This window comes from Diceros bicornis, chromosome 4 (assembly GCF_020826845.1).
Source record: "Diceros bicornis minor isolate mBicDic1 chromosome 4, mDicBic1.mat.cur, whole genome shotgun sequence".
NCBI lineage: Eukaryota > Metazoa > Chordata > Mammalia > Perissodactyla > Rhinocerotidae > Diceros > Diceros bicornis.
In genome coordinates, this window is record NC_080743.1 from 41,779,827 (window position 1) to 41,904,203 (window position 124,377).

Below are 124,377 nucleotides of genomic sequence, written 5' to 3' on the forward strand. Positions count from 1 at the left end.
CTCTTTGGTTGGGTTTGTCTTTTTTTAACCCCAGGGCGACGTGACGCCCTAACTGCCGTCGCAGGTCAGCTTCCCGGGGAAGCGCCCGCCCGCCCCGAATTTCCTCGCCCGCCCTCCCGCTTCCTCCCCGCGGTGCGCTGCTGGCCGCGGCCGCTGGGGGCGCCTCGGGTCCTGCGGCGCTGAGGCGGCGGCGGCTCTCCGAGCTTCTCTTCTCCCCGCTCTCAGACGGGCGGCGGCGGCGGCGAGCAGCGCACCCAAAGGGCGCCCACCGCCCAGGCGAGCTGCAGCACGACCGTTCCTCGCGGGCGGGCGGGGTCCGCGCCGCGGCCGCCGCCGCGCTCCGGCCGGTGCTGCCGCCAGAGGCGGCGGCAGCGGCCCCGGCCCCGGCCAGCGCGCGGCGCCCCCCGGCCGCGCCCCCGCGCGCAGCTCGCGGCCCTGGCCATGGGGCTGCGCGGGCCCGGGGCTCGGCCGAGCTGAGGCGGCGGCGCCGGTCCGCGCGCCCTTTGGGGCCACCTCCGCACCCTGCTCGCCGGCGTCTGGCTCTCATGATGATGAAGAAGAAGAAGTTTAAGTTTAAGGTGGACTTCGAGCTTGAGGAGCTCTCGTCGGTGCCCTTCGTCAACGGGGTCCTCTTCTGCAAGATGCGGCTGCTGGACGGCGGCAGCTTCACCGCCGAGTCCCCCAGGTAACGCGCTCTCCGCGCCGCCTGCGCCTCCCGGGCAGCTGCGCCCTCGCCCGCTCCGCGGGGGCTCGTTGGATGGGCAGCATCTCTCTCCTTGGCCCATTTGCTCCGGGAGGGCAGCCAGCCTCGTGAGCTCCCCTTTCTCTAGGGACCAGTGTGAAATCAATCAGGAATTTATTGATCTGCACAAAGTGCCTCGCAAATGGGTTCATCTCGGCTGGGCTTGGCTCCTGCGCTCCTCATTCCAGATGGTTCCTGGTATCTGCTCTTCCCCCCTAAATTCTCTAGAAATGGGAGGGGGGCAATGGGCAGAAGGGAGAAGATGCTTCTGGTTTCTCTTAAGACGTTTTCAGGTTTGTGAAATGCAGAGTGGAACTTGAGCTGTTGTTAAAACAAAAACAAAAATAACCCAAACTGCTCGCGTTCCGAGAGCGCCCGCTCCGAACAGAAGCCCGTGCTTAGCCTAACTCCTTCTCCCTTGCTGGTTAGCCGGGGACTCGGGCGCCTAGGATGCGGCTGGAGTGGGCCTGGTCAGGCGTGACTTGAGTCAAGTGTTCCTGGCAGACGGGACAACAGTCTGTGCCTCATCAGAAAGCTGCGTCTCCAGTTACGCACTAACACTCACTGAATTACCCGTCTTGAAGTGACCACTAGTGACTCTCAGTGTGGAGGACTTAGAACCAGAGGAGAGCCCAGGCCCTGCCCTCATTTTGAAATGAGCCCCTGGGCACTCTCAGGGAGAGTCTTTGGCAGGTTCCAGAATGAAGTCAGGAGTGATAGTTTTCCTTGAGTCATTTCAAGGCTTTTTGTAGGTTGACAGATGTACCCTAAGGTGTGTTCCTTAAAAAATTAGAAAATTTACGGAAGTTTTTTCAATGAACTTTTAAGTTCCTGAGATCAAGGAAAAAGATTAATAATGCTTATTTTGCCTAAATTTACTGTTCATAGACTTTATTTTTACCCAAAAAATATTCTGCTTTCCTTTTATCTGTCATCTCTATTAATAATGTAAAGGAAATAATGTCAATGGGTTTTGGAATTGGGGCCAGAAAACTGTCTGAAGTGGCAATATTGAAGCCTATGGAAGCCAGAAAATGTAAATGTCTAGTTGGCCGAAGCAGAGGAGGTATGAAGCACTATTGATTCTCAGAATTAAAAAAGTCAGCCGAGGATAGTTTTTAAAATTAAACTGCAATAAGAAATCTTCTGTGGATATTCAGCTAATTAATTATACTACAATCATTTTTAACACACTGATAAGAGGACAGTGTAACCTAGAATGGTGCCACAAATATTTTACCAGCTCTTAGGGTGTTGAAAAACTAAAGCCAATTCTTGAATGTCTTCCAGGTGTTGTCCCCCTACCCCCACCCTGCCTCTGGTGGTTAGGTCAGCTCTCCTGGGCCAGTGGTGACACCTGGTGGTCAGGGTACTTCCCTGCTACTTCCTTTCTCCCTCAGATTGTTCATCTGGCTTGCTTCTCACAAGTCAGTTACTCCGGTATTGCAGGCAATCACTTATTCAGCAGATATGTATAGGCTGGGCCCTTTAAATATATTATTTAATTTTCACAGCAAGCCTGTGAGGTAGGGATTCCCATTTTGTGGATGAATAAACCGAGCCTCAGAAAGCAAAAATAACTTTCCCAAAGTCCCCACATCTGGTAAGTGAAATGCCAAGATTCGGATCCAGGTCTGTCTGATTTCAAACAGACTGATGCCAGATAAAGGAGAAGATTGTGTGCCATGCTGAAGAGTTTGGGAATAGGAAGCTTCCTAATGGTTTTAACAAGCAAGAGGTATACTGTGATTTGTACTGTGTAAGAGTTGGAAAGGAAAAAAGCAGAGTATCCTGGGTTAAACTTACCCCTTTCTCTTCCAACTGAAATTTGGCTTTAATCAAGGTCAGTAAGGTTAAGAATAGTGCTCTGCAAAACCAAACAACCAAAAAACAAAAAAAACCCATGTAGTTTGGAGAGAAATGATTCATAATCAGGAGCCTATGCCTTTGAAGTTAGGTAGAAGTAGCTGGTGTAATGCTAAGAGCAAGAGTTTGGAATGAGGCAGATCTGAGCCTAAATCCTAGCTCCACCGTGGTGAACCTGGGTGGGTTACGTAGCCTCTCAAAGCTTCCATCTATAAAACGAAAACCGCCACTGACATATAGGGTTGTTTTGAGGATTTAGTAAGATGATGTAGCTAACATAGTGCTCTGGCACCCAGTTGACGTTTAAAGAGATGATAAGGAGCTTGTCCAAGAGGGTTCATTTCCTTTAGATATTATACTTAATTCCTCTATCTTGACAATTATGAAAGTGTTGATTTGAGAAAGAGACCTCATTTTACTAGAAAAAAGAAAGAAAACCTGAAATACTTAAAGGATGTGAATCATTTCAAAATTGTATAACTTTTAATTTTTGGATGCCAGTCTAGGCAGTGCATCTCTAATTAAAAGCTAGATTTTAATTTTTAAAAAAATCACTTCATGTGCCTCTTTTAAATCAAATATAGTTAGCACTGTAACATTTCTCCTATAAAAATAAGCAATGAACTACATAGAAAAGGGTTAACATAGCAGGCCCAAGGCTGCTCTCCTTAGAAAGGCCTGCTTACAATGTTGGCCCTTTACTGGCATCCAGGGACTTGAATGGTCAACAGTGATATAAACACTGATATAAAACTTTACCTAAATGATAAGAGTGGCTCTCTGTGCCTAGACTACAAACAGTGTGACTTATGCAGAATACTTTCTGGGAGTCTGGAATTTTGGCATGTGGTAGGCAGAGGGTGCTTACGTGACCAGCCCTAAAAAAACCTTAGGCATTGCGTCTCTAATGTGCGTCCCTGGTAGACAGCATGTGTTGTCACAATTTGATGCTGGAGAAATTGTGTTCTGGGTGACTGCACTGGGAGAGGACTCTTGGAAGCTTGTGCCTGGTTTCCTTAGGACTTTTCTCCATACACCTTTTCACTTTGCTGGTTCTGCTTTGTATCCTTTCACTGTAATAAAACTTAGCCATAAGTAAGACTATATGCTGAGTCCTATGAGTTGTCCAAATGGATCACTGAACTTGAGGGTGGTCTTGGGGACCCCTGATGCATGAATCTACTTAGTAAAATAATGTGCATTTTGTTAGAGAAAAGCCTTAGAGGTACATAGCAAATTATAAATATATTTGGCTTTGTACAAAAACTCAAGGTGCAAATCATTCATTGTTCACCAAGTATTAATTGAGCATTTACCGAGTTTCTAGCTGTCTATCAGGGACTATGAGAAGTACAACAAATATAATTCCCATAAGGGTATTACCTTTACTTAATTAAATTAGATCATAGATGTGTAATTGCTGGACAGCAGGAGACAGTATGATTTAGTGCCTAATCGATGAGTCAGACAATATGTGAGTATTGTTGAAACTCTGGAAGAAAAGAGTTTATTTACAGCGGTAATGGTTACTGAAAACTGTATTAGCTTTTCAGCTGAGCATGCTGGGAGGATGAATTTGCACTAACAGGGAAGTGCAAGTGGGAGGACAGCTTGAGCAAGCCATCAATAGGAGTTGATGGTAGATCAGCCTGGTTGTAGAGTTCACATTGAACAGAAGCATAAGATAAAAACCTTGAATGCCATTAAAAAGAGTTTGCTGTCCATTGCTCACAGGACAAAATTCAATCTAAGATTCTTACACTAAGTTGTAATGTGATTAAAGTGGTATTTAAGCTGGCTGGTGGGTTGATGCTCTTTGGATTCTAGTGGAGATATTTTAGAGATGGAGAGACAAGTTAAGAGGCTATTAAAATAACCCAGGCAGGAGCTAATAAGAACCTGAACTCAGAGGTTTCTCATATAAGTGACTGATGAAATGATAATGCCATGACAGATGTCTTGATGACATGACAGAAGTAAAGAAGTCAAGAGGGATCTTTGTTTTATTTTGTTTTATTGAAGGGAATATAGTATAAAGTAAGGGAGGATATGAGGAAGTAAGTTATATGTTTAACATACTACACTGAGGTGACAGTGAGCCTGTAAGCAGGTGGTGGCATATTTATTGTGTATTTCTTAGATTCTGGTGTTTTCTAAGTAAACTTGCTTACTGAACTTTTCATCTAAGAATGTCCTTAAACCACTTTGCCCTTTTAAGGATTATTAGTGAGAATTAATTTTAGAAGGATCCAGTTTCTCCTGGGAAGGTTTGTCCAGTGAAGAGGTTAGAAAAAAATATAAAAACTAAAAGATATTTATTTGTAATAAATGTTATTAAAATGGTCAGATTTTTACATGCCATAGTTAATAAAACATTCAGAAAATGCATTGCACGATTATAGTGATCTAATAAACTGAAGCCAAATTATTGCCTAATAAAATATTTTTGAAGACCCTTCACGAAGACAGAATATTACATTATTTAAATTTTTTCACAGCACTCTTCCTTTGTAAAAGCATTTAAATCACTTTTGAGGTTTATTCGGAGTGTTAGAACAGATTTAATTCCTGGTCTGCTTTAGTAAAGGAGTAATAGGAAGAAATTTTTCATGTATTTTTTAGGATTCCCAAATTTGCCTTACTTTGTTCATCTTTTTTTATGCTCGTAGATAAATACTTCCTTCTCAGTTTCACATGCACTTGTGGCAAAAAACCATGTGAATTCAGGGAGTGTCTGGGAAGCTAATGAGCACATCTGTGTATTGGATCTTCTACTTTGTAAACAAGCTGAAGGGATTTCTTCCCTTTGGCCAGAGTGCATCTTCATGTTTTCAAGATTTTAGTTCACTGTACATCGTGTACTTCTTTTTAGTAACTTTTTTCCTTATTACAAAAGTAACGTGGACTCATGTGGAAAACTTAGAAAATAGAAAAGGAAAAAGAAAAGAACAAAAATTGCATATGAACAAACCACCCAGAGGTAATCACTATTAATATTTTGGTGTATAATCCAGGAGTCTTTATTCATGTACGTGTACATATATATATACACACACACCCTCCCACACACACTTATCAAATAACTTAAAAAAAAAAAAAAAACCAAGGTGGGATCATACTGTATTTGTATGTTTTTTTCACTTAATGTGTCTTCCCATATCATTAAACATTGATCAGGAGATGCTAAAGTCCATGGAGCTGGATGAGCAGCTGAAGGCAGATCACGGTGACCCCCCAGTTCATGCAGAAGGGCATGGGAACACAAGAAGATGATTCAGGAAACAAACCATCCAGTTACTCTTGAAACTAACGTCTGTCCTGAGTTAGCAAGAGAAACTATCACCTTGGCCAGTGGCAAGTGTTGGGAGGGCAGCAGGAAGAACCAGACCTGTTTCACCTGGACATTAAAAAATCACATTTTGTTTTGATATCTTCAATCCTATGTGCTTTCAGAAGTCCATTCTCTCTGCAAAGAAAGGGAATACAGATACATACCATTCTAGCTAACATTTATTGAGCACTTTTCCCATGTGCCAGGAACTTTTAGAAGCCTTTACATCCTCAAAATAATCCTAGGAGGAAGGTACTATTATTACATTATTACTATGGTTATTACTCTCGTTTTATCCCTGAAGAAACAGAAGCATGAAGAGGTGCTGAAAGTTACACCGCTAGTAAGTGCAGAGCTGGGAGGCGGGTTGGCTGCAGGGTACGCTCTTAGTTACTAAACTCTACTGCCTCTCAGATTTTATCTTATGTGTTTTCTCATTTTAGTGTTTTTACAAAATAGTAGGTAAATATATGTAGTATGACTTTTTCGAAATACCAGTCTCAGAAAACTGGTTCCAACGTGTGACACCACTAAACAGGTCGCTAGACCTGGCCCTTTTAGATCTGCCCCAAGATTATTGTACATGAAAGATAAGAAAAGAAACATAGTACTCATGCATATACTTTTTTTTTCCCCAAACTGTGACTTTCCAGTAGTAAGTCTTCAAAATTCAATCTCATTACTGGATGGTTATACCTTGTAAAAATATTATTTAATGCCATTTTACACCAGTAGGTTAATATTCACTGTTGTATCACTAAGCCTTGCGCAATAGGCAGTTTATAAATATTTTTTGAAAGAGTGCAGATATTTGGAGAAAGAATTTGTTGTAGTTTTGTTAAGGACGACAGATATACAGAGATCCCCAAATTAAATATATGGGGAAGTATATGCTATTCTATGTGCACAGCTTATAAAGAATTAATGTTCAGTTTGAGGTGTCAGCCTTTGAGGGACATTATCAAATAGAGATCCAGGGAAGTATATTAAGATTCTGAGGAATCTTGAATTATGTTAATAACAGGGGACTGGGATGAGTCTCCAGAGAAAATGATGGTCTTTAAATACTAAAAAATGAACTTGTATATATGTATATTTTATATTCCTAATTTTACTTAATTCTTATAGACTCCCTTTTATTAGAGATGTTACCTCATATTGAGTTAGGATATATGTCAGGTGCTATAACACATATATTAAAAAATAACAAGTGGCTTAAACACAATAGAAGTTTATCTCTCTCTCATATGAAGTCCAAGCTGATGTGATTGTCAGGGGCCCTGACTTTTTATCTTGTTGCTTTGTCATGCCCAGGGTATTGTTCTCATCCACAGGGACTAAGTTGGCTCACCCCACATCCGAATTCCAGCTGCTGGGAAGGAGGAAAGAGGATGGGGAAGTCCCTTTTGCTCACAACCTGTTGAGCAGAACTTAAGCACAAGGCCACATCCAGCCCCAAGGAAGGATGAGAAATGTACTCTTTGCTGGGTGTCCATGTGCCCAGCAAAAGATTCAGTTATGATAAAGAGAAGGGGAGGACAGATATCAGGGGACAGTTAGCCTCTGCCACACTTCTCTTTTAGAGATGAAAAAGTTGATCCTCAGAAAAGCAACATAATTTGTTCAAGGTCACACATCAATTAAATGAAAGATATTTGAAAGACTGTCCCATAAAAGGGAATAGACTTACGCTGGGTGCCTCACAGGACAGAAGTAGGACCAGTGGGGAGATGTTAAAGAACGCATATTTCCATTCAGTATAATATTAGAAAAAATAATATGTAACGTTTAGAACAGTTCAGTAGTGAATAGGCTACCTCAGCACCCCTTCCATTTGTCCGGAACGTAATCCTTCCTTAGAAGGATAGGTGACCTAGATCGTTCTTAAGGTACTTTCTGACTCCAAGATTCTATGATTAAGCTTTCATTTTTATTTCCTAATACTGCTCTTCCTAAACCTCCGGGCTGGTCAGCTCATATTAGCCAGCGTGTGTGCCTTTCTTTCTCCTTGGTACGCTCTCCTTTTCCTACCTCCTCTTCACCTTTCTTTTAGTTGATTCGAATTCCAACCATTCTTCAGGATCTAGATCAATGTCTCATGAGCTTTATGCGCACACCTGTGCCAACCTGCAGTCCACCCACTGCTTCCTTCCAACACTTACTACACCTGAATGAAATCTTTCTGCACCATCCTACTATGATTTCACCTCTCACTCAATTCCTATAGTTCTTGTTTCTACCAGTTGTTTCACCCAAGTTCGTTCTTTTAATTACCTTTATGAAAAATTTCCATGCAGCATAAAATTTATAGTAGTAAAAATAAATACAAGAAAAGGTAGGAAGAAGTGTTTAAGTGATTTTTTTTTTTGGAGCAGGGAGAGTCAGGGGAAGTGTCATGGAAGAGAATTCCTTAACAAGGTTTTGGAAAAAGTCTAGCTGGAGAGGGGAATGGAATGATAGAAGGAACAGTATACACAGTGGCAAGGAGCAGCAACATGGTGTGTGCAGGGAGCATTCTGAATATAGTGGTATATTACTACTGCCACTTAAAGAGAGGGAGAGAGAGTGGTCATTTCAAGGAGTCTGGACTTGCTTTGATAACTGTAGGGTCTAGGGAGCCAAAACCAGGGGATTGACTTACACAAAGTTAGTAGGTTGGCTTAGGGCTTGAATTTAAGAGAAGTCTCATCTGATGACTTTAGCTTTCTCAGTAATAGCCAAGAAAGGTGGAGTAAGGGACATGAGGATGATGATAAAAGATCAGAAAAGCTTCTATAAAGAATGAGAGAGGAAGCTGACTGAAGACAAGTCCAAAAGGCCCAACTGAAATTTAAAACATGAATTTTAGTGATGGCAATGTGCATGTTCATGCATTTTTCTCTAACAGTGCTCCTAGGTTTGAGATAGGAGACAATGGATGGTAGGATTGATTCAGATTTAGAAGTTTGTAGGTATGTGGAAAGGCCAAGGAGGCAAGGGAATTAAGAGTGTTGGTAAGAAAGGAATTTAAGGAATCAGTCATAGGGTCCACAATTCATGAGGAAACCAGACCAAGAAGATAAATCAGGAAAATATAGAACGGTTGGAAGATGAAGGCCTCAGTGATTGTAAAGGAAACTACGTAGGGAAGGAATGAGACTGTGACAGATTAGGTAGGGTAGGAGATGTGATCAGAGAGTGCAATATGAAAGCTTGAGATTCCTCAGGTAGAGCAGTCTGGAGAGTTGGCAAGGTCTAAGGTGTGGGTGTTGCTAAAGTGGTATGAAGATAAGCTTGGGGCAAAGAACTCTGCATCTAGGGTGTTAGGTTATTTGCATGGTGTAAAAATAGCCAATATGATTGCAGGTGTTGGGGTGAAGAGAGAGAGAGATTGAAAACAGGTGCTTCAATGTGACATTAACTAGGAGAGGAAGAGTGTGACATAGCCAGATGTCAAGTGCTTCAAGCTTTTAAGCCTCAAGCTTGAAAGCAGAATAGTTACAGCCTACAAGTGGCATTGAGGTGTTAGGAAAATGCTGGCACTGCCTCCTGTGGAATATGAGGGTGGAGAATAAACATCATCTACCCTACAGGGCTTCAATACAAGTAGTGTCTTCATGAGATAGCCAGGTTTCGGTTAGGCAGTGAATAGAGTGTTAAGTGAAGAGGTTGAGAATGTAAGAGCTTGTTTAACCATGGAACCAGGGTTTCAAGTGGTATGGTAGAATGAGTTGGGAAAGAGCAGCAACAGGAAAATGAATTACAGTGAGGAAAAATAGAACAGTAGGAAAGAGCAGACTGGGGATTTAGGGAGAATGGGTGACCAGAACTTGCATTTTAGTCTTTTCCAGTGGATTACAGGGATGAGAAATATACCCAGAACGTAGAATGGACTTAGGATTTCCACTATGGTTATACAGTCATTGTTGCTTAACAACGGGGATATGTTCTGAGAAATGCGTCGTTAGGTGATTTTGTCATTGTGCGAATGTCATAGAGTGTACTTACACAAACCTAGATGGTATAGCCTACTACACACTTAGGCTATATGGTACTAATCTTATGGGACCACTGCCATATATATGGTCCGTCGTTGACTGAAACGTCTTTATGCAGCACATGGCTGTAAAATAATTCAGTGCCATATCTAAGGCCCAGGTAATACAAGACAGTTTCTCCAGCTGTTACTTCTAGGAGTGCAAGAATGAAGTCATATTAGGTCTTGCCTTCCACTTCTTAGAAGGCCTTGCCTCCTTTTATTTTCTGTGTCTCTTTCTTTCTTTATGTTTCACACTTCCCTACCTACAAACTTAATCTATACCTTCAATAATCTTTTCACTCCATTTCAGAGGACAAAATATTCTTCCTCTTGTTCAATGCCAATCCATTTCCCTGGATCTTTGATCCCATCTCCATCTAACTTCTCTCTCTCTCTCTCAATACAATTCTGATCCAAACTTCATGAAGAAATAATGTACATTTACTATCTCAAGCATCCCTCCTGTCTTCTCAATCCCATACTCTAACCTCCACCCCATCACTCAGTGGAAACTGTCCTTCCTGATATCATCAGCCATCTCTAATTGCTGTTTCTAGTCAGTGTTTTCTCATTTGTGCCTTTGTGCTCTATTCGAAATTCTGTGAGAGTTACCTGTTTCTTGAAACTTGACTATCTTGGCTTCCATGAACCTTGTTCTCCACACTTTAACCTCCCACATCTCTGATTCCTTCAGTGAATTCCTTGAGGGCATTTCTGCCCACCTTCTTGGGTTTTTTTTTGTTTTTGTTTTTGTTTTCTGATAGACTTTTAGAGCAATATTAGGTTTGCAGCAAAACTGAGTGGAAAGTCCAGAGAGTTTCCATGTACCTCCTGCCTGCACACATGTCCAGCCTCCCCCTTTATCAACATCCCACACCAGAGTGGTACATTTGTTACGGTTGATGGACCTACATTGACACATCATTATCACCCAAAGTCCACGGTTTGCATTAGGGTTCACTCTTGGTGTTGTATATCCTATGAGCTTTGACAAATGTGTAATGACATGTCTCCACCATTAGAGTATCATACAGGATCCTTTCAGTGCCCTAAAAATCTGTGTGCCACGTGTTCATCCCTACCTTCTCCTAACCCAAGGCAACCCCTGATCTTTTTACTGTCTCCATAGTTTTGCCTTTTCCAGAATGTCCTATAGTTGGAATCATACAGTAGGTAATCTTATTCAGATTGGCTTCTTTCATTTAGTTATATGCATTTAAGTTTCCTCCACGTCTTCATGGCTTGGTAGCTCATTTCTTTTTAGCACTGTGAATAGTTTTCTCTTGTCTGAATGTACCATAGTTTATTTATCCATTCACCTACCATTCACTATGTCATTCCACTTATATGAGGTACCTAGAGTGGTCAAATCCATAGAGACAGAAAGTAGAATGGTGGTTGCCAGGGGCTAGGGGGAGGGAGGAGTGGGGAGTTGTTGTTTAATGGGGACAGAGTTTCAGTTTTACAAGACGAACAGAGTTCTTGGAGATTTGGTGCAGAACAATATGATTGTGCTTAAGACTACTGAACTGTACACTTAAAAATGGTTAAGATAGTAAATTTTATGTTATGTGTATTTTACCACAATTTTTTAAATGAATAAATATTTCAATGTCCCCAAATTTTTATTAAGCCAAGCCAATTATTTACATGTTAGTATATTCAAGTAAAATGGATTAGCATTAAGAAGACAGTTTTCTCCTTTTTAAACTTCATAATATAGGGACATTTTGCCATAGCATTGATGAGTCTATTCAGTCATTCTACCAACTGTATGATTTAATAAAATATAGACATATGGGCTTATACAGTAATTAATTTTTATCTAACAGTTTTAGGAAGGTCCCTCTTTTTTTCCTATTTGTGTTTCTGCTTATGTAAGTCGTTATTTTTGCTTATTATGTGCTTATTATTTTGCTTATTATATGCTTGAGATATATCTTTTTTGTTGCTCATCAGCAAATATCAGCATTTATTGGTTATATTATTTCAGGTTTATCTTTTATTAAATATATTACCTTGCAGATAAGTTTATTCTGTGAAAATACTACATATGACATTTACTTTCATCTTGTGCATGAGCCCTTTCCATCACCTCAAATGATTTATTCTTCATAATAGTCATTACTGTAAACATAGGTATCAAATATAAGTTTTTACCATCAAGGAGCCTGCAGTTTAGTGGCATATACTGACACATATGTTATTTCGGTTTTTGTTTTTGGTGAGAAAGATTAGCCCTCAGCTAACATCCGATGCCAATCCTCCTCTTTTTGCTCGGGGAGATTGGCACTGGGCTAACATCCATGCCAATGTTCCTCTACTTTGTATGGGATGCCGCCACAGCATGGCTTGACAAGCAGTGCGTCGGTCCGTGCCAGGGATCCGAACCTGCGAACACCAGCCCACCAAAGCCAAGCATGTGAACTTAACCTCTACGGCACTGGGCTGGCCCTAACACGTGTATTGTTAATGCAATATAGGGCAGAGTGACAAAGGCTATAGTAAATGTACAAATAAAATTGTATGGCAGTTCAAAGGAGGAAGGGAGCTCTTAATTCTGACTGAGAAAGTAGGGAAGACTCCTTGGAAGAGGTGGCATGTGAGCTAAGCTTTGAAAGTTTAGTAGGATTTAACTAGTAGGAGCGAAATGGGATGAGAGAATGTCAGACATTTTGACTCTAATAACATTTTGGCTTGCATTTATTATTAACTATTTTAAAGAGTAGTACATTAGTACTAAATCTCCATCAAGAAAGCATTTTCTAGTGAAACCACTTTGAAAAACAGACTGGCAAGTCCTCAGATGTTGAACAATTACCATATGATCTGGCAATTCCGCTAATATACCCAAAAGAAATGAAAACATGTCAACACAAAAACCTGTGCGTAATTTTCATAGCAGCATTCTTCCAAAGAGTGGAAACAATCCAATATCTGTCAACTGATGGATGGATAAATAAAATGTAAGATATCCATACAGTGGAATATTATTAGGCAATAAAAAGAAATATAGTACTGATACATGCTACAACATGGATGAAACTTGAAAACATCGTGCTAAGTGAAAGATGGCAGTCACCAAAGACCACACATTGTGTGATTCAGTTTATATGAAATGTCCAGAATAGGCAAAATCTACAGAGACAGGAGGTAGCTGAGTGGTTGCCTAGGGTTGGGGGGTTGGAGGAAAATGGGGAGTGACTACTGATGGGTATGAGGTTTCTTTTGGAGGTGATGAAAATGTCCTAAAAGTGACTGTGGTGGTGGTTTCACACACTGTGAATATGCTAAAAACCACTGAATTGTACATTTTTAGTGGATGAATTGTATAGTATGTGAATTATAAATAAAACTGATTTAAAAAAGCATTTTCTGACAAAACTCATTAAGCCAGTCTAATTAATTCCCTGGACAATTTTCTATACAAAGCAGTTCATTCTTTCATTTAACAAATATCTGTTCTTTGTCTACCATGTGCCGGGCATTATTTCAGGCAATTGAACTATTTCTATTATTTTTTCACTTCAATTTTTATTTTATGAAATTATTTTCCTTGGTGTTTATTCTCTTCTCTGTATATTTTACAATGAACATGAGTCATAAAACAAATGTAAAGATTTTAATATCTACCCTAATTTATATTAATCTGCCATAATCTATATAGTGGCTATTATTTTTATAAAGTCCAGTTTTTCAGGATCAGATTTTACGTATCTAAATTCTGTTAAGAATTCTTAATTTTTGTGGTAATTCATAGCCAAGAGCAATCTTTATTGTGTGTCATTTTAGCCAGTGAGTTATTTTAGCTAATTTTATGTTTATTATTGCTACCAATAATATTCATTATGGATTGGAAAGACTTGTAGAATTTTTCTTTCTTAGCTAATCTAAGAGAGAATTTTGAGCATTGCCCTCCAGCTCTGTATTATGGTTTAGGGAACAAAGCTCTTCAGTGTCAAAATGTCCTGCTTTGGGGTAGGAGAGAACAGACTTGATAAACAGGAGCACAGAACCATAAAAGTGGACAGCATCGAGAACATGGTGACTAGGTAGCAGAGCGGAACAGAGAATGTTTGGGGGCTGTAGTGAAGGACAAGACTGCATTGGCGGCCAGATTTTGGCAGGATTTGGATGCTGTTCTGTGAAAGCTGGATTTTATTCTGTAGGCAATATCCTTGAGCCCTCCATTTTTTCTGATTCTAAAATTAATTCAAGATCAGTATAGAAAATTTGGAAAATACTAAAATTACAAAGAAGAAAATGTTACAGATCAGAGATAATCACTGTTAACATTTTGAAATATACCTTTCCAGTTTCTTCCAATTCATTTTTTACACAGAAGCCAAATTACATATACAATTTTTTGTCTTGCTTTTTTATTTACTGAACATTATAATATAAGCATTTTCCACATTATTAAACACTTTAAGCATGTTATTTTAATAGTGCCATATATAATATTCTTTCATGAATGGACTAGAAATTAAGTAACAGTTCTTCTGTTTTGGATATTCCTGTTGTTTCCAATTTTTTCCTTCTCTTGCCAATACTGAGCTTTTTCCTGTGAATGTTTGAATGTGAGATGCAAGCAAGGTCTGTGATGAGGTATGGTGGGCAACTGAGAACTTATGTCTGAAACTGAGCAGAGTAGTCAGGATTTCGTACCTAGACTTTAAAATAATCCACATGGTTAAGGTCAAGCCAGAGAAGGCATATGAACTAAACACAAGGGCCAAAGGATAGAACCTTGGTAGAAAAAGACCTAATTAAGGAAAATGAGACCAAAACATTGGAGAGGTATGAGGTATCACAGAAGCTAACTGAGGAAAAAGCTTTAGAGGAGAGTGTTCAGCTCTGCCGTAGTGTGGAGAGATGGGGTGGTATGAGAGCTGCTCTCTTTATTTGACAATCAGCAAGTCTTTGGTGAAGTTTTTTTTTGTAATATAATTGAGGCATAGTTGATATATAACATATTAGTTTCAGATGTACAACGTAATGATTCAATATTTGTATATATTGTGAAATGATCACCGCAATAAAGTCTAGTTATCATCCATCACCATACATAGTTAAAAAAAATTTTTTTTTCTTGCAATAAGAACTTTTAAGATCTACTCACTTAGCAACTTTCAAGTATGCAATAATAGTAGTAACTTTAGTCATCGTGCTGTACATTACATCCCCATGACTTATTTATTTTATAACTGGAAGTTTATACCTTTTGACCATGTTCACCTGTTTCACTCAACCCTCACCCTCTGCCTCTGGCAGCCACCAATCTGTTCTCTGTATCTATGAGCTCGGTGTTTTGTTTTGTTTTGTTGTTTTTTAAGATTCCACATATAAGTGAGATCATACAGTATTTGTATTTCTCTATCTGAGTTATTTCACTTAGCATAATGCCCTCAAGTTCTATCCATGTTGTCACACATGGCAAGATTTCATTCTTTTTTGTGGCTGAATAATATTGTGTGTGTGTGTGTGTGTATATATTTATATACGACATTTTCTTTATCCATTCATCCATCAATAGACACTTATGTTGTTACCATATCTTGGCCATTATAAATAATGCTGCAGTGAACATGGGGGTGCATATATCTTTTTGCGTTAGTGTTTTTGTTTTTTCCAGATAAATACCCAGAAGTAGGATTGCTGGATCATATGGTAATTCTATTTTTAATTTTTTGAGGAACTTCCATACTGTTTTCCATGGTCACTGCACCAAGTTACATTCCCACCAACAGCACACAAGGGTTCCCTTTTCTCCACATCCTCACCATCACTTGTTATTTCTTGTCTTTTTGATAATAACCATTCTGTTTTGTTTTTTTTTTTTTTTGAGGAAGATCAGCCCTGAGCTAACATCCGTGCTAATCCTCCTCTTTTTGCTGAGGATGACCGGCTCTGAGCTAACATCTATTGCCAATCCTCCTCCTTTTTTTTGTCCCCCAAAGCCCTCGTGGATACTTGTATGTCACAGTTACACATCCTTCTAGTTGCCGTATGTGGGACGCGGCCTCAGCATGGCCGGAGAAGCGGTGTGTCGGTGCGCGCCCGGGATCCAAACCCGGGCCGCCAGTAGCGGAGCGCGCGCACTTAACCGCTAAGCCATGGGGCCGGCGCTGATAATAAACATTCTAACAGGTGTAAGGTGATGTCTCATGGTGGTTTTGATATGCATTTCCCTAATGATTAGTGATGTTGAGCACCTTTTCATGTACCTGTTCATCATTTGTGTATCTTCTTTAGAAAAATGTCTATTCAGATCCTTTCCCCATTTTTTAATTGGATTTTTTGCTACCGAATTGTATGAGCTCTTTATATATTTTGGATATTAACCCCTTATCAGATATATGATTTGCAAATATTTTCTCCCTTTTCATTTTGTTGATGGTTTCCTTTGATGTGCAGATGCTTTTTAGTTTGGTGTAGTCTGACTTTTTTATTTTTGCTTTTGTTGCCTTTGCTGTTGGTGTCACATCCAAAAAATCATCGCCAAGACCTATGTCAAGATGCTTATTACCCCCTATGTTTTCTTCTAGGAGTTTTATGGTTTCAGGTCTTATGTTCAAGTCTTTAATCCATCTTGAGTTAATTTTTCTGTTTGGTGTAAGATAGTGGTCCAGTTTGATTCTTTTGCATGTGGCTGTCCAGTGATGAACTTGAGGAGTAGTTTCATTGGAGTCGTAGAAGCAGAACCAAGTTCCAAGGGGTTAGGGAGTGAGCAGGTGGTGAAGCAGCAGGAGCATTGAGTACAGTTGTTCTTTTGGGAAGTTTGTTAATGAAAGAAGGAGAAAAGTGGAATTAGGTAAAAGGGGGAAAAGAGGAAAAAACAATTTTATTTTATGTATTTATTTTTAGGGTAGAGACTTGAACATGATTATAGGTTGGGGCAAAGGAATAGTGTAAGGGAAAATACGGTTACAGGTATTAGAAACGAACTCATGACTGAAAGTCTGTCTTTCTGTTATCTTAAAGAAAACTATTTTTTTTTAATTGATGTTTTAATGGTTTCTAACATTGTGAAATTTTGGGTTGTACATTTTTGTTTGTCCATCACCATATATATGACTCCCTTCACCCCTTGTGCCCACCCCCCACCCCCACTGCCCCTGGTAACCACAGTCCAGTTAAGAAAACTATTTTTTTCTGTCCTGAAATCTGTTTACTGATTTCAGAAGAAATTCTCAGGCTTTTCCTAATCAAATGCTATTTCCAAGCATTGTAGCTTAGAAACTTGCTTACACATCCAAGATTTATTTATCCTGATGAAATGAGGAACTACCCATAATATTGATTTTGGCCTTCATGTGTTTGCTTCATTTCATTTTAGTGAGTCATCACTAGCATAGCATTAGAATAAACTCATTTAGTGACATTTTCTTTCCAGTTAAAATTTTATGTTTCCTTGTTCACAGACTGCAACTACATTTCAGTAGCAATTTGGAATTCTCTAGTGCTGCTATCTAAACATAAAGTTATTAACATTTTATCTTCAATTATTACCTTTTGAGGCCAATTCAGGGTCCCATAAGGTTTTATATTTTTAAAAGTATCACCTCTGGGGGCCAGCATAGTGGCATGGTGGTTAGGTTCACACGCTCTGCTTCGGTTAGGATCCCAGGAACGGGTCAACGCACCACTTGTCAAGCCATGCTGTGGCGGCATCCTATATAAAGTAGAGGAAGATGGGCACGGATGTTAGCCCAGGGCCTCCAAGAGGAAGATTGGCAACAGATGTTAGCTCAGGGCTAGTCTTCCTCACAAAGTATCACCTCTGTGTACCATCCTGGACATGAAGGTCTCCCCATTTTAATCATTCCTTATGGTTAAGGAATGACTTCCAGAAAGCTCAAATAAATATCTTACTTGACCTATCCTATATTCCATATATTTGGAATATCCTTGAACATATTTCTGCTATGTCCAGGGCAGAAACAGTTTTAGAAATAACAACCCAGGAAGGTAGTTAGGAAAGATTGTTCACAGTCCTTGCAAAAGAAGGTAATTCGTTCCAAAATTTTGCTTGCAGGCTAAGTTACTAAGGAACCTTTTATAAGCAACCATAAATTACCTTTATAGTTTCTATTAGTGGAAAAATAAACTCAATCATTGTTAGTAATACAGATATTATGCATTTGTAATTATATACAGTTGAGAACTGTAAACTAGCTCATTATACTAATAAAATCTAAGACTTCCTGAAGCAACCAGAACTCAGTAAGAACTGCAATATCAGCACTTGCCGTTTCTTAATTTGAGCAACTGTAAATTCGTACCAACTGATAGTAAGTCAGAATGAATCTGACAGCTATTTTTGCTAAGGTAACCCATATAAAACCAGCATACAAAATAATTGAGAAGCTATTTTAAATATTTATTGCAGTTTCTCTGACTCACCTACTCTGCTCCCACTGGGGTTTACTTCCATGTGAGGAATGGTATCAGACATGTCAGATAACACACTGTGATGCATAAACATGAGGTTTACACTGACTGTGATCAAAGTCAGCAGGAGATACCACAGGAGGTCTGTGTCATTCAAGAAATATCCCAACGTGTATCTTAGTACAGTTCTTTTATATATAACCCCCCTGTAACCTCACTGCTGCTTGGAACTCTTCAGTCTCTTCCCCAGACCTGCCTTCATAGTAGAGCTAGCTAAACTGTGTTGCTATGCCTTTCATTTTAATTTACTTCATTTGCATGAGTTTTTCCTCATTGTTATATCATTATCATGATTTTAAGGATAACCAAGACAGCCGGAGTAGAGTCTTCACAGCACAGTTTGTGAATATCTTTGTGCTATTTTGTCACATTCCAACTGTGTCACTGGCTCGTTTCACTCTCAATCTCCAGAATGTAGACATTCTGCAGTCTTCTCCTCCTCATCTATATTTCCAAGTAGGTCTTGATGGCCTGAACATGTTCTTTGGAATTCACTATTTAATATCACTATACCAGAAAACCTTCTCTGATACTATAGAGTTCCCTTTCAATAATTATACTTGTGAAAATACCAAAGGAGGAGTATGTTCATAACACATAGCAAAACTTCATTCAAGTCCTATTTCTTCACTCTCAGCATCTTTCATTTGCAAGGCAGCTCCAGACGTGCATATAAAATGTCCCAGGAGTTTATAGGAACAAGAGAATAATTTTAGTCAGGGACTCAGGAAATGTATCATAGAAAAAACTTTTGAGTGAAGTCTTGATTTATAACACTTTGTGGTTTACATCGTGTTTTATGTACATATTATATCATTTAATTTTCAAACTGCCCTTTGAAATAAGTTTTTATGCTATCTTATAGATTCAGGCAGCATATGTTTACCAATGTGTAACTGACTACAAAACATTTATGTAGCAGAAAGTAATTTGTTCACCATCATTTGGTGTGGAAATTAGACTTGAGCCCAGGTCTTCTGGCTCTGAAATTTGTTCCCTTTCCATTATACCAGGTGGATGAGGTTGGATGGTAGGAAATGGATAGAAAGCATTTGGGAAGGCATCCCAAAGGGAGAGAACAGCAAAAAGGCAGGTGTGCAGGGGCATAGTGCCTGGGTAGGACATAGTGGATAATTTAATTAGTGAAGATTCAGCACAGGTAAATCATAGAGGATCAAATTTGAGAGATTGAGGCAGACCATGGACGGTTGAATATGTAGTTGAAGAATTTGGCCTTTAGTCCATAGACAAAAAGGAGCCATACATCTCTTGATCTAGACACTGGCTGATTGAAGAAACTGTTTACAGCTGTTATTTCACACTTGTTTTTAGACTATTCAGAAAGGACAAAAATGTCCTTTTGTTCAAAGTAAAGTATTTTTGACGAACAGGTAACCTACGGATTTGGTTTCTTGCCTTTTTTTGATTCTTAAGATCTAACTTTTAATTCATTTTTCTTGTTCTAGGACAATTCAAGTGTCTTATCCAGAAAGGGTACCTGGGTGATAGTTTTTTGCTCTGTTTTGTTTTGCTTAGTCCTTGCATGTCTGAGAGAATCTCTTTCTTTTTCCTTCATACACAATGCATAGTTTGGTCTAGGGATAGAATCCATAATTCATACCAACTTCTGAGTTCTGAGTAAAGTTAGTCCCTTGTCCCTTTGTTTTTAAGAGTTGTGGGGAACATATTTTCATTCCTACACATATAACCTGATTTTAATTTCCTATATTCTTGAAGAGTTTTATCTTATTGAAATTGGGAAGTTATTGTATAGTTTTCTTTTCATTAAATTTTCCTAGACCATAATGTGTATTCTTAGATTTTTAGTATGAGGTCTTTCCTTAGGTTAGGATTTTTTTTCTATTATTTTATTTTTTATTGTATCTTCTTCATCTGTACTGCCCTTTCTAGAAAGTCAGGAAATGGTGCTATGTAGAATGTGTATAGTTACAGCAAAATAAATTAATTTTCTTGGATGATAAAATATTTTTGTTAAAAATATTCATTTTGATTCATGAAATTTTTATGCTACATAGCATCTAGTTCAACACTTCTGTTTCTAGATGAGGGAATTGAGGCCCCAACAGGTTAAATGACTAGTCCAAAGTTACTTATGTAGTTTATAATAGAAAACATCTTGATTCTCTGTCCTTTGCTCTTTCCATTATACCATCCTGCTTTCCTTTCACTGGCTGTTAAGCTGAAAAGTTATGAATAGAAAATTATGTGTTAACTGACAGTTAAGCTAGGTACTCATTTTCCTTTTTTATATTATTCTAATTGTTTGTATTAAATGTTTAGAAATGTGATCAAAAAGTATATAGAAAGAATGATCTGTGACTAGATATGGGGGAACTTAAAGAATACATGTTTAGGGGCCGGGCCAGTGGCGTAGCAGTTAAGTTCGGGCGTTCCGGTTCCACGGCCCAGGGTTCCCTGGTCGGATCCTGGGCGTGCATCTACTCACCACTCATCACGCTATGGCGGAGTCCCACATAGAAGAGCTACAACTCTACAACTATGATACACAGCTATATACTGGGGCTTTGGGGAGAAAAAAGAAAAAGAGGAAGATTGGCAACAGATGTTAGCGCAGGGCCAGTCTTCCTCAAAAATAAAAAAGAATACATGTCTCTTTAGGTGAACATAAATTCATATTTTGAGTTTAAACATTTTTACTCATAAAAACAATCATTAACTAGTCAATTATCATACTGTAAAAATGGGCATAATTTTGCATACTTTTTTTAAATGAAATTTCTCATTAGGACATCTGCCACGTCACTGAATGGCAGTCCTCCTTGCCTGAGGCTACAAAGATTATCTTGTAAGATATACAGCAGATGACTAACAAGCAAGTATTTAGCAAACATTTATTTGAGGACCTATTGTATACCAATAGGTATATGTGTTTTTTATATGAAATTTCTCATTAGAACAGTTCTGGGCAATGAACAGTGATATTTTGACAAATTTGCCTGCGTTAGAGCTTGTTCATTTCTCTTTTTCTCATGATGCAAGAGAAGCCCCTCTTCCGTCCAGGGCTAATCTCCCACTATTGTCTGGATCCCATCCCCTCTGACATTCTCAGGGATGAATCTCTGGCGCCATCATTCATACTGTCTCAAATCTTTGACTTTTTCTCTTTGCTGGTTCTTTCCTATCAGCACCAAAGCATGCCTAAGTCTCTTGCATGTTAAAATGAAATCCTTCTCTACCCCATATCCCCATCTGGCTGCCACCCTAATTTTCTCCACTTTATTACTAAAATATTTGAAATCAATTGTCTATGTTCCCTGTCTCCACTTCCCATAGTAATCTGCCTTCCATCCCCACCTTTTCACTGAAACTACACTTGCTAATGGTATCAGTGACTTCATTATTTCTTTTTAATCTTTATCTTACCTGACCTCTCTACCACGTTTGATACTGTTGAGCAGTTCCTCTTAAAAATCTTTTCCTTTGGTTTTGGTGATAACATGATTTTCTTTCCTTCTCTCTCTATCAATCCTTCAGTCTCCTTTGCCTGCCCCCCTTCTTCTCCTATACTTTACGTATCAGTGTTCCCTAGAGTTCCGGAATCTTTCCTTCCTACTCTACCCACTCTTCCTGAATGGCCCCATCCATTCCCATGGCCTCAGTGACCATTTACATGCTGAGGACTTTCACATTTGTATTTTCAGCTATGTCCTCTTCTTTGAGTTCTGCGTCTCTATGTGTATCTGCCTCCTGGACATTTCCAAATGAGGGACTCTCAGGCTCCTCACCCTCAAAATGTCTAAAACTGGATTATCACTTTCCTTACTAACACCACCAGCAGAATGAATGAATGAAAGAAAATCTTGTGTTCAATTTTTTCCACTGAATGATAGTACTGTCCGCCCAATTACTCAAGCCAAAAATACCTCTGGAGTGTGAGAGATTCATTTATCCTTTGTGTTGTAATTAAAAGTCACAATTTTATAGATCTAATTTATCCTTGGAGTCTTAAAATATTTGTTTTTGCCTCAGTTCCCAAAAGTTCATTTTCTCAGGAATCCATACTGTTTTATAAAGTAGAAATCTCCGTTAATGTTGAAGACAATTCTCTACTTGTAAATTTAACCACTACTTCTCTCTGGAGGGCAAATGTAAGTGGGCTTAGAACTACTTATATCCTTGATAATAACAACTGGCATTTATTATTGAGATCCACTATAAACCAGATACTGTTCCAAACACCATGTGTAATAATTCACTTGGTTTCCCCAAATTCCCAGGAGGTGTAGGTACTGTTACTTTCCCTGTTTCACAGAGGAAGAAACGGAAATGCAGAGAGGTTAGAGAATGTGTCCAGCATGACAGCTGGCAAGTAGCAGAGGCAAAATTTGAACCCAAGCAGACTGGCTCTCAATCTCCCTACAGTAATATTGTCTGGCAAAACGGCTTGCATTCCTCGTAGCAGTTTTTTTTTAATCACCGTTTCTAAAAAGTTAAAAATACTTTGAATTACCAAGACATGGCATAATTTTAAATATGTGCGTAGAGTATACACATGCAAGTTATTTTAGAATATTAAGTAATGCAGTTTGCTGGTACAGTAACTTAACTAGTCACAAAAAATGGATCCATAGTTTTATGTTACTTTTATTTTTTAACGACTTTTTAGATTTTCTTTGACTCTTCTGAAGCATAAACAGTGGCCATGGCAACATTTATCTTCAAGTCCTCTGCTTATGTATTTCACAATCAGCAGCTTTATCATTTTATTTTAGAAATACTTGGCTTTCCACAGTATCAACACAAATCATATTCTGTTGCTTTGTTTCTTTAAAGTGGTTAAGCAACCATATAAAACTCATAGGAAATTAATGACTCATATAACGGAAAACATGTACTAATGTGACTTTTGTCCCAGTTGCCAAGTAGTCTTAGTTTGTTTCCATGGTAACCTATCAGTATAACAAACTATCACAAACTACCTTTGCCACTTTTTTTTGTTTGTGTAATTTGGACAGCTTTCTGACAGCTGTGTGTATGTGTGTGTGTGTGTGTGCGTGTACACATTAAAGATTATCACAAAAAAAATTCTGAGTCATTGCCTTAGGCACGCAAAAATTTTTTTTATTTAGAGAAATTGTTTAGTACTCCAGGGCTATTCTTTTGATGTTACAAAATCTAAAAGATTCTTTAAATTAATGAATCTATTTCTACTTGAGATCCTATTAAGAAACGGCATAGTCAGCAATTTTTTAAGCTTATAAATTTTTAAAATTCATTTACAATATTGGTTCATTTGAAATATGTGTAATCATAGGAGAATATGCCAGAAACAAGCCAGGGAAAAAGGAAATTAGGGGCGCATCCTGGGGGAAGCAGACTCAGCCCATTCTTGCCAGCCCCTCCCCTGAGTGGCAGTGCTCTAGGATGGGGAATGGCAGACACTGAGGTATTCAGGGAACTGAGGCAGCCCAGGTCATACAGGACACCAGGCTTTTACCTGATGGCTGAGCTGAGGCAAGATTCCTAGAGAAGGTAATGACTAAACTAAATGAGTTAGAATTAAACTGGTGGATGTGGGAAGTTGAAAGAGAGAGTAGATGGCATACAACGGAAAGCAAACATCATGGACAAAGGCATACAAATGAGAAATAGTGTAAAGTAAATGGAGAACAGTTAAGCAGTATGAGACAGAAAAGGTGAAGAGTTAAAACTAAAGATAGGGGCCTATTCATGGAGATGCCATGTTAAGGAGGTCAGACCTCATCCTCTAAGATATGGGGAAGCAGTGAAGAATTTTAAACAAAGGAATGACCTTACCAAATTTGCATTTTAGAAGGAGCTCCCTCATAGCAATGAGGAGGGTAGATTTGAGCAAGGACTGTTTAGGAAGCTGTTGCCATATTTCAGGTAGAGCTATTGAGGGCTGAGTTAAGGTAGTGGTGCTAGACACAGGAAAGGGGTTGATGTAGGAATAGTTGTGAAGTAACATAGGCAAGCATTAGTAGCTGGGACTGTTCATTTGTGGCCCATGTGTGACATTTATTCATTCAGTCAACAGATATTTGTTGAGTGTTTGCTGTTGTTGGCAATGTATTTGTCCAGAGGGCTATACGAGGCTCTTATTTTCTGCCTTCATCATTTCTGGGTTTCTTCTCCAATAAGGGTCCTTTATTATGTGACATCATGAGTTAATTAATGGGCAAGTACAGTTTTCATAGCCTTAATTCATCCCAAACTGATCTCTTGGCTCATTGGACTTTCTTACTCTCTCATAAGATCCTGTTCCAGAGTCCTAGCACATATGTCAGTCTACTACTTAGAAGGCAGTATTTGTGTGTCTGGATAGTGTCTTAGTACCCAGCAAGTGGATCTGAGCTTATTTGTGGCTTCATTGGGTGGGGCTATACAGGTCATGAAAAATATGTACAGTAGGTTCCAAAGCATTTCATCCATACAATAATTTTATTTTATTTTTTTAGCCTTGTTGAGGTATAATTGACAAATTAATTTTACCTTAATATTTAAAGTGTACGATTTGATGTTTTAATATACATTGTGAAATCACCACCATAATCAAGCTAATTAACATAGCCATCACTTCACATAGTTACCTTTTATTTTGTTTCTGATGAGAACACTTAAGATCTACTCTCTAGCAAATTTCAAGTATACAATACAGTATTGTTAACTCTGGTCACCATGCTGTGCATTAGATCTCCAGAGCTTATTCATCTTGTATAACTGAATTTTGTACCCTTTGACTAACATCTCCCCCATTTCCCCCGCTTCCTAACCCCTGGCAACCACGATCTTACTCTGTGTTTCTATGAGTTCGACTATTTTAGATTCCACATTTAAGCGAGGTCATGCAGTGTTTGTCTTTCTGAGTCTAGCTTGCTTCACTCAGCATAATGCCCTCCAGGTTCACCCATGTTATCACATTTCCTTCTTTTTTATGGCTTAATAGTATTCTACTATGTGTGTGTGGGTGTGTGTATATATATATATATATACACCACATTTTCTTTATCCATTCATCCATCGAAAGACACTTTGGTTGTTTCCATACCTTGGCTATTGTGAATAATGCTGCAATGAACATGGGAGTGCAGATATCTCTTCAAGATACCAATTTCATTTCCATTGGATGTGTACCAGAAGTGGGATTGCTGGATCATATGGTAATTCTGTTTTTTTTTGTGTCTGTGAGGAAGATCGGCCCTGAGCTAACATCTGCCAATCCTCCTCTTTTTGCTGTGGAAGACTGGCCCTGGGCTAACATCCATGCCCATCTCCCTCTACTTTATATGGGACGCCGCCACAGCATGGCTTGACAAGCGGTGCGTTGGTGCACACCCGGGATCCGAACCGGCGAACCCCGGGCCACCGCAGCAGAGCACGCGCACTTAACCGCTTGCGCCACCAGGCCGGCCCTGGTAATTCTGTTTTTAATTTTAAGAAACCTCCATGCTGTTTTCCATAATGGCTATACCAATTTATATTCCCACCAACAGTATACAAGGGTTCCTTTTTTTCCACATTCTCACTAACACTCGTTATCTTTTGTCTTATTGATAATAGCCATTCTAACCGGTGTGAGATGATCTCTCATTGTGGTTTCGATTTGTATTTCCCTAATGATTAGTGATGTTGAGCACCTTTTCACATATCTGTTGGCCTTTTATATATCTTCACCTGAGAAATGTCTTTTCAGGTCCTTTGCCCATTTTTTAATTGGGTTATTTGGGTGTTTTTGCTATTGAGTGTTTGAGTTCCTTATATGTTTTGGGTATCAGGTATATGGTTTGCAAATATTTCCCTCATTCCATAGGTATCCTTTTCATTCTATTGATTGTTTCCTTTGCTGTGCAGAAGCTTTTTGATACAATCACACTTGTCTATTTTTGCTTTTGTTGCCTGTGCTTTTGATGTTATATCCAAAAAAAATTGTTGCCCAGATCAGTGTCAAGAAGCTTTTTCCCCTTTGTTGTCTTCTAATGTTTTTACTGTTTCAGGTCTTATGTTTAAGTCTTTAATCCATTTTAAGTTGATTTTTGTATATAGTATGAGATAAGAGTCCAGTTTCATTCTTCTACATGTGGGTAACCAGTTTTCCCAGCACCCTGGGATCTTGTTTTTTTTTCACCCATTCAGCCATTCTATGCCTTTTGATTGGGGAGTTTAGTCCATTTACATTTAAATTAATTATTAATAGATACAGACTTTGTAGTGCCATTTTCTTCTTTTCCATCTGTTTTTGTGATTCTTTTGTTCCTCTCTTCCTATCTTGCTGTCTTCCTTTATGATTTGCTGATTTTTTGTAATGATATACTTTGATTCTTTTCTGTTTATCTTTTTTGTATCTGCTATAGATTTTTTATTTGTGGTTACCATGAAGATTGCATAAAACTTCTTATATCAGTCTATTTTAAGCAGATAACTTCAATCACATACAAAAACGCTGCACTTTCACTCTCTGCAAACACACTTTGTTATTGATGACAGAATTTATTTCTTTTATATTTTGTATCCATTAACAAATTTTTATGGTTATAACTATTATTAATACCTTTGTCTTTTAACTTTTATACTAGTATTAAAAGTGATTTATGCACCATCAGTACAGTATTGCATTAGTCTGTATTTGTATATTTACGTTTACCAGTGAGCTTTATACTTTCATATGCTTTCATGTTGCTATTTAGTGTTCTTTCATTTCAACTTGAAGAACTCCCTTCAGCACTTTTTGTAAGACAGGTCTAGTGGTGACAAACACAGTTTTTATTTGTCTAGGAAAGTCTTTATCTCTCTTTCTTTTTTTTTTTTTAATTTTTATTTATTTATTTTTTTCCCCCAAAGCCCCAGTAGATAGTTGTATGTCATAGTTGCACAGCCTTCTAGTTGCTGTATGTGGGACGCGGCCTCAGCATGGCCGGAGAAGCGGTGCGTCGGTGCACGCCCGGGATCCAAACCCCGGGCCGCCAGCAGCGGAGCGTGCGCACTTAACCGCTAAGCCATGGGGCCGGCCCTCTCTTTCATTTTTAAGGGAAAGTTTTACTAGGTATAGTATTCTTGGTTGGCAGTTTTTTTCTTTAACCATTTTGAATATATCATCCCATTCTTTCTTGGACTGCAAAGTTTCTACTGAGAAATCTGCTGATAGTCCTATAGGGGTTCCCTTGTATGTGATGAGTTGCGTTTCTCTTGCTGCCTTCAAAATTCTCTCTTTATCTTTAATTTTTGACAATTTAATTATAATGTGTCTTGCTGTAGAACTCTTTACGTTCAACCTATTCAGGGTCTTCTGGGCTTCATGAATCTGGATGTTTATTTCCCCACATTTGGGAAATTTTCAGCCATTCTTTCTTTCTTTTCTTTTTTTTTTTTTTTTATTGAGGTAACGTTGGTTTATAACACTATGTACATTTCAGGTGCAATGTTATATACTTTTGTTCCCCTTTTCAGATCCTTCAGTACTTGACAGTGTTTTAAATTGGTTAATTTGGTTTTTATTTTAACAAAGTTATAAATGCACATAGTTTAGAGTCTAAGTTCTACAAGGCATATTGTAAAAAACTGCAGTCCCCAACCACCTACCCATTCCCCAGATGGCCTGACAGGGAAGGAGCCAGGAGAATAAATACACTGACTTCCCTCTCCTCCTGCTCTCCATCCTTCTGGTGTTTGTCCTTTTAGCTCATTCAGAGGCAGAGAGCAAGGAAGCCTGGTTGATACAGTCCATAAAGGGCAGCCTCCTGGGCCACAGAGAAGGATAGAGTGGGTCTGGAATAACAAATAGAATATCAAGCCCAGTAATTTTGATTTTTATGAGTACTTTTTAGTTCCCTGTGTGTTCTTTTTTTATAGCATCCTGTTCCTGTATGATAGATGCAATTTCTTTCTTGCTGAGAATCTTTTTTCTTCTTCCAGCATAGACTGTTTTGTTCAAGTTGCCTTTTTGCTATTTGTTTCGGTCTCTGTCTTTCGTATTAAGAGACTTTCCTCAAGTGTCTGCTCATATTTAACTGTGAGGCACTAAAAGTTGCTTAGAAGCCTTGTGCATGTGGAAAGTGTTCATTCATTCAGGTTTTTACTGTAGATTGAGCTGGCTGAGCTGTTTTGTTGGGAACCCTCATATCCATCTCATTAAATCTTTTCTTTGAGGCTGGTTGGATTCCCCAGAGAATGTTCTTCCCACATCTTCTTGAAGAATGTATCCCTGACTCCAGCATTCTGAGGAGCCAGATTAGGGGAAGAAGGTTGCAAGTCTGAGCATTCAGTAAGTCATTGTTGATTCCCCATCTCAACCGCATATGGTCATGCTGTTGTGCCATTTCCAATGCCTGCCCTCAAGTCAGGTAGTGCAGAGATCCCTCTGTTTTACATTGTCACAAGAATAAATCTCAGTCTTCTGCAGGAGTCAGGGAGAGAATCTGTTGAAGATCTGTTTCTAAAACAGTTTTCAATTGGTCCTTCTGCCTTTTGTCCTTCCTTCATTCTACTTCAACACTAATTTAAGATTCCTGCTCTTGGCTTTTACCATTACCAGGTTAAGGTTCAGCTTTCTTCAGTTTGCTAAATCAGTTATCACTTGTCCATCCCTGGCCACTTATTTTTGTCTCTTCTCTGGTTCTCTTTGTCCTTGTGAGATGTTGATGCCTTAAAAATTAAATAGAAGATTTTGGGGAGGGAGCAGAGAAAATACATGCATTCAACCTGCCATCTTTAACTAGAAGGTTTTTTTTGTTTGTTTTTTGGGTTTTTTGTTTTGTTTTGTTTTTTCTTGGTGAGGAAGATTGGCCCTGAGCTAACATCTGTTGCCAGTCTTCCTATTTTTGCTTGAGGAAGATTGTCCCTGAGCTAACATCTGTGCCAATCTTCCTCTATTTTTTGTATGTGGGATGCCACAGCATGGCTTGATGAGCAGTACATCGGTCTACGCCTGGGATCCGAACACATGAACCCCTGGCCACCAAAGCAGAGTGTGCAAACTTAACTGCTACACCACCAGGCCAGCCCTAACTAGAAGTTTTTATGTAATTTTTAAGAAAAGTAAAATAGGGGCCAGCCTGGTGGCGTAGCAGTTAAGTCGCGTGCTCTGCTTCAGTGGCCTGGGGTTCGCCGGTTCGGATCCTGGGTGTGGACCTACTCGCTGCTCATCAAGCCATCCTGAGGTGGCATCCCACATAGAAGAACTAGAAAGACCTACAACTAGGATATACAACTATGTGCTGAGGGCTTTGGGGAGACAAAAGAAGAAAAGAGGAAGATTGGCAACAGATGTTAGCTCAGAGCCAATCTTACTCAAAAAAAACAAAAATAAAATAATATATTTTTTTAAAATATTGTCTCTGATTCCTGATTATACATCAGTGGTCTCAGTGGCAGGAACAACTAAGTACCCTGAAGTACAGCATACTCCTGAAGGGTCCAGCACATCAGTATACCTACATACCTTTTTTGGGAGCTCCAGAAGCCATGGCTGATGCCTCCATCAAGTCTGGAGACTAAGAGATGTTGAGAGAGAAGCAACAATAAATTTGAGTTTTATTTTTTTTCCCTCTTTGTCATTTTCATTATTCACTGATTTTTTTTTTTAGTTCATTTTTGAGTATACAAATCTATACTAATCTTACTGGGGATACCTCCTATTGCCTGACAAGTACCTCGAGATCCATCCTTTGCCAAATAACTCTCATTCTGCCTGTGTTGTGACCAGATAAATTGCACCCCTGCTAGGTTTCAAGGGAAACTCCCCTGAGAACACATATACATTCTCTTCACATCATAATTCATTAAATCACCTAAAGGTTCCTAATGAAAAAGATAAAATACATGCCCTTCTCTCCCATTTGTGTATCTGTTTATATGTATGTGAGTAAACATACATGTACATACCACACACAAACACGTACTCGGTTTTTAAATTATGTTTGCTCTGCAATTCCTGTTCTTTGATTTCTGTGTATTGGTGGAGAAATCCGTAAAACCAAACTGATTGGTCCCAGTACAGATTCCTTTTATTCACTGAGGCAGCTACAAGTTGACTCCCTACCACGTTCACCACGTCGGTTATTCTTAACTGTCCTCAGCCTTTATTGCAATTTTCAACTCACCCCTCAGCCCCTGTCATTCTGTAGAAGTAACTTCACCTGTTTCTTTCCCTGAAAACCGAAACTATTCAACCTGGGCTCTCTTGCTTTTCCCTTTTGCTCTCTCCAAGTTTCTCTCTTTTTTTTTTTTTCCCTTTTTCTCCCCAAAGCCCCACTAGATAGTTGTATGTCATAGTTGCACATCCTTCTAGTTGCTGTATGTGGGATGCCGCCTCAGCATGGCCGAACAAGTGGTGCATCAGTGCGTGCCTGGGTTCCGAACCTGGGCTGCCAGTAGTGGAGCGCACGCGCTTAACCGCTAAGCCACAGGGCCGGCCCCTCCAAGTTTCTCTTTATTTTCACCCATTGCCTTGCTTTCTTTACTGTGTTAGAGGAATAATTATCCTTCCTTTCTTGCTTTCATTCCTGTGTTAGAGGGATAATTATCCTTCCTTTCTAAAGTTAAACTCTCTCTACTTACACAGTACAGTAGAGGGAACAGCATGTATAAAGGCCTGGAAACTTGAAAGATCAGAATTGTTGGGAAAATATAGATTTTCCTTCATGGACAAGTAAGCTTTTGAGTTAAATGGGCCTAATTTGAATGCTAGTTCTGCTACTTCCTACCTAAAGGACCTTGAGTTAACTTCTCTCCTTGTGTTTCATTGTCCTTATCTATAAAGTGGACATCTGCTACCTTCTAGGGCTGTTGTGAGAGTCAATAGCCTGTCAGTAGGGTTGTTGTGAGATTAAAAAGCCTGTCATAAGCTGTCAATAAGTGGTAGCTGCTGTTATTGTTATGGCTGGAATAGGAGTAAAACTGTGACGGCAGTTCATTTTAGAATAAGTGTTTATATTTCTGTCTCTTACACTAACTGTAAACTATAAAGCCCTACAAGGTTAGGAACACTGTCATTCTCATCTTCATATTTTAAGCACTTAACACATACCCAGCACACGTAAAATAAACATGTATTGTGTATTGAATGAATGAATAGTGAAGCTTCAGTTTATATTGATTGAATTGATAAGTAAATTCACTTTGTTTTCAGTTTCTGTGGGCAATTAAAACCTTCCAAAGATTTTCAGATCACATTGTTAGGAATTTGATTTCTTCAAGTTTCACTGTTTCCAAATACTGGCTTTTAATATATCACTTGTGCATTATAGACTTGAGTGAAAGGGTGTCTGTGCTTTTTTCACATGTTGTCAATAATAAGTTAATTAACTAGTTCTTTTTTTTTTTTTCCTTCAGGGAGGTGGTGCAAGCAAACTCTGTTCACTGGAGGAAGAAGTTCTCATTTATGTGCAAAATGAGTGCCAGTGCCACTACGGGCATCCTAGATCCTTGCATCTACAGAGTATCTGTGAGGAAGGTATAAAAATAGCCTATAACTCTCCCCTTTTGGAAACCATAATTAGTTCCATAGTCACTGACTCACTTTATTTAGCTCTCCTTTATCATTAGAACTGTTATATGTAATTTTACTTCACACTTACAGCAATAATTTAAATTACTATGACAAATATGCTGGAGAATCTGAAGTTATAAATTCAAATATTACTCAAGAACCTTATCTTGTGTGGGAGGAAGACTATTCTCTACCAACTCTGGGTCCTTTATGGCTGGGCTAAAAATTAAATTGACGTGAGACAGAATAGCAGGAGAAAATCAAGCAAACCTTTATAACATGCATGTATACATGGGAGAGACCCAGAAAAACTGGGTAACTCGGCAAAATGGCAGAGGTTCTCATCTTAAATACTCTCTTCAGCTAAAGACAAAGGAGGATGTTGAGGTTGGGGGGAGTCACTTATGGGAGACTACCAGAAAAGCACAGTAAACAAGAGTAAGGTTATTATGCAGCCTTGCCTTCAGCATTGATAAGTTTCTAGAGATGAGGTCATCACCCCTTCTTCCTGATACAGAGAGGGAGATACCTTTACAAATGGAGATTTTCCTTACAAATGTAAGTGTTTGGTAAATAGAACGTTGATAAGAATGGGCTTAGCAAGGACCCTCCCAGTCTTTGCATACCTAGAGTTATCTATGGTGATAACCTGTCCTGGGGACAGGCCTTCTATCTTAAATTCTTGTAGGCAGTTGGTGGTGGGGGAGGAGAGGTCAAAGTTTCTTTCAGAGAAAATAATCAAGGTAAAGAGATGTATTTTGAGGTGTCCAATTCTGATCCCCCACCCTTGCTATCACTATACATATAATTATTAACCTTATTTGTATTATTTGAGGGGCTATATATGTCTGTATCCTGCCATTCATTAAATTCCTCTTTGTTAGGCATTGTTTTAGGGATTTCACATATATTATGTCTAATAACAACCCTGAAAATAGGTGTTATTTTTTCCATTTTCAGGAAAATCAAGGCTCAGAGAGATTGTTACTTGCCCAAACTCACATAGCTAATAAATGGCAAAGTAGAGACTCAAACAAAATCGTTCTAATTCCAAGTCCATGTTTCCTTTCTCGTATATTTCCTTTCCACATACTAGGTTGAGGCATATTACCAGTCTGCAAAAGTGGCAATCTCAGATGGTTCAACTTAATACATATATAAATATGTGATCCTGCCTTTTTTCGGTGAAAAAGAGGAATCCATTAGTCACCACTACTGGTGAACTAAACTACTGGCTTTAAAATGTAAACTTTATGTTTTACAATTTATATACATTTTTTTAAAATTACCAAAGTAATACATATACATGTTCAAAAATTAAATAGAGATAGACTTAAAATGAAAAGCAGGAGTCCCTTGCCTTATTTTTTTCCACTCCAGTCTTACATCCTTCTGTATCAGATGAAAAGTTGTATTTTTAGCTCTCTTATTCTGCTTTTTGAGTGAACTGATAACACTGTAATGTGTGGGCTGTATTTTAAATTCTCTGATATTTCTCAATCTATTTAGTTAAAATATAACATAACTACGTATATACATTTTATAGGTTTTAAGCCTTTAGTGAAAATAGACCTCTAAAATTGTCATGTTTGGAGCAGCAGTAGTTGAATTGAGGCTTCCCTAAAGGACATATGATGCAGTGGAAGTGCGTATGGCATCATGCTGACCTGGGTTTGAATCCCACATGTGCCACTTACTAACAGAGACCTTAGGCAATTCTCCTGACTTTTTAAAAATCAGTTTCCTCATCCAAATAAGGGTATAATAATTGCTTCCTCAAGAAGGTGTAAAGATTAACCGAGATATAAGTAAAGCATCCTACCTTTTTTCCCTTTCTACCTTAATTGCTGCCGTGGCTCTTACATTAAAACTTTTCTAAATGGAATTCTAATCATGATTTTTGAGAGATGATCAGTCAGTCTTTGAATTTTAAGAAAAAGAAAACGTATAAGCAGTTTAGAGTAAAGCATAACTGCTAATTAAAGAAACTCAGAGTCTATTTTTTAAAAAAGTAAATTTTTTTTGCTATTTAAGGTAGGACTTGTTCATCTGAAATAAACCAGTTCCTCAGATTATAATGGTTTGATGTATTAGTTAGGGCATATATGATAAGCTACTGAAGCAGATACCCAAATACACAATGACTTAAACGAGATAGAAGTTTATGTCTCTCTTGGGTAATAGCTAAGGAATCCTGGGTTGGTAGTGCAGCTCTGCCATCTTCACCGTATGGTGCCCACCTTTAGATCCAAGGGAGCTGCTCCAGTCTTGTTATCTCTCAGCCAGTGAGAAAGGAGAAAAAGCCACATGAGAATAAAAGTAAGAACTCATAAAGAAAAATTAGTAAACTCAACTATATAAACGTTTTCTGCATTGCAAAAAAAATAGCTTAAGCAAAGTCATAAATTAGGGGAGAATATCTGCAAATCATGTCAAATTTTAGTATGGAAAGAGCATCTTCAAATAAATCAATAAGAAAAGATCAACAACCCTTTAGAAAAATAGGCAAGGGACAGAATATACATTTCACAAAAAGGAAAATATAAATAGCTTTTAAACATGTAAAAAGTTACTGAATCTCAATCATGTATATTAAAACTACAAATAAGATACCATTTTTTACCTATAAATTTGACAAAGATCAAAAAGTTTGATAATGTACTCTGTTGCCTAGGACACAAGGAAGCAGTCAATCACCAGTCAACAAGTATGTTAGTTTCTACAGTGTGCCAGGTACTCTTCTAGGCACTGAAAGGACAGTGGTGAACTGGAATGAGTTACTCTCCTCAAGGATTCTACTTTCTGGTTGGAGTCAGGGAAGAGTGGTAGGAAAGACAGAAAGTAAGTATGTAACCAAATAAGATTATTTTAGACAGTGATAAGTGTTATGTATAAAATACAATGAGGTAATAGAGAATAACTTAGGGAGAGGAGATCATTTTAGAAAACTAGGGGAGAAGTCAGTGAAGATTTCTCTGAAAGGTATCATTTGAAGAAGAGGCACTCATATAAAGATCTAGGGAAAGGGCCAGCCCTGTGGCTTAGCGGTTAAGTGCACACGTTCTGCTGCTGGGAGCCCGGGTTCGGATCCCAGGCGCACACCAATGCACCGCTTCTCCGGCCATGCTGAGGCGGCGTCCCACATACAGCAACCAGAAGGATGTGCAACTATGACTTACAACTATCTACTGGGGCTTTGGGGAGAAAAAGGGGAAAAAAAAGGAGGAGGATTGGCAATAGATGTTAGCTCAGGGCCGGTCTTCCTCAGCAGAAAGAGGATGATAAGCATGGATGTTAGCTCAGGGCTGATCTTCCTCACACACACACAAAAAAGATCTAGGGAAAGACCATTCTAAAGGAGTGGGACCTTGTATTAGTCAGGGTTCTCCAGAGAAATAGAACCAATAGAGTGGAGATAGCTATAGCTATAGTGATAGATATCTATATAGAAGAGATTTATTATAAGGAATTGACTTACACAGTTATGGAGGCCGAGAAGTCCCACAACCTGCTGTCTGCATGCTGGAGACCCTGGAAAGTTGGTGGTGTAGTTCCAGTCCAAAGGCCTGAGAACTGGAGAGCCAGTGCTGTAAGTCCAAGTCCTAAGGCCTGAGAACCAGGAGTGTTGATGTTGTAAATCCTAGTCTGAGGACGGGAGAAGACCAATGTCCCAGCTCAAACAGGCAGAGAGAGAGAATTCAACCTTCCTCTATCTGTTTTTTCTATTCAAGCCCTCAACAAACTGGATGAAGCCCAATCACAATGGGGAGGGCAATCTGCTTTACTCAATCAACTGATTAAAATGTTCATCTCATCCAGAAACACCCTCACAGACACACCCATAAATAATGTTTAACCTAACAACTGGGCACCCCATGACCTAGTCAAGTTGACACATAAAATTAACCATCACAGACCTGAAAGTAAAAAGGCCTTGTGTTAGTTTCCTAGAGCTGCTATGACAAAATACCTACCACAAACTGGGTGGCTTAAAACAACAGAAATTTATTGTCTTACAGTTCTGAAGGCCAGAAGTCAAAATCAAGGTGTATTGTAGCAGGGCATGCTGCTTCTGAAGACACTAGGGAAGAAACTGTTCCATGCCTTTCTCTAGCTTCTGGCAGCCTCAGGCATTCCTTGGCTTATAGATGCGTCACTCCAGTTACATGACTCTCCTCTCCCTTTGTGTCTTCACATCATCTTCCCTCTGCGTGTGTCTGTATCTGTGTTCAAATTTACCCTTTTTTATAAGGATACCAGTCATATTGCATTAGGACCTCATTCTAACTAGTTTGCTTATGTAAAGACTCTATTTCCAAATAAGGTCACGTTTTGAGGTGCTGGGGGTTAGGACTTCAAAATATATTTTTTTGAGGGGACACATAATTCAATTCATAACAGGCCCTAAGATTATAATAAACCTAGGGATTTATGTTTCTGAAATTAATGGACTAGCTTATTATAGACAACCCCTCCATCTGAGAATAACCAGAAAAACTAGACAAAATATTAAAAATAGCTGCTTGAAGGCATCAGAAGCTGCCAAGGCTGTAAGGACTTGAGAGCCGTAGAATCATAGACAAGGGAAGTGTAAAGAGATGAGCCTGACATTTGGCATTGCTTTTACCCTCAAAGTATTTGCTAATTTGCAAGCCGTGGTTTAAGAAGCTGAGCCAAAAATAATGACTGAGACGCTAAGAAGCTGAGCTGAGATTCCAGCAATTTTACATGAGTAAAGGGAAAAAAACTGGAGTCCAGGGCCTATATATATACATACGTATATATACGTATGTATATATACACACATACACGCATGCACACACACTACATGTATATATATGTGTATATATATATATATATATATGCATAGAGCATCTTTTGAACAATTCTTAAAAATCGATAACAGTGATTGTCTCTGTGGGGTTTCAACTCTTGTTAAAATCTTCCTACAATTTATTAATATGCTTAACTAAGTAAGTAATTTAACCTTTCTTTGGTGATTCAAGGTTCTTGCAATGTGTCAAACACTTTTTGGCAACTTCTTCAGCAAATTGATTAAATATTAGCTTGTCTTCTCACCATTTGTCTCTTTCATATTGAAGTTAAATTCTGAATAAAAATTCTGGTCATTCAGGTGGAGGTGTGGGCATCCAAATAGTTGGATTTCAGATCATCAGACTTTTACTATGTTAAAGACATAATACTATCCCCCAGCATGTAAATGTGTACTTCAGAATTATTTGACATATATTTAATTTTAAATCTTTAATCATGATAATCGTATAATGTTTTCTGTCTTTGGCAGGAATTAAAAGGTGGAAAAGCTTATGCAAAGGTAGGTACATGTTTTTTAACTTTTTTGGAATTTGTAATATCACTCATTGCTGTTTATAAGCTTAAAAACTAAATGGTTTTCTCTTCTAATTGCTGTTCAAGTTGGCTGTTTTTATTTTGTTATTTGTGTGTGTGTGTGTGTGAGGAAGATTAGCCCTGAGCTAACATCCGATGCCAATCCTCCTCTTTTTGCTGAAGAAGATTGGCCCTAGGCTAACATCCATGCCCATCTTCCTCTACTTTATATGGGACGCCGCCACAGCATGGCTTGATAAGCGGTGTGTAGGTCCGCGCCTGAGATCTGAACCTGTGAACCCCGGGCCGCCAAAGTGGAGTACATGAACTTAACCACTACGCCACCGGGCCAGCCCCTCAAGTTGGCTGTTTTTAAATAAAACAACTTGGAGATTGAACAGTTGGATCCAACAATAAATTATAGGCATATTCTTTCTACATGCCAATTATGGGATGTTGTTAAGTTTCAGCTTCCCTACTAGAAGATGATCTCTGGTTTGCATTATTCAGTCTCCCCTGGGAAGTGTTCCCAGTCCCACCTCCCCCCAGTGAAATAGAATCCCTCCTCTGTGCTCTCTTAGCACTCTGTGTATACATGATCACTACTGTCCTTTATACTTTTACTAGCAATATGGAATTACGAATGAATGTGCTCACCTTTTTGCTGAATAGGAGGAATTAGTAATTAGTAATACTGCCAGAAGCCTACATATTCCTCTTTTATTTCCAGTCTCTGTGATGGTATCTCCATCCATCCAGTCATCTGAGCCAAGGACCAGGACACTAGTTTCAACCGTCAAATCTGCCCAACTCCCTAAAACAAGTTGGTTGCAACGTCAGTTAGGATGCTCTTTGCTACAAGTAACAGGAAACCCTCCTCACCTAGAGATTTTTTTCTAATCTTACAAAACAAGTAGATGTGAGATAGAGCTGCTCCAGGATTGGTTAATCCGTTGACTGAAAAACGTCATCAAAAACCCATGTTACTTTTCTCTTTCCATTCTTTTATTGTCTGTGTGATGACTTGGTGCTTGGCTAGCTCTCCTCATGGTCACCAGGTGGCTGGCTGCTCAAGTTTTAGTCAACACTTTCACATATGACAAAATCCAGCTGTTTCGGCCGGCCCCGTGGCTTAGAGGTTAAGTGCGTGCGCTCTGCTGCTGGCGGCCCGGGTTTGGATCCCGGGCGCGCACCGATGCACCGCTTCTCCAGCCATGCTGAGGCCGCGTCCCACGTACAGCAACTAGAAGCATGTGTGGCTATGACATACAACTATCTACTGGGGCTTTGGGTGAAAAATAAATAAATAAATAAAATTAAAAAAAAAAATCCAGCTGTTTCTCCATGTATGACTTTTTTTGAGTGAGAAAACTTTTCCTAGATGGCCCTCAGAGGACTTCCCCATACCTTTCATTGGCCACAACTGGAAACCAGTCATGGGCGATAGGAATGATTGTCGTGGTTAGCTTAGACTAATCACAATTTAACAGTGAGCTAGAGGTTAGGTTACTTTCCTTGTACACGAGGATGAACTAAGAGTGGACACTTGAATAAAATCAGGGCTCTGCTCGCAAGGAATATCTGGGCATTGAATGGTGGGTAGGCAAACAATAGGGTCTGCTATGATTGACAGATCTTGATTTCTCCCTCCCAAAAAGCTCTTGAAACCATCCCTTCTCCTCATTCCCAAAGCCACTGCCTTAGGTTATGCCTTCATTATTTCTTATTTAAAACCTGCATTGGCCTCCTATCTTTTGTTCTCTGCCTCTATTGTCTCCCTCCAGTCTATCCTCTATATTATTGCCAGAGTGATCATTCTAAAACTCAAACATGATCATATCATTCCCCTACTTTTAGTCCTTCAGCGGCTGTCTATTGCCTGTAAAGGAAAATGAAATGAAAAGTCTTTAACCCAGCACATTAGACCCATCTTGGTTTGCAAATCATCTATCTGCACGTGTGCATGTGCACACGCACTCATTCATCGTTATGCTTCAGACACACTGCCCCCATAAACCTCCTGGAGTGTACTTTGCTATTTTAGCCTCTCTGCCTTGTGAGTTGATGTTTTCCCTGCCACGTGTATGCTTCTGCCTCCTCTTGTCCTGTCAACTCATGTATCGTTAAAAACTCAGCTTAGTCATCCCTCCCCATGGAGAAATTTTCTTTTCCTTTCTTTTTTGTAAGTATGCCTGCCTCTATCATAGCACTTGCACTTTTTTATAGGAACTTGTTTTCTATCTTCCCTTGTTCGACTATGAGCTCCTTGAGAACAGGGATGATTTACATTCCTAATGCCTGACATTACCTGGAATGTAGATGCTTGAAATTATTTGACAAATGAAGTAGTATCTATTTTCAAGCACCATGTCTGACTGGGCAAGAGAAACAACAGAAAAAATAAACAAATGGGACTACATCAAACTAAAAAGCTTCTGCACAGCAAAGGAAACCATCAACAAAACGAAAAGACAACCTAACAACTGGGAGAAGATATTTGCAAACCATACGTCTGATAAGGGCTTAATCTCCAAAATATATAAAGAACTCATTCATCTCAACAACAAAAAAACAACCCAATTAAAAAATGGGCAAAAGACCTGAACAGACATTTCTCCAAAGAAGATATACAGATGGCCAACAGACACATGAAAAGATGTTCAAAATCATTAACTATCAGGGAAATGCAAATCAAAACTACAATGAGATATCACCTCACGCCCGTCAGAATGGCTATAATTAACAAGACAGGAAACAGCATGTGTTGGAGAGGATTTGGAGAGAAGGGAACTCGCATACACTGCTGATGGGAGTGCAAACTGGTGCAGCCACTATGGAAAACAGTATGGAGATTCCTCAAAAAATCAAGGATAGAACTACCATATGATCCAGCTATTCCACTGCTGGGTATTTATCCAAAGAACTTGAAAACACCAATGCGTAAAGATACATGCACCCCTGTGTTCATTGCAGCGTTATTCACAATAGCCAAGACTTGGAAGCAACCTAAGTGCCCATCAAGGGACGAATGGATAAAGAAGATGTGGTATATATACACAATGGAATACTACTCAGCCATAAGAAACGATGAAATCCAGCCATTTGTGACAACATGGATGGACATTGAGGGTATAATGCAAAGTGAAATAAGTCAGAGGGAGAAGATCAAATACCGTATGATTTCCTTCATTAAGTAGTAGATAATAACAACAATAAACAAACACATAGAGACAGAGATTGGATTGGTGGTTACCAGAGGGGAAGAGGGGAGGGAGGAGGGCAAAAGGGATAATTCGGCACATGTGTGTGGTGATGGGTCGTAATTAGTATTTTGGTGGTGAACATGATGTAATCTATGCAGAAATAGAAGTATAATGATGTACACCTGAAATTTATACAATGTTATAAACCAATGTTACTGCAATAAACAAAAAATTAAAAAAAAAAGAAATCATATTTCATCGATTGCATACTTTACGAAGTGAAGCCTGACACAAACTAAGAACTGGAAAAGAGAAGCAGAGCAATTGCACCTCACTGATGCCGTGGTTGTTAGAGACATCGATAGAGCTATAAGGCTTTCAGTCACAACCAGAAAGACAATCCCAGCTACTCAAAAAGAAAACTAATGAAAGGTATTCCCATACATCTTGGTTATTTTATTGCTTACCTTAGTAACAGTAGTAATCAAAGCCCATCATGAGTTAAGAGGAGGCTGGGGAGGAGAATATAGATTAAAATACTGAAAGCTTGTTTTTATTTAGATATTTGGCTTCTAAACTTGTTTTTAACTGTGTTCCACATTAAAATAAATATAATATATTGCAACAACAAAAAAAAAGAATCCTTCTCAGAAATGTTTTCAAATGGATAAAATAGAATACTAGATTAAAATTTGTACTCAAATACAGTTATTAAAATATAAAAATCATGATAATTTAATATATGTGCCTCTTTATTAATCCATTATTAAATAATATGGGGGAAGGTTTAGTAACCACCATCCTTTTGAGGTAGTGGTGAACATAAGTGATATTTTGATATAGATTCAACAATTGTAACTTGATGTGAAAATATCTTTGATTTCCATTGGTGATAACATTACAGGTACTGCCAAATACTAATGGGATTTATTGACTACATTTATTATTGAAGAAAGTGCTAAATATAGAGAAAATAAAGATGTAAGTTTTTCCCATCCAAAAAAAAAAAAAAAAGTAGTAGTATCTGCCACAGATCTAGCTAGTATTTATGTATATATGCCATTTTAATGAGCCAGTTATCTCAGTGAAGCCAAAGAGAAAATGATAAGGAAATCTGGCCTCTCTGGTACCTCACTAGAATGTAAGCTCTTTCAAGATAGTCTTTGTCTTTCATGTTCATCACTGTTTTCCAGTGTCTAGAACAGGGCCTGGCACATAAGAGGTGCCTAGTGAATGTTGACCTTCAGCCCGAAACCTCACAGTCTTCATTGGTAAACATCACACTGACGTATCCCACCTTTTAATACGCTCTCTTAATGGGGGCTGACCAGATTCTTTGTTTTTTAACTTGCATTAATCTTAGTGACACTGTAATACCAGCATTCCAACTGTGGATGGTAAGCCAGTGGGCTGTTTTTTATTCATTAAATATGTATCAACTGCCTGCCATGTGCCAGGTATTGTTCCTGGCCCTATTCTAAGTACTGAGATATGGCAGTGAACAAAACTTACCAAAATCCCTGCCTTTGTGCAGCTTACGTTCTAATGGAGGGTTGGGGGACAGATAATAAACAAAATAAATATGAAATGTGTATGTACATGATATGATGATAACTACTAAGGAGAAAAATGAAACAGATAAGGGGTAGAGGGTGACAACTACAGAGGAGGGGAGGAGAGGAAAGGGAGGAGGCAGGGCATGTTCTAGGATGGTCAGGTCAGGTTATCCCCTTTATTTTTATTTTTTGTGTGTGTGAGGAATATCAGCCCTGAGCTAACATCCATGCCAGTCCTCCTCTTTTTGCTGAGGAAGACTGGCCCTGAGCTAACATCCATGCCCATCTTCCTCCACTTTATGTGGGATGCCGCCACAGCATGGCCTGACAAGCGGTGCATCAGTGTGTGCCTGGGATCCAAACCCGGGCCGCCAGTAGCAGAGCGCAGGCACTTAACCGCTAAGCCACAGGGCCGGCCCCAGGTCATCCTCTTTAGAGAGATGACATTTGAACATATCTCTGAATGGAGTGAGGAAGAAAGCTACAAGAAGATCTGAGAGAGAATGGATCTGGCAAAAGGAACAGTAAGTGTTAAAAGCCTTAGGGTGGTTTGGCGTTTTCAAGGAAAAGGACATTGTGACTAGAAGAGTAAATGAGGAGAGGGGGGAAATGAAGTTGACCACGTAGCCGAAGTTGACGAAGTAGCCAAGGACTGAGGGATCACAGACAGTCAACACAGACAACACTTTCAGGGAGTTTTGCTATAAAGGAGAGCAGAAAAATAATCCAATAGACTGGAGAGATGTGTGGGGTGAGGTTTTGTTTTCTTTTGTTCATTAAGATGAGAGAAAATGCAGCATGTTTGTATGCTGATGGAAATGATCCAGTAGAGAAGGGAAATTTTAGAATGCAAAAGAGGGGGAGGAATTCCTGAAGCAATGAACTTGAATAGGCAAGAGGAGAGCAGTTGACCTCAGATCAGAGCACCGCCAGTTCGCTTACAGTAAGTGGGAAGGTAATTACGTGGGCACAGATGCAGGTAGGTGAGTGGATGTGGCTGGCAAGAAGAGCTTGCGGAAGGTAAGTGCTCTTTTGACTGCTTTTATCTCTGAGTGAAATAGGAAGCAAGGCATCAGCAGAGAGTACGGATGGAAGGGAGGTGTTGGAGATTTAAAGAGAAAGGATAATGTGTGAAATAGGGCATGTGGATGATGTGTGATCAAATGGTCCCATGAGTCTTCACATGCTGATTTGGATGTGGCTTTGCCCTGGACACATCCGGGCTTTTCCGCTGATCTGTCAGACCCCTAAAAGGCAGTAAGACCAGAGTAACTGTGTGAAAATTAGGTAGATGTTCCCTGTGGCTTGATGTGTTCTGACTTACTACATTTGGGGCCTGTGGCCCTTCAACTGATCTCTAAGTTCTTATTCTTCACTCTTTTTGTACCAGGTAAAAGCTACTAAAAAAATGCTCCAGTCTGCAATTAAAATCTTCATCTTGAATGCCATTCATATGTGCCCAGTGTGTATTTTAAAATCTTAAAGTAGGCAACTTAAAATCACAACAGTGTTTGAAATGGTTAACACTTTTTATTATGTATTCAGGGAGATATGCTTAATTAATTGCAAACTCAAAACATTTTTTTGGTTAATAAAAGACTCTGTATACACTTAGTCATGTAGAACAGACTTAGTTTGTAAAAGAAAATAATAATAATGATATAAAGGCGGGGCCAGCCCCGTGGCATAGTGGTTAAGTGCACACGCTCCGCTGCTGGCGGCCCAGGTTCGGATCCCGGGCGCGCACCAACGCACCTCTTGTCAGGCCATGCTGTGGCGGTGTCCCACATAAAGTGGAGGAAGATGGGCACAGATGTTAGCTCAGGGCCAGTCTTCCTCAGCAAAAAGAGGAGGATTGGCATGGATGTTAGCTCAAGGCTGATCTTCCTCACACAAAAAAAATAAAAAATAATGATATAATGGGATTGATTTGTTGTATCACTTGGAAACAAGAAATAGGGTTGAGCAACATCAGAGGAAGGATTGTAGGGCAATCTTTGTTAGCTGCAGAAATTGGGGACCAAACCTGGGTAGTAATAAGAGGGAGGAACAGGTTTGAGCTGAACTTCTGGATAGCAGCATAAAGCACTGCTGTGGGGCACCACTTTGGGGAAGAGAGGAAGTAGGGTTCATGACTAGAGAGTCAGCTCAAGGGAGATCAGCAAAGCAAATGTTGTGGAAGGTGGTGAGGGAGAAGGGGCTTGTACCAAAGAAAGTGTGTCATACACTTAAATCATTCTAGTTCTTGCATGGAGAGTGAGAACTTAATAACCTGCAGCTATCTGCAGTCACCAGTGGTTAACTGGGAATAGAGCCAGAACCAGAATAGGGAGAAAAAAGTCCGATCAGTTTTCTGTGTGTATGAAAATGCTCATGGTTGGTCTGCTAATATTTCCCATAGTGTGATGCGAGTGCCACTGCTACTTGCAATGATTTTAGTTGTTTGATATGCATTATTTTTGCTTCACGAGTTATATATTTTAATGTGTACAGAAAAAATATTTTACCACATCAAATCTCATGATTTCAAAGATTGTATTGCTTTAGACAAGAGTAGAGTAAGTAATACATTTTTACAAAAAATCAACCAATTTAAAGACACATGGTAAGCAAATAATAGAATGAGTATTGTTAAGATGGCAAAAATTAAAATGACTGAAGTTTGAGAAAACTAGAACATGGCTTGAATGTTTATTTTAAGGAGAATATCATAGAAGCCTAGTAGATATTCTATTAATATAATTCTCTTTCTTTTCCTAGCTGGGCTTTGCAGATCTAAACCTGGCAGAGTTTGCTGGATCAGGAAATACCACGCGTCGCTGTTTACTAGAAGGCTATGATACCAAAAATACAAGACAGGATAACTCCATTCTTAAAGTAAGCACGTTTCAAGATTTACCTGTCAACAAGTGAGATTCTCTGCCTTTAAATAAGCTCAGGTATAATGTCAAGGGCAAGATGGGAATCAATACTGAGATCGTATGCTGATCACACCACTGAAATACTCGCTACCTAGCAAAAAGAACGATCCAAATCACAGAAGCAGTGAAAAGTGACGGATGTTCACCTTCGTGATCCTAAGGTGTTTCTCTCTGTTGCCATGAACATTCAGGGAATAATAAACACAACCACTACAGCTTTGAAGATATGAAAATGTGTGATGTGGTTATTATAGCCAGTTCATTCTTTGCACAAGTTTAGCAGCTATAAAGAAAGAGGGGATGTGTAGTTGGGTGTGGAGGAAACGGTGAAAGAAGACGAGGAAGTTAGAAAAATAACATGATATAAACTTCTGTGCACATCTTGTTGATTTTATGGTTATCTGTATCTAACTAAAAAATTTTCAAAGCACTTGCATATACCTCTGTGAGATAGACAGAGTTGGATAGATGGGGATAGATTATCTCCATTTTTTTTTTTTTTCCTTTTTGTGAGGAAGATCATCCCTGAGCTAACATCCATGCCAATCCTCCTCTTTTTGCTGAGGAAGACCGGCCCTGAGCTAACATCCGTGCCCATCTTCCTCCACTTTATGTGGGATGCCGCCTCAGCATGGCTTGACAAGTGGTGCGTTGGTGCGCACCCGGGATCCAAAGCCGGGCCGCCAGTAGTGGAGCGCGCGCACTTAACCGCTGTGCCATGGGGCCAGCCCGATTATCTCCATTTTATAGATGAAGAAGCTGAGACTCAGAAGATTAAGTGTCTCACTAAAGTAGTCAGTGGCAGAGCTGAGACGAGAATATATATCTTCTGCCACGTGGTCAATGGTCTTTTCATGTTACCCTCCTGTCTAAGCACCAGACTCAAGATATAGACTACACTGTTCATTCTTAGACTGATCCTGAACAAGCCACGCTTCTTCATATTTCTCATGTAAGAAAATGGATAATTCTTCTCTGAATTACAGTGTTTTCATTGGCAATTGAAATAACTTTTTAATTTCAGACCCCCACATTCCTTAGGGCCAGCTCATGGAGTAGTTTCCTTCTGGCTCCCATTGGTCCTTTCACACCATTTCTCCCACTTTGTCCTACAAAAACCATACTCTTTATAGATCGCACTGTTCAGCTCTCACACTTGCTCCCTTCCCAATCTCTGTCATCTCCCAGCCACTTGGTTACCTTCTCTCTCCTACTCAGTGATGACTTAGCTCCTGGCCCACAGTTTTTCTCTCCGTCACTTCTGTTATCATTTTTTGGTGGCTTAACCATCTGTGTGGGTGATCTATCCTTGTGGACTGTCTTCTGTATATAATCTCTCCCTCTAGCTAATCTTATATGTGCGTAAGGCCTCTCAGATCCTTAAACTCCTCATCTCAAGCAACCTTTCCCTTTTCTTCATCTCAATTCCTACTCCCATGGTCACACTCTTCACTTTCTTACCACTAGAAACTTCACCACTTTACCAGAGGGGAAGGAAAGAGGGAGGAGGGCGAAAGGGGTGACTGGGCACGTGTGTATGGTGATGGGTGGTAATTAGTGTTTGGGTGGTGAACATGGTATAATCTACACAGAAATTGAAATATAATGATGTACACCTGAAATTTATATAATATTATAAACCAATGTTACCTCAATAAAAAAAATAAAATAAAAGGAACTTCACCACCTCCACAGTTTCAATGTAAAATATTCCTCTCTCTTACCACTAATTCTTATGTTTCCAGTTCTCTTGGTCTGCTACTCACTTAGCTGTCCTTAACCTTACCACTTTCTCACTTTCTGTCAGCCTCCACTTCCTTTAACTTCCCTCTTTCTCCAGCTTAGATTCCATGGTCCATGATTATTATACCCTTAAAAATACTCCTTGCTCCTTTGCCCCTGTCTCCCTCCGTTTCTCTCCCCTGGGTAATCCCCAACCCTAATCAAACTCAACTCTCCTCTCTGGGTCTGCATCCTAGCTGCCGAAGATGCTGGAGAAGATCACAGAGCCAGCATAGCTGGCGTTACTAAAGTCATGCTCACCACCATCAGGCAATTGTGCTCTACTTCCTTTGTATGCTTCCTTTCCCAATTTCCTAGATGTTCTATCTCATACTTTTTCTCTCCTCATATCTCCACACACCACTCTTGCTCTCAGCTAATAGTCTTGCTTTATCCTTTATTGAGAAAATAGAAGCCATTAAACTCAAATTCCCTCATCTTCCCATCACAGAATTTACAATTCTTCCTGCCTCTCCAGCCCGTTATCCTTTTTGCCTCCTATTAGAATGAATGAAGTGTCCCTCTTCCTGTTAGAAGTCAGTCCTTCCTCTTAGGTTCTAGAATCCAAAGCTTGCCTAAGCCAGAGCTTTGGCCATTGGATTATCCCTTCTCCTAATCATCTCTCCCTCCAGTGAACCATCCTCATGAACATATAAAGAAACAGCTCTGTATCTCCTATATTTAAAAAAAAAAAAAAGCAACTTATCTCCTCCAACCACTGTCCCACTTCTCTGTTCTACTTCCCTACACAATTTCTTAAAGACTGTATGTGCCGTCTCTATCTCCTTGAGACATTCAGGATATTCAAGAGTGCTGTTTGAATGGAGTCAGAAACCAGATTGTAGAGTTCTTTGAAAGAAGAGATGATGAGGAAACCAGCACAGCAGGTACAGGTCATGCTTTTGATAAGTTTAGCATTTAAAGAGAAAAAGAATAGTCGTGGAGGCACTGGGGTGAAGAGATAAGAATGAAATGAGGTTATATAAGAATACATGTCAGCCATTAGGCAGAAAACATGCAGTAACATATATATATCTGGTTATTCATTAAGACTGTGAATTTTAGTATTGTGCAGTCCTGGGTTCAGATCTCAGCTCTGCCCTATGCTAGCTACCTGATCTTGAAAATATCACTTAATCACCTGGGCTTAAAGTGAAAATATCAATCTCTCATAGGAGTTGTGAAGATTAAATGAAATAATGCATATAAAACACTTAGCTTATGCCTGGCACATCATCTTATGCCTGGCACATCATAAATTCTCAAACCATGATTGTTGTTCATGTTGTTATTATTACTGTTATTATTATTATTCCCAGAAGAAAGTAATAAGATCCTATGGCTGATTCTTAAAAGGCAGCAACTAGAGAACAGCAGCATTTCAGAAATCATCAGCAAAACTTTAAATTCTGATCTAAAGCTAGAGCAAAGGCCGGAAGCATTCTGCTCTTACTAGCCACCAGCAGGCACCCCTTGAAGCATCAACATGGCAGGTTAAAGGGAAGCATTCCAGACACTTAAGCACCACAGGAACCTGGGAGGAAAGACAGATAAACTAGACCAGCTCAGCCACACCCACAGGATTGTTACCGGTGAAGCGCTTACTTTCTGTTTCCGTCTTTTCTGCTCTGACTTTTGCAGTTACAGAGTTTTGAATGTTAAAAATGATTTTTAATCTATGTCTGTATAAAGCAGCAATTTAATATTGGATATAACCCAATTCAATAATCATTTTATTTAATACTTCCTAAATAGAAAATACTGGACGAGGTGCTGTGGAGGATGCATAGATTAGCAGGACAGGGCTTCTCTCAAGACATCTTTTATAATCACAATATTTATTTTTCTTGTGTTTAGGTTTTGATCAGTATGCAGCTGATGTCTGGTGACCCATGCTTTAAAACGTAAGTTGATGCTCAATAAAGGAGCTCTTTATCTGAAAGTATAATAATGATTTATTTGTTTAAATTTTTACATTAATATTTTGTAGTGTTTACAGGCTAATACCTATTGTAAATACTTATATCTCCTTTCCTAGGAGATTGACCTGACCCTCATAGAAGTTACTATTACCTATAACCAAAAACCTTTCCACACTCTAAATGATTTAAGCTATAGGTCTTTTGTCATCTTCAGGTTTGGGGTGAAATTATACAAACTAAAATTTTTAATTTGACCTCTGTAGACTTATTCATTTCTTCAACAAATACCTGTTAAGTGGCTTACTATGTGCTAGGCCCTATTCTAGACACTAGAGAAACAGCAGTGAAAAAAGTAGACCAAGTCACTGACGTCTTGGACCTTACATTCTAAGAGGAAAATAAACAACAAAGTGACAAGTAAATATATGATATAAAGATGGTGATAAGTGCTTTGGAGAAAAATAAAGCAGGATAGGAGGGCCATGTTGGGGAGAAGTGTTGCTATTTTACAGAGAGTAATCAGGAAAGTCTTCCCTGGTAAAGATGATTTTTGAACAGAGACCTGAAGGAGGAGGGAAGCCAGCCATGCAGATATTTGGAGAAAGAGCATTTGAGGTAGAGGTAACAAGGACAAAAACCTTGAGGGAGGAGTGTGTTTGACATGTTCAAGTAACTGCCAGGAGACGAGTATGTCTAGACCAGAGTGAATGAGGAGGAGGGTAACAGGAGAAGAAATCAGATGATAAAGAGTCTTGTAGGCCATTATAATAATAGTCTTGTAGGCCACTTATAATCTGAGTGAGATAAAAAGCTACTGGAGGGTTTAGAACAAAGGAGTGAAATTATCTGACTTATGGCTGCTAGATAGAGAATAGACAATTTGTGGGAGCAGTGAAGGCGGCAAGGGCAGAAATAGGTAGATGAGTTAGGAGGCTGTTTCAGGGTTTTGGGGCTGAGTAACTAGAAGAATGGTATTTTCCATTTATTGAAATGAGAGAGCCTACAACAGGAACAGGTTGGGAGCTTGGATCTTGGACGTGTTAGTTTTGACGTCGCTATTTAACATCCAGCCAGACGTGTAAAGAGGCAGTTGGATGTATCACTAAGTTCAGTGGGGAGGCTCAGGCTGGAGATATAAATTTGGAAATCATGACATCATCAGCATATAGATACTAGTTGAAGCCATGAGATTTGATTAAATGTCCTAGAGGGAGAGAATATAAATTAAAAAAAGGACCACACACTAAGGTGTGGAACACTCCAATGTGTTAGAGGTGGGGAGATAGGGAAGAACCAGGAAAGGAACAACCAGTGAGATAGAGCAAGGAGCCAAAGGAGAGTACTGTCCTCAAAACCAAGTGAAGATGTGTTTCAAAAAGGGGGGAGTAATCAGCTGTGCCACACACCACTGAAGTGGGTCATGGAAGAGGAGGACTGAGAACTGACCTTTTGATTCTGAAGTGTAGAGACCATTGGTGACTGACAAGTGCTTTGGTAGAATACTCTTAGACTGCAGCCTTATTGGAGTGGGTTAAAGAGAGTTTTGGAGGAGAAAAATTGAGGACATTTAGTATAAAGAATTCTTATGAGGAATTTTGCTGCAAAAAAGGAACAAAAAAATGGGGTCATAAATAAAAAGGGGATATGGGGTCAAGGGCAGGTTTTTGTTTGTTCTCTTTTAAGATGGGAGGTATTACAGCATATTTGTATACTGATGTGAATGGTCCAATAGAGAGAGAGAAATGTAGTCAGAAGAGAAAAGGGACAGTCGCTAGAATGGTGTCCTTGGATTGTCAAGAGAAATGGAGGTAGAGAATATGGCTACAGATGTAGACAGATGAGAAGAGTAAACATATAGAAGTTATTTTCAAATTGCTCCTGATTTCTTAGTGAAATAGGAAACAAAAGGTGTTCATTGAAGAGCAAGGATGGGAAAGATGGGGGTGGGGGGTTGAGGAAAGAGGAAAAGATGTGTAAAAGTCTCCTCAGAGAGTGGGAGATTAAACTGAATGGGAAAAGGCAGTAGTAGGATTGCCTGTCGGCAATCTTGAAGACACTTAATAATTAAAAATGAAGGTTAATTAAATATTATTTAAATATCTTAGAAAAATATATTTAGAAAAGTAAAGAAAATATTAATTACTTCCTATACATGAGCTTCAAGTTTTTAATAGCCACATCCGTATAGTTCTCTACTTATATACTGTTTTATAAAGATGAAAACCTGTATTTTAATACAAATCACTAAATGATTAAACTATGCATTTCCCTATAACTTAGCCTTCCTGTGCTATCTTCTCTTAAACCATAATTTCCTGGCTATTTTCTTTATTTCCTGCTCCCTTGGGACTAAACAATTTTTGCAATGCTATTTTTGGTTTCTTAGGTAACAATATGTTTTTCTAGTGGAATCAGTTTAGGGTGAAATGAGAAAATGAGCAGCAAAACTTAGTAAAAGAAAATGAATTCATCATTCCTTCTCGTGAACTTTTTATGACTATTCCCTTTCTGGCCCTTTCACATTTTATCACTCTACTTGTGAAATTCAAATACCGAAGAGCTCAAAAATAAATCATCTTATGTTCTGGATTATCTCAACAAATGTAATTCTGACAATCTAGAGTTTATATTTATAGAGAAGGACTTTTATAATTCATTAGAATAAACAGACCTTACCTAATCCCAAGAAAGGTAAAAGTATTTCTCAGGAATCAAACCCCCAGTACAGTCACGTGTCATTTAACAACGGGGATATGTTCTGAGAAATGCGTTGGTAGGTGATTTCTTCGTTGTGTGAACATCATAGAGTGTACTTACACAAACCTAGATGATGTAGCCTACTACACACCTAAGCTATATGGTACTAATCTTATGGGACCACCCTCATACATGTGATCCATCAGTGACCAAAACGTTGTTATGTGGCACATGACTGTATTTGTTTTTTCTTTTCTTTGAATGTCTGAAATTGTGCAGCTGTTAGTGGAAAAAGGGCAACTCTAACACATTCATGCACTTGCACATACTGAGTATGAATTGAATAGAAAAATATTTGAACTACTGATGTAAAAAGTAGGGGCCAGCCCGGTGGTGTAGCGGTTAAGTTAGCACATCCTGCTTCAGCGGCCGGGGGCTCGCCGATTCGGATCCTGGATGTGGACCTGCTCACCACTCATCAAGACGTGCTGAGGAGGCGTCCCACATAGAAGAGCTACAACTCTACAACTCTGTACTGGGGCTTTGGGGAGAAAAAAGAAAAAGAGGAAGATTGGCAACAGATGTTAGCACATGGCCAATCTTCCTGAAAAAAAATAATAAATTATTTTTATCGTTATATTTCAATATATATTAAATATGTATAATCACAATACTTTAGAGCTGAAAAGAATGTTGGAAGTTGTCTAGTCCGGTGATTTTTTTTTTCAGAATATTTAGCCACAAAATCTTTTGCTCAAATGTATTATGAATCCCAGTATGTAACATCTTTTTATTGAGGGGTGAAAAGATATATTACCCTACTACCCACTGAAGTCCCTATGGAGCTTCATGAAGACAGTCTAAAAAGTCTTGGTATAATCCAAGTTCTCATTTTACAGATGAGGAAACTAAGGCACAGAGCAATTGAGTGACTTGACTGAGTATTTGTCTGTGAGATGTAGATGTAAACAACTGCTAGACAGGTTCGTTCTGCTATTCTCTCTGCTTTTGTCTGAATTTTCCACAATATAAAGTTTTTAAAAGCCTACTAGGGAAACTAACAAGAGTAAAGCAGATCCTTAGCATTCTCAGATTTAAATTCTAGTTTTGATATTTTATGAGCAGAAGATCTGTGGCATAGATTATATAATTTTTATGAAACACAAATTTTATACTATGAGGCCAGTATTTATGAAGAAGACAGCTGGTAAGTCAGCCTCTAACCACCTGCCCTGAACTCCATTTTGTACTTCTCTACAACTCATCAGATATCCACCAACTCTTGTAAAAGAATGAAAAAGACTCTAAAAGAAAGCCAACCACTAGTGCTGATGAAGAAAAAGGATATTTTGAGAGAGAAATTGTATACTCTACTGGCATTTGATAATTTGGTGGTAACACAGATCGAGGGATGATGTAACACTCTTGAATTGCTAGGGCTCTAAAGCATTCATGTTCTAGAAGGAAGGAAATTACCATTTGTCAGAATGATTTAATGAATATTACTGTCTCCCAGTTTAATTCTTGAAACAACTCTGTAAGTATTATCCGTATTTTTAAGTGGGGACATTGAGGCTCAGATGTTAAGGAACTAATTTGTCCAGGGTCCCAGGATTCATTCATTCATTCAGTACCTGTGCATTGATTGCCTACCGTGTGCTAACATTTATCAGGCTAAATAAGACTGGCCCCTGCTCCAAAGGATTCACTGTTTATGTGGGAGACGGACACACAACATATGATGTTATGGAGGCCTAGAGGCTAGAGTCCCTAACTACTTTTCCTTGAAAGCCAGGAAAGTCTTCACTGAGCAGGTGACACTGAGCTAATTTTTAAAGGACGGATAGAAGATTACTAAGCAGAGGAGGTGGGTAGAGACATTCCAGGAAGAGAAAACAACTTGCACAAGTTTATGGCATTGTTACAGGGCATGAAATGTTTATGGAATACCAGGTAGTAGTATTGTCATTTTAGGAGGTCATTTTTCACATACTCTTAACATTGCCGTGAAATTAAAATAAAATAATCCCATCTGTTTCTTTCTGTAATTGAGCTATAGTAAACAATTTCTGATAAGGGATAGTAAAACATTTTCAGAACAAAAGGGGTAATAGAATAAAAACTAGCACATGATAGGCACTCTGTGATTATTTATTCAACACGACTGAGTTGTCTAGGGAGACTTGGGAGAGCTGGTGAGGGCCAGCTAAGATTTTAGATTCTAAATTTGCCTTAATATCAATCCCCTGATTGATGAATTTTCCTCATAATGCATAGTTGCCCCAGTATTAGAGCAGTTATTTAGTGTAAATGGCTGAAATTATCAAAGATTGGGGTTCTTCAGGTTTTTTTTTTTAATATAATTTTATTTATTTATTTTTTCCCCAAAAGCCCCAGTAGATAGTTGTATCTCATAGCTGCACATCCTTCTAGTTGCTGTATGTGGGATGCGGCCTCAGCATGGCCGGAGAAGTGGTGCGTCGGTGCATGCCCAGGATCCAAACCCTGGCCGCCAGCAGCGGAGTGCGTGCACTGTTAACCGCTAAGCCACGGGGCCGGCCCCAGGTTTTTGAAACTGCAGAACAAGGGGTGCCTAGTTGAAGGTATTGCTAACAGCGTTGTGGCTGTGAAGTCAGGCTGGGCAGGAAAGAGTGGAGCCAGAGGGAGACTGATAGAAAGGGAAGAGGCACAGGGTGGATGTTCTGAAGGGTTGGAAAACACATCTAAGAGGTACAGGGCTGGAGAAACTGTAATCAGGCTACCTGTGAAAGGAAAAACAAAGGAACTGGCGTGAAAAAGATAAGAATTTATAGACAGGCGTGAGTCACCATCAATGATTAATGGTTGTGACTGTAGACTCCATTCTTTGTAAGTGTATTTCTTTTACATATTAGTTTTTCTTATAGACTGTTGAATGCAGGGTTTTTTTTCACCAAGCTGTTTTAACATTATTTTAAAATATAGCTTTTGGGGTCAGCCCCGTGGCTTAGCGGTTAAGTGCACGCAGTCTGATGCTGGCGACCCGGGTTCAGATCCCGGGCGTGCGCCGACGCACCGCTTCTCCGACCATGCTAAGGCCGTGTCCCACATACAGCAACTAGAAGGATGTGCAGCTATGACATACAACTATCTCCTGGGGCTTTGGGGGAAAATAAATAAATAAATAAAATCTTTAAAAAAAAAAATACATATATATAGCTTTTGGTGGGGGCCGGCCCCGTGGCTTAGCGGTTAAGTGCGCACACTCCGCTACCAGCGGCCCGGGTTCGGATCCCAGGGTGCGCACCGATGCACCGCTTCTCCGGCCGTGCTGAGACGGCATCCCACATACAGCAACTAGAAGGATGTGCAACTATGACGTACACAACCAATCTATAACAGTATTTCAAACTTTCAGATTCATCTATACATCAAGTTCTGATCGTTAAAAATGTTTATTTACAGGCCTCCTTCTACATCAATGTCTATACCGATTGCTGGTGAATCTGAATTTCTGGAAGAAGATAGAAAAGGTGGAGAGACTCTCAAAATCCATCTTGGAATAGCAGGTATAGATGTGTATCTTACTGGTTTTTTAATTTGTGCAAGACAGTCCTTTTTGATATCCTAAAAGATTATTCCCAAATTCCTTCTCAGATTTAAAATTCTATGGATATATGATTTGAAATGGGCCAATAAGTATCAGCAGAGTTTTATTTATGCAATTTTTGGTTAAGCCAATGCTTCATTTTGTCTAAAGTGTTATGCTCTGACAGATTAAAAGGTAAAAGCAGTGACACCCCGCCACCATCGGATGCTTCTACTCTCCACAGATACAGCAGGATACCACAGGATTTTTCCAATTCCACATGCCCAGCTTCTGCCAGTCATCTCTCAGGTGTGGCTTCTCTTCCGTGAATCACTGTCCCTCTGTCAGTGATTCCCAAACATTGACGTACATCAGAATCCCCTGCTGGGCCTGTTAAACCATAGATTGCTGACATGGCAGCCGGAGTTTGGGATCCGGTAGGTCTGGGTTGGGGCCAGAAAACTGCATTACCAAGTTCCCGGGTGATGCTGATGCTGCTGGGCTGCAGGCCTCACCTTGAGAGCCACTTCTCCAGGCACACTCCCAGCAACAGTCAGAATCTGCTCCAGCAGGGTGAAGAAAATGTCAAGTTGGCCGGAGAAAAGGGACTTAGGGACTTAGGAGCTTCCTCTTCTCTCCCGTTATGTGAGCAGGGTTATTATTTGAAAGAATGAAAAGAAAAGTATAGTGACACAGTTAACATTTTTACCACCTTTTCAGATATGCAAAGATAAGGTTTCTTATAGATAATGAGGACACCAAAATTTCCAGATTTAGGATTGGTGAATGCTCTGTGTACTTTCAACCATTCCATTCGCTCCTTCTCTTCAGTATATACATATTCTGAATTCTGTCTCATGTTGAAAAAAGACAAAACCTCATTAGCCATACATCCTTCTCTAGCTACTTTTCTTCCGTCTTCTCACACCCTCCTTTCCCCTCCCTCTTTCTCTCACACTTTTTATAGCCAAACTTCTAGAAAGAATATACTGCCCATTTATTCCTAAACACACGTGCAGTCTGGCTTCTACCTTCTACCCTCTCTTGATGTTGTCTCCAGTAACATGATTGTCAAATCCTGTGGGCCTTTTTTCTGCTTTCATTTGACTTGGCCATTTATTCTTTCTTGAAGCTTTCTCTTCCCTTGGCTCCCACCTCTGTGACCTTTCCTTTTCTAGCTTCTTGAAGGATTCTTCATCTTCTTCCGCCTTCCTCTTAAATATTGATGTTCTGCAGGGTGTGGTTCCCTCTACTCACTCTCCCTGGTCAATGTCGTTTATACCCTTGCATTTTACTATCACATAAATGTAAATGTGATCATGTCAATATGAGTTAAATACTTTTCATTTACAAATTTGTGTTTCCTCCCGACCTCCCTCCTGAACTCCAGGTACGTGTTTCCAAATGCTTTTGGGAAAGATCCACATCATGTCACATGTTATACTGAAATCCATCTGTTTATCTTTCTCCTCAGCTAGACTCTTAAGTTCTTCATGCTCAGGTCTTACCTGTCTGTATCTCCAGCATAATGCCAGGGACACCGTAAAAATTCAGTGACTAGTGAATGGATCTCCTGGGTTGTCTCAAATTCTACATATCCAAGACAAGTCTTCCTGAGTCTTCCTCTTGTATTTTCTGTCCGTTATCCTGACACACACTTCTGCCTAGTACTTCAGTCCTGTCATTTGTGCCCACTAAACATCTCTCGCTGTCAGCTGGATTATTATGAAAACCTTCAGTCCTTTACCCCCTGTTCATCCTGTTGCCAAAGTGATCTTCCCAAAATGTAGGTCTGGTCATGTCACACCCTTGCTTAAAGCCATTGGGTTATTCCCTTCTTTAAACTCAGAGGAGAAAGTCCTTTATTAGCAGGCATCTGCTTATCTCTTTTGCCTTCACTCATCTACATGGCAACCCACCCTGTGTGCCAACTGGACCAAACTATTTGCTTTTCTACAAACAATGCATGCTCTTCCCTATACTTTTCCCCACCTCATCGAGCTGAGGAATTCCTGTATGTTGTTAAAGACCTGGAGTTAACCTCCTCTCTGAGGTCTCCCCGTGGTACCAGGCAGTGCTTGATGCACTTGTCCTTTGGAGCTTGTGGTAGTTTCTTTTTGGTGCTTATATTTTAGTACTTGCCACATTGTATTATAACTGCTGCCTCTAAACTCTGAGCGTATATTTTGCCTTATTTGTTTTGTACCCCTATATCTTATATAGTATTGGGCACCTGACTCAGTAAGAGCTTAACAAATATTTATTGAATGAATAAATTTTGAAAACCAATAGATAAATGGATGAATAAAGATCTGAGGGGGGCCAGCCCCGTGGCACGTTAGTTGGGTCTGGCGCACTCTGCTTCGGCAGCCCAGGTTCGTGGGTTCGGATCCCAGGTGCAGACCTACACCATTCATCAAGCCATGCTGTGACAGTGTCCCACATACAAGGTGGAGGAAGATTGGCACAGATGTTAGTTCACGGCTAATCTTCCTCAGGCAATAAAAGAGGAAGATTGGCAAGAGATGTTAGCTCAGAGTGACTCTTCTTCACAAAAAAACAAAAAAAAAGATCTGAGCCAACCCTAGGAGTAAAGGGTTAGTCCTATATATTCTTGATATGAACCAACTCTTTGACTTCAGATTTTGTTGTAGCTAACCTTTGGGTTTAGGGCTGCTGTAAAGCAGGACTAGGGATGCTAGTTTGGATTTGTATCTTACAGTCTGTCTGGAAATGAGAAACCTTTGCACAAGGGCCAGGTCGCTCCAGTAGCTTACTTGTTTGACAGCATTTGTTGATCCAACTGCGTTCAATATCATTTATAGAACTGCTGCTATAATTGCCGTGTTACTCAATTGGTTTTCTTCTGACCGTAAGTGAAAAACAGTTCTAGTTTCCAAATATTTCACTCTAATGAAAATGGTCACAGTCTATATTCTGTGGAAGAAGCCTGGTTCTGGAAATACGTAATTGGCATCTGAAATATGCACATTATCAAGGAAGTATTAGAAATGGCTTTGACACTCCTTTTTTTGTACATTTACTTTGAAACTGAATACTATAATCAATTTCTTAAGAACTTTTATTCTCAGTGCTACATTCCATGTGGTGTTGATTTTAAACCACAGACATTTGCCCAAATTGTAACCTAGCACTAGCAACGCTAATGTTAAAGTAACAAAGTGCTCTTTAGTTTACTGCTGTGATGGATTTTTGAGAGCAAGATTTCCTCAAAAACCACACAAAAACCTGGCAATTTTGTGAAAATTTATAAAAATACATCTGACTCATTTTTATTGGAGAAATACTGAACATAAAAACTGAAATAGTTTTATTTAAGATAGAGTCCTGTTAAATATTATGAAAAATACTATAGTTCTTCAGTAAACTAAGGTATTGAAGTTCTTTGTATTTCCTGCAATACTGTTGTTTACATTGTACTGATTTAAAGCGATCTCTTTCACTTTGTAACTTATTTTTGTTGATAATGAACTTGGCAGTTTATAAAATCCACAGATTAGAATACAAATTGACCATTGACTTGTTGGCAGTTATAGTAACATTATCTTATGACACATTGCAGATATTTCAGCAAAGAGTGCCTCTGTTCCAGATGAACTTGGAGCCTGTGGACATTCTAGAACATCAAGCTATGCAAGCCAGCAGTCAAAAGTATCAGGTAGAGGCTAAAAGCGAAGTTGGATTCCTTAGACATTTATTGCTCTATAGGGACTTGAAATTGCTATGGTGTGGGAGAAGAATGTTTGATTGTGGTGTGTGTGATGTTAGTATTATATCCAAATGATTTTCTCTGACAGGGTATAGCACATGCCACTCCCGGTCATCTAGCTTCTCTGAGCTCTGCCACAGGAGAAATACCTCAGTGGGAAGTACATCAACAGGAATTGAAAGTATTCTGGAGCCATGCGATGAGATTGAACAAAAAATAGCTGAACCAACTCTTGATACAGCTGATAAAGAGGATACAGCTTCAGAAATACTCAGCAGGTATGCTTTTGGAGTCAGTTTAAATGGGAAAAAAGAAAAAAAACCTTTGTTTTCATAACATAATAAAAAGGAGGGAAAAAAATGTTAATTATTTTCAAAGATGCCCCATGAAACAAGATTCTGTAGAATCTCAGCTGAAGCGAGTTGATGACACCAGAGTGGATGCCGATGACATTGTGGAGAAAATATTACAAAGTCAAGACTTCAGCCTAGATTCCAGTGCAGAAGGTGCGTAGATAACCATTAAGTATACACAGATGTATGTAATCCAGGTTTGTGAAATCCACATGGTCAGCAGTAAAGAGGCAGTACATGACACGGACTGTTGCACATTTGTAAATAAATCTCATGCTGATAAAAATCTGAAGATAACTTTGTAGCTCGTCCATTTCTAAGAAAGGATATTAAATTTGGAAAAGAATGAACTTTAGTTTGAAAAGATAAATTTTAAAGGAAGCTTTTATTGTATTTTTAAATTATGCATCAATGTCTACCATGTTTATATACCTTATGATAGAGATCTACATCTGCTTTGTCATAACTGGACATGAGTACTTCAAGTCACTATTGTAATTTGGAGGGTTGGGTGGTGATCTTGAAATGATAGTGAATACTAGAATCCTTCACTCCCTCCTTAGCGTTTTTACTGAAACTGAAAATTTACATGCCACCAATTCGAAAGGTATAATTATTCATGCTGGTGTGAATAGAGAGCAGTTAACAATGGACTTAGCTTCATTATCTAACTGGTTGTAAAGAGAAATAATTAAACCTTACTTGTGGAAATTTGTAGGAAGAGCTGTCTTCCTTACTCAGTTTTTAGAAAAATAGCTTCAGGAAAGTTGATGACAAATAACCATTAGGATATCTTTTAAACTGCCTGTTTCAAAACGTGTGTAGCTTTTTTTAAAAGTTTTTTATTTCTTTAATAAATGTGAAATGTAAAATATGAATTTATTAAAATATGAATATTGTTTGACAATAATGTAATAATTATACCTATAATAAATATTTTAAATGTGTTTTGCAGAAGAAGGACTGAGGCTATTTGTGGGTCCTGGGGGACGTACAACCTTTGGCAGTCATCATCTTCCAAATAGGTATGTAGTCCACAAAGGATCTTGCTAAAATAAAGAACAGACTGACTTTTTAAGTATTCATGAATAGAAGATCGAGGGTACAAAGTTTGTATTAGACTGAGGCTAGAAAACACAGCTATTAGTAGTTCCATGAGAAGAATTATAGTTCTTAGTGTGGCTCTTAGTTTTCCTTATTCTGAGTATGTTTGAAATTATATTTTATAAGTTTATTTGTTGATTTCCTTTGATATATTTTTAGAATATGTTAACAGGACCAGTAGAGCATTGGGCAAGATGCAGTATAAAAAGGACATTTAGAAAAGTGTTCTTAGTCTGATATTTTAGAAAGAGCAAAGCAAAATTACATTTTCAGTCAGTGGTCTTCTCTGTTATGAGCACTTAGCAACATACACTGATATTAACCTGTCTTGTACTCTCCTTTTCTCCACGGGTTTTTAGCAGTTCAGTTATGATGTACCTTGATGTGATTTTCTTTATGTTTTTTCCTGCTTGGGGTTCTTTGAGCTTCTTGGATCTGTGGGTTTACAGTTTTCATCAAATTTGGAAATTCTCCAGCCATTATTTTCCCGCCACTTCTGATATCCTGACCTACAGACTCTAGCCCTCAGCATCCCTGAGCTCTGACCTCTGACCCCTCCACTTAGAGACACCACCTAGCTGTGTTTGGGTTCTGCCTCCCTATGCTGCAGGCTGGGAGGATCCTGAAGGAAACAGCTTCTGGTAGCAAGCTAGGGCAGTTGCCTAGCTTTCTTCAGCAATTTCCCTTCTCTCAGGTCCAGTTCTGTGCTGCCCTTGTCCAGTGTGTGAAACTGTCATTTCATATGTTCTCTCCAGTTTTCTAGTTATTTAGAGCAGGAAGGAAAGTCTGATTCATGTTAACTCCACTATTGCCAGAAGCAGAACCATTTTAGGGCATCTAAAAGCCAGTGTGCGATAGTGCTAACCAAGGTTCCTTCGAATTCTGATTATCCGTAGCTATGAATAGGTGTTACTGGTATCCTGTTGAGGATTTTCCTGTTTCTTCTTTAGAATGAATCTGTAAGAAAAGGAGTCTCTGAGTAATCAACTAAGTCCAACTCAGTCCATGATGGACTAGTAACCACTACTTTACTTCCATTTTTTAGAATTTCCTCTTAAAGTTCCATTAAGAGCAGAGACAAGTCATGATGATTGCTTCTGGTCTTACTGATCTCTGGCGTATTCAGAGTGAAATGCCAGCTAGTAGCCCCCGACATCTTAGACAGGTGAGGAGATGGGTACCTGGTGATAACTTCCATGCAACCACTTCACCTCTCCTCCCAGTCACTCAGGAGGGGTCAAGGAAAAGGTAGAATGATCTTCATCCAAAAATAAATCCAACTGCCATCAAAAAACTGAGTTTTTTTTACAGGCTTGTAGAAAACCTTTATCTTCCCAGACCAAGAAACAATAGAGGGAACATGTGTGTTCATTCTGTTATAACGTAAGGCCATTGATGATGCCGTTACTTAATATAAATATCTCTAGTACTGTATTCACAAAGCTTGCAAATTTTAAGTCTTTAAGTATTCTCCATATTTCATTAATAGAGGTCAGTTAGTACCTGGCATATTAGGGCAAAGACTAAGCTGCTATAACAAAGAGACCAAAAAATACAGTGGCCAAGCCAATGGGACAGCTTAGCCCCCAGAAGTAATTCATTGACCCAGGTACCCTCCCTTTTGTCCTTCACCATCCTCCCTACCTGTGTTGTCAAAATTGGATTCCTCCCAGTCCAAGGCAAGGAATTCCCTTTAAGCAAGTGAGGCAGAAGTTGTTGGTGTCCATTCACATTCCCTGAGGGAAAACTTAGTCGTGTGGCCACACTTATCTACGAAGGAGTTTAGGAAATGTGGTCTCTAGCCAAGCAGCCTGTACCCGGCTAAAACTGTGAAGAAGGGGAGAGTAGATTTGGGGGGACAACCAGCAGTCTGCCAGACCAAGCGAGTGAAGAAATATACCCCTTTTCAAGATCATTTTCCCTTTAAATCTACATTATGCAGGTATAATTTACATTACTGACTGCATGTAAAGACATTTGCATATTGATTAAAAGAATTCTTGCACTTTCTAGGAAAGTACATTAAGACACCATGCTACTAATGCAACTAAAAACTATCATGCATTATCAGTGCAAGACCTGAACTGCCAGAGTCATTATCTGCTCTCAGATGAGACTGGTTTAGGATTTATATATAAACATGCTTGCCAGTATGTTGATAGGGTAAGAATTTGGAAACATTCCTAGATTATTGTCAGAATAAGTATGAGAGGATCAGGGGCTAGACTAATCCAATGTATTAATCATAAACATTTAATATTTCAAATATTTTCTGTCTGTGATATCTTTAAACCTTGTGAAATCCAATCTAGTAGAAAATGCCTAATGCCCTATCTCTTGGGGGCAAGGTTAACTAGAACAATTTCAAACATTACAGCTCAAAATTCTGAAATTTTTTTTTTCCCCCTACTATTTTAGGGTGGGGTCTGGAGCTTACGAACAAGTTGTGATCAAACGCTAGAAGTCAAGCTGGTGAACTGAAGCCTCCCTGTGGGTTTAAGATGTGGGCAATTGAGCAATCAAGGCACTTTATTCAAGTACTTATGAGAAAATGAACCTATTAAAAAATGAAGTACGTTCTTCTATCAAGAGGAAAACCAACACTGATTTTGTCTCTGAAAGTGCCCACCACTGTCGGAATGGTAGCATCAAGGCAATGTGCCACGTGTTTACGGGTACACGGCTTGTGTAGTTGCTGCACAGGGTAACAAAAGCCTGCTTTTTCTTTCAAAACATCCTGGTGGGGAAAATAGGTCTGTACATCTGAGTCTAGTTTTAATGTTGAAGTGTAAAACCTATGATAGAAGTGCTCAACAGATTTGGGCTCTAATTATTTAATTTTATGTTTGAGAGATAATAAGTGAAAATAATTTAAACCCTGTAAATTCTGTCAAGATAGTTATAATTCCTGTGAAGGGAACCTTCCATATTATTCTGCTTAAAGTATTGTAGTAAGTTTATTAACTCTTTTTGATGTAATAACTGATATAAAGTGTGGGTGTTCATGCTTTGGGAAAATGTTATACTACAATTTAAATGTATAAAATGCTTAATAATTCTAAATGTAAAAGTCATAAGTCAAATAACAAGTGTGTTTAAGTCGGATATACATGAATGGGTATAATGCCATTATTATGCAGTATGTATTGCAGGACTCCCACTAGACTATATAAGAGATTCAAGTTAAGTTTAGGGGCCAGCCTGGTGGCGTAGTGGTTAAGTTTGCTTGCTCCGCTTCAGTGGCCCAGGGTTCGCAGGTTCGGATCCCGGGCACGGACCAACGCACTGCTTGTCAAGCCATGCTGTGGCAGCATCCCATATACAAAATAGAGGAAGATGGGCACGGATCTTAGCCCAGGGCCAATCTTCCTCAGCAAAAAGAGGAAGGATTGGCATCAGATGTTAGCTCGGGGCTAATCTTCCTCACAAAAAAAAAAAAAAAGATAAGTTTAATAATCAGTATATTAGGCTACCATAAGGCACCCTAAGATAAGAGCTGTTTTAACTAACTGAATAATATCTGCTGGTTTCAGAGTCAAAATTTAGAGCAACAGGAGGAAAACTGTGATATGAGTAGAAACAGAGCAGTCTTTTCTCTGTAAGTTCAGACTTACCTGAAACTGAAAATTATTCCAAGGAGGTAGTGGATAAAAGATGAGACAGCTGCTTGACGTCACTGACATGGACCTGTGGTTTTCTGTTTTAGCCCCCCATGATTAGATACTCTCTTTCCTTCTTTACTATATCAGAAGCTCGTTGTTTTGAGGTAAGAATAGAATATAACATGCATCAAATAGAGCTTTAAAATAATATCTGATCTGGATCCAGTTTAACAGCACAGCAGATAAATCTTAGGAGTTTTTCTGGTCTTATGTCATAGTTTCTGTGTGGAAAGATCTCAGTTTTCTTGGAATCACTCAGTCCCTGAAGAAAAATGTAGATTCTATAGAACCAGTAATTCCCAGTCCTTACTTTCAAAACCATGTCCGAGAAACGTAATATGTTAGGATAGAATTACTTTGGTCTAGGTATTTTCATGTTGGCAACATAAGGGAAAAAATGTATTATTTTTAAGAAAATATTATTTTAATATCCAAATTTAGAGATATGTAAAAATTTGAATAGTTAATGTTAGGGCTTTTGTTTTTTTAATATTTTAAGGATTGGGTATTCCAAATTTATCCAATACTACTTTACAACAAATAGATTCTGAGATTTTTAAAGAGATGACACTCTATTTTAGAATATTTTGAATGTTGAGAGATAGGGTTTTCTGAGTAATTAGGTATACTGTATTTAAGATTTGTTTTGAAGAAAATAAAATTGACCTGAACATTTTATTCTAACCAAGGAAAATGTTATCTTAAGTGGTAAAGACTTGCTGTCTGACTAAACAAGTGAAGTGATCTATTCATTATATCTTATGGGAGAAAAAAATCAAAGTTTTTAATAGAGATATGAAGATATTGTTTAGAGAGATATTTATTATGACATGTTTTAAAAACTTATTTTTCTATTTTCGAAATATTATTTCTAGGCTATATTTTTTATTGGCGCTCTGCAAATGATTTTGCAGTTTTGAAAATGATAATAGAAATAGATTGTAAGCGAGGTTCAGTGAGGACATTCTCCAGATGTGTCAGAGGTGCTGTAATCCGGGCACTGCCTTGTCTTACTCATCCTTTGCTGCTCCTGGCCCAATAATGTATACAAGACTAGCTCTCAGTATTTAAAATGATATAGAATTATTATTTAAAGACAAAATGTGGAGAGATTTTGAAAAGCATAAAAATCTTGCCTTTATAATTTCAGTAGCCACCAGATACATCTTGATTTATGTAGTATTAAATATAACAAACATTTTAATAAGTAGAAACATTGATTAGGAAGAAAAAAGATGGCAATGTCCTCTGTAGTCAGTGAAAGTCTGGATTCATTTTACCCTATTTTGTTTTCCATCAGCATACTTTGCAACCAAATTTCATTACAGTCCTTGAAAATGTTTATTAAAGATTGCCTGTCTGCCTTACTTTCTAGTTTTTCTTTTTTTAAAGCATGTGCTGTTAATATCTTAACCATGTAGCTATTGAAAAAAATCTGCTTATTAAATATCAAGTCCACTTGTGGTTTCATTTTGAGTTTAGAAATTCAAATTTGCAGAATTAGATCTCAGTAAATTGATTTTTAAATATTTAAGTCAAATTTCAAATTACCCAGTCTTGGAGAATTTGTAGATGGATAACATTTTCTTTTGCTAATCCTATGCTAGAGAAAAAGATTAATGGTATTTTAAAGCTATATATTTGTGATCAGATAAGGAAGAACCTTGAATACCTTGTTTGAGGGAAATACCGAGGCTGGTCACGAGCCCACTTCCTGTGACTTGTGCTGCTGACTGAAACCAGTGAGGAAGTGAAGGGTGCACAGGGCAGCGAAGGCCCCCGGCTGTCAGTTTACACTTCCATCCATGGTTGACTCTCTTTTGTGTGATGTTGAAGGCTTCTGTATACAAACAACTAATGTGGATTAGTACTTACAATCTGAGAACGTCTCAACTAAGAATCCTAAAGTGCACCATCCCATTCCAGCAAAATACTATCGGAGTCATGATATCCAAAGTAGATTCTTCTGTATGTGCTTTTTTTTTGCATGAAAACTGTGAGCCACAGAGGTCTCCCGCTTAGCCCATTTGTTGCAAAAGGGAAAAAATCTCCTACTAGCCTCCAGTCAAAACATATTCAGATAGCAATGAGTTTTAATAAATTAAAACATCCAGAAGTAATTTTAGACTTTAGAGATTTCCATGCTAATAGACCACTTTGCAAGCTCAAGCTGACAGTATTATTAAATACTTCATTGAAGTACTCGAAAGTGTCAGGATTCCAGTATACATACTAATGCTCTGAAAGAGACTGGGCTCGTATGGTGGGTTGCATTATATTTTATCAGGTCTTTAACTAGGGCAACTCAGAAGTTATACTTGGTCAGTTCTCCCAGATGGTACGTCTTGTGAATATAATCAAGTACTATAGTTGAAATCGTGTTATGCCACTACTCATGTGTGGGCTTAGGTACTATGCATGATTTTAATAGCTGAGATGTTAAAGAATATGAAGTCTAAAACTATAAAGGATGAAATATGCCTATATTAACCCTGTTTTAAGACTGCTCTGGAAATAAAGGCCTTATTATTCCCTTATATATGTGACTTTGCATAAGATAATATATACACAGTATATTTTAAATGGTTGTGTGAGTGGTCTCTAGCTACTCCCTCTATGACAAACCTGGCAACATTTTTAATTTACACGGACAACATACTCTGCATTTACAAATGCTTATTTGCGTCTTACGGATATAACAAAGAAAATTCTATTGCTGAGATTCATTGACCAAATCTCATGCAGAGGAAGGCATGTAGGGTATATTCAGTTTGATTGTTTTTTGGAAATTCATCTGATTTGGGGGATCACCTTCCTCTGATGCATTTATTTGATCCTCTGGAAGTAGATACACTTGTAGGTAATCATGTAGATGTTTAAGAAAAAATGTTTACTGAAGTGATTCCATTAGTATTTTGTGCTGATACTTGGAGAATGACCTTCATATTTATATATTTCTTTGTTTTAACTGTACACTATAAATCCAGGAAATGTTTCCTTTTTTTTTTTTTACAAAAACTAATTTTTTATTATAAAGTATTTGTAATAATGTAAAGGTGAATCTTATACATGTTCAATAAAAATTATCTTAAAGTTTAGAATGTTGTTTATACTCTAAAATTTTAGTTAAGATTATGTCAGGGGCTGGCCTAGTGGCGCAGTGGTTAAGTTCGCGTGCTCTGCTTTGGCGGCCTGTGGTCCACAGGTTCAGATCCCAGGTGCAGACCTGTGCACTGCTTATCAAGTCATGCTGTGACAGGCATCCCACATATAAAGTAGAGGAAGATGGGCACGGATGTTAGCCCAGGGCCAATCTTCCTCAGCAAAAAGAGGAAGATAGCTCAGGGCTAATCTTCCTCACACACACACACACACACACAAAAGATTCTGTCAGATTCTCGCCAAGGTAAGAGAACAGAAGTGAAAGGACCAGTAAAACTTTTTCCTGAGAGTTTCCCTTTCTTTCTTACCAGGTAGTATAGCACAGACTTGACTGCCTCCAGGGAAAGACATTTCTTTGAACCCTGAGGCAGCTGCTGCATGGGCGTGGGTAGGGGCATGGACTTTGGAGTAAGACAGACCTGAGTCTGAATTCAAACTCCCCTCTGAACCTGTTTTCTAATCTAGAGTGGAGATCAAACCACTAACGCTTTTGGGTTGTGATGAAGAACACATGAGCTGGGCCAGCCCCATGGCTCAGTGGTTAAGTGGGCGCGCTCCACTGCTGGCGGCCTGGGTTCAGATCCCGGGCGCGCACAGACGCACGGCTTCTCCGGCCATGCTGAGGCCACGTCCCACGTACAGCAACTGGAAGGATGTGCAGCTATGACATACAACTATCTACTGGGGCTTTGGGGAAAATAAATACATAAATAAAATAAAAAAAAACAGAAATTGACTTCACTAGATTTTAAACCATGTCAGCAGCAATTTTCCTGAGTACGCATTGCAAAAAGCTTCAAACTTCTATAGAAAATTGGCATAACTAATTTTTTTGCGTCTTATTTATATCAGGGAGTCCTCAAAGCAAATGAGTGCGTTTAAGTGGGAAGAGTGTGCCACCTTCTGGCATTGAACTTCAGTGGTTCAGTTCAAATCTACCTCTCGCACTTGATGCTGTGTTTACTCTTCTTTCCTCTATATTCTATGGAATTAAGATCAAATTTACTAATTTTAAATAGTTTGAAATACTTGCAAAAAGATTTGGAAGCATTGCATACTTTGCTTAAATAAGGTAAGATTGTTTTCCTTCAGTATGAGATTAATGATAGATTCTGTAAATTCAGTTCGATGAGGATCCCTACTAGAAAGGACATGGTGGTCAGCATGATAAAGGGCTTCCAGAGGGACAAGGCAGGACAAAGACATAGCAGTGGAAAAACACAGAGCCTGTTCAATGCAAGAGAAGAATCTGATAGAGTCAAAGATGAGGTGTGGAAGTAGGGAGCAATGCAGTGTTTCTGGGAAAGACAGTAATTAACGATCAGACCTTAATTTGACTAATTCTAGCTAGGGTCACAGGATGCGGGATGAAATCGAGTACGCTGGGATAACCGCAGCAGTGCAGGCAAAGAGTACATACAAGTTGGCAGTAACGTTAAGAACCCAACAGATAAATGGGCAGACGGCATTGACAATTTTCATAAGAGGTGTATAACCAGCATGCTGCTGGCTTCAAAAACTAGTTGCAAGAGAGGTGAAATAAACATTTATTGTACAAATTTTTGACTTCTGGCTCTTACCAGCTTGTTTGCTAGATCTCAGCAATACTCCTTAGTGTTCTCTATTTCCGGCTATCCCCAGAGATGTGCGTCACATACAATGATAAACCAAGTTGGCCATAGTTAACACCTAACGTCCTCCATGAAGGTAGAATCATGAGTCCACCTTCCCACTGCCGATGGTGCTGAGTCCACAGGACCAGGTGTAGCGAGGTGATTTTTGTTGGCACCCAAACTCTAGCTGAAAGAATTACTCTCATTTGGAGTTATTCCCTGATAATCACTGACAGAATTGAGAGCCCCAGGGGCTGAGAGCGGTATTTTAAAGAGAGCTCAATTGCTGAGTATCCTGTAGATAAATGAAGGTTGGAAAGAAGAGAACAGAGGAGAGGAAAGGGTGGGGAGGAGTAGGAAGCTAAGGGAAGGATGCTGAGACTGGATGCTGCTGTGTGGAAGTGTTTTGTGAGTCTTGTGGAGACATTGAAGGGGCAGAGCTTCACATCTCAATTATGTGAAACCTGAAATTGAAGACTGGGAGAGCTGTGAGAACTTAAGTTTCTAGGAAATCAGAGAAATCTTTAAAAGGGCTTTGAATTGCCCAGACCATGGAAATAGGAATTAGAAGGAAATCTTACTCGGATCTCAAGGGTCGGAAGAGGTTCCAACTAGTATCTGGTAACACAAATTTCACACCTACTCTGAGGGATAGGTGGCGGTGGTGGTGGTAACTTTCCAAGAAAAATCTGCAGATAAAACACTGCCTCCTACAGAACCACATTTTTCATTGCCATACAGTGCAGTTTAATTCCTTGGAGCACAGACACCTTAAGTTTCTGTTCTTGAGGCCTCTATATTTACAAAACCGTGTGGCCCATTCAAGTGGTTTTCCTCGTAAAAGGAACAGTCTGCCCCCCAAAAGGTTACTGGTTCTTGCAAAACTGGATTCTACTTGTAGTTAATTGGAAAGAAACATAAGAAACCTTAGGTAGTTGTTTCTAGGAAATGAAATGGAGGCAGGTTGGGGGGCAAACTGTTAAGGGATATTTAATTTCTTCTTTACATCCTTATGAGCGGTCTGAATTTTTTTAGCATGAACTTGCATTACTATTAATGTTTTGTAAAAGGGCCCATGTATTCATTAAAAAGAATGGAGTACAAATAGATGGAAATGAATTTATAAAATATGTTGCTAATGGTAAAGGAAGCTGCATCAAAACATGTAGTAAATATCATTTATGTAAAATAGTTGATATCAGAAAATAGACATTTTATCCACTGGAATTCTCTGAGGAATGGTGGGCAGGGCTGCTCCTTGCAAGCGAAGCAGTGAATTTGAGAGGCAGGGACTCCCAAGATGGTGATGGAGGGCAGATATTAAGGAAAAAGTTTAGTCTTTATTATAAAATTTCCTTTATTTTTTTTTAATTTATAATTTTATTTATTTATTTATTTATTTTCCCCCAAAGCCCCAGTAGATAGTTGTATGTCATAGCTTCACATCCTTCTAGTTGCTGTATGTGGGATGTGGCCTCAGCATGGCCAGAGAAGCGGTGCATCGGTGCGCGCCCGGGATCCGAACCCCGGGCCGCCAGCAGCGGAGCGCGCGCACTTAACCGCTAAGCCATGGGGCCGGCCCTAAAATTTCCTTTAAATCCTATAAAGTTCTGAATTGTCTTAATTTTTACAGTATTGCTTTTAAAATTTTATTTTTTTAGATTATAGAAAAAAACAATTTGCAGTTTTTAATTGGCAGCAAAGTTTTTTCTGTGTTTTTGTTTTTGGAGAACTGGGGAAAGGTAGCAGCAACCACCTTCCCCACCAAGACTTCAAACACCTTAAGGTCAAGTTTCAGCCAGAACCCAAGTTTAAGATATTGTGTTTCCCTCCCTCCCCACAGTCTCTGCAGCCAAAGGCTGCTCAAACCATAGGATCTAAAAGCCGTGCTTAGCCCTGGTTTTATGACAGCAGGAAATCAGCTTTAGCCAACATGTAAGATACAATATATAACCAGTAGGAGTTCTCCAACAAGAAAGCAAAGGGAAGATTTATTAAAGAAATTATATAAAAACATTTCCCTGGATAGAAAGGGCCTACTGATATGTATCCCACCATATGGGGGGGAAACCCCACTCATACTAAGGCATATGATTGTGACATTTCAGATATGAAGATAGGATAAACATTTTCATATATTCAAGAATTAAAAAACATTCCTGGGGCCAGCCCGGTGGCGCAAACGGTTAAGTGCGCGCGCTCTGCAGCGGCCCAGGGTTCACAGGTTCGAATCCCGGGCACGCACGGACACACCGCTTGTTAAGCCGTGCTGTGGCGGCGTCCCATATAAAATAGAGGAAGATGGCCACGGATGTTAGCTCAGGACCAATCTTCCTCAAGAAAAAAGGACAGGATTGGCATCGGATGTTAGCTCAGGGCTAGTCCTCCTCACACACAAAAAAATTCCTTTTGTGGCCCCTTTCGCAAGAAGTTCCTGGAAAATTATTCTCAGAAACGTAGAGATGAAGAGGGACTGGCCATCCAGCAGTGCCCCCTGGGGGGCAGGTTTCCAGTGAGCTGGGCACGCCATGGGAGGGGCAGTGAAGAGTGAGCAGATGGCAAGTCTAACAGAGGCAGTGGCTGGAGAGGACTAGACCTCATTTCTGCAGGTCCCCATGCTTCGAGAGTCTGTGAGACACTTGAAATCTGGCAACTATACCAACTCATTCTGTGTATAGAGCAGAAAAGGTTCTATACATACAAAGGATAGAGTTGCCAGTTTGTTTGTTTTTTTTTAACTAATTAGGTGTTTGATCATGCTGCTTCAGAAAGAACGTTGTAGAAGAATGATTGTGTTCACTTTCTAGGTCTGCAATATGCATCGCTGTGAGAATTGGCTGCCTGGATACAAGAATGAGCCTGAGATTAACACAGCTACCGAAGACGAAACATTACCCTGGGCCAAGCACTATTCTTAGTGCCTACAAGAACTCCATGATATGGTTATGGCCCCCATTATACACACAAGTGGGCTAACAAGTCCCTTAGCAAACCTGACTTTGGCTGCATTTACAGCAATAGGAAATTAAGTCTCTACTTTTTTCCCTTTAGAAAGACCTTGATTTCTGTGCTGCTGAAGAGTAAGGAAGGGTATATGACTTTTTTTTTAAAACGAGGGTCTGCAAACTATAGCCAAACGGGCAGCTGCTTTCTAATTAACATCTTACTGGGACACAGCCACATCCACTTGTTTACGTGTCATCTATTGGCTGCTTTTCCACCTCAACTCAGAGTTTAACAGCTGCAAAGTTGAAAAGATTTACTCTGTCCGTACAAGAGCATTTGCTGACCTCTGGCTTAAAGCATTCATGAACCTTTCAATGGGCAAAGAAAGGTCTGTATCAAGATAGGCAGTGTGGTCAAGACAAACGTCAAGAATGTAGGTACAGGAGTAGCACAGAGACTGGCTGGGGCCATGAGGAAGAGGTGCTGCCATCACTCAGGGCAGTCATGAGTGGTTCAACTTGGAATAAAGTTAATGTGTTGACTTTGGAGAAAGGGCTAGCCTTGTCTAGACATCTTGCCTATAACACAGAAGAGCAACACTGAGAACGATGCCCTAAGGTGAAAGTTGTGAGAGGCCTAGAAATTTGAGGGCACACAGAGGGCCTTTTGTGGAGGTGGGGAGGGGAGGGAAGGAAGGGTAAATCTTTAGATCATACGCTTGCTTTCAGAAGGGAACATCAGTGTAAGGACACGGGGCGGGCGGGGGGGTGGATCTGATGGAGCAGTCAATGAAATGTAAGGAGAGAACAGCTGGTTCACTAGAGTTATGTGATTAATAGACTATTCTCTTCTAGAATCTCTTCCCCCACCCACCCTCTAAATCCACTTTCTATCATCTGTCATTTACAGATGGGGATACATTCTGAGAAATATGTCCTTGTGTGAACACCATAGAGTGTACTTACACGAACCTAGATGGTATAGCCTACCATACACGCAGGCTATATGGCACTAATATGAGACCAGTGTCTTATGTGGTCAGTCATCGACTGAAACATCGTTATGTAGTGCATGACTGTATTAACCCCAAACACTCAGCTTGAGTATTATGACCTCCAGGAAGCCCTTGCCAGGCACCAACTCTGCACAGCCACAGCTTGTTCCAGGTTAATCAGGCTATTCCAGTTGTAGCATAGGCTGGCAAGTTGCCACATTGTCTTTTCGTCCCTTATTCCTTGGCAGAAGGCCAAGTGGGCATGGACCTCCCAGAATAAAAGTCTACACTTCCCAGCTTCCTTTGCTGCAAGGTATGGCCATGAGACTTCAATCTGGTCAAGCAGCAGCAGTAGTGGTGTATAACAACTTGCAGCAAACCTTACCAGACAGCCAACACATGCCCTTTGTCCCTTTTTTCCTTTTTCCTTTCTGCTGGTTTGGAATATGCAAGTGGTAGCTAAAGCTCAATCATCCATCTTTGTCCCTGAGAGCAAAGCAGCAAGATGGACATATGGGTCCTGTGGTAGCAGAACTGCCATGCCTGGTCGGCTTACCTCTGCACTCCTGTGCCTCAGAAAGAAATGTCTCTCACGAAGACCACTGTTTTTCCCCCATTGTGTGAAGCTGCATTTCTCTCTCCCATTCCTATTACCACCCCAATTCCAACAGGCAAGTTCTCAAAGAGAGTGGGTGCTCAAAAACTGTGGACTGTTCACATCATGAGAGGCTTCCGTTCCCTTCAAACACTGGCATTCCTCTTCTCTATGATGTTTCAGGTGAAGTATTACAGAGGTTAGAATTTAGCCCAAAAGAACTCCAGAATCCTAGAAAGATTCTTAAAGTGCCTCTTACCCCCTGGGAAAAGGTTTTAAAAGTATTTGACAATTCACTTTTCTTTCAAAATTTTTAATGTCACATTCAACATATGGCTCTAACACAAAAAACGTATACAGAGGCATGTTATAAAACTCTCAATACCCACCCCCCAAAAAAGCATATTTTAAAAAAAACACCACTAACAAGGTTCGATAGGAAATTTCAAAGGTTTCTTGAATTATGACTACACAAAAAGTTTAAATTCTAAATGAATCCAACTATTGCCAAGACCCTGAATTTCAGGAAACAAGGATGGCTCAGTAATCATCATGATCAGGTATTTCAACCTTCATTGTGGAACCATCGCTGCTCAGTGTTACTGTGTCAGCAATGTACGTTCTCAGCATCTCTATGTTATCACATATGCGGTTCACCTTGGGATAAGCAAGAAGCCTTTCTAGGGGTACACAAAACTCATTTCCAACACAAAAAGGTTTGGGAGAATTCACTATGTTAGTTTTCTCGGCTTCTGTGAAGGCCGGTCCAAGGAGTACGAACTCGGTTTTCTCGGCTTCTGTGAAGGCCGGTCCAAGGAGTCTGAACTCAGCTTTTTGGGCTTCTGTGAAGGCTGGTGGTCCAACAAACCTGTCTTTGAACTCAGTCTCTGAAGCGTCACTGTCTTCTGAATTATTAAATTCAGAGTCATCCATTGGTATCAGAATTCGAATAAATCTACGTCTCATGATGTAGACTTCTCGGTACACTTCATTAAGCACTACAAATTTACGGACTTTTTCTTGCTGTAAACTCGGATATAAGACTGTATAAAGCTGAAGGGAGGAAAAAACAACACTTAAGAATATAGGAAAATTTTCAAAACTATTAACAACATTTTACCACAGTAAGAATTAACTGCAGGGGCCGGCCCGGTGGCATAGCAGTTAAGTTCACACGTTCCGCTTCAGCGGCCCGGGGTTCACTGGTTCAGATCCTGGGCACTAACCTACTCACCACACATCAAGCCATGCTGAGGCAGTGTCCCACACAGAGCTACAACTCCACAACTATACTATACAACTATGTACTGGGGCTTTGGGGAGAAAAAAGAAAAGAGGAAGATTGGCAACAGATGTTAGCGCAGGGCCAATCTTCCTCAAAAAAATAAATAAATAACTGCATATACATATTAACCATATGTACATTCATCAAACCTTACGAATCGAAAATGCCACGTTGTTAACAGGAGTCAACTATTGACACAGACATTAACTGATTTGCTTTCAGAATTCTAATGCACCAAGTCTCCCAGCCAAGTTTCCACCAATTCACACCAACCTTATTATTCCTACTTGATATTGGAAGGAAAAGGGTAAAAAAGAAAAACTTTAATTCAAAGGGAAAATTGTGTTTATTCTTCACCATACCTCCTTAAACCAAAAGGGTCTGAGAGGCGTGGAGGCTCAGTTCCAAGTCATTTCCTGAGCCAAGCTGCAGAGGAACTGCTGCTGGCTTTCCTCTTTCCTCTTTCCTTCTGAGGATCCGAACAGATTACAAAAGGGGGGCTGCTGGCACAAACAGCTTGGAAGTATTCTAAGAAGACTCCAGCAGATTATTCTCTGTAATATGCTTTGAGACACGGCAAAAGGCCAGGCAGTCTCAAGGGCCACTGTAGACCAATTCTGACAGCAGCTGGGGGGGCATGAATGATTCTCCTAGGGTCAACCTCAAAATAAGGTCATTTACACTTCTCTCTCCATTGGGGACTCTTATAAAAAGAGCTCACCGTCCTAATAAATATACTTCTTGCCTTGAGAGCTACCTCAGGAAGAATACTCACAAGTTTATAAGCATGTTCACCATCCTGCTCTGAAATGCACGATTCAGTTGCCTTTGCTTCATTTTTCCAGAAGATCCCTATCTGGGTACAATATCCAACGTTCTCAGCTCCTGCTGGTGGTTCTCCCACACCAGTAAACTCCACAGAGTAATTGTAGCGATTTGCCACATCTAAAGCCCTGAAATCAAAACGGGAAAAATAATTTTTCAAAACTTAGAGCTACTGTTAAATACATTAAGTGCCCCCCTTATCCACAGTTTTGCTTTCCATGGTTTCAGTTACCCATAGGCAACCATGGTCCAAAAATATGAAATGGAAAATTCCAGAAATAAACAATTCACAAGTTTTAAATTTGGTGATGAAATCGCACTCATGCCATCCTGCTCGATCCTGCCCAGGATTTGAATCATCCCTTTGTCTAGGGTATTCACACTGTCTACACTACCCGCCATTAGTCAGTAGCCATCTTGGTTATCAGATAAACTGTCTTGGTTATCAGATCAACTGTCTTGGTATCTCACTGCCTGTGTTCTAATAACCCTTATTTTATTTAATAATGGCCCCAAAACTCAAGAGTAGTGATACTGGCAATTCGGATATGCTAAAGAGAAGCTGTAAAAGTGCTTCCTTTAAGTGAAAAGGTCAATTTCTCAACTTAATAAGAAAAATAATTCTATGCTGAGGTTGGTAAGATCTGCAGTAAGAACAAATCTTCTAGCCATGAAATTATCAAGCAGCTAAAAATTTCATGGTTTTGCTGTTCTACCTCAAACTGTAAAAGTTACAGCCACAATGTTTAGTTATTGGAAAGGCATTAAATTCGTGGGTGAAAGACAGAAGGTCAACAGTAGTTTAACACCCCTCATTTCTCAGAACGTATCCCCATGGTTAAGCGCCACATGACTGTAAACAAAAACACTTTAAGAACTCACCAGGTCTGAAATTGCATTCTGTTCCACTCAAATTTGTGATCTAGATCTCTTAAGGCATTGTCCAGTGGAAACAGGGGATTGAATTCAGAGTTTGGTGTGCTGATGACTATCATGGTTGGAGAGAAGTATCCAAATACAACTTCAGGAAACCTGGCCAGATCTTCTGAATTCAAATGTTCTATTCTAAAATGGTAAATAAGAGAGATACAATAAAATCTAGCTTCACTTGCAAGAATTTCCTAATTGATTTAGCAAAACAATTTCTGTCTTTACATTGATTTATCCCTTCTTTGCATATATGTAATAGTGCTTAAATGGCCTAAAAACAATTCCCATCCTTCCCTTTGCCTATGGTGTCCTCCTATCCAACTAAAGTCCTTTGCTGTGCTCTCTGGGCCTCACTGTCAATACCTCTTAAAAAAGGTATCTGAGCAGGTACCTCCCTGATATGATACACCAGTAAAGACACAATATCACTTCTATGGTATTCCTGTCAAAAATGCATACCCTGAATGTATAATGAGGAAATTGACACCCTACAAGATAATTAGCAGGTATTCCTCAGAAATATCGAGGACAAATAAGACAATGAAAGACTGAGCACACCTGTTCCAGATTAAAGGAGACCAAAGAGACATGACAACTAAATGCACTACAATCCTGGACCATTTTAAATGAGCACTAAATATGAAAACAGCTATAAGAAGGACATTATTGGAATAACTAATTTTGAGTATGGGTTATAGATTGGATAATAGTATTGTATCAATGTTAAATTTCCTGATATAATTATACCACAGTTATGTAAGAAAAAGTCCTTGTTCTTAGAAAATATATACTAGGGTATTTAGGGTAAAGGGATATGATGCCTCCAACTTTCAAATGGTTCAGATAAAAAATTTTCAAATAAATATATTTAGAGAAAAAGACAAAGTAAATGGAGTCAAATGTAAACAACTGGTGAATCTGGATGCAGGACATGAGAGTTTCTTGTACTATTCCTGTAGCTTTTCTGTAAATTTGCAACTATGTAAAAATTAAGTTACCCCAAAAAATGTGTCTGATAGTCTTGTTGGACATCCCATCTAAATCGATTTGCCTTAAAGAAACCAGATATCCATCAAAGTGCTTCACAGGGGCCTGAGCTTCAGACCAATCCACAAGCAAACTCTGGAGCCACTATGAATAAGAGGCAGGGAGACAATTTCCTTCCCCAGGCTTTGAGGACAAAACCTTATCACAACACTCCTCACGTGCCTCTGGTTTCTCTACTCCCACCCAGCTCCCCACACCCTCTAAGAAACCTGGGGCTCCCTCAGTAAGGTGGCAGCACCTCGTGATGAGTTAACAGGCTGAGTTAGAGTTAGCAGACCTGACCCACTCTCTGCTTCAATGCTGCACAAAGGTTTCCACATTCCAACAGGGAAACTGGGGAAGGGAGATGGAAATTTGCAGGTCACCTGGCCCGGAGCTTGCCAGAGGGCCAACTGATTTGTAGCCAAGTGCCAGGGACTGAATGGGAAGTCTGCAGCACCAAGAATAATAAAGATAGGTTCAAGTCTGCAAGGGGACGGCAAGCTCCCGGGAGCCCTGCCGCGCTGAGACCACAACATGCCTTTAATACCTGTTGTGGGCTTTGGCAGCAGGTCCCGGTAGAGACTGCCCATACACACTGAAGAACCAGATCAGCTGTCCCTGTGTAGGCAGCCACCTGGACCAGGGAACATATATTCCGATGCTACATGTTCATCTAACCCACCTATGTATCTTTGCCTTGCAGAGCAACAGAAGGTAGAAGCAATTTAAAGATAGAGCCTTTGCCTGAAAAATGCAGTTTCTGAAGAGACAACATGAACTGACAGACTGAGATGCCATTTTAGGGCAAATATGCCTTCGAGCCTGTGCATCTCCCCATAAGCACCATTTCTCAGCAGGATGGTGATGGGAGGAAGCATCACGACCTTTCAACCAGCTATAGGAAGAAGCATAGAAGGTGAATTGAGGACCTGGACACTAGTCAAGAATGGTCTCCAACTTGTCAAATCTAGCAGCCTCTTCTATTTGGCTTCTTTGCTTCACCAGTGCAAATACTGCATGTCAAAACTTTAGTTACAGCTGTACTATACTTAAGGGAAAAGTACTGCTTTAAATCTATACATTAGAAAAGCTGAAAAATCAGACAGCTGATAAGTATTCCAAGAAGTTAAGGAGAGAGAGCAAATAAAACTCAAATCCGTAGAGGGAAGGAAATAAACAAAAATTCTAAAGGCAAAACACACACACACACTTGAAACCACATGACTCAGTATCCCACTCCCAGGTGAAATGACATGTGTTCGTGCAAAGCCTGTATGTGAATGTCTGTAACAGTTCTATTCATAATCGCCCCAAAGTGGAAACAACCCAAATATCCTTAAATGGGTTAAAGGATAAAAGGTGGCACATTCATACGTTGAACACAACTCAGGAACTAAACAGAACAAACTGGCACACAAGAAGTTGGATAAATCTCAAAGGCATTAACTGAGTGAAAGAGTCTCTAAATGTCACATACTATAGGATTATACTATCAGAATGTTCTCAAAATGGCCACAATGGGGTAGGAGTTGTCTTCTGTAATGGAACTGTTCTATGCCCTGACACTGGTAACGGTTACATTAAACTGTTAAAATCCACAGAACTGTACCTCTGCCCAAAAATATTACTTTTAATGTGTTATTTTTCAAAACTACTAAAAATAAAGAAAAATAAGGTTGGGAGAAATGTCTGCAATCTGTATCATGGTTAAAGGGCTAATTCCTCTAACATAAAAAAAAAAAAAAAAGCATATGAATCAGTAAGAAAAATGCCACAGACCCAATAGAAAAATTCATTAAGGATACACACAGTTCAGAGAATGAAAACCAATGTCTCTTGAGCAAGTGAAAAGTGTACCTTTGCTCAAGAGAAATATAAATTGAAGCTACACTGAGATTATCCTTCCTATCAGATCAAAGGTAAAAAAGCTGGGATAGGTCAAAGTTGGAAAAGATAGATGGTGAAGGGGAAGGTCAAGGGGAAGCAGACCCCCCCGCATGGCCGATAGGAGGGCACATCAGAACAACTGCTTGGGAGGGCAGTTTAGCAATGACTTGTGGTGGTCTCTACTAGTTGTCCACCAAAATCTATATGCTACCCTTCTTCCCTAGTAAGAGCTGTCACAGGCATATGGCTGTCCAGTTAGAGGATACATTTCCAGCCCTTTTCAAGCCAGCAGTGACTGTAAGCCTAAATTCTCATAAATAGAGTGGAAGAGATGTGAGCCTCCTGGGTCTGGGTCATAAAACATCTGTCATACATGCCTCTATGATTTTCCCCTCTCCCATGGACTGGAACAAAAATATGCCTGTGACCCAACTATGTGCATACAGATGGGTCTAACATTCCAGGGGATGGCAGAACAAGACAGAAGGAATTTGGTTCCTGAGTGACTTCGAGGAGCCAAGCCACTGCCAGTCATGGACCACTCAAATCAGATAAGAGAAATAAGGTTCTACTCTCTTTAAACCCCTATTTTGAGGCCTCTGTTCTATCAGCGCAGCCTTCACCATAACTAAAAGGACTATCAAAATTACAAATATACACATCCTTTGACTCAGCATTTTACTTCTAGGAATGTAAACTACAGATATAGTTACACACGCAAAAATGACATATATACAAAGCCATGTATTACAATAACAAAAGTAACATCAAGTCATCAAAAGTGCTCCTCAACATGGCACTAGATAAACACGTTATGTTATTCATAGAGTGGGAAAATGTACAGCAATGAGAATGCAGAAGCACTTTAGGTCTGACGTGCAATCATCTCCAAGATACACTGCTAAGTAAGAAAAGCAAGGTCAGTATGTACATTACACTACCACTGATAAGCAATTTTCTTTACAAATAAGAATTCAGATTATGACAAATATATATTTAGGACACTAAATTTACTGAGCTAATTCATTCAGATTTTTCAGATGAATTTATATAGTAAGAATCAGTTTAATACTTACAATTCAATACATGTTATCAAGTCAAATCCACGCAAACGACTGTCTCTCTCCACAGCAGAGCCAACATACAAAGTAACGGTCAAATCCAGATCCCGGGGACTTAGATGGTTCCCCCAGGATGGAGATAGCTTATCCCTACGAAAGCATTTTTGTGTTAGAAAGGAACATCTGGACACAATAATTTACTTAGAAAATCTCAGCTACAGAACTGTGTGATCTTGATGATTATCTTCTACCTACACTGGTAAGTCTGACATGGCCAGTTTTCCATGACTTGATGTATTAAGCACCAGGTCAGAGGGTAACCTCTTCTCTCACAGGGAAATAACTGGCTAATGAGAACAAGAGTTCTGAATATTGGATATTGCTCTCATTTTTAATAGTTTCGGTCTCCCAGCTCACTCTGGATCAGTGATTTTTAACTTTTTGTTCTTTAGAAGAATATTCTTGAAACAATTTCTGGAAGTCTAATATATAAATCAAAGAGATTGGAGAGCTGCTCTGGTTCAAACTGGAGGAGGCCTGGGGCCTTTGCCCCAGTGCTCTGGTGCAATTTACATCCTCTTCTATAAGTCATCATGGTGTGTCCAGCATTAAAGTAATTACATTCCACCATTTGAAATTGAATTCCGATGCTTTGCTTTGACTACCATAATTACTTAAGTGAGGCTATACTTTCTACATTGATAGAAACAAAACATAGGTATTAGTCACAGTACGTACAGCCAATTAGTGTTATTTGGTGAGCTTGAGGCTCTCATAGTGCCGATCTTTTAAAACAAGTTGCATAACATAGACACTTCCTCTAAGTATAATTAATAGTACCACTAGTTTTAGATTAATGAGCAATTCTTTCAGAAAGTAGGTATTACCATGAGTAACGTAACCTAGATTCATTGATATCTACTCCAACAAGCAGTTCAGCGCGACTGTGGATTTTGAGCATCCATAAGAGCGTATTGTCACCGCATCCTAAGTCTGCAACCTGTAGATGAAATAGAATGTTAATATTCCAAAGACATTTACAGCCATAAGTCAAACATGATCAAAATTTTTTGAGGGAGTATCAGAAATAAAATCATAATATAGTCATGTGTCCCTTGCTTAACGATGGGAAACGTTCTGATAAATTTTAGATACTTAAATAAATTTTAGATACTTCAACTGAATACATGTGCCCTGATGGCTACAAAGATGTAAACACAGTGTATGAGTATAGAAACAGCAGTGGTGTAGTTAAACCAAGGAAAGCCTTCACACAGGAGTCTTAAGCAAGTCTTGAAAGTGACACAAACAAAAAAGACTTTCGTCTAGAAATTCAACTTACCAGCATCTGGTCTACATCCAGACCATCCAATCCATAGTTTAATAACCAGATATCTACTGCCAGATGTTTGTATGTTGTATGAAATCATGATTGTCCTCTGAAAACTAGCTGAGTAGGCTCATTATCATCTAATTAAAAAGACTCATAATACCTATGTCCACAAGACTGGTCTGCCTGATGTTCTGACAAAACTCTCTAGAAATGTGGAACCTACAAGATCACATCCAATGGTAAAATGTCAAGATTTTCTTCACATTTGAAACTGGCAATGTTGAATTTTACCTGTGCTCCTGGTAAACAGGTTAAAGGAACCCACCTGTGCCAGAACAGGCTTCCAGAAAGTACCATCTTCCCCCATTCTCAGAGACCTCCTAGTGCCTTGAGTGATTAGCTTAACTACTTATCCCACTGATCAGAGCAAAATTCTTGTTAAACCAAACTTTGGTCAAGCTTCTCTCCTTCCCTCAGGCCCCTGAACTTTGGACTGCCCTCAGTCTGAGGAAACAAGTAGCCTCTACTTAAGGATCCCTCCCAGAAAACAGGCTGGTCTCAGGGTCACACCGTCTACTACCCAATCACACCACCCTTTCATCCTACTTCTCTCACCCAGCTCTTTATAGCTTAGTTTACTCCTCTATTAAAAACTCCTCTCTAAAAATAGTTTTTGGCCAACTATTGAGAGGCATGGGGATCTTATGGTCACAGTGTTCGCCCTATTACAATAATCCTTTTCCCTCCTTACAATAATCTTTTTGAATAGTCTCTGCTTACTAAGTCCTTACTAAGATTTCATTTTTATTTGACAAAACATTTCATAAGACAGTCTTAACAATTAAACATTTGGAAAGAAATACGTAGCTACCTTCTTGGTGTTATGTCGATTCACTAAATCTTTAACGAAGTGGTAACGCTGCTTGTATAATGGAGGGTCAAACTCGATTACCTTCTTGCTGAGGTCAAAATAACCATCAACCACACCATTGCACTGAAAGTTTACAAACAAAAAAAGTTAAGTGTTCTAAATCATGCATGACTTTAGGAATTAAATTAAAAAACAGCTTTATTTCTCCCAATCACTTTGTGGAACACACTGGCCCTCCAACCACCTCTGTCATTAGGTGGCACTGCATTTCCTCCACAGCTCATCTAACCCTCCTCTCATGTCTTTATTAAGTGAGAATCTGGCTTTATGCTTCCCATAGCTTAGAGTCAGCTGAAGAGAAAATTACTTACTAATGCATTTAATGAAATAATTTTAAGTCTCCTAGTCACAAGGGACCTTTGGTGGAGTGAACTGCCAAACCCTGGGGTTCCAGGTAGGCAGGAGGCTGGAAACTTTTTGACAAAGACTTTCCTTGGCCAAACTTGAGTCCTCTTCTGACTAGGCCTCGACCTAGACCCTGTCCTAGACCCCTTTGGCCTGCCTAGCTCAATTTTAGCAAGAATCCTGCAAAATCAGTTTAGAGAGAACCCCCCACCCTTGACATCTGATCAAACTCTGTATCTCACCAAATTCCGCACCCCCCCCACCCTTGATATCTGATCACTCCGGCCTGCCTTCAGCAAGAATTCTGTTAAATCTATTTAGCAGGAATCTCCATACCCTTAACATCTCCTCTCTTCTATCCACTGACCCCTCACTCTCCTCATGGGCTCTAAATCCCCAGCTGTCTTTGTTGTATTTGTGGAGTTGAGCCCAGTCTCTCTCCCTTATTGCAATGTTTTTATCGCAAGTACATTCTGCTTCTCAAAATAACAATGATAAAAATAAAAACACTTATTTCACTTTATATACACCAAATGTGGAATTTCCTCTATATAGAGCCTTGAGAGAAATATACACCTCGAGAAATGCTAGGAACTAAACGTGATGGATTTTGCTTGTAATTACACCACAGTACATGACCCGGCTAACTCTTGAGAGTCATACAAGGGGGTTAAGAAGGGAAGCATCACCTTTGCGTTTTCTTCCATTTTGTTTCCAAGTTTTGTTGAGACAAAAATGCGGATGTATCCTCCAAGCTCTAGGAATCAGCAACGACTCAGCTGGAAATATAAAATACTACTTTTTATAAAGAGAAGGAGCCTGGACAAAACAGCCGCCTAGATCAACAGGGAAAAGAGAGCGAGTTTCGTTAGCATTTAATCCACAGAATTTATTCAGCAAGTATTTTTTCAGACAACAGCAAACAGGCTCAGAAAGCCTAAGTAAATTTTCACAATGCCAAACCCAGCTAAATACAATAACACCCATTCTTTCCTTTTACTATTAGTTTTATTTGCTATAAACTGAACAACCCTCTCAGTTGTGACTATTTCATTAACTCCCTCAACCTCATTTAAACTGCTTTCAACTATTCGTTCACCCATGATCAAAATGAAATTTCGAGGGGAAAAAAGTGTCCAAGTCATTGGTAAGCTAAAGATGCTCCAACACCTATTCAATTCACTGATGGACGTGAATTTAAACTTCGGTTCGCTATTGCACACTTGCCTCTATCAACTAGAACTTAGTCTAAAATGTAAGCAACATGACAATCACCTAACTTCTGAGTTATATTCTCTAACTTGTATTCCAAAACCCCCCTCAAGCGAGCCAGCATTACGTACTCCCAGAGCATGAGTCGTCGCAGCTATTACCTTCGAGTAAGAAGCACGTCCAAACGTAACAAGCGCAAAGCGGGGACTAGCGGAGACTAGCGGATTCCGCCGAGCCGCAGCCTTATTTAACTCCGGGCCCCGCCCCCGCCGCCCGCGCACGCGCGCACGCCCTCCCGACATGACGTTACCCGCCCGTGTCCACACCTGCGCCGGCCACACCTGCGCCGCCGGCTGTCCTGCGGCGCGCCCTTATCCTACGCCCGCAGCGCGCCGCACCCACCCGGCGCCTGGCCCCATCCCTCTGGGCTCCAGGCTCCGAGGCGTCGGTTTTGTGTCTCTTAACGGCCTGTGGCGCATGCCCCGAAGGTATTTTCTAGGTCTTCGTCCGAACCTTGGCGGGACCACTCTCCCCGCCACATCCCCCACTCGCGCGGGGCTGCGAGCCGCCGCAGCCGGGCGAGAGCCGCGACTGTTGGACGGAGGCAGCGCTGCGCCAGCGCGGCCGCGGGCCGCGGGCTCGGGCGGCTGTTGGGTTCGTGGCTCTCCCCGAGCGCAGCGAAGGCCCCGAAACGGCCCCGGCCAATGGGAGCGGCAAGAGGAGCGAGCGGGCTGCGCGCGAGCCGGCCGGCGGCTGGTGTACGAATCAGCGCCGCTCCGATGCCCAGAACAATCTACGGGGCCCTAAGGGGACTCTGGGCTGAGTAAAGTCAGTCCAGTAACATTTAAACTCTGAGAAAAATTGTTTCAGCCCCCAAACCTCCAATTGGTATACTATTTCCACATTCTGGGGGCGCAACTATCTGATCCCTTAGGAAAGTGACTGTATCATGTCCCCCTTCCCTGGCAGAGATTTCTTTCTTATATGTGATGGAAGTGTTGAAGGAGGGGGAGAGGAGAAGCGAAGTGCCTTCTTTGGGGGAAAAAAAAAATTTAGTCCTATTTTAGAAGACTAAAAAGCTGGTGTTTACTAATGAATTAATAATCCATTAATATACCATAAATAATATATCGGAACTGTATTTTCAAACACTTAATACCTAATATATGCAAAGCACAGTGCTAACAGCTTTGGGGTATCACAAAGATAAGTCATACAGTTTTTGGTTTGGTATTTTGAGGAATCTAGTCTCAGAAAAAAGTATGTAAGTCAAGGTAAGTTTCACCCCTTGAGAGGTTCCTGTTGGCCTGGCGAAACTGCAGTTTTAACAGACTGTCTTCATTAAAGGAGCATATTCCTTATTTAAACAGAAGCTTTAAGCATTAATAAATGAATTCCAGGGGCTGGCCGGCTGGCGTAGTGGTTAAGTGCGCACGCTCCTCTGGGGCAGCCTGGGGTTCGGATCCCCAGCGCGTCAGGATGCACCGCTTGTCAAGCCATGCTGTTGTGGCAGCATCCCATATAAAGTGGAGGAAGATGGGCACGGATGTTAGCCCAGGGCCAATCTTTCTCAGCAAAAAGAGGAGGATTGGCGACAGATGTTAGCTCAGAGCTAATCTTCCTCACAAAAAATGAATGAATGAATGAATGAATGAATGAATGAATTCCACTTCTGGGTATTTTTAAATTCATTAAACAAGGAGGCCAATAGACCAAGGTAGCTCTGATGGCTTGGCAGCCTATGTAAGCAAACTGAAACCTAAGCCAGCAAATGCCTCAAAGTTAAGAAATGGAAACCTAAGGACAACCAGTCAGCAAACTAGGCTTTCCCAAATAAGGCACCTGCTTAAGCGATAGCCCATCAAATATTTTCCTCTCTTTGCTTTGGCATCTTCTTTATAAAAGTCTCTCCTCTGGTTCCTGACAGTGGTTAGGAGCTATCCAATCTGAACTGATGTTTGCTCAAACTCTTCAAGTTTACCTGTTAACAGTATATACTCAAAAGAATTGAAAGCAGAGAATCGAACAGATATTTATACTCTAATGTTCACAGCAGCATTATTGAGAATAGCAGAAGGTCGAAACAATGTCCATCATTGGATAAATGGATAAACAAAAGTGGTGTATACATACAATGAAATATTATTCAGCCTTTAAAAGGAATGAAATTCTGACACACTACAACATGGATGAACCTTGAAGACACTGAAGTAAACGAAGTAAACCAGTCACAAAAGGACAAATATTGTATTGTTGGGAGAGGAGGAAAAATAATTTTCAGTAGCGCACTTTTGGGGCTATCAGATTCTAGTCCTCTTCATGGTCTTTGAGGTTTTGTTATCTACCTGTAAACTGGACTGGATCCTGAATTCTTCTAGTTTTCTCCAATATCTGACTATCTAAAGTAACGTTTCCAGTTTTCTCCCACACTTCTGACTGCCTTTTTCCCAAAGCCCCTGAAAACCGAAGCTGGATGACTTGATATAAACTTCAGAGAGCACTGCAACCGCTCATGAAGGGACAACCTTTGTGCCTTTTGCTGTGCGGGCTACTCAGAGAATTCACTGGAACACTTTATGACATCACCAGAGACATTCAAGCCGCAAACCGGAAAATCGATCAGATTGCCACTGCCTTCTCACTCCAACTGAAGATGCTTCAAGTTCAACATCTAGAAATCTTCTCGACTAACTGCCCTCTGGACTCAAGCTGAGTTTATAGTCTGTTCTAACCATTAACCTTTGTTTTCTTTTGTTTCCGTAGAAATGCCTCTTATTAAATACTTGATTGCTTGTACCATATAGGCCTAACTTTGGGGGCCCACCTGCCCTACTGCCTCCTGAGATGAGAGACAATTCTTTTAACTTAACTGACCTATTCTCAGAATTCAGCGATTGGTTCAATCAGATATAAAACAATCTACCAACTCAGCTTCTGGACCATGAAACTTCTTGGGGAAGTTTCAAAGGCAGGAATGAAGGGGAGCAGAATATGCCCCCCCGGAATATGCTTCTTTGGCATAAGGATTATTTTAAGCTGATTATTTAAAGAAACAGCAGACACAGAGGAATCTCTCAAAAAACAGTAGAAGTTACACTTTTGTAAGGGAAATTTACACTTAAAAAGGAAATCTTTGTTTGTAAGGGTATCTCCCTCTCTATCCCAGGCAGAGAAAGATGACTAACTCACAAGAAATCATATCAATGGAGAAGACAGTGATTTAAATCTGCAAAACTACCTTACCTTTGTTTACCTGGTAACCTCCCATAACTGGCCTCGTCCCACCCCCACCCCAACATCTTTCTTCTGTCTTTACTGAAGATGGTATTTAAGGTGGTGGCTTGGGCCTTCTTGGGGAGTTATTCATTCTTCCTGGGTATCTCACATGTACACATGAGGCATATGTGTTAATAAACTTTCCTTTTTTCTCTCGTTAATGTGTCTTTTGTTACAGGAAGTCTCAGGCAAGAACTTAGAAGGGTAGAGGGAAAATTATTTTTCCTTTCTTCAGTATGATTCCATTTATATGAGATACCTAGAGTAGTCACATTTATAGAGACAGAAAGTAAAATGGTGGTTGCCAAGGCCTGGGGGGAGGAGGGAATGGGAGATATTGTTTAATGGTGGTGATGGTTGCACAATAATGTGAAAGTACTTAATGCCCCTGAACTTACACTTTTCTTTATTTTTTATTTTTTTGTGAGATCAGCCCTGTGCTAACATCTGCCAATCCTTCTCTTTTTTTGCTGAGGAAGACTGGCCATGGGCTAACATCCGTGCCAATCTTCCTCCACTTTATATGGGACGCCACCACAGCATGGCTTGCCAAGCAGTGTGTCGGTGTGCACCCGAGATCCGAACCGGCGAACTCCGGGCAGCCGCAGCGGAGCACGCACTTAACCACTTGCGCCACTGGGCTGGCCCCTGAACTTACACTTAAAAATGGTGTTTTATGTGTATTTGACCACAATTTAAAAATTTTTAAAGAAATTTTTTTAAAGTTATTAAGTGATCTGTACAGGATTCCTGTATCTAGAGTTTTGCCTCACCTGCTAGTTGGTTCGTTTATGAACTTGAATTCTCATGTCCAGCTCCCTCTCCAAATTTGCGTATTTCATCATTCTCCTGGCCTCCTACTCTTCTCAGAGCCTGAAAATCATTCTTGGGTCTATCCATTTCCACCCTTCCCACATTTGGACAATCACCAAATATTGACCTTTTCAAGCTGTCAGTTGCATCTGTCCCTTCCCACAAGGTGAGCTAAACCGTGAGCTTACCCCGTCACCTCATTTTCTCAGCACACCTAATCTTAACCTTCCTCCACCAGGTTCTAAGTCCACTGAGATACAGACCATGTTACACATTTTTGGAATGAGTTTTAAATCAAATAGACCTTAAATCCTGATTTGACTATTTGACTGATTTGACTCTAACCTTTGGAAATTTATTTACCCTCTCTGAGAGTCAGTTTTTTCAGTGGAAAAATGAGAATTAAATCAGATTGCCCATTCAATAACTATGTATGGTGTACCTATTATGGACCAAGTACTGGTTTGAGTGAAAAAGACAGATAAAGGTCCTTCTCTTAAGGCTCTTCTCATCCAGCAGATGTAGGGGTCTGCCATGCAATAAGTGACCAAGAGTTATCCTGCATGCCAGGTTGAACCTGATGCTCAAAATAGGATGAAATATTTGGAGGTCTTAGGAGAAGGGGATTGTATTTTGCATGTAAAAGGGATGTAAACAGTTTGTGGCCAGAAGGAAGATTGTGACAGACTAAGATGCACAAATCCTTTGACACTCCTATTGAGAAGTGGAGACTATTTCTTCCCCTTTTGAATCTGGATGGGTTTTGTGATTTCACCAACGAATAGAATACTGTGGGGGATCAGAATTTGCCACCGAAGAGACACCAAAGGTGTCTCTTTGGCTTGATTATCTTTAAGAACAAAAGACTCAGTAAGAAACTTTGACCCTCTCCCTAACTACCTAAAAGATTTTAAGATAGAAGGCCTGTTTCAGGAAGGAGCTAATACCATAGGTAACTATAGTATTAGACAGGCAGGAACCTAGCAAGGCCCATTTTATCAAAGTCCTTTCTCGGTTCTGGTTGTCTATAGAGGGCCCAACAAACATTTGTTACCAAACATTTGCTTTTCCATCTCCATGTGAAGTGCCTTCCTTCCCTTTGAAGTCCCAAACCACCACCCCCAACACCCTCCTTTGTCTTTAGCTGAAGATTGTGGCTTCAGCCATTTTGGCAGGTTACTCAGTTTTCCTGGGTTTCTCCTATGTGTACATGTTATTAAACTTTGTTTAATTTTCTCCTGTTATTCTGTCTCATGTCAATTTAATTCTTAGACCAGCCAGAAGAACCCGGAGGGTAGAGGAATATTTCCTCCTCCCCTACAATACCAAAGTGCCAGTTTGGGGTCCAGGTGTTAAACTGGCAGCTTCTCAGACAGAGAAAGACAAACACCGTATGATTTCACTCATATGTGGAAGATAAACACATGGATAAGGAGAACTGATTAGTGTTACCAGAGGGGAAGGGGGTTGGGGGAGGATGGAAAGGGTAAAGAGGCACATATGTATTGTAATGGATAAAAACTAGACTATTGGTGAACATGATGCAGTCTATACAGAAACTGATATATAATAATGTACACATGAAATTTACACAATGTTATATGCCAATATGACCCAATAAAATAATTTTAAAAAGAAACTGGCAGCTTCTACTCCTGTCACTTGGAACACCCACTCTTGGAATCCAGATGCCATGCTGTGAGGAAGAACAAGCAGACCCATGGAGAAGCCCACAAGGAAAGAAACCAAATCTCCCCCACCCCTACCCCCTGCTCTGCATCAACGTGTCTTGCTGGCCATGTGAGTGAACCATCTTGAAAGTGAATCCTCCAGACCCAACTGAGCCTCTGTATCTAACTGCCCGAGAGCTTCTAGAGCAGCTTTGCCCACATGCACAGAGAGCTGGAAGTGTCTGAGAATTTACCTTCCCCTAGGTAGCGTTCTGCCAATGACTGACTGGTGTGGATGTGTAAAAGTCAGTTCCCTTGCCTCAAGTTGGAGCAATAATGGGGTGTAATTTACATTCCAGAGTTCCCCTGCTTTATCGGGCTAAAGCTATTATCCACAGGACTTTACCCAAAATCGCACCAGTGCATGGTTTCTTCCCTGTCCTGCTTCCCGCTCCCTTACTCCCCAGCTTCTCCTGGGGAGATTACTTGCACACAAATCTTCACATCTCATATTAAAACCTATGCCATCTTCAGGGCCATTCTCAGGAGGGGTGAGTCAGATGACGCCATTCTTTGACTGGCCAAGGCCGACAGCATCATCTCCAAGAACTTCCGACTGGAGAGGATCTCAGATGTGGAATATTTGTCATAAATAGTGAACCCCTCCTCCCAAAAAAAGAATATTTCCCAGGTTTCTGGTATGATCAACTAGGAAGATGGAGGTGTCATCACTAGACGGGCAAGACTGGAGGGAGAGGATTGGAAAGGATTGAAAATTAAGCATTAAATCTGACATCAACTTTAAGATGCCAAAGAGACATTAAGTAGAGATAAGAAGGGTAAAGTGGTAAAAGTATAAGGTTACATCCCAAATGCTTTTTGTGTGTGTGTGTGAGGAAGATCAGCCCTAAGCTAACATCCATGCCAATCCTCCTCTTTTTGCTGAGGAAGACTGGCCCTGAGCTAACATCCGTGCCCATCTTCCTCCACTTTATGCGGGATGCTGCCACAGCATGGCCTGAGAAGCGGTGCGTCGGTGCACGCCCGGGATCTGAACCCTGGCCACCAGAAGCGAGTGCGCACTTAACCGCTATGCCACGGGGCCGGCCCCCTCCAAATGCGTTTTAACTAGTTAAAATTAAAACTTGATAAGCACATCCCAGAAACTAAAATTTGAGCCATCAATTTTTCTAGTAAACCATCAATCTCAGGGACGTTTCTGAGGATCTGTGGATTGCCTTGAGCCATAAATGCCCTGCAGCTGCAGAACATGATGGACTCATTCAAAGCTTCCATACAGGCAACCTGATTTTCCACAGTTCTTCTTAACTGGCATAATGGTTAAATTTATGTGTCAACTTGGCTGAGCCACAGTGCCCAGATACTTGATCAAACATTCTGGATGTTTCTGTGAAAGTGTTTTTTGGATGAGATTAACATTTAAATTGGTAGACTTTGAGTAAAGCAGATTACACTTTATAATGTGGGTGGACCTCATCCAATCTACTGAAAGTCTTAAGAGAACAAAGACTGACCTCCCCCAGAGCGAGAAGGAATTCTGCCAGCTGACTGTCAGGTTGGGGTGGGGGAAAATCCCATTTCTACCCTTAGTGTGTTTTTATGGCTGGACTAATAGTAAAATTGACACAAGACCAGATTAACAAGAGAGAAATCCAGTTTAATATGTATGTACTGGAGATCATAATGAAATGATGCTTGGAGAGTGAACAAAGCAGCTATTATATATATCTTTTACACAAAGAAACAATAAATTTGTGAGGAATGACAGGACAAAGAAACTCAGCTTTGGGGTATGTAATTAGCAACGAATTTAAGCAGAGTTTAGGCTCAAGGTAGTGTATTAGCAAGGTTTGTTTATGCAGGCTTCTTGGCCCTGACTTCCCTAGCTCTGGTGATGAGGATGCAGGGGAGCATCTTTCACATGGGAGATTTATTTCCTGCTCTCAGGGGAAACAGACAGGAGGGTCAGAATGCCCTTTTTGCTTCTCAAGTAACTTTAATTCAAAATAACCAGTATTCTATTGTGGGATATTTTGGGGTGGCCCGCCCTGGGCCCCAACAACTCCCTTTGGACTCCAACTGCAATTTTTCCCTGACTCCAGCCTACTGGCCTACCCTGCAGATTTTAGACTTACAAGCCTCCTCAATCACATGAGCCAATTCCTTACAACAAATCTCTATGTATAGTCGTGTGTCCCTTAATGATAGGGATAGATTTTGAGAAATGCATTGTTAGGCAATTTCATCGTTGCATGAACATCATAGAGTGTACTTACACAAACCTAGATGGTATAGCCTGCTACACACCTAGGCTGTGTGGTACTGATCTTATGGGAACACCGTCATATATGCAGCCCATCATTAACTGAAACGTTATGTGACGCATGACTGTACATACATATAAATATACATACACACACATGTACATCCTGTTGCTTCTGCTTCTCTGGACAACCCTGACTCATACAGATTTGATTTCTCTTCCTTTCTAGGTACACTCTCTCGGGCTATCAGGAAAAAGCCAACTGACTCCATTCCTCTCTGCCTATGCCCTTCCATTGACCCTGCACAGAATTGGATGCTAACACTTCTATATTGGTCAACCATTGCTATGTAACAAACCACCCCAAACTCCACAACTTAGAACAAGTCATTTAATATTGCTCATGGGTCTGTGGGTCTGCAGATCTAGCCTGGGCTCTGCTGGGCCCCTCTGCTGCTTTCTGTGGCAGCTGAGCAGCATTCAATCTTGAATGCATGAGACTAGCACGACCATTTAAAACTTGATGTGTCCAGAAAAACAACCAGGAGGAAAGCTTTCTCCCTCCTTATATAATTTTATTTATTTATTTATTTTTTCCCCCAAAGCCCCAGTAGATAGTTGTATGTCATAGCTGCACATCTTTCTAGTTGCTGTATGTGGGACGTGGCCTCAGCATGGCCGGAGAAGCTGTGCGTCGGTGCGCGCCCGGGATCCGAACCGGGGCCGCCAGCAGCGGAGCGCGCGCACTTAACTGCTAAGCCACGGGGCCAACCCTCTCCCTCCTTATAAAAAGTGTTTTGTGGGGCCGGCCCGGTGGCGCAAGCGGTTAAGTGCGCGCGCTCCGCTGCGGCGGCCCGGGGTTCGCTGGTTCGGATCCCGGGCGCGCACCGACGCACTGCTTGGTAAGCCATGCTGTGGCGGCGTCCCATATAAAGTGGAGGAAGATAGGCACCGATGTTAGCCCAGGGCCATCTTCCTCGGCAAAAAAGGAGGAGGATTGGCGGATGTTAGCTCAGGGCTGATCTCCTCACAAAAAAAAAAAAAAAAAAAAGTGTTTTGTATACTTTTTATTGTTTTCTTTTTGGAATGCCTATTCTCTCTTCTCTGATTAACTCCTTCTTTAAGATCCAGCTCAGACATCACAGGTCCTGAGAAACCTTCTCTGATACGCTAGGCAGAGGCTCCTTCCTCCGGGTTCCTGTAGCACATTGTTCACAGTTATATTGCTACCATTTATTACATCCAATGCAATTGTTTGTTTATGTATATATACCTCCCCTAGGCTGTGAATTCCTTTAGGTCAAGGGCCATAGCATTTTAACCTTATGTCCTAGCTATGGTGCCTGAAATCCAGAAGGTGTTCAGTAAACTGATGTGAATAAATTAAACCTTACTCTTACCTAACATTCTAACCCTTACTATAATGGCACTCTTCCTCAAGTTGCATTTACACTTGTTGGAGTCACACAGTTTAATAGACATTTATTCTGTGATATTTCATAAATGTTAGCTTTCTAGCTCAAAGTTTTTAACTCCTTAAAGGAGAAGAGAAAAACTATGTTCGGTAATGTTTATTAACGACCCACTCTGTTAAATGTTACCCCATTTAACAGTGTTGGGCACCTATTTGGCCTTTAAGAACTGATTGTCAACTGGATCAATAAATTACTGAAAGTCTATGTTTTCCTGTTTTTATGAGTATGAAAGCCACTTAAAAGCCACCAAAAATGAAAATTAGTAGAAAAAGTACAGAGGAGTCAAATCTATCTTCATTAGATCTTTAGTTTATTTGTCAGCCCCTCCTAATATCAGATATTCAATGGCTCCTGATGGCTGGATCACACCACTTGTCACACATTTTCTCATGATATTTTTAAAAAAAAGTTACTGGATTTATTTTTTTTTTAAAGATTTTTATTTATTTTATTTTTTCCCCCCAAAGCCACAGTAGTTAGTTGTATGTCATAGCTGCACATCCTTCCAGTTGCTGCATGCGGGACGCGGCCTCAGCGTGGCCGGAGAAGCAGTGCGTCAGTGCCAGCCCAGTATCCGAACCTGGGCCGCCAGCAGCAGAGCGAGCGCACTCAACCACCAAGCCACGGGGCCGGCCCTAAAAGTTAATGGATTTAAAAGCAGTATAAAATGCTGCCAAAAAGACCTGAACAGACATTTCTCCAAAGAAGATATACAGATGGCCAACAGGCACATGAAAAGATGTTCAAAATCACTATCAGGGAAATGCAAATCAAAACTACAATGAGATATCACCTCACGCCCGTCAGAACGGCTATAATTAACAAGACAGGAAACAGCATGTGTTGGAGAGGATTTGGAGAGAAGGGAACTCTCATACACTGCTGGTGGGAGTGCAAACTGGTGCAGCCACTATGGAAAACAGTATGGAGATTCCTCAAAAAATCAAGGATAGAACTACCATATGATCCAGCTATTCCACGGTTGGGTATTTATCCAAAGAACTTGAAAACACCAATTTGTAACGGTACATGCACCCCTGTGTTCATTGCAGCGTTGTTCACAATAGCCAAGACTTGGAAGCAACCTAAGTGCCCATCAAGGGACGAATGGATAAAGAAGATGTGGTATATATACACAATGGAATACTACTCAGCCATAAGAAACGATGAAATCTAGCCATTTGTGACAACGTGGATGGACCTTGAGGATATAATGCAAGGTGAAATAAGTCAGAAGGAGAAGGTCAAATACCGTATGATTTCCTTCATTAAGTAGTAGATAATAACAACAATAAACAAACACATAGAGACAGAGAGTGGATTGGTGGTTACCAGAGGGGAAGGGGGGAGGGAGGAGGGTGAAAGGGATAATTCGGTACCTGTGTGTGGTGATGGGTTGTCATTAGTATTTTGGTGGTGAACATGATGTAATCTATGCAGAAATAGAAGTATAATGATGTACACCTGAAATTTTTACAATGTTATAAACCAATGTTACTGCAATAAACAAAAAATTAAAAAAAAAAAAAAAAAACGCTGCCAAAGCAGTGCTGTCAGAAACCATTAAACTTTAGCTATCTACATACTCCAGAGCAAGGAAAATATTGGACAGGAAAGAATTGTGCTAAGACACTCATTTAATCTACCTAACAAGGACAAGCTGCATTAGAAGTGCAAGCAAAAATTATTCAGCTTTTGGGGCCGGCCCAGTGGCGCAAGCGGTTAAGTGCGCGCGCTCCGCTGCGGCCGCCTAGGATGGGTTGGCCGGTTCAGATCCTGGGTGCGCACCATTGCACTGCTTGTTGAGCCATGCTGTGGCGGCATCCCATATAAAGTAGAGGAAGATAGGCACGGATGTTAGCTCAGGGCCAGTCTTCCTCGGGGGAAAAAAAAAAGAGGAAGATTGGCATCAGATGTTAGCTCAGGGCTGATCTTCCTCACAAAAAAAAAATTAAAATTAAAATTAATTATTCAGCTTTCTACTCACCACAGAAGAAAGTAAGGTATGTGTTGCCGTTCACCTTCTTTCATGTTGCTCTTGTTCTATCTCTTTTCAACAAACAGGTGTTGATTGCCAATATTACATAAAACACTACCTGATGCCTTTAGGGTGGGAATAATATCTTCCTTCAATTGCATATTCCTGTGGTACATGATAAATACTCGAAAAATGTTTATTGAATGAAATAATTTAGAGCCTATGCATTTGTAGGTTATCTTCTTTATGAATCATTCCCTGACATCTCCTGATATTATAGAACAGTTTCTCCTTAGTGTCTCCATTGGCCCTGGTTGGAGAGAAAGATATAAATTATAGTGGATGCAGTAAGTACTATGAGAGAGGTATATAAAAAAACCAGTGGGGGCATAAATGAGGGGACAATTCATTCTGCTTTGGGTGGGGGTGGGTCAGAGAAATCTACAGAGAAGAGGTGGCCTCTCAGCTGGGCTTTGTAGGGTGAAATGGGGAGAAGGGTCTTCCAAGGAAAGGAAACGAATCCAAGTCACAAAGGAATGAATAAGAATGCCTTTTAATAAAAGGATCTCCTACAGTGCATTGCACTGAGTGTCTGAGGATTAATTATTGTATAAAGATAATTTTTAAAACCACATAATTAATATGGAGCCGTTATGAAGAAAAAGTAATTTAATATGTAACAGCTGAGGTTAGGTAAGTTAGAGAGAAAAAAACTCATTAAATTTATCCAGTTACCCTCAGTTACTCAGACCATCCAAGGTCCTGAGAGGGCCTAGCATGTGTTACATGGTCACGTTTTTAAGATGAACTCTGCATTTAACTGTATTTGATAAAGACTGCTCTCTTTTTCCACTTTAACACACATTTGTCACATTTCCACTTGTGTCAGGTAGCAGTGGAGTGGCTCTGAGCATTTTTGGGATCTGGCACTAAGGGGAAGTTGGTTTGGGGATACATTTACTGTGTTTCACAGTCACTTCTGTGTATAGTGTAAAATACGATTCTCAAATTATTAAAAACATAATTCTCATACAAGTAGATAGTGAGCATGGACAAAGTTTTATTTAACTCATCAGTGAGGGAACCAACAGAATGACAGAGCTGCTTAAGAAAGGATTTGAAGAACTGGAGTGTATATTGTTAGTGGGGAAAAGAAGAATGAAATAAGATTGCTAAGTTATATGTAAAACTGTACAATATCCTACCAATCAATAAAAGCATAACCTTTGGAGTATTTTTACTATCAAGGAGGAAACAAAAAATTAGCCTACCTTATCAATCTTCTACAAGTTAACCTCTAACTTCTCAGGATTGTAAACTGTTTGGGGTTTCTCACTGGTAGATAGTAACTCAGAGGAAGTTACAATCCCTGAGAGAGTCAGATGTAGGCTTACTACTCTGGCATGATATTAAAATATTGTGTAATAATCAATTTCCAAGGGCTGGATATTTTTTCTGCATAGTAGTGAAGTTATTGCTGGCTGTCTTGGTGTAAGAATGGACACCGAACTGTTTGGCAGCCTGACAGGAAGGTGCAGGCCAGAGGTCAAATCATAACATGAGTGTGTCCTATGGACCAGTTCCGAGCCTACATAGGCAATAAAGAAGAAATGACTTTGGGGCCGGCCTGGTGGCGCAGCGGTTAAGTGCATGAGGTCAGCCTCGGTGGCCCGGAGTTCGCAGGTTTAGATGCCGGGCGCGCACCGACGCGCTGCTTGTCAAGCCATGCTGTGGCGGCATCCCATATAAAGTAAAGGAAGATGGGCACAGATATTAGCCCAGGGCCAATCTTCCTTGGCAAAAAGAGGAGGATTGGCATCGGATGTTAGCTCAGGGCTGATCTTCCTCTCAGAAAAATAAATAAATAAATAAGATTTCAAATGTATGATTCTAAGAGTCTGTGGAAAATTCTTCCAGTCACCAGACATACAAAATTGTAATTTTATATCCATAATTAAAAATACATTTTTCCTTAACGAAAGCCCCCAAGTTGTGTAAGCCCAGAACCTAGATCTGCCCTGCCAGGATCAGGCTCTAGGGGAAAACTCCTTCCAGAACAGCACAATGACTCTGATCCCATTCTCCCAATAGTGTGGCAGAGCCTTGGGCTGATGGTGGTCCTCACACTTCACAGATGTAGTCTCTGTGTGTTCAGGTCCCACTTTTCAGGAGAGGAAATCTGTTTGGTTAGCTTTGGTCAAATCTCCACTCCTGGTTCAATCACATGTAAGGGCTGCGATGGTTGAGCTCACTGGGGACATAGGGCTGTCTCTGTGGGCTTGGGAGACCATGATTTCTCAGAGAAGTGTGGAGAGGAAATATGACAAATACATTGGACGCCCTCAAGGATTGAGTTTTCCTTCTTAACCCAGTCAGTACTTTCCTAGCACCTTATTTTCCTTATCTGTGGAATGAGGATTAATAACATCTATCCTATCTACTTCAGAGGATCATTGTGGGGAGAGGAGTGAAGAATTAAAATGTGTCAAGAAGGGTACAGGGGCCAGCCTGGTGGTGTAGTAGTTAAGCTCACACTCTGCTTCCGCAGCCCGGGGTTCGCAAGTTCAGAACCTGGGCGTGGACCTAGATACCGCTCATCAAGCCATGCTGTGGCAGCGTCCCACATACAAAATAGAGGAAGATTGGCACAAGTGTTAGCTCAGGGCCAATCTTCCTCACCAAAAATAAAAAAAAAAAAGCGTATACATTTAAGATGTTTTTAAAAATAAAATGACTTTTAACACCAAATTGGTGATCTGATCACAAAGATGGAGTAGGTGGGATGAAGAGAAAGGTTTCTGATATTTGTTTACATAGAAATGCATTAAGTCAGGGTTCTTAGTTGCCAAGAAATTTATTATAGGATATTGAAAGCTCTCAGACAACTAGAGAACCGAACTCTTGTACACAGCCTGGAACAAGGCCCAACCAACAAAGTGATTCTTTCGCAAAAATATGTCGTCCTCTACCACAATTAGCCCATCTGAGGCTCAGAATTGGACGTCAGAAGCTCTGCCGCCTCCACTACCAGGCTTGTCAGAAGATTACTCCCTCCACACAGGGCCACCGTCTTGCATTGCTCACTTCTGAATCTATTCTTCTATGCGAGTATCTGATGGGTTGAGTCTAGGTTATATCTAGCTGTAAGAGAGCCTTGGGATGTAAGTTTTTTGGAGGGTGGGTTGGGCCCTCTATTTTGAGGTGAATACCATTATGTGGAAAACCACTAAATTTAAGGAGAGAGGTTCAAAGCTACAAATGACAAATTTCTACCTCAAAAAGGTATACCTTTACATCTCAGGCCATAAAACCACACGAAGAATCAAGAAGAGCTAGATTATCATCAATAATTTCATAATAAAGCAACAACTAGTACTTTATTATAAGTAACTTTTATTAAGCAACTACTATGTGTATACTGTGATGCTAGACATTTTACACATATTATTCATTTAATCTTCATAACAACCTACAAGCTGAGTATCATTGATTCCATTTTACAGATGAGAAAATGAGACTTAAAATCACCCAAGATCGTAAGTTCCATAAGCAGCAGAACTGGACTGAGAGCCCAGGTCAGTCGGGCTTTCACCATGCCCTGGCTGGAGGTGGGGACTGTTTTCTCCCTTGGTGAGAAAATATCCTCCAAATGCTCTAGACAATTTATTTAAAGGAGTGCCAAAAAGGCTGAGATCATCAGGCTACCTCATCTGACCTTCCCTCCCTACATCTCTGCTACTTTTTACCTTTACTCTCTCTTTCTTAAAAACTCTTTAGAACAAGGGAGAGTGAAGAATACTTAAAAAACGTTTCTAGCCTCTCAAAAATCTTGTTATTCTGTCTCATAACAATTTAATTCTTAGACCAGACAGAAGAACCTAGAGAGTAGAGGAATATGCCTTCCTCTCCTACGACCCAAAAGGACAGGGTTCAGAGAGCTTCCTGGTTGGTGAACACGTGGAGATGTGGGAAGAGTGGTGAGCTAGGAGAGGGCATGGGATCCCTGTGCCCTTTACTCACACCTTGCCCTGTGCATCTCTTCCATCTGGCTGTTCCCTGAGTTATATCCTTTCATAATAAACCAGTAATCTAGTAGGTAAAATGTTTCTGAGTTCTGTGAGCCACGATAGCAAATTAATAGAACCCAAGGAGGGGGCGGCTGGAACCTACAATCGATAGTTGGTTGGTCAGAAGCCCAGGTGACAACCTGGACTTGTGATTGGCATCTTAAGCGGATGAGGGCAGTCTTATAGGACTGAGCCCTTAACCTGTGGGATCTGACACTATCTCCAGGTAGACAGTGTCACAACTGAGTTGCATTGTAGGTCACCCAGCTGGTGTCTGGAGCATTGCTTAGTGATGTGGAGAACCCACCCCCTCACACCCACACATTGGAATTGGTGATCAGAATCCTTAAGTATGTTTAGTTTTGTAAGAAACTGCCAAACTGTCTTCCAAAGTGGCTGTGCATTTTGCACTCCCACCAGCAGTGAATGAGAGTTTCTACTGTTCCACCTACTCACCAGCATTTGGTGGTGTCAGTGTTCTGGATTTTGGCCATTCTAATAGATGTGTAGTGGTATCTCCTTGTTTTAATTTGCAATTCTCCAATGACATGATGTTGAATATCTTTTCATATGCTTATTTGCCATCTGTATATCTTCTTTGGTGAGGTGTCCAGGTCTTTTGTTCCTTTTTAATCGGGTTATTCATTTACTTGTTGCGTTTTGAGTTCTATGTATATTTTGGATAACATTCCTGCATCAGATGTGTCTTTTACAAATATTTTCTCCCAGTCTGCGGCTTGTCTTTTCATTCTCATACATTTTTAAATTAATATCTAAAATTTTTCATCAAAAGCTTAAGTGGTTGTAATGGATGTAGTTTGCTATGTACTATAAATATTGACATTTGAAAATAATATTTATACCACTCTTTTAAAGGTATTCAATGAAATTTAATACTATAACTAACTGATATTATCCATTTTAAAAAGACATGAAAAAGTTCCTTCTGAAGTGAGAAATTTTGTATCATTCTTTTTTCTCCTTTACCTAGTATTTCCATTCCACTTCTCTCATAAAATTTTATCTTGACATACATTTTTATGTTCACACATCTTTTTTTGTGTGTGTGAGGAAGAATAGCCCTGAGCTAACATCCTGTGCCAATCCTCCTCTTTTTCCTGAGGAAGATCAGCCCTGGGCTAACATCTGTGCCCATCTTCCTCTACTTTATATGGGACACCACCACAGCATGGCTTGACAAGCAGTGTGTCAGTCCGCGCCCAGGATCAGAGCCTGCAAAACCCCGGCAGCCAGAAGTGGAGTGTGTGAACTTAACCCCACCACCACTGGGCCGGTCCCCCCTACAACTTCTATTATCACATTATTATATTTCTCTCTAAACAGAACTATATATCTTAAAGAAAATTTTTTGGGGGCCGTCCCTGTGGTGTAGCGGTTAAGTGCATGCACTCCAGTGTGGCGGGCCGGGGTTCGATGGTTCGGATCCTGGGCATGCACCGGCGCACCGCTTGTAAAGCCACCCCACATAAAGTAGAGGAAGATGGGCACGGATGTTAGTCCAGGGCCAACCTTCCTCGGCAAAAAGAGGAGGATTGGTGTGGAATGTTAGCTCACGGCTGATGTTCCTCACAAAAAAAAAAAAGAAAATTTCCTAGGATTATAAGGCTCTAAGTATTAGAACTTTTTTCTTCTATATGGCTGTTTTAAGTTACTAATAATGCACAACTGATCAAAATAGCATAGACATATTGTAAATATTGATAAGTAATTATTAAACACAAAATGTAACATTTTATTGAAAATATGTCTTTTAATGAGATGATATATCTTTTTTTCGTGTGTGAGGAGGACTAGCCCTGAGCTAACATCTGATGCCAACCCTCTCCTTTTTTCTTGAGGAAGACTGGCCCTGGGCTACCATCCGTGCCCATCTTCCTCTACTTTACATGGGACACTGCCACAGCATGGCTTGACAAGTGGTGCGTTGCTACGAGCCCAGGATCCGAACCTGCTAACCCCGGGCCACTGAAGCAGAGCACAGCGCACTTAACCACTGTGCCACCAGGCCAGCCCCAAGATGATATATCTTTTTAAACAATTAGTACATATAGCTGTTTATGAATATTACTGATTTCTAAAATGAGATAGTATAGCATCAATACTATCCCTATTTTTCATTTTTATATAAATGCTAAAAAACCTTATTCACATAAATGAGTAGATGGATCTGGAAGGAGTTTTCTTATAGCAGTGTAACTTGGTTCTCTGAACTACTGCCAAGTTATATGCCAGACTGACTTGGTGATTTTTCATCAAAAATTATTTTAATGATCTCTTAGTAGACAATTTGATTAGGTCCTCTTCCTCTTTTGTTGAAAGCAGTACATTGGAAACCACCTGATGCAAAAGGAATTTTCATCTAGTCATTAGAGTCATTACTTTCTGAACACCAAGGCCAACCTCATTATTTAGAAATGGCACTTTGTTTGGCACCCTGAGGTTTTCATACCCCAGGACAACGCCCCATTCTAAGATTTGGATGGGTGAGCTATGTACCCTTCTTTTGCAAAGTGGAAGAGGAAGAGGGAGGGAACAGACAACCAGTATTATACCATTCATCCCAGGCAGGCTGGTTTTAGGAAAGTACGGGTATAGAAGTTGAGAATGTGGAAAGCGAATCCCTTAAAAAAACTGTGAGTGTTCCTGTATCTAGGCATACCTCACAAAACCATATGTATTGTATACTTGCGGGCTATTTAAGTAATTTTTAAAGGGTAATGTTGATCATGCTACATTCTCATAGTACATTCACTGGAATATTTTATCTTTTCTCCACCTCAGAGGTCCTTGCTGATTCTTTGTTACCACTTTTTCAGAACCTGAGTATGAACCTGAGTGAATCCACATGGCTCCTTCCATATTTCATTCCATTCTTTTTGCTTTAGCAGCTAGCCTACTGCTAGCTGCTCAATTCTACATTCCCCATTCAAATTCCTGAGGATCCGGAAGCCCCAGCTCCTCTCCCTCATAGGGAGCCATGCCACAGGTCACTGGATAGCATGTAGATCAGTACCACTTCCAGTCCAACTGGCTGTGGCCAGAGTGTCAGGGTCACTTGGTATAAATCACGGCCACATAGGGTTGCCCTGTCAACAGCACTGCGAGTGAGACAATTTCACTTAGAAGGGGCAATGAGTGTGCAAAGGCCAAATTGAGAAGTGACCGATCCTGACAGTTATTCCTCTGTCTATGATTTTCAAAGGTTTGAGATGTAACCTCTGAATATTCCTTATTTCTTGTTATCAGCTTAAAACAAACTGGTATGAATGAGTTTATGACCCATCTGTGGAGTAGATCACTCCTGTCTGTAACCCTGACCATGCTACGTGGTTGGTAGACACACAAAAATGTCTCTGGCAAAACAGTGTATCAGAATTCAGATTCCTGGGGCCGGCCCGGTGGCGCAGGCGGTTGGGTGCGCGCGCTCCGCTGCGGCGGCCCGGGGTTCGCTGGTTCGGATCCCGGGCGCGCACCGACGCACTGCTTGGCGGGCCATGCTGTGGCGGCGTCCCATATAAAGTGGAGGAAGATGGGCACAGATGTTAGCCCAGGGCCGTCTTCCTCAGCAAAAAAAAGAGGAGGATTGGCGGATGTTAGCACAGGGCTGATCTCCTCACAAAAAAAAAAAAAAAAAAAAAAAAAAAAAAAAAAAAGAATTCAGATTCCTAATGGGAGGTAAAAAGTTAATTTTTAGAGATTTAGAAAGAAACTAAGACTGCAATAACATTTTCAAGGTGAATTTACAATATAATAAAAAATGTTAAATGCTATTTAGAAAAAGTAATGGCAAATACTTAATGCCACAGCATGTGAGCTAAGTACTGTTCTAAGCACTTACATAGGTTATCAAGAAATTTGATCCTCATAAAACCCTACAGCCTAGGTAATAATGAAGTGGGGTACCTGATGGTTACTCCAAATATTCAGTAAGATTACCTTTCGACCTGGTTCCCAACACAGACATAGATGAAAAGAAGTTAATCTTGTCAATTTGCTGTTTTCTTGTTTAACATGAGGGGTGACTCAAGGGTCACAAGGATTTATGAGCTTGTTTTACAGAATAAAAAGAAAGCCTTCAAGGAAGTTATGATCAGCAGATAACCAGCCCCCAGCTGCCATTGTTGCCCAGAAGTCAGACCGCCCAAGGGCTTATCTGGAGTGAAAGAAATACGGATTACCCCTCTATGCCTCTGAAACTCCTCCTGCCAAGCCCCTTAGCTCTATAAAACCTGCTTTCTTCTCTTGTTAATGTGGATTTAAGAGAACCTATGCTCCCACCTTCTAGTTTTGGCCAATTTGAATAAACCTTTCTCCAACTCCAAGCAGTGATTGGCTTACTGTGCATCAGGCCCAGGAACTTGAGATTAAGAGGTTCAGTATCAATAACAAAATCACCATTTTAACAGATGAGAAAACAAAGGCAGAGACAAGTCAAATAACTTGCCCAAATTGAAATTTAAACCTTAAATAACTTTAATAATTTTATGTAAATTTTTCTAAGATTTACATACCTTGTTTAAAATAATCCCATGCATTAATAATCATAGTTTAAATAATTCAGGTTCATTCTTACGAATAGCTTATCTTACATTGTGATTAATGCTCCACCCTTGAATGAAAGTGCTGCATCTTTCAGACACATGTCGTCTTGTTATATTATTTTCTATCCTTCTCTGACATGGCATTAACTGACTTCACGGACTGTTCTCACATTCATTGAAGACTTTGGATCAGTTTTACTCTTCAATCTCTTCAATCAAGTAGCACCTATAATTCATTCGTTTGTTCATTCAATAAGTAAACAAATATTGTGCTATAATAAGAAATACATATATTTGGTCTTCATCCCCAGTTCCTGGCACTAGAGTTTCTAAAACCTTTGTTAATTTCCTGAGTGACAGGGGTGATAGGAGCATCTTTTGTTATAATATTTGGTCTTAGTCTCCAGTTCCAGAAACAAGAGCTTCTAAAACCCTTCAAATCTCTGGAATGATGAGTGTCTTTTCTATGCTAATGAGGTGACTAAAGGTGGGACCCTAGAAAGCTTCACGTGGGAGCTGGTTGCCAGATAAACCAAATGATGTGATTAGAGGGTTGGAACTTTCAGCCTCACCCTTGATCTCCATGGTCAATGATTTAATCAATTATGCTAATGTGATAGAAACTCCACAAAAATCCTAAGAAATGGGGTCTGGATTGCTTCTAGGTTGATGAACACATCCATGTGCTGATAGGGTGGTCCGCCCTAAACTCCACAGGGAAGAAGTTCCTGCACTCAGGATCCTTCTGGACCTCACCCTATGTACCTCTTCATCTGGCTGTTCCTTTATAACAAAAAGGATAATATTTAGAATATCCTTTGTAATAGTAAGTGAAGTGTTTCCCTAAGTTCTGTGAGCTGTGATAGCAAACTACTGAACCTGAAGAAGGTTTCATGGGAATCCCCAATTTGTATCCAAGTAGGAAAGAAGTATGGGTAACCGGGGGACCGACTACTTGTGATTGGTGTCTGAAGTTGGGGCAGTGTTGTGGGACTGAGTCCTTAACCGTGCAGTCTGTTCTAACTCCCAGTAGTTAGTGTCAGAACTGAATTATAGGACACCCAGTTGGTGTCTAAAGAGTTGGAAAACTGGTTGGTGTGGGAAGGGGGTAAATCCACAAATTTGGTGTCAGAAGTGTCGTGAGAAAAGAATCAGTTTTCTTTTAAATATTTACTTAGTTCCTACTATGTGTCAATCACTGTGCTAGTGCTGGGAATGATTAGCTGAAAGGTACAAAGCTTCCCTCTGGTGACTGAAGATGATGCATAAGTAGTTAATTACAGTATAGTATTCAGGGCTAGTATTCAGCCAGTATGCATTGTGCCTGGCTGTACTGGTTTTTCATATCATCCTTGAAAAAAATTTAAGGACTGTAATAGTGACAAACAGTTCCCCAAACATATCATTTGTTCTTTCATGCCTCAGAGCCTTTGTATAGGCTAGCCCTAACTAGAATATCCTTTTCTTTTATTTGCCTAGTTAACTCCTAATAATTCTTTTTTCCCCCCGTTTTATTGAGAAATAATTTACATACATCAAACTGTATAAGTATAGGTTCAGCTAACATCTAAAAATTCTTAAATTTCAACTCATATATCATCCCATTTAGTGCTTTGAAATCACAACCAAGGAAATGGGTAGCTTTTTCTAACATTCCTGATTGTTCATAACAACCTACCAATTGTATCAGATTTTTAGTTTTGGGGTACTTTAGTCAATGGCTTCTTATGTTACTCTAGATTTGTGGTTGTTCTGAACAATAAAACTAGAACATTTAATTTGTTATTGTTATTTTAGTTACACATGGAAATTATTTTAATTCTTTGCTCACTTATTCATGAATGGTACATGTCTATCAAGCATATACCACATGCCAGGCTTTTTCGTTTTTTTAAAGAAATTGATGGAAACACAAAAGACCTAGAGTAACTAAAATAATTTTAAAAAGGAAGAATGAAATTGGAAGACTTAACCTACTTGATTTCAAAACTTACTATAAAGCTGCGGTAATCAAGATAGTTTGGTATTGCTGAAAAGATAAACATCAAGATCAATGGAACAGAGTCGAGTCCACAAATAGATCCATACATGGTGGGTTAATTGATTTTTGACAAAGGTGCTAAACCAATTCAATAGAGAAAGAAGCCTTTTCAACAAATAGTGCTGGATCAACTGAATATCTGGGTGGAAAAACATGAAAATCAACTCTACCTCACACCATAGGCAAAAATTAACTCCAAATGGATCATAAACCTAAGTGTCAAATCCCAAATAATAAAACTTTTAGGCAACATAAAAGAATATCATTGCAACCTTGGGAGTGGTAGTTCTTAGAACACAACAAGCACAAATCATAAGCCAAACAAAAATCTGATAACTTGGACTTCATTAAAATAAAAAACTGCCCTTTGAAAGATACCATTAAGAAAATTAAAAGGCAAGCCACAGACTGTGTAAAATACTTGCAAAATATATATCAGTCAAAGGACTCATATCCAAATCATGTACGGAACTCTTCCAACTCAATAAGACAAAACACCCACATAAGGAAATGGGCAAAGATTTGAAATTACTTCACAACAGAAGATACATGAATGCCAATAAGCACCTGAAAAGATGTACAACATTATTAGTCATAAGGGAAATGTAAACTGATACCACTACACACCTTTAGAATGGCTACAATTTAAAAAAACCCATCATATCAAGTGTTGGTGAGGACATGGAGTAACTGGAACTCTCATACACTGCTGGTGGGAATGTAAAACGGTACAATCACCTTGGAACACAGTTTGGCTGTTTCTTAAAAAGTTAAACATACACCTATAATATGACCCAGTCCCTCTACATCTTGGAATTTAGCCAAGAGAAACAAAAACATGTCCGTACAAAGTCTAGTACACAAATGGTCATCGAAGCTTTATTTGTAATAGCCCCAAATTAGAAATCCAAATGTCCATCAACAGATGATTGGATAAACAAATTGTGGTAAATCCATACAGTGGAATACTACTCAGCAATAAACAAACAAAACCCACAGCCTGTTGATACTAGCAACAAGGATGAATCTCAAAATTATGTTGAGTCAAAGAAGTCAGGCAAAAAGAGAACATAATGTATGATTCCATTTATTTAAAATTCAAGAAAATGCAAACTAATTTATATTGACAGAAAGTGATTGCCCAGAGAGATGGATTACAAAAGGGCACAACAGAACTTCTGGGGGTGATGTATGATTGTTATCTTGATTGTGGTGATGATTTAATGGGTGCTGAGGTCTAAATGTGTCCCCCCAAAATTTGTATTTTGAAATCCTAATCCCCAAAGATGATGGTGTTAGGAGAGGGGGCCTCTGGGAGGTGCTAAGTCATGAGGGTGGAGCCCTCATGAGTGAGATTAGTGCTCTTATGAAAGAGACTCCAGAGAGCTCCCTTGCCCCTTCAACCATGTAACTACACAGCTAGAAGGCGCCAGAGCTAGAAGGCGCCAGCTGTGAACCAGGAAGAGGGCCCTCCCTTGGTCTTGCACTCTCCAGCCTCCAGAACTGAAAAATAAATTTCTGTTGTTTATAAGCTACCCAGTCTGTGGTACTTTGTCATAGCAGCCTGAACAGACTAAGACAATGGGTGTACACATGTCAAAACTGATCAAACCAAATTTTCCATCTTTATCTATGTGAAGTATAGTATTCCTAAATTAAATATGAATAAAGTTTTTTTTTTATGGGGCTAAAGGCTTTAGCCTGTAATAGGGATTCACTGAATACGTTAAGCACGTTATCATAATGCCTGGTTTGATATTTCATTTGATATCAAACTGAAACCTCTCCAAACTTAAACACTCTTCACTTAGAGTCTGGGGATTAAGGAATGTCTAGGACTATACAGATCATATATGCTAAGGAATGTTTAAAAGATTGTAGGATTTGGCAATTAGAGTGTCACTGGATAAATTCCATAAACTTATTATCAATGGAAAAAAATACACAAAGAACTGGGTTCAAAAGAAATTTTTTTCATTGTATTTTTAAATTGGTAGTTCATTACAGGTTGGGATCATCCAGTTTTCCTTGGGAAGTAAGCGGGTATAAACTAATGTATAGAAAAACAAGATCTACTAGGAAGGAAGTGAAAACCACTTCTCTTAAAGTTTTACTTCTCCAATGTAAAATAAAGGAATTAGACAGGATGATCCCCTATGCACCATCCAGTTCTAAATGTTAATCACTCCAATCACTCATTTATCTTTCCTTGCATTCTGTCATACCGCTGTCTCCCAGTTTACCTCCTACTTCTCTGCTTGTCTTCTCTCTCTAGGTGGCTGATATTTATCCAGGTGTGGATCTTCCCAAAGGTTTCTGTCTTATCCTTTTCCCCTCCTCTGTGTATAAGCCACTGAAATTAAGATCTCCCTTCTTCAAATTTCCTACTCCAGAAGTTTCTAGGAAAGAGTAAATGATAAAAAGTGCCACAGTGAGAAATCAAATAGGATTAAGAAAGAAAAGGGTCATTGGATTTTGGCAATCAGGGTGTCACTGAGTGAGCCATCCGAGGTTTTGAGTAGGGGAGTGCAGCACTTTTGGAAGGATGACTCTGGCAATACTCTATGAAGAATGAATTGGAGCCAGAGAGTATTAGGATCTTAAAGTGACTTTGAGGTCATAGATTAAATTCCTAATGTTTCATTTCGGCATTCCAGGCACTTGGGTGGCCCAATTCCTGTCCAGCCATTACTCCTCCATAAGCATATTTCCCGGCTTCTGTTAACTGGACTATTTAGCCTCTAACAAGCTTGATCTTCCCTGCTTCCATATATGCTCAGGCTGTTCTCTGCCAACTGCCCAGTCCGATAACACCTGTAGAAACTTAAGTGCCTTTTGTAGCCGTCTCTCAACTCCCAAGCACCACGAACTTCTCTAGGTTAACAGTGGCTTTGGAGAGATGAGACTGATTCTGACTTATTTTCACACCTCTTCCCTACCTCCTCCCACCCCCTCTCCCCATTAAGCGCCGAGCCCAACGATTACCGCTCAGAATGCATTCGCAGAATGTTAGAACTCAAGTATGGGGGAAAGAAAAGGCACCTAACAAATGCGTGGAGCGTTCTACTAGGCGCTACTGGTACAGAAGCTATTTTCATGCTCAGCAAGATGTTCTAACAGCCCAACAAGATGTTATTTCGATCTTACAGTTGAATAAATTTATGCTAAAACAGTAAGACCTCTGGTCGGACACTACAGCCCGGCAGAGGGTGGAAAGACCAATCACATGGAGGAGTGAGATCCTAATCATCTTGCCTTCCAGAGAATCTTAAAATTGTGACTCAGGAGACTCCTCTACTCCGCAGGAGTCAGAGTCACGAATTTGCAAACACATAGCCATGCGAATCCTTCCCGGCCCCGCTTTCGGGAGGAGAAACCAGGCCCCCTGTTTAAATACTAAAACATAGTAATTGGACCTACAATCTGCTCCCCGGCCCCCAAGTTCCCAGTGGAAATGTAGAAGTCGGGCACCAGAGACCACCGCCGCTACTGCAGCAAGCGCAGAACGCGCGGAACTAGGAAGAGGAATCTCCAGCCCAGCTGGGCGTCTCTGATTGGCCGCCGGCTAAACTCGGAACTCTGGGTCGTGTGGCGTCACATCCGCCGGGTCCGCCATCTTGTTCCCAGGAGCAGTTGGCGGAAGAGATCGCGCTCCCTGGCTGCCGGCTCGCCTTCTGCCGGGAGTTCTTGCGGCCAGCGTCTCGGCGTCTGCTCTCGACCCGGGGTCATTTGTCGGCGTCCTCGGTGCCCTCCGTCACCCGGCTGGGGCACATCGAGGCGGCCCCCTCTCCCGACGGCGTTCCATGGAGTAGCGTCCCGGACCGTTGTCCCGAAGAGCGAGATCGAGCTTGGCCCCCTCCCCCTCCCTTCTCCCTCCCTCCTTCCTTCCGCCGCAACATGGCTAACAACAGCCCCGCGCTGACAGGCAACTCGCAGCCGCAGCACCAGGCCGCCGCGGCCGCGGCCCAGCAGCAGCAGCAGTGCGGCGGCGGTGGCGCCACCAAGCCGGTGGTCTCGGGCAAGCAGGGCAACGTGCTGCCGCTGTGGGGCAACGAAAAGACTATGAACCTCAACCCCATGATCTTGACCAACATCCTGTCGTCGCCTTACTTCAAAGTGCAGCTCTACGAGCTCAAGACCTACCACGAGGTGGTGGACGAGATCTACTTTAAGGTACGAAGCTTCTAGGCCCGGGTCGGGGGATGAATTTCGGAGGCGGGGGTTTGGAGGAAACGCGCGGAGGCGGCCCCCGAGGTCTGAGGATTTGTAGGTGGGGGAAGCCTGGGCGGCGGGAGCGGTGGCCAGGAGTCTGCCAGGGAGGGGTCAAAGTGGGGCCGCCCCCTCATTTCCTTTTCAGAGTTTTAGGGCCGAGAGAGCCCGCCACCATTGATCTCTCTCCACCCCCAACCTCCTGCCCACCCCTGGGGGGAGTTGGACGAGGGAGGTGGGGGAGAGGAGAAGAGAGTAACTGAAGCCTCTCCAGTTTACAGCTTTAAAATTATTCCTTTTGACGTGGATCTACTCAGCGCCAACTTGTGGGTCTTCTCCCGCTCACCCTGGGCCAGGGCGTGTACTGACTTCAGTGTTGGCCTCGTGTTGTTAGGTATTCGTTATCCGATCCAGACAGGGACATGGTCAGTGCGTGTGTCGGGTGGGGTGGGAGGGTTGAGGGTGGAGAGGTGCCAGTGCAAGAGGTGTACCAAAGGCCTGGAAATTTTCGCAGCAGGAAGTCAGGAGTAAGTGGTATCAGTTACCTGTGCATTGGGCTTATTTAGAATTATCTGGGCCCTGGGCTTCTGCGGCAGGGTCGGTGCTGGCTTGGCTGTGCTGGGGAGCTCACCTGGCGCCTCCTCACTGCACTCTTGTCTCAGTTCTTGTTTCGTTAGCAGGATTGACTCAGTCTTGCAGCGAGGCTCGGAGCAGCCCAGGGTCGCAGGTAGAGGTATGCACTATTAATCATGCTCAATCGCCATAAATGCATTTCCCTGGTTAAATGAACGGCTAATTAGATTTTTTTTTTTTTTTGGCCATTGGTTTTGGTCTTTCTTTACCAACTAGTTAGGCTTTCTCCACTTCCCTGCCAATTATGTAGTTTTAAAAATATCTTCCAGGCCTCCTAAGGTAAATTTATATTTTGAAGAATATTAATAATAGTCTTAATGGTATTTAACTGTTTTAGTTAGAGTATCTAATATAATACAATCCGTTTTGTCTGTATTGTCTCTTAAAACATTTGACAGATCACTGAAGTATTTTCTGTGATCTGAACATATCTGTAGAGGTGTTAACAAGGAAATTTTCTTTATTTGCTTTTAGATTATGTTTTGTTCACCTTTTGCCAGTTAAGTCATTAGGTTATTGAAGGATTTTTGAGATATTAGTTGCTTTTGATAGAAAATCGTATTTTGAGAATGCAGTTCAACTTTGGGTATGTAAAGGACACTGAAATTTTGATATCCTTTTAAAAGAGTATTGTAAGTAATTGTAATATGATGAATTAGTTTTCTTAGCTTTTAAAAGGTAAGGCCTTTTTCAGCATGGATACACTATGGCGAATATTTAACCCTTAGCTTTATTTATGTAATAAACTTCAAACGGTTAAAAATTGATTTCCTGCTCTTTTTGTTGCAGGTCCTTTTTAGTAACAGGCAAATGTTAGTGCAGTAGAGGAAAAGCTTGTTTTCAGATTTCAATACTGTTTTGAAACAACTTAAGATTCTAGTAGAAATTATTTAAATTTAGTTATAAAACTAAAGGCCCAGCTTTATTATCAAGACATCCAGATCAAATAAATATGTTGAAATATTGCAGTATGTAGGCTTCCAGTTTTGTAAGTCGATTTTGTATTGCATTCACCCCTTTGGCAGCCTTGAAGGAATTGGAACATCTTTTATACAGCAAGCTGGGGGAAGAAAATGGAAAGTAAAGCAGTGCAGGAGTCAGCTAAGCAGAATAGTGTAGTGCTTACATTTAAATGCATGCTTTTCTGTCCAAAGCCACTGAAAAAGACTATAAAATGTAACCATGGGTGGGTGGAAATATAGTTTTAGAAATACATAGTGAAAGAACAAGATTTTATTTGGTTTTTGTTCGACATTAAGAAACAAATATGGGTCTTATCTTTCCAAAAGACCTTCTTGAGTTATATCTGCTGTAGAGCTAATATTCTTTCTTTGCTATTTTTAGGTAATGTATTTGGTTTTTATAGGGTGCCCACCTTAGCAAAGATGATGCTGTATCTTTGAGTATACTTTGGATAATAACTAGTCACACTCAGTTTTTGACAGTTTATATTCTGGGAAAATTGAATTGGTTTACATAATTATGCTGAAAATAAATTACACACTGACTAACAAGAATGATCTCTGTGTAGATGTGGCCTTTGTAATTTCATCTTTAATCAGGAATGAACATAATGTCTGATGGTAGTAAAAAAAAATGGATGAATAAAGTTCTATAATTTTGCATGAGAAGTAACTTCTTTTACCGTCTGAGCGTACTTTCTTCAAGTCATTTTTCTTTATTTTATAATATATTTTAAATCACCATAAAATTGAACTATTACGGGTATTTAAAAAAATTTTTGAAATAAATACTTAAACTTCATTAATACTTTTTGCTTTAAGTTGGAACCTTAAATCCATTTTAAAATAAGAATTTTTATCTTTTTTACGTGGCTCAGAATAAGATACAAAGTTGATATATTATCAAATATTTTTTACAAGTGTGTAAGACTAGAAGTTTCCTGGCTCACCGTGTGTTAGCTACACAAAGCTACTTTAATGGGATTTCTGCTCTGTAAAGCTGTTGAGGTTTTTTTAAACCCTAGTAGCTTTATTGGTGCTCTTTAAATATCTAAGCAGGTTTTCAAAGATGGTTTACATACTTAATGTGTGTAAACAAAATATATATATCATGTGAAAATATCCAACTTCCAGACTTTTGGAAGAGCTGCTCTATTATGGACTTGGGTTTACTTTAATCATGGTTTCTAAAACATTTGAAGTGTGAATGTTTGTTATGTTCCTCTTTTCTGTTTCCAGGTCACACATGTTGAACCGTGGGAGAAAGGAAGCAGGAAAACAGCAGGCCAGACAGGGATGTGCGGAGGGGTAAGTAGAAGTACGTGCATTTTTCAGTTTTTCTGTGTCTGATAACTATATTTCAAAAACTACAAGTCTGTCAATTAAACACTCAATGACAGTTAGTTGGCAAATCTTAAAAGTTGTATGTTTTGTTTTTTTAGTCTCAACTCAAGTGTCCCGTGAATGGGGTTAGAAAAGTGTTATTTTTTTTTTTTTTTTTTTTTTTGTGAGGAGATCAGCCCTGAGCTAACATCCGCCAATCCTCCTCTTTTTTTGCTGAGGAAGACGGCCCTGGGCTAACATCTGTGCCTATCTTCCTCCACTTTATATGGGACGCCGCCACAGCATGGCTTACCAAGCAGTGCGTCGGTCCGCGCCCGGGATCCGAACCAGCGAACCCCGGGCCGCCGCAGCGGAGCGCGCACACTTAACCGCTTGCGCCACCAGGCCGGCCCCAGAAAAGTGTTATTTTTTTATGCTCCATTCTCAGTTCTGGGTTATATCTTATTATTAATACTTAACAGGATTAATCAGTTGGTGTTAATTATCTGTTAATTATTTCACTACTTTTTCTTAACTCTTTCCCCTAAAGGTTCGAGGTGTTGGAACAGGAGGAATTGTTTCTACAGCTTTTTGCCTGTTATATAAATTATTTACTCTGAAGTTAACTCGCAAGCAAGTGATGGGTCTCATAACACACACAGACTCTCCATATATTAGAGCCCTTGGATTTATGTATATAAGGTGAGCATGCTTTTATCTACATTTCCAATAAATATTTCATTTTAATTCACATAAGCCTAATTAGTCTTTTGTAATTCTAGGTACACACAGCCTCCTACAGATCTATGGGACTGGTTTGAATCCTTCCTTGATGATGAAGAGGTATGTCAACAAGGGTAATAATTAGTTTTCTTCTGATTACTCTCGTGTTTTTAGTACCTTTTATTAGCTTTATGTCTTGCAGAATTTTCTGTAGTTAAATTTATTTCACTCAGATTCTTTTGGAATTAATGTCCTTTTACTAAGACTTGGTGAATTTTATATATCTTAGGTTAAATTTCTTAAGTTTTATTTTTATATAAAATAGATGTGTTTTGGTAATTATTGAAAATTTTATCTTCCTAATTATGTTCTGTGTATTCTGCTGACTTTGACTTGAACAGTTGATAGTGACTTTTTAAGGTGGCCATGCTCAGGATTAAGGTGATAAGGCATGCACATAGAATACTAATTATAGGTTTTTTTTCCTGGAACTTCTCAGTTCTTTACCCTCTAACTTCTTCCATATATTAATATTCCCACTTGCATAGATGTGCAAAATTGAAGAGCTGAATGGGACTTAAACAGGCTGAGAGTTTAGATGACTTGTTCAAGGTGACCACTATTTCAATTCTAGCTTTCTGACTGCTATTATACTATACATATTTATAACGCCAGAAGAAAATCTTTTCTTTAAATTAGTAGTTTAGATTTTTGTGAAGTTGTAAATCTAGTTTACCATTCAAGCTTATTACAAGGTTGAGCTTGTTAACGTATGTTCAGAATAGAAAAGTTCTTTGGGAAACATGACTGTGTCAGATTTCAATCATACATGTATTAATATGCTTATATAGTGAAGTCTAAGATCTTAAAAGGTACTTAATAGTGAGCTGTATTGTCCATATATACCCCCACCACTACTTTATTTATTTATTTATGTTTTTGTGAGGACAATCAGCTAACATCCATGCCAATCCTCTTTTTTTTTTTTTTTTCCCTGAGGAAGACTGGCCCTGAGCTAACATCCATGCCAGTCTTCCTCCACTTTATGTGGGACGCTGCCACAGCATGGCCTGACAGGCAGTGCGTGCCCGGGATCCAAACCCGGGCCACCAGCAGTGGAGCGCAAGCACTTAACTGCTACGCCACGGGGCCGGCCCCTCCCCACCACTACTTTATATTTTAAGGTTCATAAAGTAAACTCGAGTGCTGTGTTTTAGTAGTCCTATTTAAAAAGTTTATCCAAAGAATTTGTTGAATTAAAGGATAGTTCTAGTGGAAATCTTTCTAGTGATGGGGTTTTTTTTGTGAGGAAGATTAGCCGTGAGTAACACCTGTTGCCAATCCTCCTCTTTTTGCTGAGGAAGATTGGCCCTGAGCTAACAGCTGTGCCCATCTTCCCCTATTTTGTGTGGGACGCCTGCCACAGCATGGCTTGATAAATGGTGCGTAGGTCCGCACCCAGGATCCAAACCTGTGAATCCTGGATCACCAAAGTGGAGCACATGAACTTAACCACTATGCCACCAGGCTGGCCCCTCTAGTGTATTTTTATCATTACATGTGCATCTAAAAAAAATCTCACTTGTGTAGACGTGGAGAATTTTCCTCTGCATTTTTTTGGCCTGTTTACTGAGCTGTTTAATAGCAGAAGAAGCAAAAAGTGTGGTACGGGGTCAATCACAATCTTTAAAGTTTTTTTCTTTTTAGATGAGATTTTTCAGGCTGAAGCTCTTCTCCCTTCTATATTTAAAAAGCATGTCACCCTTCGTAATAGGTATTGTATTAGGTTTGTTTCTGAATGTTTCTATTTGTTCTGTTTTTTTATTGTGTTTACAAACCTAAGGATCTCTATTTAAGCTAACTTATTGTTTTCTTCCTTAGATATCTGCAGCGATTATATTTGGAAATACTGTATATCTGAACACTTAAATGTGTGTGAGTGCAAGCAGTTTTACCTTTAGCTCTTGTTTTCCTGTTTAGATAACAAATCTCACTTTCCTTGTGTGCTTGCACTATAGGTTTGGGACTGACAATAGCTGACTAACATGTCCTGAGCTGTGAGAGGGCATAGCAAGAAGGCCTTCATGCGGTAATGACCCTTTTCAGAGACAATGGTCATCATGGATTATGCGTTTCCAATTATTTGTTCATTTATTTATTTTCTACATAACTCTAAATTAGAAACCTCACTGCTTCATGGCAGTTGGTTTGCTATTGCTTCCAGTTTTATTAGGGCTTCATTTTATATTAGAGCCGTTAAAAGATAATCTTTAGACAGGAATTGTCTGAAGTAGTTGATATGTACTTAGGTTACAGTGCTAGGAATGATGTGTACAAACGTGTCCACAGAACTAAATATACACTTAGTAGGTATATAGAATGTAAACTTAAGTTGATTGTTCTACATAGTTTAGTAATGTATAGGGCTGTTTCATATTCTGGTTAACTGAGGGAGATCAGTTCTCTTCATGCCCATGAGGCTGCAGGGTTTGTTCTCACCTGCATGCACACACTAAGCCCAAATATTTCTCTGTATCATTCATTACCAGATTAGAAGGGTACACAGATTGAAATTTTTCTGTTAGAATATTTTTGCACTTGAGATTCCAAAGATGGTAATATTTTTATAGTATTCATGTATATATTGAAATAATTTTTTTGACGGCTAGGGTATATTTTGTGTTTCTGTAGGACCTAGATGTGAAGGCTGGTGGAGGCTGTGTAATGACCATTGGAGAAATGCTGCGATCTTTTCTCACAAAACTGGAGTGGTTTTCTACCTTGTTTCCAAGAATTCCTGTTCCAGTTCAGAAGAATATTGATCAACAGATTAAAACCCGGCCTAGAAAAATCAAGAAAGATGGGAAGGAAGGTGCTGAGGAAATAGACAGATATATTGAACGCAGACGTTCAAGGTAATGCAACTCTTGAATTACAGTTATTTTATTTTATTTTTATTTTTTTGTGAGGAAGATCAGCCCTGAGCTAACATCCATGGCAATCCTCTTCTTTTTGCTGAGGAAGACCGGCTCTGAGCTAATAACATCTATTGCCAATCCTCCTCCTTTTTTTTTCCCCAAAGCCCCAGTAGATAGTTGTATGTCATAGTTGCACATCCTTCTAGTTGCTGTATGTGGGACGAGGCCTCAGCATAGCTGGAGAAGCGGTGTGTCGGTGCAAGCCCGGGATACAAACCCAGGCCGCCAGTAGCGGAGTGCACACAGTTAACCGCTAAGCCACAGGGCCGGCCCGAATTACAGTTATTTTAAAAATACAAAGGTCCTTGGAAATCAGTAGCAAGTTCTTAGGAAATTATGTTTATACTGTTCAGAATTTTATTAGTCTGTCACTTTTTTCCCCAAAAGGACATATTCTGCCTTTCAGGGCATTTTCAGCAAAATTATGCATCTGTAAATGAGAACATGCAAATTTTTTGCTTTAATTATTCTTGAGATGTTTATGTAAGCAGGGGATCTGAATAAATAACACTGATGAAAGTTAAATTTTTACGATATGTTTTGTTCATTCAAATTTTCTTATTCCCTCCCCGTTTCTTAAATATTAGGTCTCCAAGGAGATCGCTGAGTCCACGGAGATCCCCAAGAAGATCAAGAAGTAGAAGCCATCATCGGGAGGGCCATGGGTCTTCTAGTTTTGACCGAGAATTAGAAAGAGAGAAAGAACGCCAGCGACTAGAGCGTGAAGCCAAAGAAAGGGAGAAGGAAAGGCGAAGATCCCGAAGTATTGATCGGGGGTTAGAACGCAGGCGTAGCAGGAGTAGGGAAAGGCATAGAAGTCGTAGTCGAAGTCGTGATAGGAAAGGGGATAGAAGGGACAGGGATCGGGAAAGAGAGAAAGAAAATGAAAGAGGTAGAAGACGAGATCGTGACTATGATAAGGAAAGAGGTAATGAGCGAGAAAAGGAGAGAGAGCGATCAAGAGAACGGTCCAAGGAACGGAGAAGCAGGGGTGAGGTAGAAGAAAAGAAACATAAAGAAGACAAAGATGACAGGCGGCATAGAGATGACAAAAAAGATTCCAAGAAAGAGAAAAAACACAGTAGAAGTAGAAGCAGAGAAAGGAAGCATAGAAGTAGGAGTAGAAGTAGAAATGCAGGGAAACGCAGTAGAAGCAGGAGCAAAGAGAAATCAAGTAAACATAAAAATGAAAATAAAGAAAAATCAAATAAACGAAGTAGAAGTGGCAGTCAAGGAAGAACTGACAGTGTTGAGAAATCAAGAAAACGGGAACATAGCCCCAGCAAAGAAAAATCTAGGAAGCGTAGCAGAAGCAAAGAACGTTTCCACAAACGAGATCACAGTGATAGTAAGGACCAGTCTGACAAACATGATTGTCAAAGGAGCCAAAGTATAGAACCAGAGAGCCAAGAAAAACAACTTAAAAACAAAGAAGAGACTGTGTGAAAATTTTTTGTAAAAGTGGATCACATTGAATCCTATAATTGTTTGATTAAATCTGCTTTTTTCCCCTCCTCCCAAGTTGAGATTGTGCAGTAGTTACGCACTCTTCAAGCTCCCTGTAGGCTGCATTTTCATTTCCTCTTTTGTGTAGGGAAGTGCCTTTGTAATCCCATTTATTGCATTGATGTTTTCACCCAATTGTTTGTTGAGTTTAATACATGATGCACAGATTGTTCTTGCATTTTTATTGTTTAATTGTTTTGGAGATGTACAGTCTGTACATATGTCCTGAAAATGTTTTAATTCGTTTGGCATGGTTGCCATGTTGGTTAAATTTGTATAAGGCAATAAACTGCCACTAATTCTATTTTTGTTTTGTAGGTGTGGGATTATGGTTTGTGTACTGAAGTTAGCATGGCTGTGCTTTTCGTAATAGAATGCTAAAGACTTTGAGAATGGATCTTGGATGTCTATTATAGGAGAATTATGTGCTTTCAGTGTACATGAAGGCAGCAGTTGTAGGATTAACATTCTTGTCCACTGTATATTATCTTGGAAGGCGCTTGTTAATATGTTATGCTTAATATTCTCCACAGTTAACTTTAGAGAGAATTTAGTTTCTGATGCAGAGGTTTAAATTAGGCTGTGATATGATCAAAAGTCCTTTTAGCATTCTACCTCAAAGGGACACTGTTAGTATGCCTAAAATTTATTCACTTAGTTTTCCTTTTTTATTTGAAAAAATACATGATATGTAATCTTTTTTTTTTCTTGACTTTTTCAGATTTTAAAGTACTATATTAAAGGAAAAATTAATGTCTAAAGCCTAGCATTCTTGCAGCAACCCTATACTAACGTGAAATTGGGAGAGGGTGGGGCAGATGAGTAGAGAAATAGATTTCAAGCCTCAAGCTTCTGAAGCATTTTTATAAATGGAAAATACATAAATTATGAAACAGCTTGATATAGTGTCCTTTTTTTAAAATTTAAAATTTTTTTATTGATAATGAAGATTGCTGTTTGAGTTTTTAAACTTAATCTAGAACAGAGAAGTATTAAAAGTAATGCTATGCTGCATTATTTAAGATTATCAGCAAAGTATCTGATAGATTGTTCTTATGAGTTGTATACTGATTACAGAGAACGATCATGAGTGTGGAATAAATACTGGATTAAATCCTTTATCTTGGGTGTTGGCATTTCCCCCACTTGTTAATATTTTTAAAAATACTTTTGTTGTGGAAATTGATAAAATTTTAGTAGAGTCACACTTTGTGTAGAGGGATATCTCAGTGCCCAGATGACAAGAATTGGACATATATGATAGTCAATAATCCTTACTAGAGTTCTTAATAATGGCAGTTCCCCTTGTCAGTGGATGTTATGTGTGTCGCTAGGTTGTTCTTTGGATTGGGTGATACTTAGTTTCACATCAAAGGTGCTTATTAAGGTACTTTGCTCTTGGATTACATATTAGAATCATTTAAAATTTGGACTTGAAAGAACTTTTGTGAGATAACTCATCCAATTCTTTTTAGAACAGTGAAATAGAGGCCCAAAGTGATTTGTGTAGTCAGGGCCAGGACTAAAAGTGAGTGTTCCTGGCAGTGTATACCATATTTACATTTGTTTTATCTCACTGTTTATATTGGCCAAATGATGGGCACTCAGAAGCCACCTTGCAAAAATGTTAAATGGAGCGAACGAGTACACTTGGAAGAGTCCTTCATCTGTGGGCTTAACATTTGTACCAAGCTAACTCCAGAAAATCTCATTAAATGAAGGAATTCCTCTATGAAAAAGCTACGCTTTTATTTAAAATCTAGAATATTCAGTCATCTTTTAAGTTGAGCATCAAGTGAATTAACAAGACACATAGAAATTAGAAAGCTATATTCTTGAGTAATGAAAGCCAGTAGATTTATCTTACATTTGAAAATATTTTTAGCATACCTAAATTAATGGTGCTACTCCTTTGAATATAGTTCCACCTGAAATGTTAATTCAACGCTGTCTTTTAAGTAAAAGGAAATTTATTTCAAATAGAGGTGAAAGTACTTATCACAAGCTGCATTTGATTTCCTACGATTTTTAATGTTAGGTTTGCTTTTGAGGAACATTGTGGTAGGAGAACATGTAAATAATACTAGTTAATGTCAAGTATCTGCATGATTTAATTTGGAAAGTTGTTTCCTAAAAGACTGGGAAAACAAGTGGCTGTGAAAGACATCTCAGGATTGTTTCTTGCAACGTGAGAAAACTTGACAGCTTTTGATAGAGCTTAATACAGCAGCCTGCATCTAGTTTTCTCAACTTACTGAAATGATTTCACCTTTCCGTGTATTAATATCTTTCATCTGTTTTCTAATGTTCAATTTGCAATTAAATTCTATGCATTGGCTAGTATATTACCAATCTTGAGATTTTAATATAAAATTTCCATTTTAATGCTGCCTAATTTATAAAATCTAGTAGTTGGTTTTAGTTCCTTTGTTCCTGTAAGGCAGTGGTTCTTAACCTTTGAGTTATGGGCCCCTTTTTAGGAATCTCATGAAAGGCACAAATCATGTCTAGAAAAATAAAAGTATTCCAAAATTTGCATGCGATTTCAAAAGAACTAAACTGACCTAGGGCTTTTCTGCTGTTTACTTACTGATTTTTTAAAAGCTGTGCTTAGATATGCAGTAATTGGGAATAAACAGCAAATTTAAATTCCTAGGAGTGTCTCAAAGGCAATAGCCATTTTTTTTACTTAAAAGATGAAGGGGGGGTGAGGTTGGGAGGTGGTATTCACTTAATTCCCTTTCCCAGAAGAGTCGTCCCTGATGAATGTAAGTAGTTTCTGATTTGAACGGTTAGAGATGAGGCAGACGCTGGACTGGCAGTTTATGTTTTTCAACTGATTCCAATGTGCAGCCTCCATTAAGCACTGAGTAGTTGACCAGTTCTCACTGGTTATATTGGCCAATTGATGGGCTTTAAACTGGTTCTGGTTCTAATCTGATTGTATCATCTTGTAAATGCTGAATTCATCCATGAATGACTAATCCAATTACAGGACCTCTTCGGTAGAGCTGAGTTTATGGGGAAGGAAACGCTTCTTCCCAATAGTTTCAGGTTCTGAAATCCTCCATCATTCCATCCTAGGAGATCTCCCAGCACTTTGCAAATACTTCTGAAGTGGCATTTTTCATTTTAGCATCACTGGCTATCAACATTTGTTTGTGTAGGAAATGTGGCAGCATGAATGCAATCAACTGAAAAATGTTACCATCATGGCTGACTTAAAATCCATTATTTTGTTTCTCAGAGCATTGATAGTCCAAGGATCTGTTACATAATCATGATCCATAAATATACTGCACAGATAACATGTATTCAAGTTGGAGAGGGTTGTCTTTTCAGCCTATTGCAAAAATGGGTTACAGTAGTCCCCCCTTAGCCTCGGGGGATATATTCCAAGACCCCCAGTGGATGCCTATGGGTACCTAATGCTGTATATGCTATGTTTTTTCCTGTAATACCTATGATAAAGTTTAATTTATAAATTAAGCACAGTAAGATTAACAACAGTAATAATAAAACAATTATAACAATATACTGTAATAAAAGTTACCATAGATCTTAGCAAGCTTAGCATATGATTTTTCTTTACTTATTAAGTCGAGAGACTCACATTGTCACTTGAAGCACTTTAAGGCTTCTCTTTGGTGTATCCAAATTGCCAGCATCACTACTCTTGAGCTTTGGGGCGATTATTAAGTAAAACAAGGGATACTTAACACAAGCACCACCATACCACGGCAGTTGATGTGATAACTGAGACAGCTACTAAGTGACTAACAAGAGGGTAGTGTAGACAGCGTGAGTACACTGGACAAAGGGGTGGTTCACGTCAGACAGAGTGGGACGGTGGGAAATTTCATCACGCTCCTCAGAATGGCGTGCAATTTAAGACTCAGGAATTGTTTATTTCTGGAATTTTTTCAGACCACGGTTGGCCACGGGTAACTGAAACTGCAGAAAGAGAAATTGCGGGTATGGGAGGACTACTGTGTACTTGTTTGAGTTCAACAGCTGACCTTAAAGCATTTCATACAACATAGAAGCCATGAGGTTTTATCACAAGGATCAGGAAAAGAAAAACTGTCGCAGGAAATCCTCACTTAACCTTCCCTGGTGTGCAAGTACCTAAAGTACACTAATCTAAGGCTGGTTTTCCTTGGTCAGTACTTTTTCTGGCCATTCCGAAGCTGAATTATTTCTGTATTGGGTCAGTGGATTTAGTCGCCCCCGAACCAATAAATTCCACCAGCCCTGCCCTCCTAACGTCCCAAATAAACATACAATCTAATGAAAATAAAACATACTGCTTGCTGAGCAAATGCAAGAGAAATCCTCTTGCCCTCTCTCCTTGCCTCTATTTACAAATTCTGAAGTCACCAAAGTCCGTGATGTTCACTAATACCAACAGAGGAAATTTCTTGAATGCTGGGCTCATCCAACCATTCAAGGTACTGGTTCAGGAGCATTTCTGCTTTGTGATACTGGAGCTGAGCTCTTTAAACATTTCTCTTTTGCCTGCTGGCACAATGTTAAACTTGTCACTAGAGGATGTTGGAGGGATACTGCAGAAGAAAGGAGCTTCTCGCCTTGGTTCTGGTATGTTTTCTTTTTTTCTTGTTTCTGTGGTGTCTGGGGACAGTGGCATGTCGGACACCCAGTGGCACCTGATGGGAGGGTGTTTCCAGCAAATCCACTGGACCTCCTGCCAGCTTCCCAGCAAGTCTTGCTGGTGCTCCAGCAGGCACCTTTACATTAAGTCTCAATGTCACCCCAATGGGTGGCTTCCTAACTAGTTTTTGACATTCCTTTCTCTCCAGCCCCAGGCTTCAGTACCTCAGCAAACAGTGGGCTGCAGCCACACCCTCTCCAACAAAGTCTGAATCTCAGTCTTGCAAGGTTACCTCTTCCAAATTTGTTCCTACCTTGGGTCCCCTACCTCAGCCCTAGAGGTGGTGGCTGCTCTTATAGCCACTATTCCTGTATTTTTTTTTTTTTCCTGAGGAAGAGTCACCTTGAGCTAACATCTGTTACCAATCTTCCTCTTTTTGCTTAAGGAAGATTCACCCTGAGGTAACATCTATGCCAAACTACCACTATTTTGTATGTGGATCGCTGCCCCAGCATGGCCACTGACGAGTGGGAACAGAACCTGGACTGCCAAAGTGGAGCACACCGAACTCAACCACTAGGCCACAGGGCTGGCCTCCTATTCCTGTATGCTTAAGCGTTCTCTTTACCTCTAGTAATTAATCCCTGTTACTGGTTAGTGATTATATTAAACTTTCCCTGTTCAAATTACTGTGTTTTCTGTCTCCTGACCGGACCCTGACTGATTGTCTTGACATGAGTACAGCCATGTTTGGCCGCTCCATTGACCTACAGCCACCAGCACAAAAAGAAATATGAAAGCTGCTTTCTGCGTGGTGGGAACTGGCCCTTCTCTCACGGAGGGAGTTGCAAGTTGTAACATTTCAAGGCTCTTGGAGCGTCGTAGCACGGGATGGACTGGCCATCTGTGCTGGGCTGGGACGATAACCAAAGAGAACGATGCACGTACACAACTACTGGGCTGGGACGTTAGCCAGGGGGCTCAGTGCACGTATGCCACTGATAACCATTTTGTGCATGGGAACACTAAATGCTTGCTCTGCAAACTCTGTAATTGCTTACTCTGAAAATTACTGATGGTATAAAAACTGCTGGAAACTGAGACCCGGTGAGAGTTCCACCTGTGGAAGGGACTCCTTGCCCAGGACGTGTGATCCTTGCCCAGCCGCGTCGATTGACGGGGCTCTCCCAGCAGTGGGGCGTGGATGTTGTGAGTAATTGATTTGATGTGAAGTAATTGATTTGATGTGAAGTAATTGATTTGATGTGTTCTCTTTTCGGTCAACCTGGTGTTTCTCTTTCAGGTTGATTTGTGTCATTTCTCTTCAGCCGATGTGGGTGTTTTCCCTTTCCAGTCGGGCTGATGTTTTTCCC

The 124,377-nt window shown here is 40.0% G+C and overlaps 3 protein-coding genes across 4 annotated transcripts; 2 read left to right on the top strand and 1 right to left on the bottom strand.

Moving 5' to 3' along the window:
• The first annotated feature begins 285 nt into the window (after positions 1-285).
• Positions 286-66,839, top strand: EEIG2 (EEIG family member 2). Of its 2 annotated transcripts, none has more exons than XM_058538666.1 (11): positions 286-685; positions 31,741-31,861; positions 37,203-37,232; positions 44,766-44,882; positions 48,566-48,612; positions 54,772-54,875; positions 58,479-58,574; positions 58,714-58,903; positions 59,004-59,131; positions 59,934-60,003; positions 62,501-66,839. In XM_058538666.1, exons 1-11 carry the CDS (start codon positions 546-548, stop codon positions 62,541-62,543), a joined length of 1,086 nt encoding a protein of 361 aa, XP_058394649.1. In that variant the 5' UTR covers positions 286-545; the 3' UTR covers positions 62,544-66,839. The 2 variants fall into 2 exon arrangements, with proteins under 2 accessions (XP_058394649.1, XP_058394650.1); XM_058538667.1 differs by lacking the exon at positions 286-685 and adding an exon at positions 28,571-28,672.
• A 6,488-nt stretch (positions 66,840-73,327) lies between these two features.
• Positions 73,328-84,084, bottom strand: HENMT1 (HEN methyltransferase 1). Its single transcript, XM_058538668.1, has 8 exons — positions 84,054-84,084; positions 83,370-83,459; positions 82,276-82,398; positions 80,959-81,071; positions 80,087-80,221; positions 76,047-76,229; positions 75,115-75,292; positions 73,328-74,107 (listed from the first exon to the last, which is right to left on the bottom strand). The coding sequence occupies exons 2-8, from the start codon at positions 83,385-83,387 to the stop codon at positions 73,595-73,597; spliced, it is 1,263 nt and encodes a 420-aa protein (XP_058394651.1). The 5' UTR covers positions 83,388-83,459; positions 84,054-84,084; the 3' UTR covers positions 73,328-73,594.
• Positions 84,085-109,682: 25,598 nt separating this feature from the next.
• Positions 109,683-119,287, top strand: PRPF38B (pre-mRNA processing factor 38B). Its single transcript, XM_058538669.1, has 6 exons — positions 109,683-110,231; positions 113,102-113,170; positions 113,736-113,887; positions 113,968-114,028; positions 116,600-116,823; positions 117,474-119,287. The coding sequence occupies exons 1-6, from the start codon at positions 109,956-109,958 to the stop codon at positions 118,330-118,332; spliced, it is 1,641 nt and encodes a 546-aa protein (XP_058394652.1). The 5' UTR covers positions 109,683-109,955; the 3' UTR covers positions 118,333-119,287.
• Positions 119,288-124,377: the final 5,090 nt, after the last annotated feature.

What these genes read in the sequence shown, in the direction of transcription:
- EEIG2 (XM_058538666.1), top strand. Translation starts at nt 546, where the DNA reads ATGATGATGAAGAAGAAGAAGTTTAAGTTTAAGGTGGACTTCGAGCTT. An exon ending in AATCCATCTTGGAATAGCAG is followed by an intron (nt 54,876 to 58,478) that starts GTATAGATGTGT and finishes GACACATTGCAG; the next exon opens with ATATTTCAGCAAAGAGTGCC. An exon ending in AGTCATCATCTTCCAAATAG is followed by an intron (nt 60,004 to 62,500) that starts GTATGTAGTCCA and finishes CTACTATTTTAG; the next exon opens with GGTGGGGTCTGGAGCTTACG.
- HENMT1 (XM_058538668.1), bottom strand. An exon ending in TTGATAACATGTATTGAATT is followed by an intron (nt 76,230 to 80,086) that starts GTAAGTATTAAA and finishes TTACCATTTTAG; the next exon opens with AATAGAACATTTGAATTCAG. An exon ending in AGAATGCAATTTCAGACCTG is followed by an intron (nt 75,293 to 76,046) that starts GTGAGTTCTTAA and finishes TTTTGATTTCAG; the next exon opens with GGCTTTAGATGTGGCAAATC.
- PRPF38B (XM_058538669.1), top strand. Translation starts at nt 109,956, where the DNA reads ATGGCTAACAACAGCCCCGCGCTGACAGGCAACTCGCAGCCGCAGCAC. An exon ending in CTTGGATTTATGTATATAAG is followed by an intron (nt 113,888 to 113,967) that starts GTGAGCATGCTT and finishes TTGTAATTCTAG; the next exon opens with GTACACACAGCCTCCTACAG. An exon ending in ATTGAACGCAGACGTTCAAG is followed by an intron (nt 116,824 to 117,473) that starts GTAATGCAACTC and finishes CTTAAATATTAG; the next exon opens with GTCTCCAAGGAGATCGCTGA.